A 144,179-nucleotide genomic window follows, 5' to 3' on the forward strand; every position below is an offset into this window, starting at 1 on the left:
ATGAGCGTTTGAAGAAGGAATCTGAGGTTGAGTTAAATATTCTTTTGAAGCCAGAGGAGATAAAACAGTATATCACAATCCCCTCCTATCATGTTAATCAGCTAATGACCCCCCCAGTTTTATCTTATGATCTCAACTGAAGATTGACCAATTACTGGCCTAGCCAGTTGCCGCAATATGCAGCATTTTTGTGATTATCAGAAACGTTGTTTTTCTCATCAAATTGCAGATAAAACAAATTAATTTTGAAATGCGCTCTTTCAGCTCTGATACAGGCCCTCTTTCCGCAGCGATCGCTCTGTAGCTAATTTTGGTGCCCCTGCTCTGTGGGTCCAATAACGCGAAAAGAGCGCCGATCATTCGAGTAACTTTATACACCGCAGTTGAACAAATTTGGCTTTATGCATAATTTAGCAACTTTCATAGGAATGAACAGGGTCCCACCTCCAAAGCTGTATCCAGTTGTCTTTATACATCTATGGTCTGGAAAAGAAGAGAAGTGGTGAGTTTTTAAACAATTATAATCTATTAAGACAGTTGATCACTGACTATGCAAGTTGAACGTGCATCAGCAGGTCCGCCTAGTATACATCTGTCTGTAATGGACCCTTTTCATATGAGTCAGCATCACATTTGTCACTGATACTCAAGACATCAGCCCACAGTGTAGATAAAACAAAACACTGACAAACCAGAGAATTATACAGTAACCCTCACAGATCATGATCACGTCAAACTGCAGTCCACACTTTTCCTTCTCTGTCTCTCACTCCAATGCACTAAAGGAACAGGTCTAAAGGAGCAGTGGCCTTATGGGAGTATTACACATACCAACACCAGGAGGGCAGCCTGCAATGCATGCAAAGAAGGTGGAAAAGCTATGGATGTTTCTTTTTACAGAAAGGGTGAAAAGGTCTCTTTTGCACCATTTAATTGCACATATGCTTAAAGGCATTAAACAATGTTTTGTGTTGGTGTCATGGAGTTTGTGTTATTCTAAATTTTAACACTGAAATTTTCATTTTTACAGCAAATTAGTATTGGTTCCAAATGCTGGTTAATGGTCTCCTTAATTACCATTAACTGGTTGATGCCAAATCCAGACCACCATACTGTGAGCCACCATTCTATTCCATTCAATATGCATTTTGACCGATTGCCGATGCAGACACCAATATACGCACATACGTTTTTCACCTAATTGCAGAGAACATTAAGTCTCTCCTGGAGTAAAAGATGCAGACATAAAAAACAAAGTTTTTTGAAATGTACAGATTCACAAGGTGATACAATAAAGTTATTATTAACTTTGGTTTCATGCAAAACATGCCATATTGTTCTTACGTAACACATTTTAAACAAAACTGTAAAATTCCTCCCACATTAACACGCTTAGATGATGCTCTCCCTGAGACAATCCTGACAACGGCCAAAACCAGGGCAAATTTGACTAATTAAATTTTAACCAATTAAAGTTGTATACTTAAAACATCACCAGAAATGTTTATTTGGGACCAATGCCAATATTTAATTTTAAAGCCATAATCTGCCAATACGGATGACGTGCCAATATTATCATGCATCCCTACACTGCAGTCGTGTCGGCTTGATTAATACATGACAGAAAAGTTAACATAATTTTGGGCCTATTTTCCCGATGAGAGAAGTGAAATGCTGCTCTGAGTCTCACAACCTTGCTTTGTCATTTTAACAAGAGCTCATTACAGCTTCACTGTGACAAACTTGATTCCCTGAAGAAGGGAAATGAGGTACAACAAAAAGCAGCGAGGACCTTGTTTCCATGAGACCAGGTAGCACAAACCTGACAATTCACACTGCTGTGTGTCACAGTGGATGCAACCAATAAAAGTCCACTTAACTACATGTCTTGATGGTTTGGTAAAACAAAACAACAAAAAACTTGCATTGATTAACTGTTTTTTGTTTTTGTTTTGGTATGACGGTAACACTAAAAGATGAACTACAATGTTCTTGCACTTTTAATTTCATTATTTTCTGCAACCACAAATGGCCATCTATGGCAACATTCACCTTCAACACACTTTGACAAAACAAGGCCAAAGATGCAGAAAAAAAGATGTTCATCATTAGCCTAATTATTGGGAGTAATTCTTATGGTGACTGCTGCTGTAATTTATTAATAACTGTAAAAATATGCAGATGAATATTCATTAAAGCCTTTGTGATGAAACACTAATAACAGCTGTTAAGTCTTTTACATTCAGGCTCTGTTCATCTTTAGAGCAGATGCCCAAGTAGTTTTGTCAACAAAGCACACCTCAAACGGAAAAAAACAAACAAACAAATGTGCCAAATGTTTAGCAGACATCCAATAATAGAGCTGATAGAAAGTAGCAGGGATTGCAGCAGCCAACAAGTCTCATTGGGCAGTAGAAAGGCTGCTCCAAAACTAACATCCGCTGAGGTAATTCACAGAGCAGTGATGAAGACGAGGCACTATGATTTAGCTTCCCATTAGCACACATATGCACACACCCACGCCTCTGCACACAAACAGCCATTGGTCAGCATTACACTGCCAGAGAAACTGCACCCACATTACAAAGCATGTACTTTTCGATCTCTGTAAACGTGGCCGTTTATGGCAGGTAATAGCATTGTCATTCAACTCTTTGCAGACACTAAATGGAGCAACTTTATCATGAAATTCTTAAAAAAAACAAAAAAACAATGCGCGTATATGAGAGAAAGCAACATTCCGACTCGCAATATGAACAGTAAACTGATAACCTTACCTATGTGGTTACAGCTGATATAGTTGCAATATGAAGCAGAGCTACTCTATAGTTTTCCAATTTCCACTCATGCCTTAGACTTATTTTTCTTCCAGATACAAACTTTTCCATCTCCCACCTTCAAACAACATCTCATTGAAGACAGAAGTTAAAACTCACTTTAATCTGCGCGGCATGATGGAAAACGCCAAACAATATGGAGAAAGATTTATCTGTTTTTCTTTTTTTATAGTGTGCAGAAAATAATGTATTTGACTTTCAGGTCTTTCTCTTAACTTGTTCTGAGGTGTCATATACAACTCAGCCTTTTTAAATGTCAGGTGTACGCTGCAGGCCACAGTGAAAGAAGAATTCAGCGGCAGCGCTGTTTTTCTTGTGTGCAAGAAAAACAGCGCCTCGGGTTAATATTGAATAATCGATGGGTCCTCATGATTAAAGATGGATGCAAACATTAAATTTTAGGCTTGTTATGATCATTTTTAAGAGGACGGTGGGCGCTTATCAGCATTATCTATGTCAGTGTTAACTAATTTTCACCTGTAGTCCCTGAGCAACAAACTGCAAAAAGAGTATAAACACGCACAAACATGTAGCGGGGACATATTTAGTTGATCGAATCAGAGGGGTGAGAAGCAAGCAAGAGATTTTTTAATTGGTTTTCTTCAACTGTTGGATGCTACTCTAATTTTTTTTCAAAGCAATTTCACAACGTTGCCAGCTCCTTTTCCTGTAACCTCAACCATGATACTATCTTTCCCTAACCTGCCCTAACTGGAATTAAATGTTCTGGTAGCCTGACCCTAACCTTATGAGAGATGCAGGATGCAAATTGGGATCTCCTCTGTTAAAGCTCTTTACTTTGTATCAGGCGTGTGCAGAGAGGCTGAAGGTGAGAGCACCTGCCCCTTTTCTCCTTGATGTCCCAAATGCCCCTTTGTCAAGGTTTTTTTTTTCCTAAAGGCCTGCCAGTGACCTTTATCAAGTAGAAAATTAGACAATTAATAATAATTGAGCTGGGGCGATCGGTAGCTCACCTGGTAGAGCGTGCGCCCCATGTACAAAAGCTATGTCCTTGCCACAGTGACCATGGGTTGGACTCCAAGTCTGGCCCTTTGATGCATACCATCTCCTCTCTTCCCCCCTTTCACTGTCATGCTCTCTTGTTGAATAAAGGCGATAATAACAATAATAATTGAGCTATAATTAAAACGACTTGATCGCAGTGAGTCATGACCACGTCAGACAAACACCCAGCTGTAACAGTTAGTTTTGATGTTTGTCTGTAATGGTGCTTGGAGCGGCCAAATATCAAAAAGAAAGATCTGTGTTTCAGCAATAATTTCTCACATAAATAAAACAAGTAAAATAAATATTGTAATTTACATAAAATCAAATTATAATAACACTGTATGTTATTCTCCTGTCCTGTACTATTCTCCTGTTAAAACAGGGTGCACTATGTCTTTGCTGCAATGGCTGCCTCATCTCAAAATAAATAAATAGAAATGGCCAAAGTTGAAATATCATCAAATTTGACTTGACATAAGAATCTTTCCCTCATGGGTTAGCTGAAACAATGATTCTGACTATGACCACACAAAGGTAGATTTGGTTTTGCTGTACAGTTTTTCGAGAAATATATAACTAAACTAAACTTACAAAAAATTCAAAATTTCATTTTAAGAAAAGGTTATATGGATTTTTTAAAGGATTTAAAGGATGTCCCTGTCAAATTGTATGTGATTTTACTGTGCAGTTTCTGAGAAATTAATAATGAAAGATTATAACATTTCTAATTTTTTCATATGTATTCCATTTTATTAAATGCCGTCTGTTGTACGACTGCATGGTGCATTTGTATGAAATATCGGTTACTTTAACTAAGGTATATCCAAAGTATGGTAAGGGGTTGCAACTGAGGGGAAAAAACTGACACAATGAGAAAAAACAAACAACAATGCAAAAAAAAAAAAAAATTTAATCGTAATCCATCAAGTCAAGCATGCCTTGCCATACACTATGAAAAAAATGCTAGCTAAAACAAAATTCTGGGTCAATTTTACCCACAAACAGAAGCTGGTTATTCATATTCAAGCCCAAGGCTGACCGTGCCAGAACCCCTTTACACAACTCCGTGTCACGCTGTCAACAAACTAGCATTTGAGGTCTGTGAAAATCCTGTCTTGCACCGTCCAATCATCACACCTGCTGGAGGGCATGTTGCAGCTGCAGAGCCGAGAGACTCCATGTGCCACATTTTAAAGCGGGATACAAAGCAGCCGACTGAAGAGAGGGAGGTCTGTGTTCTCGCTGTCAAGGTGTGGTGACCCGTGGAACATGTATCATAACTGATTTTCTTTCTTTATCCTCTTGGTTATCCTTTCCTGAAAGCTGTAAATGATGTGCGGGCCACAGCTTATCCGGACCCACATCTAGGAGCCGGCCACTGCAACAGGAGATAGTCAAGGGTCTTGATTCACTAACACCACCTAGACTAAGCTTATCGGGCTCTACAGATGCTGCTACCAAAAGCTATCAGTCTTGCTTTGGTTCTGTATCCTTAGCGGGTTTGAAATGGTGATGTAGTAATGAGAGACTTGACAGGAGAGGTTTTTTTATGGTCCAGGTTACAATTTTTTTTAATCAGAAAGGCAGTGTTGGAGAAAGTATTCAATTCCTTTACTTAAGTAAAAGTACTAATACCACATTGTGAAGATGCTCTGATGAAAGTAAAAGTCCTGCACTGAAAATGTTACTTAAGTAAAAGTAAGTATAATCAGGAAAATGAACTTGAGGTATGGATAGTAAAAGTACCCAATGCAGGACAATCCAAAAAACAGACAAAAAAGCACCCCTAAAAAGTCAGAATTAAATATAAAATGATTTAAATGTGTATCAAAATTGTTACCTGTGTACCTGCATAACTGTTTGGGTAGATTCATTGATAACAAATGTCATATTTTTGGAGACTATATACTCTATTTTTTTATGCAAAAAAATGTAATCTGTAAAGTAAAAAGTACAATATTTCCTTCTAAATTGTTGTAGAGCGAAAGTTAAAAAAGTGAAGTGAAAATAAAGCACTCAAGTAAAGTACAAGTACCTCAAATTTGTACTGAAGTACAGTACTTGAGTGAATGTATTGAGTTACATTGCGCCGCTGCAAAGAGGTAAATATCTCCATAGACACCCTTGGTGATTCCAGCATGGTAGGCACTAGACTGGATTTTAAATAATGCATTATTAAAAGAGCAATTATTATTACAGTTTATAGACATCACATTTTAACGTGGTATCATCCATAATTACATTCAACCTATATTTTAACATGCAGTTTATAATAGACGTAATTATTCAATTAACTGCATGTGACACAGTGGCATCCTTAAGACTAAAATGCACATTTAAATGCAGAATTCCTAATGCATGCATCCATTTGTCTAAATCACACTCAGCTGGCTTGCCACACAGGATTTAGACTGTGTGGATAGTTAATGGTTATGCACGATTCCATTTGCTTATGTCTGCACTGATAATAATTCAACAGCAATTTCAGTGAAATGGATTCATGTGTTAGAAAAAAGTGTGATGTTGACATCCACGGTAATGAGCCTCCTCCATTTATGTAGAAGAATTAATAATAGTTGGGGGTTCTCTTTTGGCAAAATGTTCAGAGGCAAAGGTACAAAGACACTTTAAGTGATTATGGTGCAACATAATTCAGATAATAAACCTGCTACTTTGAATAATTTTTTGTAATGCAAGAGCCAAAAGCCATGCATTCACTAACAGCCCATTAGTGCCTCTTTATTTGTTGTTCTTTGGCCACCATGTTGTCTCCTCAGGAAATACTTAATCATCTATTTTAAACTTTGTTGTGATTCTACAGGAACGGGACAAACACTGAATTAAGCTGTGTTTTGGGGGTGGAAATAAGCAGAGACCCCACAATATGATACTATCACAATATATAAGTCACAATACAATATTATTGCAATTTTAAACATGCTGCAATATGCTGAGTATTGCCACAACATATACTGCAATATATTGTGATTTATTACATTTCTAAACTGAAAATTTTGACCCCAAAGGAAAACTTTGTCAACATCTGTATTATCTAAGACAAAGGTTTCACTCTGTTCATCCAACTTCAGTCATTATTACTGCAGCAAACTGTATCAAGCAGAAAGAAAAAGCTGTCAAAATTATGACTCTTGTAGGCTGCCAAAAGATGGATTTGGATTTGTAGTATTCATTATTTATATAACAAAAAATCAATACTTAGCGGTATGGTATTGACATGCAAAAATATCGTGAAACTATGCTGAATCTATGTTTTCCTCAGTCCCTATTATGCATAAACTTTACGTTTTGAGCCTCTTTTAGAAATGTTGTTGTTTAATTCTAACTCCCACCACACAAGAAAATTGTCTGTGATCTTGAGCCAAAGCTCAAGATTGATGTGCTCACAGTCATATGCAGTCATATCGCCAATTCACAACTATAGTGCTCACATTGTATGTGTAAAATCAGGCCTTCCCATACATTCATTTATTTGTGGCAGCCAACCATGATTAAATCATATGCTGGACTGTTCATTAGCAGCGCTATTGGAAAATATATATACTATTCAGTTATTTATTGCACCACACTGTCAGAGAACAGAGTGTCCTCTGGGAACAGATGGTACTGCAGAACGGCAGGCAATTTGAAAGTGAAACTTAATGTTCACTCTGCTGGGTCTAAAAGTTTGCATTTACTCGCAGCAGCTGCTCCTCTCATGCATCGATCTGGTCAGCTTTGAATGGATCAGTGGATTAATTATCCACCCTGTGAGTCACACACTGCTGCTGAGGAAAAAACTCATGGAGAGCTCCGCCTGGGCTGCATTCATGGACATACAAAAACCTCATGATTTAGAGAGGGGACATAGAATGATAAAAAGGGACGCACAGACATTTAAAACAAACAACAAACAAAAATAACGAAGGTTTGGTATAGCCAACTTTTTTTGCACCAAAGTCCAAAGGTAAAGTATGCAGTATGGCTTGGCATCTTCTCTTCTGAAGTGGTTTCCATTGAAGCGAAGGAGGGTGGTGTGTTTGTCAACAAATTTAAGTTAAGAGACACTTGACATTGATGATGTGTGGCTTTTTAACTAGACAAAGCGTCTGAAGAAAAGTGGCTCCCACAGGTACACTTTCCTGCCATCTCTGCATGGCTGTTGCTCATTAATGACCAGGTTTAACTATTGGAAAATAAATTTGGTTGCTATGCAGCAAGTCTGAAAGCTGTTTAATTTGTTTTCTTATTAATTAAAAACACCCTCTGCATAAGGAACCCAATTACTAAATGTTACATTTTTCTGAATAAATTGGGCTAAAGTTGGGGGTTTTTTTCAGAGTAGAAGCTCATAAACACTACTTGTAAAAAAAAGAAAAAAAAAAAAAAAAAAAGAAAAATAATCCCTGTGGTAAATCAAACACTCTCGACATCACACAAGGAAAGAAAGAAACTGAGGCCAAAACGACTGTGATTATAGCCGCCTAAATCCGAGCAAAGTGGCGATTATAAAGATCATATTACCGGGTTTCAGTGTCTCAGAACTTCCTTGCTGACTCGACTGATCCCAAATCAGAACACAGCAGTTGATATTCCAGCCAGGGAAACACTGTGGGCACTAGCAGTAGGTTGTGATGTGAAAGTATAGAGAGAATAAAGAGGTAGAGGATGTGGAACACAGAGCCTTAACTGCAATATTGTTTTACTATTTAAGCCCCACTGAAGCATGATAAAATGGTTTATTCTATTTCTGGATGGTGGTGTCCTCATGAAAAGAAGTATCTCCTGCATTGGGGATTTATCTTTCTCACACCAAAGGTTAACATTGCCTAGTTAATTTCCTCGGGGCAGAGAGTTAAATTTGTTACAACAATGACATGAGTTTTATAAAAGGGTTCTGTGTGTAATCACCTTAATGAAAATATTAAAAGGGAATGACATGAGGTCTAAAACTGGAGGCTGTGATGCCTCTGACTCACCGATGTAGACCAGGGCTCTGACTCCCTGCAGCTGTTTTGCTTCTCCAAAAGCACAAAGTTTGGGACTCAAAAACTGTTTTCTTCTTTAGGTTTTCATTTGCATCTTGAAAGCATTAAAATGGCAGCTTGGACTACTTCAGCAGAGTATTTAAAAAATATATACTCTTTCAATGCAACTCTACAAAATAAAGGCAACGCTGCAAGTTAAAAATTTATAAAGTTAAAGTTTAGTTCATGACTTAAATTGGGTATAATATAATTGTTTTATTTGGTTCCTTCCAATGCAATAATTTATCCTTGGTAATCTTATTTACTTCACATTTTTTAGATTATTTCACCGAGTCAAACAGTAATTATAAAGTTATTTTGGTGTGAAACGAAATGGCAATTTAGTCTAGCAACTAAAAAAAGGACTAGTGTCGATTAAGCCTCATCTAGCAGCTGAGGTTGCGGATACGAAACCAAGTGAAACTTCTCCAATGTGCTGTGCATTTAGAATTACAGTGGCCAATGTGAAAGCACAAAGAGCCCTATCTAGAGCCAGTGTTTGATGCTGGGCTTCTGTATAAACATGCAACATGGCAATCTCCATGGATGAGGATCTGCTCCCTACGTAGATATAAACAGCTCATTCTAAGGTAATGAAAATATTAATCTTATTTTCAGATGATTATACACTACACAAAACATCATAAATCCTACACACTGAACCTTTTGAGAAGTGTTTCATTGCAGGAAAAGTGGTGGTTTATAAAATAGACTATATATGCTGTAGAGAGACGGAAATACTTTTGTAATGGGTGCTACATGATCAAACAAAAACAGACTAAAAAATGTCTGTGGGGTTTGCTATTGCTCAAGAGGTAGAAAACCTACAACTACCAGAATGCAATGCACCGTACTGGATCAATACAAGCTCTTGCTGGTGGGTGATTTAATGGAAGCGTAGCTGGTTTTGACACAATACACAACATGGCAGCCAGCTGGTGACAAACACACAAATTACAGTTCAACAGTGAGCTAAAATAATCGCCTAAAAACATTTTAGGCGATTATTTTAGGAAAGGCAGTAACAGAATCTTGGTTCATATACACTGGTAAAATGGAAGAAAGTTTACCACAGTTTATTTACGCATAGCCTTCTCCCAACATTGTTATGATACAAAGCTGCTCAGCAAAGTATCATTTTAATAAAAAAATATAGTCTGTAATCTTAATATCCATTAAGGGGAAAATCTTATTTTTGAGCAACAAGACAACTGATATGAAGAAAATTATTGCAAATTGGACTTAAACAGATCAGAAGTATCTGTGTTACATGTTGACATTTTTGTTCTGTTATTTTTTTAAAGTCTGACAGAGAATTAGCTCATCGCTGCCTTTGGGATATTTATTCAGGTGATAATTATTCCAGCAGTCGCCAAGTGACGAGCCAACCAGGGAGGTAAAAAATTAAAATATCACAGATTTGTTGTCTAGTTCTGTACTGGTGTCAGGTGCTTTATTTAAGCACGCGGTAGTTATGAATTTAAATACTATGAATATTCACATCTAGAGAATACAAATGACTCTGATTCTGAGGAATTAGCAACACCCCATCATGAGCTTTTTCCCTGCTGACAGTGATGTGATTAAAGAAAAGAAACAGGAATATCGAGTCAAAAGAAACAAAAATGGTTCTGCACGAAGATGGGGGAAGATGATTTAATCATCACCTGCATGTATTTTGAGCAATCTTTTAATTAATGCTGTAAGCACGACATCACATAGATGTTAAATACATGCAGTGCAACATACTCTATATAACTTGTTCTGACAGAGAACCTAAAGCAAAGTCTGAAAAGCCTTCTCGATATCTTTTCTCCACACAATGACAGAATCAATACGCTAACGGAGATAAGGATTGACCTTGCACTGTAGGAGATGACTGGGCCAAATGTATGCCTAGAAAGGGTGCCACACCATAGGAACCTGTTATGCAAGTCTTTCCAATATTCTGCTATATGTACAGTATGTGTGCTATATGCTGCAGATGGGAAAGATGAAACCTAATTTTAGAGTTTTGTGCAAAAGGCCCCTCAGATTGCCGTGATTTCATCTCTCCTCGGCACAAAATGGTACAATGAAAATGCTGAGACAAGGATGAATGACCTAATCTTATTTTATTTTCAAAGGTTAGCCTTTTCTCCATCTCTTGGGCCCCTGGCCAGCTCTGGACCACCAGGTGGCCCATCTCCCCTTTTCAAAGACAGGCAATGTGCCCTATTTTACAAGACATTTAGAAATGTCACAGTCATTAACAGTCGAAAATCCGACCTAACCGAACCCCTTCGGTGAGGGAAAAGAGAGAGGCAAGCTCACATGAAGCGATATTTTACAGTACATTACTCAACATCTTAATCCCAAATCTTCTAATTTGTCTATAACAGCTATTATTAGCCATCTTTACACAGCATAAACCATATCAAATTCGGCTTGGATAACATTGTGATTTGGCACAAGCAAGATTTACTTAGTGTTTCTGGCAGAGGACCAACTTAAACCTATTTTTTGCTAAGAATTCAATTTGGCTTTGTGCCACATGTGAACAAAGCCCGTGATCTACTGTGTCCTTCCCTTGGATGCATGTATGAACACAATCATTTATACCTGAAAATGGCTTGCTGGTGACACATTTCTGACCATGAATTTGTGCTACATTGCTGTTGTCTAATTCTGTGCTTGCAAAAAAAAAAAAAAAAATTAAAGGCAAACCACTATTTATTATCTCTAGGTAGTAAAGCTGCCATTCAGTGGCCTCCCTCATCAACACTGCAAGTATTCCACAATAAAACTATCAAACATAAATTATTATGGTGCCTTTCATAAACCTTTAATGTCCTCACTAAGAAAAAAAAATGCATTTTTTTTCTTAGAATTTTTTTAATTCCTTTTCCGGCTATTTTCCGGTTGTAATAACAAAAATAAATGGTGTTTTGGTTTGTTTTTTTAACAGGAATCTACCAAATGGTTGAGACGTCCACTCGTGGTAATGTTAAAATGGAGAGAAAAATAAATATTACATATAATTTACTGTCAAAATGCTTGTGATATGTTCGTATGCAAACATATATATATTTGTGGACCACAGAATTAATAGTATTATCATTATTAATATTATTTCCAGACATGTTTTCTAGATATTTTCTCATGCTTTGAAAATATCTCAGAAATGTGCGAAAAGATCATTCTGTAAATCATTAAAAATGTGGTATTAACAACAGTGAGTGAGTGAGTGAGTTTTCATCCTTTTTTTCATTAAAAAATGTGAATTTGTTATCTAAGCATGCCTACCTTTACCATAAAAGGCCAGTAAAGCATGGCTTTTTGACTGATCTGGATTAGGAATATTAAGATTAAACAGCATTTTATGTCAATTGTCACACAGATTATTTTACTTTTCAAGCACAGCAACGTGGACCAAATCCTTCATCACCTCCGCTCCTCTTGGCTGTCTGTCTCTCCTCTCTGATGAACTTCAGAGCAGGAGCTGAGCCCCGCCTACCGCTAACACCACACACCCGAAAAAGCAGAATGAGATTGTTTATTCAGATTATTTAATCGAAGTTATGCGCACTCGTTTCATTTCAGCTCAGTGTGAGCTTTTAGGTATAATGTATGGTGCTTCTTCATTCAGAGGAGAGGCAGACAAGTGGGCAGGGCTGACAACAACCTCACTCACCACTGCAAGTATGCGAGCGCCGCAAGCAAAAAGTCAACATGGCTTATTTATTAACGAAGGGTAACCAACCCCACAAGGTGTACAGATGATGAAAATAAACACAGAATACAGATCATCCAGGTAACTGAGACACAAGCTGCACTGCAGCAACAAACACTGCTCCCTCGAGGTAGTGAGGAGGCCAACAAGATTAAAGGGAGGGTTTGTCTTTTTATACCTTAGTTTGTCTAAATTTTTAAAAAATAAAAAAAAACACAGAAGAAAAGCTTGGATGCAGGTATCTTTAAATGACTTTAGAGAAGCCTTTTTAAAGTGTGTACTGTGCAGCTGTATCATCTAGGAAAACCAAGTTATCTGATTAGGACTCTGTATCAGCAGGTATTAAATCACTCAGATCTGGACTGGGGCAAAAGAAGTATGATCGGGACATCCCTAATTTGAATTACAATAGCTTAGCTTCAGTACCTTTACCATAAAAGGACAAATCGACAGTTTGGTAACTCCCTGTCTAAGGTGACCTAAAAATTTAAAGACACAGTAACGTTTATATTTTTTTTAGCATAACATACCTTGATGGCTCAATCAGGTTGAGTTAAGTTTAACACATTCACATATAAAAGTGTCTCAAAATGTGTTCTAACAAACCGCTTAGCAAGACATTAAAGGGTTAAAGGGGTGGAAAAATCGTTTCATGTTACAGGATCCAGGACTAATGTGCAGTGCAACACTAAATTCTGCTCCTCGCCACGACAAACACAGACAAAAGTGACATATCCATTATGTCTGTCTGAGGCAGAGAAGTGACCTTTGAAACTCATTCTGTTCCTGCACACAGATTAGAAAAAGAGAGCACAAATTCCTCCATTTATCAATCAAATGTCCTGTGTGTTTGTGAGGTCTCGCTCACCTGAATAATTGAACAACAGGATTAGTGCTGTAATGAACTGCTATAAAAGCAAAATGTTTTAGCAAACCATTCTCACGCACCTAAAATAGCTCCTTTTACCAGCAGCTGACTGTTTGCTTTTTCAGAGACATGCAGTGGTCTAAATCATATTCTATCCAGAGGAATGTGGCGGACAGATACAGACCTCATGTGCATGCCAGAGAGAATAAAACCGATCAAAGTTAAACCGTCAAATCCCTGCATGAGGCTGCAATGTGGATATCCCAACTCAAAGAGCTTGGGTTGCCCTAAAAACAGGTCTTTATTTGCAACTCTCTTTCAAATTTACCATTTAACTCAGAGTTTCTAGATCAGTGAGATCTAAGGTAAACTGAAATATGGTAAATATTAAATGGGAATCCTGAGAATTATATTTTTACTGTCAGCTTGGCTTTCACCACCCATTAGGATGAAATCAGCCAGCGCAGGGATTTGCTGCGTTTAATCAGCTGACTGAAGAGCTGGTTGTTTTGAGTCGCAGCAGCAAGGCCAAGAGGTAATTTGACTAGACACACATAGGGCATGCTAATGACGGTCTGCGCTTCATTACCCCAGCCTGGGACTGCAGAGCATTACTGAACAGATCTTTCCATCATGCAACCTTTTGTATGACTCAATCTCCGTCCTGCATCGACTTTCTCCTGAGTTTGATGCATAATATTGTTTGCACATCTGATGGCATGCAAATTTCATTTCCTAATTCAATTCTAGAGAATGCCATTGCAATGTCATTACTACTGCCTCCCCACTTCATTTACCCAGCCCTGACTCGACAGTGATGCGAATGAGAGTCCCTGCCGCCGAGGAGATGGAGATAACAGGATGATTCATAGTCTTTCAAAAGAGGTCACAGCTTCCTGTGCTTTTTTTACGACAGGAATTTGGGATTCCCTCGGTGCACGCAGTGAAGGGCAGCAAGCCAAGCGTCCCAGTTGGCATACAAAATTAGTTGTGGTGTGGATAAGGAGCAAACACCTCACAGCTCATTATCCCAAACTTCAATTGCAAAGTCTTTTTTTGATAAGTGAAATGAGAAAGTGCACAAATACATTGTAATGCCTACAAGGAGGACCTTGACCACGCAAGAGAAAATTGCGTAAAGCCAGACACAAGTTGTGCAGGAGGATTACAAAAATAGGATGTGGAATTCACTTCTAATAAAACAAGGGGACGTGAAGGTTAAATGCGGGCTCTTCCCTCCATCCTCCCTGTTTCTAATTACTGGGCGAGAGCGTGAGAGAGCCGCGCTCCTGATTGCAGCTGGTGACTGCAGCAGAAACCAAATCTTCTCTGCTGTCCGTTATAATGAAAGTGACCAGGCCCTGAGGCACTCTGTCAGTATTTCTGTGGAAAGAGCGAGGCTCCATGGCAGCTTCTAAGTTTAACCTACCCCTTCCTGACACATTAGACACTCCCTTGATTTCTAGATCATAACCAAAGATAGCCATCAGAGTGTACTGTCATGTTGACAATGTGTAAGTGTGCAGGGGTTGCACCCATGCACATCATGACACTTGTAATAAACAGACAAGATCATTAATTAAAGCTCAGTTTTAATGAGACTGTCACTGCCTCCTGGCTAACAGCCTACACAATGATGTACCACATAATAGTTATATACCGTTATCATTGGAAACTGTTGGCCGATGAAACACACACCTGAACTGATTTTATACTTTGAAATACAATAGCAGCTGTTCAGCAAGACTAAATAATAGAAATATACTTTTTTCTGTTACTTATATTTCAACCACGCATCGCAACATCACAGTGAAGTGAATTTAACGCAGCAGCTTCATCTTGCCGCGTATGACACAAAAATATTATTAAAAGACCTATTTCAAAAGGGAGATGCAAAATCAGAAGCTTGCAGATAAAGAAATTAAACTGCTGTGATGAAATTTAATCATATCAGATAAACTGAGAGTTGGGTTCATGCGTCACAAAGTTTTTCAGTTGATGTAATCAGTTTTAGAAATCTTAAGATTATTGTGACATGACATTCACACACAAAAAAAAGATACATTTTATTTCCTTCAACCTCTATGATTAAAAGACCTCATTCACCATCTGACTCTGGAGAAAATTCTCTTCTTTGCAAGAGGGTGTGCTCAGAAATGTTACGCTATATGGCAACTGTTTTTAACCTATATATAAAAATGGTTACCACTGATATTAGAGTCCTGCAATACTGACCCCAAATAATGTTTATTTATTTGTATTGTTTTATTTAGTTATTTATTTATTGCACTTTTTAATTTAATAAATTTAAATTTATGTTATTTTGTGTCTCACCTGTGATTCATGTCTCATGGAATTTGCTTATATATACTTGCAATTATTTGTGCAGTTGAGGCCCTGTTGGAGCAGACACATGTATCTGTAATGTACTCCATTCTGTATCATTTAAAATGATATAAAGACCTTAAACAATATGCGCGTGCGTGCGTTCATGTGTGTGCGTGGAATTATGGCACATAGTTTTAGTTTAGTTAGGAGCAGTGGGTATCTGTGTATTATGGGGAATTTCCTTTTTCTTATTCTTTTTTTCATATTTTTTGGGCTTTTTTCGCCTTTATTTGATAGGACAGTGTACGTGTGAAAGGGGGATAGAGAGGGCACGACATGAAGCAAAGGGCCTAGGCCAGACTAAAACCCGCGACAGCTGCGGCAAGGACTCAGCTTCTATACATGGGGCGCCGCTCTATCCACTGAGCCGCCGATACCCCGGAATTTCCTTTTTGATTTTAATTGTTCGTTAACTGTACCTTGACTTTTTATTCAGTTTCTTTGTTTTTTTGAATCATTATTACATTTAAAATTGTTTAAGAATAACTGAAATAGTTTAAGGATGCAGGCAGCACCACTAACGGACGTTTGTTTTGATAAACGTTACCTTACATCTTACTCTTATTTTTTCCATTTTTGTGAGAATATACCTCTTGTTTATCATAAACCATTCAAATCAACAGACGATGTTAAAGATCCAATAAAACAGAAGTTAAAGTGCCTTTAGCTTCTGTACTGTGATGTATTTCCCTGTGACTCTGAATAGCGGTGTACAGGTACAAGTGTCATATCGAAGGCAACTGAACTTGCTTGAGTTTCCTGAAGATGTTTCGCCTCTCAAGAGCCCATTCAGAGCCTCTCAGATAAAAGGTGAAATGTCTTCAAGAAACTCCAGCAAGTTCGGTTGCCTACGAAATGACACTTAGAACTGCAATGACCTGCATGACTGAGAATCTTCACTAACAAGACGGCTTTTAAATCATCCCTTTGCCTTAGATTGAACCTCTAAAAGTGGAAAGGATTAGGGTTTAGCATGATACAGAGCTACGGTGGATTACTGGCTCCACATACACCTCCCTCACCATTAGATCAGGGGAAAGACGAGGGAGAGATAAATAAATTAGATCTCCGAAACATTGTTTTGGAAATCAAAACAAAGGTTTTCCCTTCTGATATCCAAATACACTCCATATTCTCTCTCCATATTGTTCAATTTAGCAACTACAACCCACAAACAGTAAAGTGCGGTTTTAGATGAGCGGTGTGGCTCGCTAGCTGCCCAAAGACTCATTTGATTGGGTGAAAGTTTGCAAATACTTCTGAGTGCAGGATGAGTCATCAAACATTGGAAACCTTTTTACAGAAAAAGAAAAGACAGGGATTTTGATGCACTCCAGTGAAGTTTTGTTTTTTTTACATATAGTTGCCATATAATGAGATAAATGATCAATAAAAACAGAAACACAGGATAAAAACTAAGAAAATGTATTTTTCATTTCATGGGGATTTAAAGCTTTATGTATTTCCACCAGCAGCAATAAATGGCAATTTTAATCAGAGCTTAGCAATTAACTATAAATACCTAATGTTTCGATGTTTAGGAGATTTAAAAAAGAGATGAAGTTCATAAAGTGATTACACAGGACATTCATCTAAACCAGCTATGTAACAGTAAAGGAATTTAGCAAATGAGCACAACTCCAGTCAGCTACAATCAACATTCATTTTCCCTGCCAGCCTAATTATTTCCTCTTCAATTAAAACCTTGTGTATGTTGGATAAAAGGTAGACACCTTGCAAGACACAGAAAGTCCATCATTTAGCCGAAACACAGCAGATAATCTTTCAAACATTTCCATCTACGGAGCTCTTCTAATCCAATCCACCTGATAACAGCGTTATTGGGACACAACAACATGCAAATTCCACACAAAAGAGGTCGCAGATAAGCAGCAAACCTGCCCAGAGGCAGCTAAATATTGAGTCACACTGCCACTATCCCATTAAATGCTAGCTTTTATCTGAAAAAAGCCTGCCCCTGTGATTATCTGTACTTTGGAGCTCAAATACAAACAGAATCCAGTGTTAGTGAAACAAAAATCAACCTCAGTAATAAACATATAATTTAATATACACATTTCCAGAATTACGCTGTAGACTGAACATTATGAGCTTTGTGAAGATAGATATTATGGCAGGGCTGTTGTATTGAATTACTTTAGACTGTACAGGTTAACTATAAAGTGTCCACTGAGTCAGTGTAACAATGCGTCGCAGCTCTATGCAGCTTTCAGTCTCTTTAAAAGCCTATTGTTACCCTATTCACCTCTGTTGAATAGGGTAACATTTTTGCACACATTTCCAGAATAAAAATCTGAACATTTGACAAAGTCAGATTCAAAATTCTTCATTCACTTCGTTGTCATATAAGAGTCGAAAGCTTTTACAGAGGAGATTTTGAATCTCTTTTTTTCAATCCACAACTCAGAAAATGCTGTCAGTCTCAAAAACTAATTTGTGTTTATAGGAATAAAACGTTCTATAAATCAGGCTATGAATGATACACGAGTAAACTTTCCATATAAAACCTCCAGAATATAGGAGGGAATTAAACTGGACAGTTTGGTGTATGGAAGTGCTACTGACGTTAAGATTTATGGCTCTGCATAAGATTTGTATTGTAAAATTCCATATATTTGAGTCATTACAGGTGGGTAAAAATTATAACTAATAGATATCACCATGAAATTTCCCTAGCTGATTGCCTTTTTTAAGACAATTCTAATTTCTGTAGTACAAGTTATCTGAAAATGTATGTTTAAATATGCAAATGTAACCTAATCAAATTCGCAGTTTGAACATTTCCATAACAGAAATCCTAACAAGGAGCAGTCTCTGGCTCACCTGCTAGTGTGTGCGCCCCATATGCCGAGGCCTTTGCAGTGGCCTTGGTTCGATTCCAGCCTGTGGCGCTTTGCTGCGTGTTATTCCCCCTCTCTCTCCCACATCTCCTGTCACTCTACAGCTGTCCTATCAATAAAGGGAAAAATCCCCAAATCCTAACAAAATGAAACACCTAAATGAGGATTTCTGGTGTTTTCTTTCTACTAGTGTGAAAGAAGATGAATTGCGGAAGCAAAATAGCCCAAAGACTCAAAATTGGCCAATGCATGAAAAAATTGTTTTCACCTGGGTTGCCTTGCCTGAAGCATTTTGTTTTGGTTAATGATACTGTAGCCTTAAGTAAAACTATGCAGTACATCAGGAGCTCAGACAAACTAATTGTATACTGTCTATCCTGTGCAAAATGTTAAAGTCAAAAAAACACAAAGCCCTTAAGTCCAACATTTAGCAAGAAAAACAAATCCATCCTTGTAGCCTAATTTTAGCACTGAAACAGGCACAAAAACATGTTTAGTTTGCCCTGCAGTCAAACTTCGTAGATGCAAATGTCTAAAAACAAAGATCCAATTCAAATTCAATATATTTCAGCAGTGGATTACCACTAAAGAGGATACAGTTAACAAACTCTTCAGTTTCTGTCCACATTGGTCGAATCATTAAAGCCTGCTCCTTTTTTAGTTGGACAACCACATTATCTGTCACACTCATCTCATGAATCAAGATCAAAGGATAAACTCAGACTCCAATATCCAACATAATTCCACATGACTTCTTTAATCCAGCCAACAACTGGTTTTCAGCTTTGATATACCAAAGTGAACAAAAAGCCCTTTCTATCTCTATCTCTCTCCCACTGACAAAACTCCATTGTAGTGAAAGTGTGCGGCAGCTGTCACAGCTGTATTTTTCTGTCAGTGCTGTTCAGTAAGTTGAGTTGGACTGGGTAATGCAACCTATATAAATAACACTATAAATATGATTTTTATCTCTGATGTCAAGTCACAATATGGTAAATGTATGAACAATGCCTGATTGATGTTAAGTGCCATAAACCGCGTTCCACTGTAAAGCACTCCTTTAAAGAAAAAAACTCTTTTCTTTTCTTTATTCTTTCAGAGCTCTGCTAATGCTACGTTCTTAAGTGAGTGCTTGTTGGTTTTGTAACAGTATAGCCTAATGTGATGTTGTTGTTGTTGTTGTGTGGAGTCACTGGACATAATTATTTTGCATTACCAGTAGCAGTTGACTGCACTGGAGAAGTTTAGGGAACACCAGTCTGTAAGATGTACAGGAGACATCTGTAATTTTAAGGTACAGAAATAACTAGGGCTTCACCAGACTCGGAATTATTTCAGTCAAATCAGATTTGACCGTTAAATATGAATATCTGACGAATCTTTGTTTTCCAAAAGTTTTAAACTTTGATCGGGTTCAGCGGGATGTTCAGTGTGACAGCCACATTCACGTGATATAGTAACCAAGCTAACTGAACTAATGATGGATTGGCAATGTGCAATACATTTTTTGGCGACATTAGATATGGAACAAAAGCAGGAGATTGTTTCGTGTTGAGCTGTAAATTCACCATTTCTGAGCAGAAGAGCAAAAATAATGTTATCTCTGAGCCAGTGTCTCTTCATTTGTGCCATTGCATCGTGTCTGCTGCAACCTCTACCAAAGACAAGAAGATAATAATATTAATTGTTAATTCATATTTGGACACTTGTCTGTGGAATTATACGGTTGTGCCCATCTCAGAATGATGCCAGTCAAATCAGATTTGGCAATTCAAAATGAATATTCACAATTCATATTGTTTTCCATACAAAGTTTTAAAGTCTGAAAGCAGCATTCGCATCGAACAGTAAACAAGCTAATGGTGCTAACGACGGATCACAAATGTGCAACTTTTTTGGGGGGGGAGATCAAAAGCCAGAGACTGTATCGTATTCACTTGCCGTGGGCTGTAAATTCACCATATCTTCATCCTTCGTACGGTGCAGTCTTTCTCTCTGTGTTGCTGCCTGAATGTCTGCAGCTGCAAAAAATAATGTCAAAGTCAAGAGCACTCACTCTGCAGCAAAGTCTGGTGACCATAAGTCCCAAAAGTTTTTAATTTTCTTAATAAGGTTGGATAAAAAGATCTTCTGTTTTATTTCCAGCAGATAAGACGCTTTATAGCTGGCTGAACCACATTTGCGCAAGTCAAAAAAGTTATATTCTGATTAAATGCTTTGGGGCATGTAAAACCGAATCTTATCAGATAACTATATTTAGTCTCCATGTAAACACTTCAGTTGAAGTCCCTTATCAGAATAATTTCCATCAGATTAAAGAGATGTTGGCCATGTTGCCAAAGCCAACAACATGATGTGGTCATATGATCTATCATCTGATATTTGTCATTACAGTGGCCTTAAGAGTGTATGACTTTGTGTACCGTTTCATAAACAGTGCTCAATCACTGCACTGCTCCTCTCTTTGACCACCTCGCGTTGGCACTGTCACGTGTTAGGGAATCTGTACTTTGTTTGAATATCAAATATCACTGTTGAAAACTCACTTTCACTTAATTTTCGGCTCTAAAAACTCACAAACCAACATATCTGTCCTTACATGTAGCATTGATATACAACAGAAATGCAGGTCTTTTGCTTTCCTTGCCAAACATGAGAAAAACAGGTTCTGTGTCTCAGTTTCTAGCAGTTATATGTAGATACTAGTGAGACGAATAATGTGCTGACTTTGCTTTAGTTCTTAGCTCAGGGGCAGGATGCCCAACATGCTGTGCTGCAGTGTGTGAGCCTGTTTATGCCAGGTATTGACATGCATCTTGGGTGTTCTGATCACAAGTGAAGAGCTTGAAGTCTGGCATAGACCGAGTCTCCACATGCGTCCCGAGTGACCTCTTGTGATCGAATCTCTCATCTTCATCTATATGCAAATAAACTTGTAGCCTACATCATTACATTCACCCTCATAGGAGACTACTGCTGTGGGAGTGTGAGCTCCACGCTAGAGACAGTCAGTAAGAGTCCACCTGAACACACACACTGTCATGTGTGTGTATATATATACACACACACACACACACATACATACACATACATACATATTTTTATATTTTTCAATTAAGATTGGTTTTAATAAGTTATTTGAGGCTTTAAAATGGCAGTATAAAATGGGAACAGCTATGATGGATGGATGCATTAAGTCGGACGGGTAAATAGGCAGGAACTCAATACCAAGATGGCTACTGTGCAGACACTGGCTCCAAATTTTGTCACCCACACAAGATGGTAGTGCCTGTATCAAGGACATTTTGGCTTCATGTTTGTACAGTGGGAGAACATGGAGACATGTTGTCCACTTTTATATGCAATCTATGGGTAGGTTCCCAGTTTTCAGCAGGTAGAGGATTCCTTTAGACCGGCTTGTGTTTCAAATCATATCTCTCAATGTGGATTTTTATAAGTAAACTAAGGGCACACTTTCTCTCAACAGGCCACTGAACAAGCGAAGAAAGGCACTTCAATATGACTGTTTAATAGTACCACTCTCAAAGCCCCTCCTTCCCCCTATACTTCCATTTTATCTACACCAGACCTGTGTTTAAATAAACTAAAGTTTATAAATATTCATTAAATTTCAGTGTGTTTGCCATTTTTCTCACTTTTTTGTCCCCAAAAATAAATACTGCTACACATGCTGCCCTATATTTAGGTACAGCTGATTGCCGCAAGGAAAAATCCTTGGACACTGTTGTATTGCTTTTACAACAAAGGAAATTAAACATGCAAAAATAATGGCAATTTATTAAGTCTTGCACTCCATTTGGCTGCCTATAACATTTAAAAATAACAAAGCAATCCCTGTTCATAAAATGAGACCAGCCCCTTTATTTCACTCGCACATCTCACAGGGACATATCGTTAGAGATTAAATGGACAAGGCCTGTCATTGTTCCCCCACTGATACGACGTGGGAGCGTCAGTCATTGGCTACCCTTCAGCTACAGTGTGTCAGGTCAATGTGAGCTACGACTGAACAGGACTTCTGGGTAATAACTTAGCCAATGGCAGGCTGAAGGAGGATTTTGTAGAAGTAGTTTATTCAGCAATACTGAAATCAAATGTGTGTTTACTGAATATAAGGACTGAATTACTCAGGCTTGGATACTATTACTATGAGGCGTTTCAAGGGACAACTTGCAGTTCTGTAATGAATGCTCAGTTCTCTTTGAACAGTGAAACCTCATAGTCAGGGGATGAGTTATTAATATAAACATTTTATGGAAGTATTCCCTTTAGTTCAACAGACACAGAATGGCTTACACTACAGGCTACAGCATAGGTGCACTGTGGGACTCATTATTGTTCAAAAAAACATCAAATCAAATGCAACAAACCACAAATTAATCATACTGGATAAAATCCAGATGTCAATTTACAACTGAAGATATATGTTAAAGTAGATATGAAGCAGAGTGTTTCGGCAGAAAGTGTTATCCTTTCAGTAAGCTTGCAGGGTTGATGTAGTGTTAAATTCTGTAGCTGATGATAGTCTCACAAATGTAGAAAGTCTGTAAGATGAGACAGATTTGATATTTTCTACATTTTTGAAATTCTCAGCCTGTGTTACATTGAATTCCTGAAGAAACTTTGTTTTTCTCGCATGCTTCCATTGTGAGCCAATTATCCAAAAACTGAAAACTTCTTGATAAATTGGAGTCATAAGGGTCCATGTTTAACAACACCAAAAATGTATCAAAACATCTATTTGCAAACTCTCACACAACTCATACAGTATTATCCAAGTCTCATGTGTTAAGTCAAACATTTAGTACTCCCCAAAAACATGATTTTTGTTGAAAAAAAAAAAAATTCTGCATAAACAGTTTCATGCATGTTCTCCCCGTGTCTGCGTGGGTTCTCTCCAGGGTCTCCGGCTTCCTCCCACACTCCAAAGACATGCAGCTCAGGTTGATTGGTGACTCTAAATTGCCCTTAGGTGTGACTGTGAGCGTGTATGGTTGTCTGTCTATATGTGTCGGCCCTGCGATGGTCTGGCGAACTGTCCAGGGCGTACCCCGCCTTCCGCCCGATGACAGCTGGGATTGGCTCCAGCCCCCCGCGACCCTTACGAGGACTAGCGGTTACAGAAAATGACTGACTGACAGTTTCATGTATGAATGAGTGGCGTGCCTCTGCTGTTTGTGCAATTGGTTTTAATAGTAACATTTTAGCAAAAAAGCACATATGTGAATGTATTGAGCATACAACTGGATAGGTGAGACTTGGATTATACTGCAAGAACTGCATGGGAGTTTGCAAATGCATATTTTGATATGGTTTTGCCTTTGTTAAATGTGGTCCGCCTGTCGTTTAATTCTCCACTTTTGGACTGTTCATTCACCATGAAGTGGTGTTGTCAAATATATCAATTTATGGATATATATCTATACTGAATATATGAAACTGTTTCAATAATCTTTTTCCACAGTATCAATACACCAATACCAGCTGTGCTTTCTCACTCTCTAAATTGATCTTTCAATAAAAAATTGAATTAATTAAATTGAAATGCTCTCCATGGTGTTGAAAATGGTATCAAATATGGCTGATTTTTTCAAGACATTGTATCAAGAAATTTCCATATCGTGACAACACTACCATGAAGGCATCAGAGGAAATATTTTCTTCCCAAATTCAACATAACACGGGGTGAGTAACTGGTATATAAAAAAAATCATTTGAGGACCGGAGCATTCTTTTAAGTACACACTGAAATATAAAGCACACTACAGAATGTCTTGGTGCTAATGTAAATTATTTTTTAAAATATTCACATTAGAAATATTGAATACTGTCACTTTACTGGGCCTTACTGCAAAGTACCCATAATGCTGCATCTATTTTCTGAACAGGTGAAGATGACAGGCAGAGCCGTGACAGCCATGCTCCACCATACCCAGTAAATCCCATAATAGCCCACATCATTGCACAATTCTCCTCTTTGTTCACCTAATAGGCAAAACATAATACATCCTTTGTGCCAAGAGCATTTGCTGCCACTGGTCCTGCCTGACCACAGGAGCCAGAAATTGGCAGCTGGATTGGACTTGCCTGTGCCAGAGACATGTCGCCAAGCCAAGCCATAATATGATGGAAACTGCCTTTCTTTGCTTTGCTATAGCTCCTCTGCAGAGCCACTGTACAGTTTATCTGTCACCACCCATCTGGGCATTGCTTAGTGCAGTTCCCAAAGTTTTGTATGCCAAGGAACCACAAATTGCCACATTGCAGTCGCAGCCCCCCCCCCCCCCCGCAACAAATACTTGGCTATTTTCAAATTCTGTGCAAAGCAGAGCATATTCTGTTATGAAAAAAAAAAAATAACGACAAAGACAAAATGCCAGTTCCTTATAATGTAAACGTTATTTTGTACTTTTGGGAGTATTTTATTCCTGCCAAAAATTCAGTTTCCTCAACAAACACTGGCACTTGTCCTGTTCTGCATTTTCCCTATTGTTCTTTTCAATTTGTGAGCTTGATGTCCTTATTCTTCATTTAGGTAACAACTAAATAATATTGAGTTCTCCTCCTCATGCTCAGTATTCATTACTTACTTTAATTACTTTAAAGGTCACTACTATAAAAGAATTTGAACAAGCCACTATGTCTATGTAGCCACAAGTCTGAGCCATATTGTTTTGAATTGGAGGCAAAGGATACCAATAAAATTGGAGCAGAAGCGGCAGTAAAGTATTTGCTCCATTTTACAAGCAAACAACCTACTTATTTATTCTAAAACACACTCGACCCCTGCTCTGAAACTTAACAATAGCTGTCAATTTTTAGAGCGGCCATTCAATGAATGTGAAGAAAAGATATGAGGCGAAGATGCCAGGGTGTCACAGCAATCCTGCCCTCAATTATGTGCTTCAGACATAAAGATTTATATTACCTACTTGAGTATTCTTTAAAGCAGGTTAGAAATTTATTCTGGAAGTAACCTGATGTTCCTATTATTTGCACTGAAACAAAATGGCTGTATTTCTGTCAAGGGGTTATCTTCAGGACTGTATTTGTCTTCGACCTGCATTCTCTCTAATAGCCAGCAGGGGGCGAGTCAACTGAATGCAAAAAAAAAAAAAAGTCTATTGTATACAAGGCTATGTGAGAATGACCCTACTTTTCACTTAATTTATTACTTTAGTAAACATTTTCCTCTCAAGTTTGTGGTTTCAATCACTGGTTTCAAGTCTTCTTCAATACAGAATGATGTTCGTTTAACAAATTATGATCCAATTTAGAGTAAAATAAGGCATGAATAGCTTGTGACTGACTGGTCGCCACCCCTCATTCTTCCATAAAGCACTGCACTCTCATCCAAAAATGGCCACTGGCTCCAAAAAAGCCAAGAAGGCGCCAAAGTGCCCAACTCAAGGCTTCAAAACTGTTGTCAACAAACCAATGGGTGACGTCACAGTGGCTTTGTGCACTTCTTTCATACAGTCTTTGATTTCCGTCTATACTCTGTCCGAATGTTATCCTGGATTATCATTATCGTGAAATTACACCAAATATTGTCTAAGATTTTGGATGTCATCATCTCATAAGTGTTGACTTGTCTTTGTTTTGAAGGCTGCATTATAGTAAAATTATGTAATTTTCTGAACCTGTCAGACAGTTATAGCAGTTCTTTTATTTGCCTTTACAACATTATTCATTGTACCCACATCACTGATAATTATTCATCAAAAATCTAATTATAGAAGTATTTAGTGAAAGCACCAGTTAGTGAACTCTGCAATACAATGCCGTTGCACTATTGACACTGAGGTAGTTGGTCACAAAAATATTGTAATATTTCATTTTCTCTACAACTCCCAGCTCTATCCTGGATTTTGACCTGAACCTTCACGCACATGTTAAATATAATTGGAAATAAATCACTTCTACAGCAACCACAAGAACTACTCTAAAATCCAACAACTCTTTACTTCATTTAGATTTTATTCCATATTCGCTGGTGTCAGTGAATCATCAAAAGTGTGCAGTTTGGTTAAAACATGCCTGACAGCCTCTCACTAGAAACGATCAAATTGATTAAATTAACCGAATCCTGTGGACTCTGCACCAGCTTCCAATTAAATATTGCACAGAATGCAAATACTCCTTACATATAACTCACAGCATGCCCTTGCTTCGGCACATATTAAATTATATGCACTCCTACAAGCCTGCATGAACTCTAAGGTCCCATATCATTGATCTATTTGTAATTCCAAGATTAACAAAAACGGATGTTGAACCTTTCTCCCATAGAGCTCCCTTTTATGAAAAAGTCTGTCTTCACAGTTCAGCATGCCATCTTTTTCAACAGCCTTTACACCTTTTTATTATATTCTCCCGTTCCCCACATCCACACAACCATTACCACAATGTTTGTTTTGTCTGGGCTCTTTGCTGTTATCAGTTTACATTATTAGTACATTTAAAATAGATTTCTTTAGCTAGTTGGTGTTTTCATACTTAATTGGTGCCATTTTGTGTTTAATTTGTACCTATAGTGTGATGCAACACAGACATGCAATGCTATCAGTGTAAATGGGTAACATATGTTCCTACTAGTTTTAGCTATTGTTTGTTGAACCTGATAGGGCAGGACAACTTACACTGTTATTGTTATTATTAGTCCATAGAGTGTGGTGACATGATACAATTTCCATGAACTATTCCCCACTTCCAACTGACAACAAGTCTATTCTGCCAGGTTAATTGAAAACAGCTACGTCTTTGAATGATAAAGTGCTCTAACTTAACATGATAGGAGAGGCTTGACTTTTATCTTACAGTTAACCTTTTTTGAAGCGGATGTTTTCACTTGTCATAATTGGAAATGCACAGGTGCCATTAATAAAACAATAATAATGACTTTGTTATATTACAGCCTGGTCTCATAGAAATACACAAAATAAACATCACGTCTTAACGACGCATTACTTAGTGGCGGGCATGTGTTAAAATTATGTGCACAAAACAATGCTGATGCAAAGTCAATGAGGACCTTTAATCTTGGTGGACACACAAATTAGTACAAAGAATGAGAAAGTCCAAGCAGGGAATGTGAAGAGTGGTGGATGGGTCAAACAAACATGAACTTTCAACCAGGACACCGCTCTTTGTGTCCCATATGACACCAAAAGTCAACATAGTTACGTGACCTTTAAGACTTTTCATAACTACACAAAGTACAGTACCTAACATGTCTAAACAAAGTACATAAGAGAATCTCACTAATGTCCAGTATGTGATCATTTTAACCAAAACCATAATCTCTTTCTAAAGTGTTTTTCTTTCCCATAAACCCAACAAAACCACAACAACTTCTCAACAAAATTGTGTTTAGCTGGTGCTTAATTTTTTGCACATTTCGTGCCCATGAGCACCATGTAATGCATCGTTAAAAGGTTGTGACCATTTCACATATTTCTGTGTGACTGTGAAGTGTTCCAGTCGCCCGACAGTTTGAAAGCCTGCTGGACTCTGAAACCAAATGGAATTCACCCATCATTCATTTTATTATTTATGCCTGTGGCATGTCAAAGTGTCCTCAGTGAAATAAAGGCCTATAGAGACTTAAAACCCAAGACTAATCTGAGCTTTTCAAGAAGATGGATTTAAGAAAACTTCAACACAAAAATGCATTGTGCAATGGAGCCTAGTAGAATACAAACTAACACAGAAATGGCATGGGATCTCTGCTCTTTTTTGTCTTTACAATACAAGAGTTGCAAAATATGAGGGACATCCTGCCAATAAAGCTTTGTGCAAGATTTGCGCCCTAACTACTTGTGACCACTAAGTGATTAACCATCCATGTTGTCGGTGGCATGTTCACCACTTTTTGATAAATGCCCAAAAATGCAAAACTTCACCTTCATTAGATGGGATAATCAGTCATGCATGTGTATGAGTGATTTGAGACCCATTGCCAGATTCCTGCTGGTTTTCATTGTTGGCATAATTAGAGACTATTTCACACCTGCTATGCCCAGTGAATATAATTAATTGGAAGTTCTTTGATCTACATATCCATGTTGTCAAATTTAGAGAAAACCGATTTTGCTGCGTTGCTGTAGTTTGCAAACATCGAGTAGCTGAGCTGTTTCAGTGCAGAGGAGGAAGAGACAAGACAAACTAATGCCCGGATTATTATAGAACCATCTACTGTCCAACTACAAAGTTCCCTGAGCTATTACCATGCCTTTAAATCTGAAGTCTTTTCCACTTTAGTGAATTTTAAAGTAGTTGAGCCTGCAACTTTGTCTCTTAAATCTGTTAACTCAGCAGACTGGGATGTTGTGCTGTTTTTCTCAAGGTTTGATTAATATATTAACTGAAAACCAGAGATATAAAATCTATCCATGCCACTCAGTAACATGTGTGATGCAAAAATACATCAATTACTAACAGGAAAACAACTGGACATACATATATGTCAGCGACTAGACTGCAACATGGTTATAGCTACTGTGCAGCTTTTCGCTTTGAGGCATGAGTGCATTGTTAATCCTTTCTCCCTTCTCCCCTGCAGTCCCCTGCAAGCTCATTCCCCAACATGTGTCACTCATGTCTCATGCCAAACAGAATGGCGCCTTCTTTGACGTAAAAACTTCGCCTAAAGCAATTACAGGCACTGAGGAAGCAGACAGTTAACACAGGCAGTCTACATTTAAAAGTACTGCTGACATTTACCTGCCAGTCTAGTATGTCACCATAGCTGCCATTTACAATTGATATGAGAAATGTGGGGTTTTTTTAAAACTCTGTGCTTTTTGTCCATTTTCGGGTGGCAGAGCAGCTTAGAAAATAATGAGGGAACTTAATTTTACACATATTTGATCGTATTTTCAACCAAAAGCTAATGGCACAAAAAATGTAAACTCAAACAACTTGGTGGCAGGCAAACACAGCTCAAGTATTAGGCAGATGTACTGACAACAACTAAAACTACAAACAAAAAAATCCATAAGCCAGACAAACTGAACTCAATACAAATATGACCTCACTCCACAATCAGTAGCTATGAGGCTGATCAACAAACCAAAGCAAGCGGCTTACTCACATACACACTGTGTACTTTGTAAAAGACACATCACACAGGCAAGCTAATGATCAGCATAGCAATGCAAAGTATGTTTTAAATAATTACTTACCTTGTCCTGTGAATTCTGCAGGATCTAAGTGGGCTTATGTCCATCATTTGCACATCTTCCTCAGTGTCCCATTATGTAAATTGTCCATGATGTGCTGTGAGCAGCTTTGTGAGCACCTCTGTTTAAGCTTTTTTTTTTTTTTTTTTTCCCCCAAAGAGGCATTAGTGTTGTCTTCTTCATAGTGCATGTCTACAAAAGTGTGGCGTTTATCTGGTAATGCAATGTCCATTACGTCTCGGAGGACAAACTTTGGAAATATTAGCCAAAGCAGGGGGAAGTCACTTTGTCGCATCCTGCTGGTCTGCTGCTAAGGTCCTCATTCTGCTAACAACAGGTGTTCAGCTGCGTTTATCATTCCGTGTCCTTAAAAAATGAAAAATACAGCGTTATTTGTAGGTGGTGGCAGCAGTTTGTGCTCCTCTTGCTCCCTCAGCGAACTAATTTATCGGCGTGTGTGATATTTGCATGCATAATTAGTTCAAGACAGAGAGGTAGCCCAACCCAAAGTTTCGAAAGCAAAGGAGAACATTTTGAAACACCTACCGCTTTCAGGAAGACGTCTGAAGAAGCCAAAAAGCGTCCCGCGAGGAGCTGGTGCAAAAATATCCCCTGAGATGACAGAAAGGCGTGTGTTTACTTTGCTGCGACCTAAAAAAAGATGGCAGCAGGAAGTCGCGATGTGAGGACGTTGCTCATCTTCCTGCACCAACTAAGCAGATTTTTTAAAATTATATGATTGATAAAGTAGGTATACATATGTTTATTAAATGCGTTACATTTTTATTGTAATAAATCAGATAAAATAATGTCTTGCAGTATAAAATGCACAAGGTGATATGATACGTCACTTCCGGCCATGGGTGTAGATTTGGGGGCGGGGCAGAGGACACATCCCCCTCAATATTTACAACGTGCATTTGTCACCCCCAAAATAAACACATTAAAGTAGCAGAGGACTTTTATTTTGACAAGATTAAAAAACATTTGCACCATAAATTGATGTAGAAAAGGCACAAATTGGTGCATAAAAATCAAACCGAGAGGCCTGATAAATGACGCCAATATGCAAGTGCCAAACAGACCCGCATGTTAAAATGCCTAACTTTACAGCGGAAATAGACATATATAATACCTGGTACAAAAAAAAACTTTTGGTCTTTACAACATTCACTGTAGGGGAGTTGGCTGGCTGTTTTGAGTGGAAGGCTGTCTGTCTGTGTGGGCTCACCAGTCTTTGGTCAGATCCACCCCTTGCTCCTACACAGTTCCTGCCTCTCATCCAAATATGGTCACCCCTTGCTCCAAAAATACAGGATGTCAACAGCCAACATGCAGAACTCAAGGCTTCAAAACAGCAGTCCACAAATCAACAGCTGCCGTCACAAAAGCTGCATCCATTATTTACACAGTCTATGATAAGAAGTCCGCCAGAATTTAGTGTTCGATGGTCACATTTTTCCGGCAGAGGAACCCTTAAACCTCTTAGGCCTAGTTCAGGTGCAGTTTAGAGCTATAGAAGAGTCTCTGAGGAAGAGAGAGGTCTCTACAAACCTTAGCCATCTGTGTTGTTGGCCACCTCTACAATTGTGATTCAACAGTAATTATCATTGTAAAAATGTCAATTGCAAAACACTGACTACAGCATAAGCACAAACAAAAGCTGAGCTATTTCTGATTTACCACAACCAGTTCCTCACTTGCTCTTGCCAACATCCGCCTGCATAAAGGTATGATGGATTTACGCAGTACATGCTGCAGAGAATTGCTGAAGAAATGTGCCATTACGAATAAGACCTGTCATAGTATAGAGGAAAGTTCTTGATATCTATGTTCTTCACAATGTGTATATTTTGTGCAAATATGTCAGCTATGCATTGTAATATTGTCAAACATTCAAATCCAAACTTGCAGTTACAGGTACAGGTACAAAAGACAAGAAGAATAACAGGTGATTAAAAACATTTTGTGTAATACTTTTCCTACTGTGACATTTTGACATATGTCACGTGAATGTGGAACTAAAGGCTGGCTAATAATATATTATTACAATAATAAGACTCACAAAAAAAGCTAGCAACTCAACAAGGTTTCCAAATAAAATGCACTCATTCTAATTAGGTAAAAAGGAATGTTGTCAAACAGCTGTTATCATAACTTACCACAGTAGAGTAAGAGCTTTTTTTTGCCAAATAGTGTGTGTACGATGGCAGATATAAGTTATTAGATTCCAGATCATTGAAGTGCCTGAGCTCCACCAGCATGTTTCCAAGTGTCCACTCTGTGACAAAATGTTAAAAGGATGGAAACTGAATACTTGAAAATATCCCTGCGTTTGAAAGGTGTCCAGTGTGAGGAATGACTTACAAAGCTGGCAGAGTGTTCATGTTCCTTTCTCATTTGTACTTTTCATTGTAACACAAACTGGTCAATGCAACCGTCGTGCAACAGCGCAATTAGTCACGGAGAGCGGGAGTTATGCAATTCGATTCATCATTTGTGCAATTATACATTTTCCTCTACCTTTCATCAATGATGCATGAGCCCTTTTAGTAGCCATTGTGAAGGGTTATTATAATTAACCATTCTCCTCACAACAAACAATGCTTATCTATAATTATATCTGTGTTATCTGTAGCTCCATTACAGTCCGTTTGTGCAAACACATTAGGAGAAACACCTACATTTTGACATCAAATTACAAGATATGCTAATTTGCAAAGCTTCATATACAACCAGGCATCATAATCTGTCTATCGTATATCCCTTTATTATTTCCAGGCTGCTGGTTAATGACTTCATGGACTAAAGCCGAGGATATGGGCTGTTGTGTGTCATTTACACTGCAATCCCATCAATCTGTGTAGTATCCAATGTCTTAGCGGTAGCATGCCCAACACCCCCATTATTTCATCAACGAGCTGTCAGTGCAGAGGAGAGCGAAAAACACAGGCAACAAGAGGCTGTGACAGAAACTCCAAATGAGAACAGTAATGTTTTTCTGTAGCAAAGGCCTCACATGACTTCCTACATGCCCGAGAGAACGGGAGTGCATTTGGATTTTAAATAGGAAGGAAAGGAAATATTGTGTTGTCAAAGGCTTGCTTCCAGGGAAACAAACATCAAACGTAAGCGTGTCACCGTGTGACAATGTACCTCCTAGGGGGGGAATTGTGTGACTTTTAAGAACTAAAACTTTAATAACTCTGAAATTACTTACTAGGTTTTGACAAGAGGTGCTCTGTTTGAAAAGGTGTGACTTGAAATAGGCAAGAATGTTCCTATTCACATTCAAGGTTGAAATTCAGCTGGATTCATTTACTGACCAAAAATAACTCTCTCTCTCTATCTCTCGCTTTCTCTCTCGGCTGCAGTGCTTCCTCTGTCACAGAAATGTATTCCTGCTCTCCGGGTGGATGAGAAGAATCATGTCTAGCCGTATGCATCTTGCAGGAATTTGAAATCAGTTTGATGCACCCTCCTCTGAATTAATGGCCTAGATACACGCTGCATCTCATGGTAGTTAAGTTCACAATCTATATGGGTCTACACACACAGCAGCCAAAAGTGTGGACCTACAAAAAGACTCAGTCACTGTGCACATTTTCAGTCAAATAAGCCGAGTCTGTGCCACGCCGAGACCTTTTAGGGCATTTGTTAGATTATGACCGGCAGATTATTTGGGGAAGTAATTGTCCCCAGGTGTTCTGAACATCCCAATCTTATTCTCCACCCCTGTGATGCTCAACTGTAGAGATTAGGCTCTGAGTAAAAGCTCTTCCCTCAATGGAAAAAAGGGGAAAAAAGAGCTCCAGACAGGCACAAACACACTAAGTATGTGTAGCCAATCAGCTTTCTGCTTTGCTTGAGCATGCTGTCCCTCTGGGGACCGTTGATCCAAGCAAAGAAAAGTCCTCCTTTTTTCCCCCAGGACCCATAATACCTGCGTGATGAGTGCCACAGTGCTGCCAGCTGCAGCAGCCACACTCCATCCCACCATCTCAATGCGCCACACACAGAGAACGCACAGGCCTGGGAGCAGCCGGTAGAAAACAAACTGAAGCTCTTTGCAGCCACCTGCTGTGCTTCATGTTATACAGCACTGATTGAAGCACTGTGGTACATGAAGAAAGGATTCGTCTGTATGTGTCGTTTTGTGGATATTATGTGCAAAATTACAACTGCATATTGAATTGGTAACACCATATTTTACAAGTGTAATTTCTAATAACGTCCTTGGATATTTTCTAGAAAGAACTCTGGAAAGAACTTACTAGGAACAGGGCAAATAGAGACACAAAATCACACAGTTTGGGTAGCCCTGTTGAGTTTATAAGCAACAGTATGGTGCTGGGATGATGTTTTTCTGTAGGGCGACGCAGAATTTAGCTTCGCCCTGGTTCCCTCGTCAAAAAGCCTATGAGATTTTTCCATTGGATTTTGGATTATACAGAAAATAAGATTTGTGGTAAACAAATGTTTATAATTCTTTCATGTTTTGTTTGGCAAGAAAATCTTTCGTGATTTTTGAAGCCTAAATTCAACCTCCTGAAGTAAGAAGCTAAAATTAGGCTATAAATGAACTACATCACAGACACATGATTTAACATCCCCGCCACAATAAGTCTATAAAGCTGTGTTTGGCGTGATGAAGTTCTGCAGTCTAATTTAGCTACTTGTTAGCAATCGGCTTTCTAAAGACACATTTACTGACGTACTTTATGTTGTAGAACAAAACCTTAAAGCCCCTAAAGCTTGTGATAACCAAAGACCTTAGGAGTAAATCCTAGGGCACTCTATTAAGGATCTACAGAGGAATTTTCTAGAAACAAATGCTCCCTCTTAACACAGCTACATATTAGTATTATATTTTTCATTATTCGTTTATATTTGTACACATATGGGCAATATGGCAAAAATCAAATGGCATGTTACTTTTGACAAATACTTGGATATCGATATTGCATCAATACTGCAAGATTACTGTTGGCGCTTTTATGAAATATTTATAAAATGAGATTTTTGAAAAAAATAATTATCAGCAATGTGGATAAAATGACTAAGTGGGTAAGGGTAAATAATAGAACATCTAGAAACAATCTGGTGAATACAGAAAATTACATTACTGTAACATGGCCTTCAAAACCAGGAAAAAAGCAAACACAATATTACAATATGCAAGATAAAATACAATATAATCATAATCACAATGCTGATATAATGTCGACTTATTGCCCAGCCCTACTCTAAACAAATTTATCATTTTTGCATGTTTAAATGACCAACTGTGCTCTAGGACTCTGGTAATTATCTGTAAGTTGTTGATCTGAGGTGCACCAGTTGAACCAATAACTTGTGCCATTTCACGCAATGATTAACAGATATATATCAGCTCCTTTTTAGAAAAGTATGGTCAACTGTTGGACTCGTAGAACAAAGTCTTAATACTCTTTGAATGTGCTCCAGACACAAGAACCACTTATTATTGGATCTTATCTGCCAGGCATACCAGATTGCAGAGCATCGTGCTGGGGAATACAAGACAAAAGCCTTGAGCTGTCAAGGGTCTGAAATTGCTTGTGTGGAGGGTTCACATTGTAGAGCGCACTTGTGTATGCAGGTCAAATGTCTTCCAGCACAGTAAATCTGATTTTATAGTTCAGTTTTTATAGTGACTTAATTAGGTATACAAGTGTCAAAGGTCCCGACTTTGCATTTTGAATGCAGACTTCAATGCATCCTTGAAACCGCTGTTTAAATTATAGCTGCTTCATTAGTGGATGAGCGCTTGTCATGGATGATTTGCATCCTGCATATCAAATCGCTCATCTCAAGGAGAAAACAGCATCACAGAGGTTCAGAAGATGATCTGGGATCCATTCTCCGTGCTTTCCCCATTAACACTGGGATGGTTGTCTTTGTGCTTATTACTTAGTGCACACAACAATTAGCAGTGTGGTCTCTTTTGTGTGTTTTCATTAATGCAAAATGCTGTTCACACACAGCAGTAAATGACTCCACCGCACAGGTAAATTTTGCAATTAATCTTTGACAATGTCCCCAATAAACGGGCAGCATGAAGGCAGTCTTGCATGAAATGCCCTTTACTTTCTTTGTGTTGTTGCAGGGATATAGTGTTTCATCTATATATTCAAACATGCAGACACTTCGTGTCTGCCGTTAGAGATTTATAGTACTTAAGCAGGCTTGCCCCATTTACAGTGCTCACAGATTTATTCATTGACCCTTTGAAACCTGAATCAACATCAGTTTTCTTGTGCTGTGTTCAGATGCCTTTCACAAGCTATGTAACCCTTTGAACCCTGAGAAAAGTGTTGTGTTTCGGTAGTTGTTTTTTTCAATTTCTTTGACATAAAAAAAAACATTTGAAAACTTTACAAAAAATAAGTAAAAGGTGACAAGACAATCACCTGAAAATTTGCTTCAAAAATGATGCGAAATGTCTAGAAAACTATGTCAACAATTTGTATAAATATACATTTTAGAATTATGTTACAGGAAAAAAAAAAAAAAATAATAATATATATATATATATATATATATATATATATATATATATATATATATATAAATTTTGTTTCCCAGGTCATTTTCTTGCTCATTATCATTTTTTGCCTTTTCGTAATTTTCTTGCACCTTTTACTAATAACAATAACTAAATTCTGGTCAATTTTTGGGCCATGTCTTGTTAAGTTGCTCATCTTTTTAAGAAATCAAAACATTTTTCTTGGGTTTCAAAGCATTAGAGATGTACATTTTGTTATTTTAATATTAATATAATCTGCATTATATTTTTTTGTTTGTTCAGTGTAAAGCACCTACCCAGAGAATTCGCAGTTTGTTTGTGAGACAGTAAAATGTGAGTCTTCATGTATATTTTAATTGATTTATTTTTACATTTTTCTGATTTACCAGTGTTTTGTTGTTGTGGTTGATGATGGGTCTTTTATAACATATTTCATATGCCATTTACTGCACTATACCTTGTACTATCATGCACTAAACTTGACTTGGTTGATATACTGTATTTTGAGCTTTAACTTTCCTGTGTGCTTTTGGGGTTTTTGCTGATTCTGTAACTGGCTTATTGTCAAGCTCCAGGGAAAAAAGAAGCTTAAAACACATAATTTCTTCCATCACTCAGATTGTTAATTAAGTTTCATAATTGCTAATTCACTGTGGTAATTCTGTCACTGAACTGCTGGAACGGAAGATTAGTGTGGAGACACCCCACCTCTTTAAAATATGCTCAGGAGGAAGTATAGCAACAGGATACTTTTCTTCTTTCAGGATCTGTGTCTTTACACCACAATTAAAATGCTAATTTGAAAAGGCCAGACCAAACCTTTGGACTAAGGAGAACTAAATTTGGAAATGGAAAACACAAAAGTCAGATTCTGAGCGATATAAGGTCCATAAATGTCTGGGCTTCATTTGTATTCTCAAGCAGCTGCTTCACCTGCTGCTGACAAGTTCATGAAGGCCACATTTGATCCTTTATTTCAAAACTAATGAAGACCGCTGGCACTGTCTGCATGCATTTTAACCTCACAGGAGACGCTGCAGATGGTTATATAATGTAAGCTAAAAACAAAGCCACTGTGAGCATAAAATCCATTTAATGCTACTTGTGCAAATTCACCCTTTATATATTTCCCTGCATTTAGACAAAACTAGAAAAGAATCTGAGCATGTAATCATACCATCAATTTGTGACAATTATCTATTTTGGAGCAAGCTTTTCAACTCGTTAATAATAAAAGCTACCTTATGCGCCTAACTCTCAGCCCTGATAATGAACTGTGGGCTCAATGTGGGAAACAATAATTAATTCTGCAAACGTGCTGCACTCCCACACCTTGGTAACATGGAGAAAATCTTTTCAATATGTGTTCCACCTTCTCAGCACGTGACTGATGAACAGCTCTATTATAATCATCTCAATTCACACTAGGACACTTTCCCCCATCGTCATATAATTAAGCTGATTCAGTCACACTTGAAAACACAGAGGCTGAGTGAGGGTCGCTCTCTGAACACCACAGATCTAAAAAAGTTTGTTTACTTTGAGCATAAAGAACTTTGAATGTGCAAGATCAGTGAGATTGCATACTGTTTCATCAGTGTGGTTTAGTATTAAGACATGTACAGCAGAAGTAAAATAAATAAGTACATTAAAGTGTAGGTTAACTCAGCCAGATAGAGTGAGGAACAAGACTTGTTGTTCAGTTCCATTAGTGTTAAAAAATGTGTGTAGTAGTCACGTTTAGTCAGTTTTTTTGTTGTTCCTCATTCCCACCAGGTATCCATCCGCCGTACACGTACCCTCTGCTTATAGTGGTATTCTTTCAGGTGCTTTTTCAAAGCATTTGGAATGGGAAGCATGTTAATGCCATCATAGGTGGTGCAGCTGCTGATGACCGCTCTGCAGATGTGTTGCAGGGTGAAGGGCTGTGTGCGATGGATGGGGTTAGACAGCAGGGGCTCGAAGAACATGCAAGAGTTGGGGTCTTTGTAGTGCTCCAGCAATCCTGTAACTGTGGGAGCGTGGAAGACGCTGGGGTCGTGCACGTCAAAGCTAAAATTGTGGTTCCATTGTTCGATGCGTGCATGTAGCGAGCGGCAGTAGCGGCGGAAGCTGACAGAGAAGAGGTAGTCTTCCTGGGCGGAGTCACGCAGCAGGAAAGTGCCTTCGGGCTTTCCCTCCAGCAGCGTCTCTGCCTCATAGCGGTCCATCACCCCCCAGTAACACGGGAGGTTGGTGATCTGCAGCAGGTCTGGAACTAAACAATGAATGTAATCAATCTGAGTGTGAATGCGGTAGCCGTCGTGAGATTTGTGATTTTCAGCTGGAGAAAGTATGGCTCTAGAGGGCACGTTGGTCGCTGTAACCTCTGGGTCAACCAGAGTGTCTGGGATGGTATCACTGGTGTGGACAGAGGCTGATGCTGAGGCCACCACCTCGTCCAGAGTGTCCAAACAGCTCTGTAGAAGGAGCTGGTGCTGCTGCTGTCTTTGGAGAAGAAGCTGCTGTTGCTGATGAGCAGACGCTCTGTCAGCCCCGCTTAACTCATTCATACCATGAGCCAGCTTGGGGCCATGCTTGTAGAGAGGGTTAATTTGGGCCGTCACCTCAAATGTGTGGATCTCTGCATTGGGTGGTGGCTCAACACCTTGTTCAATGCTGATACGCCTGCGTTCTCGCAACCTGTCGTCTACATCCTCCACCACTGTGGCCATGGCTGAAGTAGGGGCGTTGCACACTACTGCAGAATCAAGCACGGGAGGCTGGGTAATGGGTGCCGTGTGCTGCTTAATGAGATACCACTTCTGAGCCAGCTCTGATCCTACGGGGAATGGGCAGTCGTCCAGCATCAACTCACTGAGATGGATCTTGCGCTTCGAGGAGGCACAGGCGACAGATGATGAAAGAGCCTGTGGAGATGGAGATGGTGCTGGTGCTGGTGCTGGTGCTGCACTGTGGGTCTTTATTGGGAAACACTGTCCCATTGCATCTTGGATTTTTTGCCGGAGAGTGCGACTGCTGCTTGACCCTCTGCTGTCACCTTCACTGGATGCAGGTAACTCTGTGGCAGAGCTAACTGCTCCCAGTCCCAGCCTGGCGGTTACCTGCTCTTGTCCAAGTAATGAGGCAGTGGCTTCCAGACCCTGCCATCTCCAACTTTCCCTCAGAGGAGAGGAGGAAGATTGGTCCCTGGTCTCTAGGTCACTCAACAGCTCACCGTACTCAAAGCCATCACTCGCAGGCCTCTCAGCTGCTGGGTCATGGGAAGCAAGGCCTTTTTTCTTCCCCTTTCCACCTTTCCGTCCACTGCCTGCATCTCGCCTCTCCTCTGATCGGCTCTGTCTCACCTTTGGACGGGCCCCCCTCTCGCGATCTTTCCCTCGATTCTCCGACTCCTTTGGTAATGACATGATGGATTATGTGGTGAAAAAGCAACAGTTGTTCCACTCCAGGGAGTTGTCATGTGATGACCTGTACCTGCAGTTAGCTTCTGGCATTAAGTTTTCCATCAACTCCCCTTGTTGGAGACGTCATTGTCACTGTCCGTGTATTGTGGTCAGAGAGTTAAAATAACCTGTAAAATAAAGTGAGAGTTACATTTAGAGCCTACAGTTAATGTTCTGAGACAACATATTGTCATAATACTAGTAATCAGGGTTCATACTGCTTTGGGTAAGTGTGATTGCAGGTTTTTTAAGCCTTTATTCAATGTCACGTGGAAAAAAAAAACATGAACCAACATCAATTACTTAAGGTGATGGAGAGTTTTATTTTGTTTTATTTTTTAAATAAATACTGAAAGCTTAAACATTACTTTTTACTCATGCTGATGCAAGAGGCATTTGGTAAATTATTATTATTATCATTATTACTATTTAAGTTACCCATTATTTTGAGCTTTTACTGTGCAATTTCAGAGAAAAAAAATCTTCCCAACTCGGAGCAATTTTAAGACTTTTGAAAGATTGATTTAAGACATTTTAATGCAAATCAAGGCCTTATATTTGTATTAATGAATTCAACACCTTTTATTTTTTTTTAAGAATCTGTGGAAACTCTGTTGGTGATATGCCTTTCTAAAATTGACACAATATAACCAAACAGGCCTGCTCAAAAACTTGCCGTAGAGGTCATAATTTTTAGTGTTTGATTTTCCTTAAAACTGTAGAGGTGTCAATTTTAGAGCAGCACTGACGCCTCACAGCAAGAGGGTTCTGGGACTGAGCTGGCCAGCCACGTTGTTGTTTTTCTTTTAGTTATCCGGCTTCCTCCCACAGTACAAAGACATTAAGGTCAGGATAATTGCTGACTGTCAATCGCCCATAGATGTGAATGTGAGAATGCATGGTTGTCTGTCTCTATCTGTCAGCCCTGTGATAGTCTGGTGAACTGTCCAGAGTGTACTCCGCCTCATTCCCCATGACAGCTGGGATTAGCTCCATCACCCCCTGTGACCCTTGAGAGGATGAGAGGTTACAAAAAATGGATGGATGGTTAAATTTATCTTCAGGTCCAGAATTTTTTTTTTTTAATCCATTAAAAATTCCCACAGCCCAAGTTGCCATCCAAAACCTTAACATGTCAAGTTTAAAACCACAGAAGACTAAGAAAAACAGGAAAGGTTTACATTGAAAAGCTGGGCTCAGTTATTTTGTCATTATTGCTAAGATAAATTATTTAGATGCTCAATATTTTTACTGAAATAGTTGCAGATTCATTTTCTGTTCACAGGCTAATTAACTAATCATTCCAACTCTTGTTAAATCAACTCAATGGTTATTTTGGAGACTGCTTGTGGAGTCACTGATCTATATGGTGTTATAGTTAGGTTTTTTTCAGTTTAGATGCTTTTGACTCTGTTTATAAATGAGAAGTTCACGCTAAAGTATAATTAATGTGGAAAGCATATAAAGCACCTTGGGGAGCTAAAAGCGGCAAACAACACAGCCAACACAAGCCCAACTTAAACTTTACTAAAGGACAACATCGTGGCCTCCAGCACCAGGACAAAGTTTTCTGTGCTGTTAAGTTGCCAGCATGTTATCCTATTTGAGCTTTCAGCAGCATTTTTACCGGAGTCTTGAGTACAAACCCCTTGTCTAGAACACTATAAACAAACTGTCAGACACAAGCAAACATGTCAGGTTTAGGAGTTAACACCGTCCACCTCTACCTGAAAGTACCACATGCTGGAATGCTCCCTGATTTCCTATGATAAGACATTTTTTGTAAAAGTAATAAAAACTTTGTTTAATGGACAATTATACAACTTACTGTATGTCGGTGCAAATGTATAGGTTATCAGAGGTCAGTTAAGTTATGCAGAGGTTTTGAATGTGATTTGAAAACAAAAATCAAATTGGCAGAAAACTAACACGACAGCGATGATCAGCTGAACTTCTCTCTATTTTATCCTAGTTCTAGTGACAATCTGACCTAACATCCCGTTTTTGCCATGAAAAAGATCATAAACGCCCAGTATCAGCGGTATGGCTCTGTCCTCTTGAACAACACCAACTATTACAGAGAGAAAGTGGACGGTCGATGGAAAATAAAAAATTCCGAACTTTTTCCACTACAACTTAAGCTAACGTCAACTAGCGTTAAAAAGTTGCGAAATGTCAGGTCATTTGAGGCAAATCCACGATTCAAATAAGCTCTTTATAATTAAAGATATCAAGCGATAACATTATCGTTAGCTACCAGGCTAAAATCGTTAGCAAGCAGCTATTTATGCTCGGGAAGCTAAGTTAGCAGGGCAGCTAGCTATCTGCTAACTTGGCTAACGTACTCTTTGCCCCATAAGGAAAGGTTAACTTGTGTTTATTATCACTTATATGTAGCTTTTTCAACAATGACACAAACGGTGAACATACCTGAGCGGTTGTTATGAAGTTTCTCGACGAAATAGCTCCGGTTTCTTCTTAAATAAACTAATGACGTTAACAAAAAGGCGGCTAGCTCATATTAGCGTGATAAATGAGCTGCTGAACCCGCGCAACCCGGAAGTACAAAGTAATTCGGAGTAATTTCTTCAGTAAGGTCGGAACCTAAAAATACGTCTGTACAAATGACAAATTGGAGCAACGACAGGCGTGTCACGAAGTAAGCTGGGGTTGGATTTGGACAAAATTTTAACAAATTTCCATGAGTTTTCAAAGACCCAAAATATTTTTTCTTGCCCCACTCGCACAGAGGTTTTCAAACATTTAACATCTATTTAAACATATAATTTGTACATGATGTGTTCAAGGACCGTCAGATATCTGAAAATCCAACAATAATTTATTTTTTTTCACAATTCCTGGCTATAATAAATAGTGTCACTTTGGCGAAGTTTTCCATTAAAATTGGCAAAGAATTTCAAAGAAAAAAATGCGCCCCAATGTCTTTAAAATAGAAAAAATAGCTCAAATGAATAAATTAAAATAAAGATAAAGATCAAGATACCACCATTTAAAGTTGAATGGCCATATGCCACCATAAGCCAAAAGTGCTTAAAAATTATTTGAAATGCCTAGTAAGTATACATGAGGGAGGGGAAAAAAACACAGGGCGAAAATAAGAAAACTTTCATGATGAAAAAATAAGGAAAAACAACAAAAACTTTGTCACAGTGACACATATTAAAGCTGTGTTAGTGTCAGCTATAAAAAATAAATTCCCCATTATGTTACATTAATGTAATTTAATTTTTGATACACAACACGTTTTCGTGATGTTGTTCTATTTCCATTCATTTACCAGGCCTTTAAAATGTGATTCCATGACTTTTCCAGATTTTCCATGACTATGGGAACCCTGGTAAACAGACACAAACACAAACCACAAGTGAAGTTGCAAAAGAACTGAACCTCTTTATTTGGACTGTCAATGATCCGATGGATGCTGCACTTCAGACCATTCACACATAATGAGTGACAGTAAAAAGGTAGAGTAAGCATGGGATGCAAAAAGGTTCATAAAATATTAGAAAATGTCTGGGGAGTCCTCTGAATTAAATATAAATTGTACAAGACAAATATATGCAATGTAGCCTATAGATGGCTGCATTAATTCAATAGTTATGCCTGGCAGGGACATTAACATGATCTTGGGACCACTTGGTAGACGTCTCCATATGACACAGGCTCTGTACCTCCTAGCGAATGCTTGGTATGTGAAAAATACACCAGGCTGAGCTTGTGAAGTGCATTTCCCAACTCTTTTCATGCATCACTGGAATGTAAACACGGAGTAAACATATTCCTTGGCCTGTTATTAGTGTTCTGTTTACTCATAATAACATAATTTGTGGCTCAGATAAGCATTGTCATCCCCTGCTGCGTCTTCATTATGCACAGACACCTTGCAGAAATCTGCTGCACTGTACCTCTGTGTCTATTTGCAGCAGCGTGTAGGCTGTCCAAAGCTACAGAGGCTATGAAAAGGATAATCTGAGCCATTTGTAACATAACACAATTGATATACAGTATACTGAATAGTTAAAAATAAGATAGCCGAGTCTTAAAGTTGTCAGCATTGTTAACTGGACTCACTGGAGTCCTTTTGCGGGCATGTGTGTGATGCTTTTTAGTAAGTCAGATCTATCCAAGAGCCTGCTCTGAAGAAATCCATGACTAGAATACTACTAAAGACCACTGAATCAAAATATTGAGGATGCTGGAGCTGTGCATTTTAGGCACCACATGAATCAGGACATGACAGCTAACAGTTCAATCACAAGGCCAGGAAAAGCTCTTCTCTCTGTCATCACTGCATGACCAGAAAAGCAGGCGTTACATGCCTCATACAGTTGGGGGGAAAACAAACCTAGTGAGACTCCATGGATTAGGCGGTAGAAGGCTTTTGTTTTCAGGCTCTACCCAGCCAGCTCATGTGCGAGAAGGCGTCAGTTCTTTAATGTGTTACATAGTGAGACAATGGAGTATTCATGACATCGCATAACATGAATTGGGCATTACCCCAGAGAGATGTAAACAGTGACATTTAGGCGGTATAATCATACAACATTAGTTGCAATATTTCCTCTCTCTAGCTGTTGGCGACTCAGGGCACCATCAACCACCATGTCCTCTATCTACAACAGTGCTGTATTAGTGTGGCAAAACATGCGATTATAGAAAATAAGCATAAGTTATCAATATCAAGGGAGAGTAAAAAATACAATTGGAAAAAGATATCTGTAAATAACCATCTTTACTAGACAGACCTCCTATGGCTCTGCTGAAATAAAATGTGAATTCTTATCCCTGCCTCATGATGCAACCAAAAGTGATCCAAAAGTTAAGACCATATTACACATACATGCACCTCCGCTCTGCCACATTCAAAGACAGAGGCCGTATAAGACAAGTTTTTGATTCAACACTGATACCACATGATAATGTTCGCGTTCTGAGACTGAAAAACACATCGAGACACAAACAGAAAATATGGACATCGTCAAGCACCTTGAAAAGTATGATTCATCAAATCGTCACATTGGCCATTTGAGGAAAGAGGGCACTGCGAGGGTGAGGCGCCGCGCTTCGGAGCATTTATTACATGAACAAGATTCATTTTCCAGAGCCAATCATAAGAAGGCTAGAGGGTTGAGATGGGTTTCATTTAGTTTTCTCACCCAGCATTAGAGTGTAAATTGAAAACACTCTACCCTCCTCGCTTTTATCAATTCAATATCAAATCAGCTCTCACCAGCCCTTATTCACCCCTGTTGGGATTCCTCGGCACAAAATGAGATTCATCATCATTAAGTAGTAGGGCATAAAAAAACAGAGACAAATTGCAGCTGGCATAAATTATTCGGACTGCTATTCTTTTTTAAAAAAAAAAAAAAATTAAATCATTCTCTTGCATTTCAATATCCTTCTCAAATTAACAATCGCACAACTCTTCTCTTTGGCTTTGTACGTTTGGAAGAGGACAGTCGCTTCTGCTTTGACTATGTGTTCAGGGGAAAACAGCCAAGACAATATCTAAGGGTGAGCTTTTCCTCAATCCTTTTGGTCCTCTCTCTCTCTCTTTCCTCTGCCACAAAAACATGCCCTCTAGAGAGGAAAAAAAAAAGAACCAAGGAAAGCTGTCGATCAACACCAGCCCTCACTAGCACTGTTCAAAGAACAATTAGGTTGGCTAAGAAGCGCATTGGTATCCTTGTGTTGATACCTGTCAACAAGTGGAACCTCGGTGAGTGTACCCTACGGCCAATTACAGTTTAGTGGCTAATATCAAAGATCATTTCATGAAAGTGCCTTACTCCTGGCTGGACATTTTCTCAGTCTACACATTTTGTGGTGCAGGGGCTGTCAGTGTGTTCTGGAAAGAAGCCTTGCTCCAAGGCGGGAGGAAAAGAAGAGTAACTCATAGGGCAGAACCCCTTTATGACAGCACCAATCCACCGTTTTTCTCTCAGACCACGGCAAACTGAGCCTCTGCACATCATGTCACAGTCCTGCAGGTGACACGGAGCAGTTTGTTTTTTTTATTTTTTTTTCCTCTGTCCTGCAATATAATAATCATCTGTATTCCATTTTTAATAAACTTAGTTGTATATAATAAAGTACAAAAATATTAGAGAACATATACACAGTTTTTTTGTCATTTTGTAGTGACTGCTTTGCCTGGTTTTCTGAAGCGTACGTATATCTTTGTGCTGGGTGATGAGGAATTCAACAGGCCTCAACTGAAGTGTGTTTTTTCCTTTCTTCTTTTCATATTGTTGATGTCCGGTCTGTTCCATCTGAGGAGGAGATTGGAAATAAATATGTTTCAAGACATTTACAATCATAAAATATACTGCACCATACATTTTTTTCATCCTTACAGGGGCAGTTCTATGCCATTTTCTCTGTTTTCTCCCAGGAGAAGAGAAAGTTATCGATGTCTTTTTATGTGTCCGTGAATTTTTTTACATCCATTGCAGTGCGTTTTTACGGTATGTCGGCCATTGATCTTAACATATCAGGTTATCCCTCTACATGTTGGGAAAACACAGCTACACTCATCACTGCTGAAAGAAAGTACACACACAATATCCTCATAATTACTTTGGGACTGCTGTTTCCAAAATATATAATTGTTCATGTGACATGGATGTGTGTATTAACAAAAAGGGTAGTCAATGTAATTTCTTCATTAATAGTGAAAGAGAGTGCTGCAGGAATGATGTTTTTTTTTTGTAGGCCAACGCGAAAGTTAGCATCGCCCTGGTTCCATCTTCAAAAAGTCAATATGATTTTTTTTTCCATTGGATTTTGGATTATTGCACACAAAAAAAGCTGTGGCAAACAAATACTTATGATACTTACACATTTTGTTCTGCAAGATAATCTTCACAAGTTAACACAATTTCTATGATTTGTAAAGCATAAATGCAATCCCCAGAAATAAAAAGCTAACTTTAGGCTTTAAACAAACCACGCTGCAGTCGCCATGACCTCCATGTCTCCACCACAACGCGTCTGTAACTCTTTACTCAGCGCGACGACATTCTGTAGTCTCAGTCACTTGGTATAAACCACTTTTGTTAAGACAACTGAAAAGCTTCAAAATTCACTCGCTGTTGTAGACCTTAGTCAGGCATCTACTCAAAATCCATTCAAAAAACCCACTGACTTCGAGACAAGGGAACAAGGGTTGCTGAAATATGAACTCATTTCTGAGTTTTAAGGACTCATTGCCGTAGCAGTCTTGAGTGAAAAGAACTATGAAACACTGGAATTGTGTTATGCAGCATTCTAGCAGTACAGAAATTAGACTGTGCAGCAATCTATGGATAAATTCAAATGTGTATGTCCCTACTATCTGATCTTCAACATCCAAAAATTAAGCCAAACAAAGCTAAACTCATTCCCTGTGTTTACATACACACTAATATTCCACTATTACTCCCAATATGACAACAGTCCGAAGTTGATACAGGTCATGTAAACACTGTATTCTGTGTGGATATTCTAAATTAGGCCTTTTTCTGAATGTAACATTTTTCAATAAGACGTGGGATATTGTGAATTCATTCTGGCTTTAGGAGTATTCTTTGGACATGTACACAGCGTGTTTGGTAAATGTGTCTCAACTGAGGTTTGCGGCACACAGCTCAGCTCTGTGCTTTTTCATGGCTGCGTTGTATACAAACCAACTTAACAGTGTTTTGCAACGCTGGTGTAGCCCAAGAGAAAAGCCCACACTTAAGGTCAGAAGGAGAAACACACCTACATTTAAACATTATGAAAGACTTGGATATCAACAGTTTTTTTTATGTTCACAAGTATTGCTTCGCCAACTTTTCAAAATGTGCCTGAAGGAATGAAAGAGGGAGGCTGTGTTTGCATAGTCGAACAATTCTGTCAGCAGTGGAAAACTTGAAAAAATCCTGTTTTGAAGCAAAGAAGCAAAATGGCACAAGCGGCTCAAGCCATTCAACTTTTCCATAATTTGACGTATTAAACGACAAGTTAGATGACGTTAATCAGACTATGCACGGCTGCATGTAAACAGAAATATTAGTGTGATATTCAGTTTCATTAGCCATGTAAACAGCTTAGTAGGATTATATTGTCTTTTTTTGGAATAAGGGGAAAAACAGGAAGATTTTGTGAGTAGAAACATGGTCAGTGTTACTTTCATTTTGATTGTACACACAGACACAAAAATATATCAGTTTCTGTTTAAAAGAAAGGAAGAAAAATAGTTTAAATACCCTGAATTCCATCTTACTCACAAAAAACAGGGATACCTCTCTACATCAGTCACAGAATATTTGGAGTCAAATTATGCAGAGCCACTGACTCTAACACTGGTTTGACATAATGATGCAAATTTTGTCATTCAAGTACACCATACGATGCACAGAGGTAAGTCTGTGTCTTCTCTCTCTGCAAGCAAGACCCCAACTGTGACATGACTAATGATATTGTATAATTTATGTTATTAAAAATTAATACACAAACATAACTAATTAAATATGAATTACAAAAGTCAACAGATGTTTCCACATCTCTTTGCACAGGAGAAGTTGTGTGTGAACAAATTAGTATGTACTGCTTTTCCTGTTGGACGCAAACTGCTCATTATCTTTTCTCTCATGGTCTAGTTATAATAAGGTGCTATCTAGTTGGTATTTTCGTGAGGTTTGCCAGCCACGGGCATTGTTTAGTGCGGAGCTGCTGAGGACACTTACCCCCTAAGGCATGCTCTGTCATACTGAGGCACAGTGACTCCAGCGTGGGGTTGATCTCCAGGTCAGCACCTGGAACTTGGCATTCTGAGGAAATGGGTGAAAACAGTTTCAGTCGACAGGAAGATCAAGGTTGACATTACTGTCAGTGCTATCAAAAAGTCATTTTTATTACACTCACGCATAAAAAATGTCCACGGAAAACAACAGTTTCCATTATCAGTACTAGGGCTACACAATTAATCATTAATTAACTTTACGATTTAGTTATTAGAAAAGTTCAAGTTTTTCATCTGGAAGTGGAAAGCATTGGTGAATGTGACTTTATCATCTAAACTGTCAATTGTTAATGCCTATTAGAGTTTGCATACTCATTCAACTTTGGACTTGTCAAGCTGACAATTATTGCACACGCACACAGTTTTACGAAACAGTCACTTATTATAGTGGACCTTTAGGCTATGTTTACCTTTGTTTTGAATAAAATAAAACGGATGACTGTGAAATTAATTGGAAATGGTTAACAGCTACAAAGAATCACACTATTTTCAGCACACCAGCACATCTGTAAGAATTAATTACTTGCTTTTTTCCTCACATTCAAAAAGTACAATAGTGCTAGTTACACTTCCTGCACAGTGGAAAAGTTACTGGAACAAGTCATGAACCGATGAACAACATGACAATCAGTGTGATCAAACTGAGGAAAAAAAAATTTCACCATGTGAACGTGATGCGATCTGACATAAACGTATGTCATAAAAGTATGTCTGAACACATAAGTAGGTGAGACCTTATATCACTAAGGTAAGGTACCACAGTTGCAGGACTTACATCAAGAGTGTGTTTTGTGTTTAACGTGTGTCACAGCTTACATTTCACTTGCTTACAAACTATCGTGACCACAAGTGACCACTCAAGATGCACTTGAACTGTAATCTGATGTCAGGCGTAAACTGCCATTTATCTCCAGTAGACGCAGACATGATATATAACACGTCAGCTGAGGGACAGAGTGTGAGTGAGCTGGAAAACGAAACCTCAGTACACAGGTCAGTGACGGCCATTTGGGTGTCAAGTTTGACCCTTGACTGATCTTTAAACTCAGCTGTGCAGTGTGATGCCCGGACAGCAGTTCTGAGAAAAATGCACAGTTAAACTCTGCTGCAATACTTTTGTTTAGTGTCTTTACTGAGGAACACTTATTTTAATAGAATAGAGGAGAAGGAAGCTACTGGAGTATCATCCCAATAAACTCCTTCCACAAGTTTTTGTCTAGTTTTCTGTTATTTCTCTATTTGTTACAATAAATGTGGAAACTGTGATATAGTTAACTTTAGTTCATAGTTAATTTTACACACTTTTCCTGTTAATGACTGTTTTTATTTGATCATGCCTCTGTTTTACTTGATGTCCCTGTGAAGCACTTTGGTCAGTGTTTGTTTTACAGTGTGCTCTGTAAGTAAATCTGACTTGACTTGATCGTCCTGTAACCACAATCTCTATAATGATGTTTTATAAGATTATTTGTATTGAATGTTTGTCATTGATTGTTTAAAAAGAAAAACATTACTATGAAATACTTCTAAAAGATCTAACAACCCATTTGTGTACGTGCACAACAAAGTATAAATGAAAAATGAGGAACGCAGAAAAGTATTATGTTTTTGTCGGTATTATTTAAATTGGAACAAACGTCAAGGTTGGGGTGCACATCCCTGTTCAATTCCAGCCAAGAGCAGGTGCTACATCACATACCCTAGTTTCTCATCTTGTTTTCTGTCATACTTTATACACTGCCCTGTTCAGAAAAGGCAAAATGTCAAAAAATAGTATTAAAAACAAACAACAAACACCTAGATATAAGGTGAATATTGCATGTCGTCTGGGTGCTTGGCATGTCAGCTCTCATAACTGAAGTAAGGCTTACGGACAAAGGTGCAATAAAAAAAAAATCATTCTGTCAGAAGTAGTCCTGTGGTAAGAATAGAGGTTTTAACAGCGGTATGAAAAAGCTAAAGTGCATTCCTGTAAACATGTAAAGTGCAGCACTGCTGAGTTCATACATCTGTTTACTTTATACTTTTTGGCTATCAAACAGAATGCTCTGTGATGGAAACGTCTTATGTTTACTCTGAAAAATAGCAGAATCATTAAAAAGATCAATTTGCAGAGCTCATGTGTGGCATCTGGCTAACAAGACAAGGCAACCGTAAAATGATGTGTATTGTACAAGAAGAGAGATAGTTTACTGCTAAATGCCGCTTGCCTTGTTGTATTTTTGGAAGTCTTTTAACACCTTAGCCGAGGAACTACAGATGAACAACGGCATGTTGGCTTATTCTGGCATTTTCATACCATGTACGTATATTTATTAATCTGCAACGTTCACTCTCAAATAAACTCTACTGAAAACTAAAACTGAGATAAGCAAAATGGGGAAACAAACAGGCAATTAACGGTGGAAAAACTGATGATTTTAGTTAACGAATAAAGTCAATTAAAATGCAAATAGAGAAAGAGATAGATGAAAATAAATTAAAAGAGGCTTGACCTCATACAATACCTTGCTGCTGGAACATGAGCATGGTTTGTGGGGAAGTGTGGACAGGGAGTGAGTGGGTCCGCTGCACAGAGCTGCGACTCTGACTTGGCATGCTGTTACTGCCCCCAGGGTTGGCAAACCACAGGTTCTATAGAGGACGATACAAGTTCTCATTAAACGGATGCCACTCATCCTGGGAGGCTGACATGCTTTGCTTATCTCTTGGAAAAGTCATTAAACAGAAACTCTTGGAGCTATGATAATGAATCGATTCATATCAAAATGTGATCCCTAACCCCTCGTACTGTCTTGTGTGTACTGATTAAACTGCCAGAGTCTCCTGTTTTTTCACTTGTTTTCCTTTCAGAACAAATGTTTACTAAGGCCTAGTGTGACTCCTTAGGCATGACGGCATGCTGTTCAATACCTTCAGACATAGTGAATGGACATATTGAAGTAAAACTCTTGTACCAAAAACGGGTGCAAAAAATTCTTCAGTCACAAAATACAAAGTCAGGTTACTACTTTTAGCTGTGTAGTCTGCTTTTAGCAGACAAGAAGTTTTCCTTCGACTTGAAAATAATAAAATAAATATCATCAAACAAAAGAAATAACATGACATAATCGTTGTTAAACCTGATCCATTTTGCCCACAATTTAAACAGGGTTCTAAAAGATTTTCATAGAAAAAAAATCCAAAATTTTCTAGAACTTTTCAAAGACCCATGATACATTTTTGTCTTGCCCCGCTTGCCCAGTGTTTTTCAAACATATCAGATTTAAACTCTCTTCACACATAATTTTACCTAGTGGGCATACATGAAGGGAGAGATGGAACCACAGAGAAAATAAAGAAACATACAAGATGATGGTGAACAAAACACTGTCACACATTGATGTACAGAGCTACATTACTCTGAAAGCTAAAGAAAGAAAAATATTGCTATTGCTTTATATTACGTGGAACGTTTTCCACAAAAGATCACTTTAACGCACTACAAAATTCCATCACGTTTCCAAAATTTTCACTAATTCCATGATTTTCGCAGGCCTGGAAAATGTGCTTGTGAACTTCCACGACTTAATCAGGTTTTCCATGACAGTGGGAACCCTATTGGAAGGAGCAGTGTAAACAATTTAGGGGGATTTAGTGACATCTAGCAATGAGGATTGCAGACTGCAACCAGCTGAAACTTCTCCCAGTTAGAATTCCTTCAGTGTTCTGACGGTTTTTACCAGGAGCCGAATAGTCTGCAGAGGTCTAAAAACAAATGGACCCAGTGATTTAAACTGGTAAAAACACTAAATAAAGCAGTTTGTCACTACGGGGCTACCAACTAGGGTGACCAACACAAAAACACTAATAGCCTTATCTAGGGCCAGTGTTTGGTTTGACCACTGGCTGTGCAACATGGCATGTACAAGGACCTGCTCCCTATGTAGATATGAACAGCTCATTCTAAGGGAACAAAAACATGGTAATTCTTATTTCTCAGATGATTATACACTAAAGAAAACATACTTATTATATTATTCAATTTCTGCCTATATATTCCCCTAAATCCTACACACTGGACCTTTAAGGCAGGCTACATGTGTCATAAACTGGTGTAAAAAAAGCTCATCCATGGACAGTAATACTGACTTGTCTACCCTGTCCTGCCAGTGCAGGATTAGTGAGTGTGTGGCGTGGAGACGCTCCCCCGATCCCACCAGGACTCAGAAGACCGATGCGCCCGGCTGGGAGTCCACGAGGAGTCATCTGGAACTGCCTTTGTCCCCGCCGCCCTACAACTCCACTCACAGAGCCTGCTGTGGGGAGGGAGTTGGACCCATAGGTCCAGCTGGAGTAAAAAAAACACAAACAAAAAGGATCAAACATCAGAAATCAATCGGAGTTAAGAGAACTGTTGAAGCTACTTCATATGAAACGGTATTTGAATGGTAAAGAGAGAGTGAAAGACAAAAGGAAAAGAGAATCAAAGTAAAAGTTAGACAGTAGGGGTGAGTGCAGGGAGAATGTAACATTCAGCTGGTCTGACATCTCCCCTGCTGTAGAGGGAGATCAAAGGTAAAGGGGGCCAGCAGAGTCTCACCCTTTTTGTCGGTACACAGGCATGTCCAGCATAGCTTTCCGAGGGAACAGGCGGAGCAGTTTGAGGACCTGCTGCTTCCAGGAGACCAGCCTTTTCTTGTGAGTTTCTGTGAAAGCCTGACACACAGAGAAAGACAGAAGACAAAAAAAGGCCAGAATTTCAAAGAGCATGAACAGGACTTCAGCAGATGCTTGTGGAATTTGTGATTTTTCAAGGAAAAGGACAAGTTTTATTCCTCTTTTGAAACAAAAAAAGAACTATAGATTATATATTACTACCATTTAATATAAAATTGTCTATGTGGTATTTTCAGTATTTTCTACTCTTTTTTTTTATTTCTGGTGTTGTTATATTACCATTGGGTGCATTTACAACAATATAAAAATGACCTCAAATTCCCACCTCATGTGTCAGACACTTCTCAATGAGCTGAAGGTAACAGCTGATATTCTCCTCATCTGGCCTTGACACCAGCAGCTGGGTGCACACTGAAACAAAAAGAAGCCAGGGTTTATATTCATGTCCATTAAGCACATTTGGAGAGATGTGATGGATACCTGTAGGTCTCTGGATATGAGGAAAGGTGGATATGGATAATAATTTTAATCTAATTTAGTAAGTGTGTTTTCTGTTGAATGCTTTCGTGGTCACAAAATGCTTTCATAGTTTTATTACAGTATTTTGTTATACTGCTAATTATAAGCAGGGTTCCCCAAACATTCATTCATCTGTAGCGGCCTGCCATTATCAAAACATCTGCTGCTATAAATAGATTTTCTATTTTTAGAGCTTGACCGTTCATTAGGAGCACTATGAGAATATATATACTGTTTGGTTATTCACTGCGTCACAATCTCAGAGTGCAGAGCATACTCTGGGCATAGATGAAGCAGTGGAGCATCAGGCGCATTGAAACCCTTCATTAACCGTTCATTCGTCTGGGTCTAGAGATTTGTATTCACTCGCAGTAGCTGCTGCTCTCATCCATCAGTCTAATCTGATCTGAACTGAATGAATCGACAGATCGATTATTTACACTGCAAGTCACAACATGCTGCTGAGGAAAACTCACGGAGAACTTTGCATGCAGTGATTTCACAGACCTGAGCGTTTGAAATGATAGAATCTCTGTTGTAAATTTGATAATATCGAAATTACCAAAACTATATAAAAAAATAAAAATAAAAATCCACAATCAGTCTTTCAACCGATGGTTGCACCTATGAATCTATTGCACACAGTAGACCTCCACTAGGCAGTCAACGCTGCAATGGATTAGGTAAGGCTTGTTGTTTTTAGCTTTTTAGATAAAACAGTCTATAAAACAGATTTTTCAACTATTGTCAATCACTGCAACAAGGAGAGATCCTTGAGCATAGACTTATAAACGTGCAAACAAAATGTGAGGCTAATTGCTCCAATAGTCACTGAGAAGAGCTGTGGACAGACGGATGCACATACTCACGACCAAACTCATGATCTCCTTCCAGCTTACGTCTGGCAGAGATTACAACAGGAAAGACAATCAACTGGTCCCAAACCCCTGGCTGTTACACTCTCTTCAGCAACACTTGACTGCAGGTGTTTGTTCACTGACTTTTTCTGGACCAGCACTATGAGCAGGTTATTTATTTTTTTTCTTTCTATTTTTGTGTGTTTAAGATTAAGTAAGTGTTTAGGATCAAGTATCAAAGTTTAAAATTCTGGTATTGTAACAGCCCTAGTTGACTGAGTCTTGTGTGTGTGTGTGTGTGTTAACAAAGTTAAAAGAGCACTTCCGATGAGGACAATTCAATATTACCTCTTTAGTCTACATGTAATCAATTAAAATCTGGTAAAAAAACATCTTAGTCCTACCTTTACCCATAACACGGGTGAACTGTCCAGCAATGTCGCCGTCTGAGATGGGTGTGGCTGAGGAGTCTCCATCGCAGGGAGGTGGGTTGTGGGACTGGAAGCCCTCTGAGGCCGGCTCTTTGTCTGCTCCTGTTTTTGGGGCTTCTGAAGGGGAATTGGCTGCGTCCGGGGCGTTGGCTGTGTCCAGGGCAATTTGTGATGCACTGGGTGGGCTGTAGGCCTTGATGGGTGTAATGATGATCTGCTGCAGCTCTTGAAGAGCGTTACGCAGGTTCCCACCTTCCAAAATATCCTGCCATGAGATGATTACATCAGTTTATGCTATATAAACTTCTCAGAGTACAGATTCCAATCAGTCCTCCCCTGTGTCTGTTTCTGTGCAGAATGGAAATTTCTGGATGAAACTAAATCAAGTGTCACATGATCATCCAGCAAGTACACACTCAAGTGCATTTTTGATCAGTACAAGTGAAAACTCATTAAGACAAAACACTGTTGCCGATGTTATAGCATTGCAAGAACAACATCGTCCCATCTGGGTTACCTTTTCTAAAGACTTGAGCACACTCTGCCTCTCTCTAAGTTTCTGGATACTCAAGGCGATCTTATGCCGCGCTCCTTTAGTGACGTTCTAAAAAGGAGAGAGAGCAAAAAACAAGATGCAGTGAGATAGCAAGCAAGTCATTTCTTGTGGCAACACTGTGCAATTTATACACTCACTAAATAACAAAGCTAATCACCATTTGTTTCATTAAAGCCAAGGGGCAGAGGCAAAATCGCACCATTTGTATGTCTGACTGGCTCAATGTAACTGTAGGGTGCATCGGTTAATTTCATGCCTCATTGAGAGTTGATGTATCATCAGGTTTGAGGACAGTAATGTTCACAATTGATAAGGAGGGTGGAGTAATCAAAGCCCAGCTCCAGTGTGTGAGTGTGTTTGTGTGTGTGTGTGTATAAAGGAGGCTTAAAAACCTGCGACTCCAGGTGGTGCTCTGTGAGAATCATCATCTCCTCATAGGTCATCTGGGAGAAAAGTGATGCATATTTATGAAGGCGGAGACTCTTCAACCATGCAGGGACATCTAGAGCAAATATACCGAGGGAAAAAGAAAGTGAAGTCACATTTTGGCTTATATCACCACAGCTGTTGGCTGTGTGCGGCTTTTACCAGAGCAAAATGCTGCAAGCGCCCTTGGCTCAGTTCGGTAGTAAACTCTGACCTTTCATGCCACTGCCATCCTCCTGAAAGGTGTTTCGAGCGGAGCCCTGTTCTTCAGTCTGCTCGCTGCCTGAGGAGGCTACGCTGCTCTGAGGTGAAAGGGGTGCGTGGTCTGTTAGAATGAAGTTCTGCCGGCCTCCTACGTCATCCTGGCTAACCCACTCAGAGCCACAAGCCTGGGGACTGGAGGGAATAACGGACATGGACTTCTTCAGAGGGCTGGGCTGCATCTGCCCACCCAGACCTGGCAAAGGAAACAATTAATACATGAGGAACAGCAGTTATTCTTGGGAATTCCCATGAAAGAAATTAAATAACACTCTATGAACAATATAAGAGATGTCTACTAGGCATGAGCAGTATCACAGCGGCACAGTATACCAGGGAACTTAGAAATCCTGACTGTGTTCTTTTAAATACCTTAAACATACAGAACATCATCTTTGTGTTAACTTCATACTGGAGAGGCTGAACTGAGGATGTTTTGTATGCAGTACGCATCACGTTTCCCAGAAGTTACGCCCAGGCCACACTGCATGCATGGGCAGTGTCTTGTTGCAGCGCTGCTGTAGAGCTGCATACTGTAATAACTACTGCATTTACACAATTAAAAGCACATACTCCACTCATTTATGAAGCCATGAAATCTACTGCACCTCAATAACATTGTCCTACAATTATTTGACAATACAATTGAGATTCTGTAGAAAGAAACATTGTCAGAGGGCTTTTATTTTGAAACAGAAACAGGAAATATTAAGTAAAGCAGATATTTTTTATTTCATCATGTCTGTGACGGATAAAGACATTGAAACTGTTCTCTGTTACTCTGAAGTGCAGCAGTTGAGCAGTGGTGCTCACGCTGTCAGCCAGAAAAAAAAACAAAAAAAACAACAGCTTCCGCGACATGGAACCTCTTGGTTTCATAGAGAAAAACATGAATTCAGAAGGTGTATGGTTGCGTTTCTTTTTTTAATCGGGAAAATGGGTGTAAGAATATTACCTTTTGTTGACATTGCATGAGTGTATTGTGTAATGAGTCGACTGAAGAGGGCAAGACAGCCTGCAGTCCGTAGCGAACTTGCTGGTCGGTGGTGGGGTGGGGTTTAAGCGCCGTGCTGAGACCATCATATGCCGTACCCCAGTGAAATTCCAAAAAGGTATGAAAAAATAGATACTGCCCAAGCCTAATGTCTACAATGGTTTCAATGCCTCCTCAAACCTATTTCCTCATGTTTTTTTCAACTCGAAAAATGAGGAGAAAGAAAAACATTACCTGTGTTATTGCTGTTGATGGGAGAGGACATCCCGCCTGGGAAAGGCATGTGTCCGTTCTGGCCTGCTGGAGACGTGCTAGATGAGGGGGACTTGTCGTGCCAGGCGTGGCCGGGGTCCAGAGCTTCAGCAGAGCTGGGCCATTCATCTGAGCCTTGCCGTGGGTGGTAGGGGCTAGATGGAGCCCGGGGTGCGTAGCCACTAGATAGGTGCTCTTCCAGGTGGTTTAGCCACATGGCCAGAGAGGTGCGGTCATCCAGTGTGGTGGCAGGGTGGATGAGCGCGTAGGACAGCAGCTGCCTGCTTTCTTCCACAAACAGGCTACTCTCAATAGTGTGACTCAACACCTTCTGCAGCAGCTTCATGTACTCACATTTGGCCTCGCTGTTGCGTGGCTGCAGCAGAGGCAGGTGGGACAGCAGCAAGGACACAACCTTCTCTTTTGGCTCCTGATGCCACTGGCTGACAATTGCTAATGACAAAGGGCAAACAGAGAATTTCAACCGCAATTAATCTTTTATTACTAGTTTAATACAGGCTTTCTTCAGTGTTTGGAGAAGAAAGAACAAATAGTGCTTCATAATCAGACAACTGATATCATATGATAAAAAAAAACTCTCAGCTACCTGCATTGTTGGCCTCAGCTTCTAGGATGTGGATCTCTGTGCAGTCTGCCAGCCAGTGTTCAAGGCAGATGTGCAAGAAGCGAGCCTGGGTGCGGGACACCCTCTTCAGGAGGGACAACAGTGCCACCGTCTGTTCACACTCATTCCAGCCCTTGAACCAATCTGTGAGGATACCTACCTGGTCTCGGAACATCATGGCGTGTCTCCTCGGTAAGGAGAACAGGAATGTGTGGAAGGGGAGGGGGTACTGGAAAGACTGCTCTCGCAGACACAGACAGGATCAGTCTCACCCCGCACAGCGGGGTTGTATTTGCAACAGTCCTGGGATCCCCTCAGACTGGACCGAGGGGCCCTCACATGGTTCAGGTGCAGAAGCAACAGCAGACACAGATGCCGTGCGGATTATCGGGAAGATGTCTTTTTATATGAGGCAGAAAGTGTGTCAATTGTAATTTGTAATGACACAAACAGGAAAAGCTTTGATTTTCACTCTGGCATGTTCCGGATCACATCATCTGCTGCCTATTAAATTAACAAACAGAGAAAGAGAAAAATCTTAGATGACAATTTAGCCATGTCTACTTCAAGCTTATAATCTTAACCAAGATTAAGTCCATCTATTTATTTTTATACAACAGTTGTAGTCCCCCTGTGATTTTAGACAGTGGCATGGTCACATATCTTTTTTCTGCCCCAAGGTCACACATAACGAATGGGTCCTTAAAAAATCTTATATGTCCAGTGTGTAGGATTTGGTGGAATCTAATGAACAAACTGAAACGTATCCTCTGAGTCAAGTGTGTATAGTGGTGATGTGAAAAAGCAAATGGCCCTGTCTTGAGCCAGTGTTTGATTTTTTTATAAGAGCATGGCAGACTTCATGGGCGAGGACCACTTCCATATGTAAACACAGACAGCTCATGCTAAGGTAACAAAAACACAACAATACTTAGTTTCGGGCGATTATAAAATAATGAAAACATAGGTGGGAATATCATGTTCCATCTCTGCCAATATAACCCCCTAAATCCTCCATACTTGACCTTTAAATAATGGAGATGGATCATCGGATTCAGTGAGTGACACACTGGTTTTACAGTGAAGATAGGCGGAATAATAGCCTATAAATAAGATATTTTATCACACACAGCCAATATAGGACAAACAAGCAACTTCAACCTTTTACGGTATGCAAGGAATGACAGTGATAAGGGATATGACATAAGATTGTAATTTAAGAACTTTTCCATTCAAAATTGACTCAATATGTATAAGAAATATCCCAAAATATCTCAGTTAAAACAGTGACTGTAGGGCGTTATTTGAGTTGAGCTGTTATCAATAAACTTTATCACATCATAAAGGACTTTTGTTATATCATAATGATAAAGGTGCAGGTCATTCACAACAGGTGTACCAAAGATGTTATCCAAAAGATAAGAGTCAGGGTCATTAATGCTCAGAGACACACAAAAATAGGCTGCTCCAAAGAGTAAGAGCTGTCAGTGAGCAATAATTCACTGATTATCCACTATCCATTATCACTGACCAGCAAGGTAATATGCTGCCAAAGCTAACCAACACTAAACGGTAGCGCCTGAACATTGTGGGCTACAATTTTGATTTAAGGACAAATCTGAGTTTCCTTGTATGAACTCAGATCAGCAGACTGCAAGGTTTATTAAGTTGGCACTGACTAATATTAATCACGGCGGCCACAACGCTGAAGTTAGCTTATCATTCAACAGTTAAGGGGAGACTTAAGGGAAAAGTAACTTAGTTTGCTTTGCTACCTATCCTCGGCTTTTTGCACCTCTCACTGTTGTAAAAACGTGTTAGACATTCAACCTAAAGCCTTAACGCTTTCTGAAACCCACTTTTACATTTGTAGAACCTTTATTCAAGTTGTGAAAATGCATGACAGGCTGCATTTCATTTAAAACGTGCAAAAAGGGACGTTATCACTGCTTTTTTCACATGTTGACCACATTAGGACTAGGTCCAGTTCAAATATGGGTGTTACAAATCTGAAACTGTGTTTTAAATAGTATTTAGCCTCTCTGGAATGATCTAGTCCAGGTTTGATCTGTCTTAGTATATGGCTTTTTGATCTGGACCTAGTCTAATCTGGTCAACGGGGGGGCAGTTAGATCTTCCTCTTTTGCATTTTCACAAACTAAGCGTAAATGATTTAGACCGCATTGGGGCTTCGCCCTACATGTCTAACACGCTTTCACAACTGTCAGAGATGCAAAAAGCTAATAGGTCGCTCAACAATCTAAGTTACTTGTCCCTTAACTACTGAATGGGAAGCTAACTTCAGCGTAGTCCGGCAGCCTAGCATTAGATAGCGGTTAGCCAGAGTTAGCATGGCCCAGTGATGTTTCCCTCGAAGTAGACCACTCGACACAATAAAAAGCCTTCAAAGCAGAAGAATTACAACAAGATGTTTTGATGGCTCATTTTACCACGCCAGAAATCACGTGACAACCCCAAACGAGGCCTCGTAAAGTCTGTAAAAGGGGTGTCGCGCTAGTCTCGAATACGGGATGTTCTTGTCAGTCTGCCTCAGTATTTAGCTGTAAATTCAGTTTTAAAGTGACCCATCTAGTAAAGCATGCTTTGCTAGACAAAATAACAGTAATGAAAGCAGCAAATCACTACAAACCCAACTGTTTGACCATGGTTTCAGATTTAATCCATCGATTTAGAAATGCAATACAAAGGGGTTTTTTCCAGCAGGTGTCGCCATTCTTGTCTGTATCAAATGCTTCGAAACCATTTTTAACACAGAATAGCTTCATAGTGATTCAGTACTTTAGGAAGCTTCGTTTGCCCCCATCACCACTTTGGTCGGCCAAATAAATAATGAGGGATTTGGGATTTGTTTCGTTGTTTTTTCGTTAGCTCTGTTACTGCCCCTGTTCTCCGTTTCGTACTTCAATCTTAACGGTGCGAACAGGGACGTAAAAACGCAGCTTTTATCGACAGCAGCTTGTAGGCAGTTGACTAGAAAGTTATGTGAGTTGTGGTTAGCCATAATCAGACTCAAAAGGGTTTGCTGTTTACCTTTGTCAGTTGTCACTGGTTAGCGAGCTAGGCTAAAGTGCTAATGCATAGCTAGCTCGACGATAGGGATAGCTAAGTGCTAGCGCTAGCTTCTTAGCTAGCAAGTTTTGCTAATAGATGCAATAACGTTAGCTTAGCTGAAAGAAGCGTAGATTTCGATCCCATACGAGGTATTCCTGTAGGATATTCCTTTACGGTGGCAAGCTCCGTGGTTTCAAACAGGCCATGTTAAAGAATGTATGTACAAAATGTTTATTGCAATGCAGAAAATAAAGAGTGTACGCCTGGAGAAATCTACTTCGATTTTGAGTTGACGCAAGACGTGAATGAAACGTCACACGTCTGGACGGTACGTAATGTTTTGTTCCGCCCACTGTCTGCTAAATATACATCCATGAATAAAAAGGCTGCCACCCTAACATGCAAACTCAGAAACATCGAGCCACATTCAGCTGTCATGGAGTTTCCGAACAGCAGCAAACACGTCTGATGTATAATGTTGGCACTATTGTCATATTTGTACGAGGGGAAAAACAAAACAAACACATGGTAACTAGAAGACATTCGTTTTTATGTTTGTTTGTTTTGTTTGTTTCAGAGATGGGATGGTTGTAACACCTTTCGCATTTCATAAGTTACTCAAAAATATTTGGACAACACACTATATATATATATATATATATATATATATATATATATATATATATATATATATATATATATATATATATATATATATATATATATATATATATATATATAAACATATATCTTTCTGCTAATTACTCATACCATTTTATTTTATTTTATTGTGTTTTTATGTTTGAGAGCACAACAGAAGTACGGCATTTCAGTCAAATCATTTAGACATCTTTTTTGTTGTGTGTCATGAACACATATACAAAACAGACACAAAAATAATAAATACATTTTTTTTAAAAACCCACATACATACACACCAAAGTGACAAAGACACACAAAGTGGGCATATTATGGTTGGTCTACTCCAATAAAGCGTATTACCGACCATTCACTACCAAATCACTCACTGAAGGGGGGGCGCACTCATCTAAGGTTCATTGTAATCGTATACATTAGACAGCCTGTCACAGGGAGGAGTTGACAACAATTTACCATACCAAAATGTTAACCCTCTATGGTACAGCGTTGCCACATGGCAACAACCCCATTTTAAGCCTTCTACACACAGATAATACATTCAAAGTTATGATGCAATGCATTAAAAAAGAGGTGGGGTTCTAAGTAAACCAATTGCAGTGTTTAAATTTGTCACATTACTTTCTATAGGCCATTTTGAAACCCTTTTCTGCAGACATCATGGACAGGAGGAGCCTCACCATTTGACGCCTAAAAATTCAACAAAAAAAGTGTTTTTTTGAAGTTTTTCAATGGGAAAAAAAATATACACTCAACAATAGGTTAGTTAAGTTTCATTATCATGTAGTAGTTTCTTGCACTGTAGTCGATCATCAATAAATAATAAAATGTTAAAAATGTGTACGTTGCCATATGGCAACACCGTACCATTATGGATTGCTAGCCTGGCATGTTGATAACATTTTGTATATAGGCCTACTTTGCAATTGCATTGTGTACACTGATCTTCTATAGTCTCTAAACTATAATAATGCACTTTGTGAGTCCTTTCCACATTGCATATGATGATATTTGACACATCTTTCTTCCATTTACAGAATGAATGCAAATTTTTTTTATGGTACATCGCGGAAAAAGGCTGAACTAGCCCTCCCACTAGATGATAGTGAAGATGACAAAGAATTCAGTGACGAGGAAAATGAGCTGCTGGAAACACAGAGTGAGAGTGATGAAGACAGTGAGACCGATGAAGATTATGAGCCAGAGAATGAGGACAGTGGGGACAGTGAGGACAGAGACAGTGAGGGCAATGGAGACAGTGAGGAGAGGGAGGACAGTGAGGATGAAAGTGAAGTGACAGGTATTACCAGTAAGAGAGTGTAAAATGGGTAACATCTTGACCCTAACCCTGTTCAGGCTACTGGGGATTGTTTATACTATAACATGAGTTTTAAAATAAATGTTACATACAATTTTAAACAAAACTCATGTTTTCATTACTTTCCATTATGGTATGGTGTTGCCATATGGCAACGAACCCTAAAAACTACTAAAAAAATAATATTTTTTGAAAATGTCTCTTAATTATGTTTACTTGGTCTATTTTAAGACAAAAAAACACCCCAAACATTTTTTTACCAACTGGGATCATAGTGCGTACCATAGAGGGTATGTAGGTAGATGTACATCAAGCCAAACAGGCACATGAATGGGGTGGGGTCAGAGTTGCAACATGCGCAAAGTTTCCACCAGCAGAGAGCAGTGATGAGATACTGTGACAGGAGCATTTTTTTATATTACTTTTAATGCGTAAGTAGCCTACTTCTTACTGCATATAATTAGATAGATTTTCTTAGTCCACTGGAAAACAGGAAACTTTCGAGCCTCAAAAGTTCCGTTGTGTGTTCATTCCTGTATGATAACAGGAAGTGAGAGTAACCCTAATCGCGCCAGCGATACTACAGTAGTTGTTATGTTAAATTATATATGGTAAACTGAGCCTGTTCAACGCAAACAGTATCGATATATTAAACACAATCTCTTCTGTCAAACTAAGATTCACGTGTCTCTTATGCATTCTCTTCCTTCATGCATTACACAGGCGTCACACTGTTTTCAAACACTGGGCTGAGCTTGCATACCGGTTTCGTCTTGTGCTGTTGAATACAGGAAGCAGCAGCGGTGCGTGCTCCAGCAGATCCCCCCTCTGAAATCTCAGGGAGGATCTCGACAGTCGGAGAGTTGCTGTCAGTTTGACGCGAGTTTGTTTCAACAAGGAAGTGTCGCTCGGAAGACAGACAGGCAGAAAGGATCCGTTTTGAGAATGGTAGGTAAAAACTGATGCAATTGCTTGAAATATTTCGCTTTTCTGTTGAAATCCACTGCATTTGATAAACTGTCATTCATATGTATGTGTATATATATATATATTTTTCACTATGCCATTGCGACACAAGTCGCCCATCCCCCGCGCTCTTTCACACAGGAAACTACATTCTTGCATGTTGCAGCAAAAACATTTCCCGCCCTCAATATGTCAGAATAATGTTATGAATCTTTAATGCATCCATGGAAGGCGGATAGAGACCTCAGCATATGAACAGATTGAGCAGATGTCTTTTACCCCTTTTCTTTGTTTCTATATCTGGCGTGTAAACCAATACACATAACTTTGTTTTCCAGAAGCACAGGAGCTATTTTAATGTTTCCCTGACTGACACATTTCGGGTGATTTCTCTCTTCTTTTTTAATGCCATTTTGCAGTCAGGGACTCTGGTTGTGTGTGAAGTGGATGAAAGCGTGACTGCTTTATTGAAAAAGTTCAGATTTCGAAAGGAGACCACCAATGCTGCCATTGTAAGTAAGTATCACATGCTTATTATGAATGTTGTTGTGACATGTATACCTCCACAACACACATTTCAAATCCCATACAAATACCAGTGCATCAACAAATATGAAACAGAACCATGTGCCTTACTGATAATTTTTATTTCTAAGTGAAAATAGACATGGAGAAACAGCTTATTGTCCTTGATGAAGAACATGAGGTAAGTCAAATTTTGTGATTGTTTTTTTTCTCCTTACTCGGGGGGTGAGGATGTTTGTTGGTTCATTCTTTGTTAAAAATCTGTCTTTTAGGACATCTCACTGGAGGACTTGAGCAATGAAATTCCAGCTCATCAACCCAGATATCCTTCTTACGTAATCTTATGAAAATAGCAAAACCCTTGAATTCACACAAATTGTATCAGAGTTTTAACTGTGACAAAAATTTTAAATTCTTTGACAGTATTGCACATACATTGTCTACAGCTACAAATTAAACCATGATGATGGGAGGGTGTCGTACCCTCTCTGTTTCATATTCTCCAGTCCAACGGGTAAGCGATTACAGTATCTTCAAATCGTCTTAATCCAAAAGTGATCTCTCTCCTGTTTTTCTGAATAATAGAATAACTTAAAGGAACACTTAACCCACAAAATGACCATTTGTATATAAATTATTCATGCCGCGTTACCCTGAGTTTGTGAAGACAACTTTGTTTTTCTTGCCTGCCTCCACAGAAAATAACAGCAAAACTAACATCTGTTTACAAGTTGTCACACAACTGGTGCAGTATAATCCAAGTCTCATTGATCCTGTCCATGCATTTTTTTGCAATTAGTAATGCAGTCTGGCTTTGAAGGGAGCATAGATAATTTTCAGTTCAGTTTTAAACCATCATTGATCTACAGGGTTGAAAAATGAACACATCAGTAAAGTGCCAAAAAGCAGCAGTTCTTTGAATGGCCACTTGAGGCCAGCTCCAGAAGCGAGTCGATCTCCATAGACACAGACACCCATGTTAAAATGCCCAACTGTACAGCAGAAATAGATATGTTTATAGCACGGTACAGAAAAATGGTTTTGGTTTCTATAGCTTAATTTCTCTGTTCATGTCAACTCTATGGGGGCAAATTTTTATATATCTCACCCGTTTACATTTTATTGAGGCTTAAAGTTACACATAATTGAGAGTGAGCTGCTTTGATTGACAGGCTGTCTGCTGATGGTGTACTTTGCTACTAATGCTGTGTTCACACTAGAGCGCACTCACACTACAATTAATTTTCAATGGAAGCTGACATGACGCTACATACTGACACCTGACACTTGTTGCTGCTGACAAGTGTGACGCGCCACAAACAAAAGTTGAGCAGGCCTCAACTTTTTTTTCAGCTCTCCAATGATGTGTTTTGTTTTTTTCCAGTGACACTGTGTCATTAGGTTAGTTAGCTGATGCTATAGCTTTATATGAATTGCAATGCACACAGGGATGCAATGGCATGGTGAAATGTGATGTATAAGTGGGCCCCGGCCATTGATTAAGAGCATAGATGTTTCTATGATCAAATACAAACTTTAGATGATGTTAAATGGAGGTGCTTCGTAACACACACACACCCTGTAACAACGCAACGACTAAAATTGACTCTCCACTTCAAAACGGGGGTGTTCAGGAAACCAGTGGGTGACGTCACGATAGCTATGACCATTATTTTTTAGTGTCTATGGTTTTAAATAGTACGGTTTTAGCGAAAATGCACGTGTTGGAGAAGTACTGAGCACGCAACTGGATAAATGAGACTTGGATTACGCTGAGTTTGTAGACAGATATTTTGATATAAGTTAATTTTTGCTGTTGTTAAATATGGTCCCCAGTCAATCAGTAAATAAATATGTTGATTGTTTTCTGTGTAGGCATGGGAGAAGCACAAAGTTTACTTTGTCAATTCAAGCTAACACATCATGACTAATGGACATACAGATGGTGATTTGTGGTGTTCCTTTAACAGCCAAACTAACAGGTGTCTGCTCTTTAATGTACTTGAAATGTGTTATAGTAATGGAGGGGGCTTTTTTTTTAATTTGTTGAGGAATGAGGTCAACGTACATAATCACTTGGAAAAAAATTTCATTTTGACAGGATGCAAGACAGAACAAAACATGATGTACGCAGGCAGCAAGAATGAACTGGTCAAAGCTGCAGGGCTCACAAAGGTAATGATCTTAAAATGATGTGGTGTGTAGTTTATTGTAACTGCAGTGCATTATAATGGGACACTTATTGAATGTTAAGTTGGTTGGCAACTTGTTTATCAGGTTATTCTTACTTGAGATGCACTGTTTGTTTTGATTCCCTACCTTGATTTATAAGCAACTAGCTTCGGTATTAAGGAATTAATACCTCCAAACTTCTTTCAGCTTTTATGAGGTTTTATTATTCACATTTTGAATGTGATGTTTTTCTCTGCTTTACTCCAAGATCTTTGAAATAAGGAGTACTGACGAGTTGACAGAAGAGTGGCTGAAGGGGCGTCTGGCGCTGTTTCACTGAATATTCATCTTGAAAACAAGCAGTACTTTTTCTTTGCGAAACATGCCCGTGGATGTTAATTTTCTGTTGTTGAGCATGTTATTGCTATTAAAAAGATTTTCTGTATAAAAAGATGTTTTGAATCGTCAGTTTAGCGATGAAACAATCATTTTAGACATGAACTACCTCATTTTGTTTCCCAACAAAAGTCTGGACTGAGCATCAACTAAAATCAATTATTTAATAGTTTTTAAATCAAGCGCAAATGACCTCCCTTACTTCTTTGAGCTATGTGACCATGACTATGTTTATGGGATTATTAAGAGGTTTCCCAAAATCTGTTGAAGAGGGAAAACAACAATCTCTGACGACTGTGTTTGTTACAAAATGTCACCTGCATTTTAATATCAGTTTCAAAGCCGTAACACAATGACAAATCAAAAGCAGAGGGATAAGGACACTAAATATCTGACAGACAAAAACAAAAGAATGGTGTACAAATAGCTATTGGTTTGAGAGTTAAATCTACAATTAAAATTGGAGAGAGATGGCCCTGGTCCAAAACCAATGAGCATCTCGCACACAAATTTCACTTGATATCTGCAATCATAAGAAATTACATCCCCAGACGGAGCTAATATTAATGTAGCGGTCAGCAACAGGGCAACACTGCCGTGTTTGGAGCTGAATATACAGATAAGAAAGGTGGCCAATACCGTGCTGTCTGGACCACAGCTCTTATTCACTGTCACTGGCGTCACTGGAGTCCGATCCTCTCTCACTCCCACTTCCGCTCTGAGCCCGGGTCCCTGAGTGGTCACTGCTGCGGTCGCTGTGTGCTGGAGAAGCACTGCGACTCCTGCTGCCTCCTCTGTTCCCTCCCTCATCCTCGCTCCCGCTCCCCTCCTCCCCGCTGCTCCTGGCCGAGTTCTTGTTGTTCTCGTTGTCGTCGCTGTCATCGTCACTGCCGAAGATCTCTTCCTCGTCTCGCATTTCTCTGGTCCTCTCCTCGCCGCTCTCGCTTCCACTGCCGCTTGCCTTCCTCCTCCGCTTCTGTCTGTCCTCGTCCTCTTCATCCTCCTCTCCTCTCTGTTCCCGGTCTTCATCTTCCCTTTCAGATTCACTACCAGAGTTCTCTGCCTCGCTGCCGCTGCCCTTGTCCTTCTCATCACCTGAAGAAAGCAATTCAAGTGTCACAGGCAAAAACAGAAACTGATGAAGACCTGTCACCAGTGCACCAGCTGGTAGCCAAATAAATCAAAATGAAGTGGTAAGAACTGTGGTGGATGAGAATACACGAAAACTAACCTGAGTCCTGTAAGTCCTTATCCATGTCCATGTCTTCCTCCTCATCTTCTGGCTCATGGTTCTCCAGTTGAGCTTTACGGGCTTCCTAAATATCACAACCAAAAGGGAATCACACATCAGAACAATAAAACTGACCAAGAGTACAAGCTTCAGAGTTCCCACTAATTTTTATAGACAAAATGTTCAAACTTAACCATGACTTTTCAAGGACCCATAATACATTTTCTTTGACCATTCACGGCATATAACATGAACAGACCTGGAACAATACTTGTACACTTTACAAATTATTAACATTAATTTTCTTGCCCAACGTTATTTAAACATATCAGATTTAAACTCTTAAACTCTTCAAACATAATTCCAGCTCCCGTAATCGCAATAATCTATATTTAATCTTTAACAAATACAGTTTTCTAAACTTCTGTGATTTTTAAATCAATATGAGGTATCAAAGTAAACAGCACCCTTTAGTTCAAATCAGGAAAATAACAATAGTTCAGTCACTAGTCTTATTGCAAGTTTCTTAAAAAGCAAAGTGCTGTACAATAAGAGATACAATTACCTGCAAGAGAAGTAAAAGTTTGGTCTAACTAACATCAGCAAAAAGAGGAAAGTAACAAATGCACTCACCTGGGCTTCCAGCTCTTTCTCGTTCATCTCTCTGTGCTTACACACCAGCACGGCGTTTGTGGTGGACTGGGCTCCGGCCTTGGCTCTCCTCTTGCTCAGACGCACCCTGCAAGACAGAAGACAAGCTGTCAGAGGACAAGTCCTATCAGCATCCCATGAGAGCCCTAGTGCAGTTTGGTTTGTGCATGACCAATATACACCAAATTGTCTTAATTTCTTATTTCTTTCACATAACAATCTAAATTAGGCTTGATCTAAACACAGCAGCTGCAGTTACATTTGTAAACTGCACAACATCCTTGCTTCACGTTGAGGAACATCAAAAAGTCTCCTCTCTGCTCAGTGAGTTACCTTGTCTCCAGCTCATTGTAGTAAACACCATCTCCATCTCTAAAGATGAAGAAGTAGTTCTCCTCATAACCTTTGCTGGCCTTGTTCTTCACGTTCCAGTTGTACTCCCTGGCTATCTTGTAATCATACCTGAAACACAGAAAATAAAATGCCTTTATAGTATACAACTTAAAACAAGCTAACCTAAGCATCAAGGTGATTTTGAAATGTGTGATTTTCTTAAAGTAATAGTTTCACATACAGATCCTCAGGCATATAGTCCATGCCCTCATCGCAGTCTCTCTTGCGCTTGCGAATTGTTTCTTCATTGGGCAGGAAGTAGGCCACAAACTGATTTCCTTCCTCATCCATCATACCTCTGTAATGAAGAGACATGAAATTAGGGCTGATGCAGAAATGATACAGCTTAAACACACATCTATGCAACAGATATTTTGTAGACACCTGATCATGGCCTGAGACATCATTTCCACTCCTGCTGGTCCTGACATGTCTTTCGGCGCAGGATCAGAGTCAAAGATGACCTGAGCACATGGGTTGATCCACATCTGGAGAAAAGAAAAAGTGCATAAAATATAAATCTGCAGACTAAAACAAACTATGGGAGCAACAGTAGATTGTTGTTTACTATAGAATATATATTTGCTGTATTTTATTGTGAAGTATTTGTGACATCTGTTCCCCTCCCGGCACTTCTACTATTATGAGGCCTGTGACACAGAGACTCTTCAAGTCATAAGCTGAGTGAAATAAGAGCTCACCTTGAAGTCTGGGAACACAGGTAGAATCTCCACAGGAGTAACTCTGGGTTTACTGTAGTGCTGCGAAATCTGGAGACAAACCACAACAAGTTCACAAAACATAGCACGTTTTTCAATTGGCCAAAACACTATTGCATTTTGGGTGAATGTGCTAATTGCATCTGACAGCTATCCATTACATACAGGAGGACTGCACAGAGTGACAACAAAACAACAGCTGAAGAAACTGCTATAACTTCTGTCCAATCTACTCTGAAGTTACATGAAATGTTAAGGCTGTTAAACAACAACTATATTTACATGCACAAAATGTTCCAGGAACACAAGCCTCCCTCTTTCATTACTTAAACCACCTTGTTGCACGGTTAAGCGTTGCGATATTTGCTCATATCCAAAAACCTGTTGATATCAGTCTTAAATGATGTTTTAAAGTATGCGCATTTCTGCCTCCAACTAGAAATGAGGGCTTTACTTTTGGACACGCATCTCTCCACGGCCATGAAAACTTTTCGTTTGTGCACAACGCATTAATGACAACGCACAGAGCTGACTGTAAAAAGGGAAGAAGCAGGGTGTCTCAAACTGTGGTAAAAAAAAAAAAAAAAAAAAAAACAATGAACTGAGATGCATTTTCAGAATGCACCTTATACGTGTTCACAGAATGCTCCTAAAACCCCACTAATACCAGTATTCTTATCAGTCACTTACCTGTTTCTGTGCATCTTCAAATGTTTTCTCAATAGCAGAAATCTGGCTGTCCCTGTCTTTGTAGATTTCTTCCTCTGTAAACTGCTGTTTGACGGATACACCGATCCTAAACACAAAGCACATCAAAGTTACACAATAGACTCAATGATGTATATATTTTTCCTTTCTTTATACCTTTCTGACATTTCAGCTGGGTATACGGTACATGATGGTAATTTATGTTTTTAAAAAAATGCAAAAGCTGAGCTATTGGTGATAGAAGTCATTTTGACATGTATGCCACTGTCAAGCCTACAATGCTATGTTTCTAATGAGCCTACTGAGACAAATCTTGCTAATAATGAGCAGCCCTCTTGCTGGAGAACCTGATGACACTTGTTGCTCGTCTCTATTTATTAGCCACATGATTTTCTTCAACACATCTTTAGTTTTCAGCCCACTGAATAAAGTCATAGTTATGTGTGGCAATACTCCCTACAAGGGGCAGAGTCATTTTTCTTTATTTACTAGCCATGTAACGTCATCCCTACCACTTGCAGTTGCCATATTTCTGAGCTCAGCTGCCTGTTCCACCAGTTGAGAATGACCTCTTGGCCACTACAAGAAATTGCCTCAATCATAGACTGTTTGGGCTCAATACAGAGTCTCTGTATTAGTTTAATAGAGGAGTGCCTGGGTTTATGATAGTATTGAAAAACATTCCTACAGGATTCCTAAATACCCCAGTATATCTAAATGCCTCGATACTGTCCAAGCCTATTACGCACGCACAAAATCGTCTACCATCAGGTCATTTCAAAGTGAACACACTAAGCCCACTTACTTGACTTCCACTTTCTCGTTGGAAACGCCATATCTGTTAAACTCTGTAGAAATATATTCTGTCTTTCTCATCCACGGGACCACCTTGGCATGCTGCTGTGACCTTGTAGAGAAGAGGATAATGTTTAAACAGAAAATCACCATGTGAATTTAAAACAACATGGAGCTGCCTGTTAAGCAGCCTTACCTCTTTGAACTGGATGGAGCCTGGATGTCCTCCTCCAAAAGTTTTTCATCAGCGGGATCCAACAGTACTAGCAATATAAAAGATTGGTTTAGTCTACACAGACATTTGATTAAACAAAATAGTATGTGAAAAAAATTAAGGATAGGTTTTGACACGTAACAGCAAGGTGAGACTAACTGTTGGGGTCAATGCGGTAGGTGTCTGGGTTGATGAGATCGATGGTGACCCCAAGGTCTGGCTCAGTCAGGAGCTCATGCTTGTGCTGCTTCTCCAGAGAAGTGGCTTTATACTGTACAAACCTGCCACACACAGAAAAACAAATGTCAAGATGAGCACATGTTCATCAGCGTGTATTGTGTGGATGGAGAGGCAGGATGTTTACCTGTGCTGATCAAATGGATATGTGATGAATTTGGGGTCAAAAGGGATGTCGGGCAGGCTGTTGCAGTACTTCACTCGACAGACCACCCCTGACCTGATATGGGCACAAAAGTACAGGACATACACAGCTTAGGCTACTCAGACACTTTTGCATACCTTAGTGGCACACTCAAAAATACTGTACGTAATAATAATAATAATATTAATAACTTAATTTATATAGCACATTCAAAAACAATTGTTTACGAAGTGCTTTGACAGACAGAGCAAAGGCAGGAACTCATGGAATAATAAAATAAACATTAGCAAACATGCCAAACAAAGAAAGGTCTATAAAAGTCAAGAACAAAATGCATGTACTAAAAGTCAACAAGAATACATTTGAGCCTCGATTTTGGAATGACTAGGAGGCCCCAAGCTGAGGAGCTGAGGCTGCACGCTGGCTCATTAGGGGTCAGCATTTCAGAAATGTAATTTGGGGCAAGACCCATACATGCTTTAAAATGCTTTAATAAATATTTAACAGTGCTTAACTTACTTACCTCTCTGGAACAGTTCGATGAGAGGAGGGCCTACTAGAAGACAAAACAAACATTTTGTCAGATTTCACTATACATTTCTCATTCTTGTATTACAAGCACTGTAAATGTTGTAAGAAGCTTCCTCTAAGGAACTGTTATTTCTGAACCTAGAAGACACTTGGGAAGAACTTTTTTTTTACTTAGGGGAGGGACACACAATTTTAAATCATTGTATTTTGTATTTTTTTTGGGATTATACTAGGATTTCATTGTCAGCTTATTTTTCCAAACATCAGTGGGTAAGTTTTTAAAATCTAGCAATGTCCACTGTTGTATACAGTGTATTTGGAGAAGCAGTCATTGTATTTACCTGCTGCTAAATACTGTCTGTGTCAAGTGCTCTTGTGTGTGTGTGTGTGTGTGTGTGTGTGTGTGTGTGTGATGTGCACGTTTATTAAATTTTGTAGGCTGTCAAACACTCATAATAAGCTGTTTGTTTTGGTTAGAGCTCTCTTCCCCATACTGTTTGCCAGTTGCATTGACTTTAATGTCTACATTTAGTGTGAATATTCATAAATAAATAATAAAAAAAAAAAAGAATAATATGGTCATGTGTAAAGGAGGGAGGGTTCAAGACAAAAAAAATAAATGAGGTCGTAAAGTCAGCCTTTCTTCTTCCGCTGGTAAACAAAGAAAAGTCCCTGATGAGTTTAGAGTGTTTTATTTGTCACAAGAATTTAATAAGATTTATTAAATGATACATCTTAAAGCTCTGCACACTGTAGTTAATGCAAATCAATATTGTTCTGCCAAGCGTTACTGCCTTACTGATGGCACTTGGACCGGTTCACCCTGGCTATCTTTAGCGTTAAGCTACCATTCACACAATGTTAGGCAACTAACGCCCCTCTACAACAACTTAAGGTTACTGAAACTGACCGAATGACCAAATTCACTTAACTTATGATGTCCCTTTACGCTAGCGTTAGTAATTTTAGCGTGCTAACATACTTTAGCAAGCAGGTTACCGTCGGTTAACTTGACGCTTGCTTGTTTCTTCGGATGGCTAACTAACTAGCAATGTTAGCTAATGTTGTACACAAACGATAACTCAGCCACTAAATAAGCTACTGCTAACGATTCGTAGATGTTAATATTGACATAAATTATCCAACGTAGACAGCCGCTAGTTTATCAACCGTGTCAAATAAAAATAAGAATAAACATTTTTTTACTAACCTGTGGCCGTCTTCTCGTTGAGATTGTGTCTGAATCGTTGGAGCCATGCTTACGCCAAACTGCTTACGACTGAAAGCGAATTTATTTGTTTGCACAGATATTAAACAAAAATACGCCCGATGAAAGCCAAAATGTTTGGCCAAATTTTAACTATAGACAACTTTTAAATTACACTTAAATCAGAATGTGAATAGCATTTTTATTTCGACCCGGCGATACATCCATGATAAACCAGGATGATGACCCGGAAATTCACGGACCTGAGGAGGCTTTACTTCATGATGAGCGACCCCTGCTGCCCCGGCATGCGACGCGTTCAATCTTCAACGGAGTGGAGTTTACACACTAACAAAAACTTGAACTTAAAAAATATTTACATTTATGTAGAATATTAATACAAAACAACGTTGGAAGCCTTGTCTTAGTAATAAAATGAGTAAAAAAAAAAAACTCCAAAAGCAAACCCTGACAAAAATGCCTTGGTGTAGATTTTCTCTTTCCCTTAGACATTTTCCTCAGAAAATCTCTTTTTTGTTCTTTTTTTTTTTTTTTTTTTTTTAAATATTTTTTTTAATGGACCAATTTTTCTTTGCAATTTATTGTGACATTTCTTGGCAAGTCTTGCCTTTCCCCCTTTGTTTTCAAAAGAACTGAAACTGATTCTCTCAAGTTCAATGGTTTAAATATTTCTGTAAGGCATCTAAATGAAACACAAAAAAGTGACATCCATTTAGGTTTCAAAAGGTTAAACGTATGAATTTAGCTTTTGTTTAATTTACTGGATATAACATTGGCATATTTGTTAACAACTGAGCAAAATCTATTTTCTGATAAGGAGTTCAAGATGTGGTTGACATTAGACAAATAATTTTCAAGCTAATAATAACCCAAAGAGCTAATTTTCCCTAAAAAAAAACATTTATATAAAATAGAAAAGCACTAATACCCTGTGTGAGGAGGTATATCCTGTATTGTGATACATTTTGGTATTACATTTCAGTCACTGGGTCAGGTTTCATAGAATTCATTAAAGTAAATCATATTTTTTCAACAGAATATTCAAAAAGAATAGAGAAAACACTAAGACCCTGTATGATGGGGTATGTCCTGGAAGTACATGGAAGTTATTTAGAAAAAAAATCATAGTTTCCATTAAAAGATGTATATAAAATAAAAGAAGCACCAAAAATATTATCTCATATGACGAGGAGTGTGCTGTGTTGTGATATATTTAGGTATTAAATTTAAGTAGCTAGTCACATTACATGAAAGCAATTGAGTAGAAAAATCATGAAATGTCCATAAAAAATTAACATAACATTGAAAGAAGCACTAACATCCCATTAGAAGAGATACTGTATGTCCCGTGTTTTGATGCATTTTGATTTTAAGTATTAGTAGTTAGGTATCTATTTAGGAAACTGCTGTTTCTTCTCTATTAAAATATTTATGCAAGTTTAAAAACGCACAACACAATAATCGTGGAAATACCTTGCCGGATATCAGACAGAACTGACGACTTGTTACATTCTGTTTCAACTCGAACTCGGTTGAATGAGCAGATTCAAAGGTCTGGACCAGAAATGTATAGCGCACAAATTTAGAATGTGTGCAATACATGCAATCAGTTTAGCATATTTTTCAGTCAGCTGAAGCTATTGAAAAAAAATAGTGTGATTTAAGTAGTATTAATTTTTGATACTTTATTAAAAGTGTCTAAAGTGAACATCTGTTGAATACCCAACTTAAAACTAACTTCACTGACTGCAGTTACATGGAAGTAGCATCAGTATTACATGGTGTGTGGCAATACTATAGCAACTGAAAATTGCACACACAATAAAAAAAAAAGTAAATGAAAACACAAGGCGAGTTATACTAAAATTACTTTATTACAGCTGATTTCTGTTCAATATCCCTCTGCCAACACAATGGTAAATATAATACAAACAAAATAGTAAATTTGATCTTATTTTTATTCTGTTTTATGAATCTTTTTACACAATTAAAATCCACTTTTAGTACTTTGCCATCTCTTATGTAGTATCTTTATAATCTCTCTGACATTCAATAACAAATTCCACCATCTATACATTTTAATACAGGTTATGAGTTGTAGTGGTAATGTGCCAAAGAAGAATACTGACATCTTCAAAGAAATGCAATCTCTTTTCATAATTTGCCTGTCACCGTGACGTCTTTTCAAGCCTTTTTTTTTTTTTTTACTTTGGCCACTAGACCACAACCACCTTGTTTTTATGTTTCATACATTTCATGCCGTCAGCCCACTGATAGGTAAAACCATGAAGATGAGACAACGCAGTGGTATATGGGATTGGCAACTCAGGTATGGCACAGTGTTTGACCATAGAAAGGATCGCCATTTTTTTGTTGCCAATTCTCATCCGGTATTCCATAAGCTTTCAGTCAGTAGGACAAATTTTGACATCAACGTTTAAGTAAAAAAAATTCAAATACAAAATAAAATCCAGGTTTGTGGAGAGGTCTCATGACTGACAATGATTGACAACAATTTCCAGACTCCCTCACATATAACATTGACATAAAAGTGAACAAAAGTTGTGCATACAAACTTAAGGTTGGCATGTATGTGAGGTTCCATTGGCCTAACATTCAAACTCTTGGCCTTGGCTTTTGACTTAAGGTAAGATTCCCATGAATACATTCCCCTTTTCTTTACCAAATAATCAATAAATCAGAGAAGAAATGATGAATATAACCTGCTGTGTTACAGTAGCTGGAACTAGTCACTCGGCATTAAAAAAATTATAGAGTTTTTGGGACCAAACCATATGTAACTTGATATAATGCATACCTTTAAGGATAGGATATATACACGTGGAAAATTATCATCCCACCTATTTAAGAAAAAGACCCCAGCATTTTTTTGTCCTCAAATGTGATAGGAATATATCACAGTATGACATTCAGAGAGAGTCTGAAAGGTGGCTCTGAATCAGAGTGGAATGGGGACAAATGATCAAACATGCGCAGCGAGGGAGAACGAACTCTGCAGTGATGATGCTCAGAGAAGGCCGCCTGACTAAAGGAGATGACAGCAAATACATGCATATGAGCAATCCTGTGTGTGCACACAAGAATAACTTCCAATTAGCTATGTCCACACAACTCCAGACCACTTTGAGAGTGAAAAAGGTTTGCTAATGTCACTGTGGTCCGTCAGTTAAATAAAGTTAGTTTTACAAATTATTTTCTTAAAATGTGAGTTTTTAAATGTTGTCTTTAATAAAATATACACATATGAACATTCGACTCCAGCTTTGTGATTAAAGGGAGCATATTATCTCTGGATTCTTAATGGCCTTTTCAACTAAATGTTTTCAGCTCTCTGCACGGAAACTTGAGAACGGAGGCTGTTAAAACTCCTGCGATGATGTTTCGACCACAAACCAGAGCGAAAGGAGCGAGCGGAGACAGATATAATTAGAGGAACTGCTAGAGATATCAAAGGAATACCTAAGTGCTTTTTGCCACATTTATTTTGTATTTGGCTGTTTTCAGAGTGTGCGTTGACTCAGTTTTACATTTACATGTATATGATACATCATGCAAACATGTGCTTGATTCAGTCGCCCTTGTTCATGGGTTCTGATGAGATGGTGTAACATCTAAAACTTAGCACCTTTTTTTTTTTTTTCATTTTTAGTGTTATTTTAATGGGCCCCAACATTTTTTTTAACAGTTTTCTTAGTGCCGAGCCTGCTGTCATGGTCATGACAATCACCTTAAGCTTTCTGCTGCACATAATGGACTGTCTTCAGTGAACTCAGTTCAGTTTGTTTTATGGAAACTGTAGCCAAAACATACCTAAAAAGCCTGCAGCATCCTCACACCCTCTATGCAATCAAAATTCGGCATAAACACACAGAGGAAATAACTAACAGTTTAAAACAGTTAAAGGAGGGGGGGCGGGGGGGGGGGGGGGGGGGGGGGGCTTGCTTTTTTATCTGTACTTGGGAATTGCTCCTAAAAAGAAATAAAAAAATCACAGCCCAACTCCTCAACTTAGCTACATGCGTACCGACAAAAACACTCATCCAACAGGTGCTTTGTTGTGTTCTACTATTAATTTTACACATATTCCGCTGTATAAAGTGCTTTGAAAAAGGCAGCAGTTTAAAAAGGCACTAATAAAAATCAACAGGTCAAAACTAGGATTTTATTAAAGGCAAATAGGCCTTCCTTTCCCCTTACAAGTCCTCCTGTGAATGTGTTCACTAACATTGTCTGTAACAAAGCGGTTTCCCATTTTACCCCCAGAGTACCACCATTCTAAAGATCTTAAAGACCTAAAAATATGGTTACTGATATACACAAGTCATTTTCTATCTTTCACTATTTATAAGAATTTACTACATGCGCAGTGAATATAATGATCTGAGAAAAGTATTTGGGACCTCAAACTAAAATACGCTGGCACTGATTATAAACTGATAAAATTTAAAATATTAAACTATAAACATCTTAGACCAATTGTTATAATCAAAGGTTAAAAGGCACTGTAGTAGTGTTGTAGCATAAGCCTGAAACAGTTATTATATTTGGCTCTGAATTTGTAAAGTCTCATTTTGGCTGATGATGAGGAAATCAGGTGAGATAAAACTACTAAATAAAAAGGAGGCATTAAATGTATCACAATGACCATTACAGCAGGCTGGAATCACAACAGCAAAGCAGCTTTAGTTTGGTCTGCTGTGTTTTTTACCACCGTCGAGAATCGACCAGTGTATGAATGAGTGCGCATGAGGAGGGTGAGGGAGGGGGGTCCCCTCTTACTGTGATTGTTTGATACCACATTTCTAAGGACATAGCTAACACATGTCAAGGCTTTTGAACAATGCTTGATGTGCAAAATGAGAGCAATGGGCTGTGAATAGCACAGAACATATTTTAAAAAATTCCCCTGGGGAGAGCTGTAAATAAAAACAAATGGGAGTATTATGTGTTGACACTCAAATTGCTTTTGTAACATAATTTAAGGATTTGTATGTGTGCCGATAAACTGCCGTGAGGACGGTCTGCGTCTCTTCCAGCCCTTTTGACCTGAGCAACATTTATTTCATCGCACATCCACATTTGTATATGGGAGATACGGGGGGGGTTGCAGGGAGAACCAGAGCAGTGGAGCTAAGCCAAAACTCTGTCCTGCTGTGTGTACAATTCTACATCTCCACGTTCAAATTCTGACTCCAGAGCTAACAGGGGATCTATGTGTAGGAGAGGTGGGACCCGTTAGATATTTGAGAGGTGACACTAGTACTCCTGCTCATGCTCTGCTCACTGCGCCCTCCTGAGGATGTCCTTCCCATTGCTTGGGGGCTGTTCTGTACGCCTCCACTGCTGCGGGAGACCAGGGATCCTGCTGACGGGTGGCCCCACGGTGATGGACCCCCTCCCTGACCCCAGCCTTGCTGCATAGGAGCCCCTCCAGGACTGGAGTGATAGTGGTGATGACTGCCGTGGTGGCTTGACCCTGCGCCTGAACTGCCACTGCCCCAGTGTGACCCTTGGGAGCCCCCTGATGGGTGCTGTTGCTGATGGTGACTCCAACTTGCTGGAGCCCCGGGAAAGCTATTGTTGAGGGCCTCTGGGGAGACATTCGATAGCACCATGTTGCTGAAGCCCAGGCGCATACTCTCTGAGTCGAAAGCCTCGACTTCTCGGGCTTGGCGCTCCAGCAGGCTTCGGATTCGTTCCAAGCGTTCATTTTGCAAGGACAACATCTCCTCCTCAATCTAGAGAAAAAAAAAAAAACTGAATAAGTAAATAACAATGTTTACATATTTATGTGCAACATATTCTACTGGCATCTATTGACAGTTCATATTTAGCAAATAAAAATCATAACGTAAAAGGTTAAAAAAAATAATAATAGCAATAACTTCACAAGAAATGTAAATTTGTTAACTCTTTTAAGGGAACACAAAGATGCAAATAATAAAATTACGAATGGCTGAATTCCATTTAGTTGCTTCAGTTTCAAGGTGCATGCTGTCTCAGTGTCACAGCTTAACTGGCACACCTGCATCAAACATGAGTTAAAGCTGTTTCACACCAAGCAAAGATTTTCATCCGAAAGGTTCGCATGGAAATGATGTAAAAATGTATTTTGTGTGTGTGAGTGTTTTTTGTTTTGAATGTTTGCCTAAACAGCTTTGCATCACAACATTTTTTGGATGGCATATCTCAGCAGAATTACGCACGCAAATATATATGTTTGACCAATAAAATCCTTTGTTCCCACTGATTTCACACCTCCAGGTCATAGTTTGCCTGCCGCCAAAATGGGAAATGTCTTATCAACTTGGTTTCTGCTTAAGATGGGATGCGATGAAGATGTCTATGTGGATTATATGCACTTTTGTTATATGTTGGTTATGGTCTCAAACAAATAACTAAGAATGCAGAATAATGTAATGAGATCACCAGGTGCCCCTCTGTCAGACCCGATTTATATCATTCCTCTCAGTAGTTGGTATTATGTAGCAGTCCATGTAGAAGTGATATTGCGATGATGGTGAGGGCTTGATCATGTAAGAAGAACAAGCCGTTCACGGCGGGTGATTGCTTGTTAGATTGGAGGTCCGATGTTTTAAGCAGCCAAATGGTCTAATTGTTATGTTACCCAGAGGTGTAGTTTCAGGCCATTAATCTTTTTAACTGAAGGGAGAGTGTATTTTTGTAGAAAAATGGGGCTTTGGAGCATGGCTGTTTGTTTTTGGGATGATGTTCTCTGTCTGGATAGATTTTTGTTCTTTGGAGTGGACACAGGCACTGTTTAGAGGGAAACTCTTATCTTGACAAAAATTAAACACTATACAGGTAATTTACACCACACCCGGTGGGTATACTTGTCCTATTTGCCCCACCACATTTTCCTATCTCCCTGGTGAGAAATGGCTTTCACTGTAACACCTGAGTTTTTCCTACAATGACAAGTAAAAATGACTGCTCTGAAAAAAAAAAAACAAAAAAAAAAAAACATGATCACACATGAAGTCACTCTAAAAGGCCCAGCACACCCATGGTACACATCCACAGGTGTTTTCAGCTATTTTAACTAAATAAACCTATCAGGACTGAGTGAACATTCTCCTGTTTATGCTGTTGCATCTTTCAGGGCTCGACAAATTGCACCTTTATCGTTTTTTTTAGTACACATTAAGTCCCCTGACCTCAAATAAATCCAAATGTAGCTTTGCCCAGGTTCAGCCAGAGCAGGCCTAATAACTGCCAATTTGTCAGTGTGCTCGGGCTAAAACTCAATGTGTTGCCAATAATAATTACAGACAGACTATTGAAAATGTCCACATGAGAATAATTTAGGAGGAGAACCTTCTGTTCCAGCAGAGCCCTTCGCAGTGACACCCTCTGCTCCAGGTCCTTCCTCTCGCGGTCATGCTGGGCATCTGTCTGCATCTTGATCTTGCTCTGGTAGGCGTTGAGAAGCTCCAGCTCCTGCTGTAGCTGCATTCGTAGGCCTTGGCACTGAGCCTCCTGAGTCTCATCCAGGCGAAGCTAAGGGCAGAGAGAAGGTACAGATCCAACAAGTAAAATACACAACCATAACTGATTTGAATACCTCCTCTAAAGATGGAAAAATGTACAACTGTGTGGCACATTTATGGTCTTAATTCACAACTTGAGGATTCCACATTCCTCGCATTCCCAAACTTACCGCCTGAGTGGAAAGCATCTCATTGATGGAGTGGTCATACTGCTCTGCCAGGATGGCAAGTTTGCGGTGCTGCTCTTGCTTGAGCCGTTTAAGAACAGCCTTGTGCTCTGACTTTGGTGTGGTCTCCAACAGATGGTTCCTCAGTGCTTTGTACTGCCTGGTCTGGATCTTACATGTGTCCTGGAACTGCTTCTTGATCTGTAGCTCTTTGGACTATGTTATAGAGAAAATTATAAAATGTATGTTTTTTATATTTCAAAGAAAATATGAACACAACATACAATCAGAACATTCTTATGTATATTAGGTCTGTGCAGTCAATATTTTTGGGCGAAAACCCAGAAAAACAAGCATTACACAAATAAGTGACATGGGTCAGCTACTGTTCTGAATTTCATTTTAAAACAAAATGACAAATCCTACAAGTACTCAAAGTAGCATTTCATCATCACTGAAATGAAGAGCAATGATTGAATGTTCAATGGACAAGCATGCTCACAAGCCCAGTTCTCACCTTGAGGCTCTTGGGCTGCTGGCGAACTTCCATAACGTGTTTACGTCGAAGTTCCCTCTCCCTCCTCTTGTTGTACTCCTGCTGATTGGTGAGCTCCGTCTGGTGCTGCAGGCGGATGAGCTCAGCCCTCGTCTTTTGGATAGTGTTGAGCTGGCGGAACTCCAGTTCTTGCATGGACTCATGGTGTCGCAGAAGCATGGCATGTTCCAAGTCCTTCTGGGTCTGACGCTTGTTTAGCTCCTAATTACGTGCACACGCAGGGACAAACAACAAAGAGATGAGACTGTCACGCATCAAAGATAAATCTCTCACTCTTATGACTTTAGGATGTTAGTCAATTAAATAAAGGTCAGGTATGTAGGATTTGGGGGGGGGGGGGGGGGTGTATTGGCAGAAATGACATGTAATATGATTAACTATTTAATTAGTGCATTATTACCTGAAACTAAGAATCACTGTGTTTTCTTTACCTTAGAATAAACCATGCATATTTACGAACACGGCAGGTCCTCTTCCTTGGAATCTGCTGTGTTGTTTCTACAGTATCTCAGAACAGATAAATCAAACACTGGCTCTAAAAAGGGCCATTTGTGTTTTCATGTCAGCCTTAGTTCTCTTATAGGCTTGGCACATGGGAGAAGCTTCAGTTCTGCAACCTCACCGCTAGATGCAAGTAAATCCTTCACCAGGGATACTCAACTCAGGGCCTGTGGGCCAAATCTTGCCCACTTTAGGGTGTTGGGTGGCCTACTGACAATTTTCTAATTCACAGTGAAAATAAACTGATTCACACTGGGATTTTTTTTTTGTGCTGTCAATGTAAAAAGCTTTTTTACCAAAGTAAGTGCCAGGGGAGGATCCCCTGAATGATTTATATATATTTATTATTAGTGTGTGTTTATTAGCTGGCCCATGGCCTCTTGTAATCTTGCAAATCTGGACCCCATGAAAAGCAAGTTGAGTATCTCTGTCCTACTCACTAGACCTTTAATACACGTTACATTTGAGCACTACTGAGTACAATGTGGGATACTGACCTCTCGCACTAAGTCCTGTTCGATATTGTGGCGAGCAATTAAGATCCTCCGTTTGAACCTTCGGCACTCCAGTTCCAGATACTGCCTCTGTCGGCGCTGCAAGTTGGCCTCCTCCTCTGCTTGGAAGTGTTGGAAGTTCTCTTTCTGCTTGGCTAACCACTCCTGCTTTTCTTTCTTGGGTGTTGACTGGTTTTCGTTCAGCTCCTGAACAGAAGGGAGATTTCAATTCACGGGTAGAAAAGACTTCATAGTGCCAATTGATGTTTGTTTGCTGATAATAAGTAACCTGAAAAACATGGTTTTGGTGACTAATACATGGAGCAGGAAGACCTAAATCCCCTTACCTCTTTGAGTTGTTCCTTGCGAAGTTTGTATTCCCGTTTTTGGGACTCCAAAAAGCTGTTGAGCTCTTTTTTCTGCTGACTCTGAATATGCTGCTGGAACTTCTTTTCATCATTGGTAAACGTTTTTGCCTAATAGAGAGATGAATATCACAATCAGCTTAGGTAAAATATAAGCCAGTGTTTTGTTTTTTTTTAATCTTCAGGGAACATATAAATATGATGAAAGCGTACATCTTTCTCCATAGACGCCTGGTGCTTCTTGATCAGTTTCTCCATCTCCTGGGCAAAGCTATTCCTCTGGTTCTCCAGCTCCTTGTCCAGGCGGAGTCTGTGCTCATCCATCTCAGCCTTCAGCTTGTTTTCCAGAGCCATCAGCTGTTTCTGGTGCTGTCGCCTCATGCGCTTGTAGCCCAATATCTGCTCTCTTAACTCTGAATCCTGCTCATGCTCCTTAATCTGACGAGTGAGCTGACAAATAAAAGACACAATTTCTTTTTATGTTGTTGTGGGAGCAAAGAACATGCCTTTAAGAGAAAAATACAGAGATGAGCTAACAACAATATGGGAAAAATGGAAAATTATTTTTTAAGTGCATATCCAAGTGGGTAAATGTATCAAGCTGGATCATGACTCTGCTTTTGATTACATACAAAATGACTACTTCCTAGCCTTAAAGCAAAAGCATTCAATAATCAAGAGGACAAAATGTGAAGAGATTTTGGCCTTTGAACAACACATGGATGTGGAAAATGTCCAGCAGCTACATGAAGAATCATTTTAGCCATTTTCTGGTTTTGATCTAAAAATACAATGACTGTGTTATTACCACTGAGGCTGTGCGTATAGTAGCAAAGTGTTCACGGTTCCGTTTTGGCCGTGGAGTTTGTGCAGGCGGAGACTGTGGCTCAGTTGGTCGGGTGTTAGGTTCTGACTCCTCATTATAGGTCTCGTCCTCCTGAAAGGTAGGCAAAAATAATCAACACACACATGATCAATTTATGTCTAATGCTTATGTAATAATAAATTACTAAATTCAATTTTAAACTGGAAAAAAAACCTAAAATGACAGGACATGGCTGTGGGTCAAACTGGAACCTGATCATCTTACTGGTTTGAGGCGTATCACAGAGTTGTTGGACATGACCGTGTGGTCTCCCTCTATGTCCACCTCGCTCTTGTCATCGCCTGCATCTGTTAGACTGTTGACGGAGCTGCTCTGGGAACTGGCGCTGATTGACATACTGGGTATGGATTGGTTGCTCCCCACGCTGTTCACCGTACCTGTCCTGCCAACACTGTGTTCCGGCTCCTGAATAAAACAGACAGCAGATGGTAAAAAGGTTACAGCAAAGCTCTCTAATAACTCAGGATGACACAAAACTAGAAGCTACAACATCACTAAACTAGAGGTGATGGAGAAAGACAGATATTGTGGCTTAGCTGAAACAGTGACATAACAGACCTCCTCCTCATCTTGTGCCTCTGTTGTGGGGCCATTGTGGGCTTCCTGAAACAAGATCTTCTTCATCTTGCGATACTGCAGATTGTCAAGCTCTCGAACTGCGTCCTTAGTCCGACTTATCAGGTCTACTAAGACTGATTCTGGTCGCACTCGCTGGACAAATGCATGCTGGGGGAAGAAGACATAAAAAGACACGTTGCATTAAAATCCTGACCACAAAGCATTTTCTTTCTAAGCACCAGCATCTTTTTCCAATTGTTCCCAAAAAGGAGAGAGCGTATGTGGTCACATGTGGCCACCTAGAGAAATAGTTCTGGCTCTAAACGGGATTCTAGTTGAAAATCTCTGATGATGTTGCGCTAATGTTGTCACTGCTACTCCCTCACTCAGAAACTATCACAACAAAGAAAGAAGAGCCCATTTTTGGGAGCAGATCAGCTGGATTCTAAATGTTGTCGGTGAGTTTTGTGCTTTTATCAGCGTACACATTGTAAGCTTGTTGTTTACTGTGTAGTCAATTCTCTGATAACATAGCATTATGTTAGCTACATAACTAGAATTAATGTCAAGATGTTTGTTGTCACAGAGACAAAATCCATGCTTTTTTTTTTTTTTAATGAAGCCCTAGGATGAAGCCCTCCGCTGTGCCTTGCCACCACTTGTCTGCCAAAGAAAACACTATCTGGCTACATGCCCTGATATGGAAGTTGTAATTTACCCATAAAAACATAATCTGTCCTGGCCATTTTTTGATTCTTACCTTTAAGAGCTCCTCAGAGTTCGGCCTATCCTGGGGAAATTTCTGAAGGCAAGAATCTACAAAGTTTCGGAAATAATCCGTCCTTAAGTTGAGAGATGAAATGTGAAAAAAAAGATGGAATTGTGGTTATTCCATGGACTCAGTTTAAGACACAACACACCAGCTCAACTCTTATGCAGCCTTTAAAACCAGGAAATACAACACTTAAGATATCACAACATCCAAAATCTAAGACAATAATTAGTCTCATATGACAATATGGAAAATAATATTGATATATGCCCACCCCCATAAACTCACCATTCACTGGACTGCAGCATAGGGCTCTCATTCTGTGCTATATGGTATAAGGCACTCATTGCATTCATGTTGAAGAGTGGAGGCTTCCTCTCCGCTACAGACCAAAGAGCAAAAAAATTATGAGCAAAGGAAAGAGCAACATTATTCACTTATTAACTGACTAAGTGAGCAGAATGAATGCTGGCTACAGGATGTTTGTCAAATGAGATGAATGTGCATGCAAGCCATGGAACAATTACTGTGGTCTAAATCTTATATGTGTATCTCAGCATGTACAACAGTGATCATACCTAATTCAATGCAGGTTATTCCCAAAGACCAAATATCCACCTTTCCATCATACTGGCCCTCATCCATAGCTAAAATTACTTCTGGGGCCATCCTGAGAAAATAAACATAATAAGCACAATAAAGATATGTAAATTAAAAATTTAATGGCAGATCTATAAAAACAGATAACATGCGTGTTTTAGCGTACCAATATGGAGTCCCAACAAAAGAGTTGGCGGGACAGGCGATGGAGGCGGAACCGAAATCTGCTAGTTTAACCTGCCCTGGCTCTGTCAGCAAGATGTTTCCTGCCTTGATATCTCTGTCGAAACACATAAGAGCAAGTGATTACAGCTCCACACAGAAGACAAAACGCCAGAGGGCATAAGCTCAGCATGCTCCCAAATACTTGAAACACTCACCGATGAATCATGTTGTGGGAATGAAGGTAAGACAACCCTTGAAGAGCACCATGGGTAATTGCGGCTATTTCAACTTCTTGCAGAGGTTTCTTGTGAACTGGAAGGGATCCAATGGTGAAGTGATTTAAGAGAAAAGTGATGGAATAAACATGAAAGGGGAGACTAACTTCTCCGCATGTAGCCTCATACAATGAACACAAAGGTTTTCAACTCACCTTCTAACAAATCTGAAGCAGACCCCAGACAATACTCCATTACCAGCTGCAATGAAATAAAGAGTGTTCTGTGTGAATCTTTGTAGCTAACACATTTTCGTCATCATCACTGACACTCGTGCTGAATCTTACCCAGGCAGTGTGCTCTCGCAGGTAACATCCTTTGTACTCTATGCTGTTTGGATGTTGTATTCTCTGCAGGAATTTCACCTCCTTGATGATGTCTTGCCATTTCTGTGAAATCAGGAAAAAATTAGACGACAATCACAACAAACAAAGCAAAAGTTGTGGTAACAATTGCCTGTTCACATGATGTAGGTGAGTGGAAGTATAAATACCTCAGTGGACTGCTTCCCACTGTAGGACATCTTTTTGATGGCCACCACCTCATTTGTCCGCACATCCCGTGCCTGAATGACAAGCACATGACTTATTGGTGTCATTCTGAAATGTTTAAAGGATCTAAAAGGCTTTCTGGTTGATAAAACTATGCTCTTCAACTGCTAAATGCTGACAAAATACACAATGAATCATCCAAGGTATCCCAAAGACCCTCAGGGCTGTTAGGGCCCATTCTTGCAGCCTATTTTGTGTAGACTTGACAGACTGGAACTTGCTCAGAAGACAGAAAGAGGATTTTTAAAGTAAAGTTCCCACAGCAGCATCCATGTTATAGTCAATTTTTTATTACACTGTATTCTATCAAAAATGTGCACAGATTTAACTGCCCTTCCTCTATTTGTGATTGTGCCAACAGTGGCTTTATTGAAATGAATGACAAGGCTGCGTTTTCTTTTTTTTTTTTAAAGCAGTTGTGATGTCAGACTTAACATGGTCTCAGGCCTGTAGCCTTATATTGCGAAATACTCACAAAATATACAGCACCAAAGCTGCCATGTCCGATCTCACGCAGATCTGAGTAGAGCTTTTCTGGGTCCTCCTTGAAGAAGAGCTCGGCAATTTCGGGGTCCTTCAGGCTCCCCGCCCGACCGCTGTTGGGCATAATGGGGGGTTGGGGGGCAATGCCGCTGCCGCCAGGAACTATCTGGGTCTGCGACAGCGACTTGAAAGCCCCCACCGATGGCTCATCTGCAGGACAGTGGTCTCATATGTGTTCAGAGCTAAAAGTAGAAGAGAAAACAAGAAAGTAAATGTATCTGTGTGTCCCCAGTATAAATTATAGGGCTTTATTATTAATACTGAATGGGCATAAGAGATGTTTTAATACCCTCAGTGTGGTATTTATGAGTTCCTTTGCATTGGTAATGTTATGCTACATTATTAATGATATGGTGAGACAGGGTCCTGTAGCTTAAGTCAATGTAGAGTTAAGACTTTTTAATGCCACTAGGAATAAAGTTTAAGATCAATTTTCTAATAACCCTAATTGAAGGACAATTTTATTTTATCTAAATGTTTATTATAACATAAAACGTGACTTTTATTTGTCCAGTGAAAAAGTTGGATAATCTACATCAAATCTTGAAAAAAAACATAATTTCTTACAGTGGAACAAATGAAAGACAATGATCATACTATATTATCAAAACAGTATCTATTTGGTGTACCAACAGAAGATATCTGTCATTTATGGCTGGATTTCTCAGTAATTTTGTATTTTTCAAACAGCATGTGAGATTCTACTGTTTGGATTCCCATCATGAAAGGATTTCATTAAATGATTCCATATATATATATATGTTACCAATTATTTTGAGATTTTACAATGTAATGTCAGAAAAAAACAATTCATAAATTCCTTCCCCCCATGTCTGAGCATTTTAATACATTTGAAAGATTAATTTAAGCCAATTTAATACCAATTACAGCCTTATATTTATCTTAATGAATTTGATGCTTTTTAAGGCCTTTTAAGGATCCATGGAAACCCTGGTGAGCGGAAATATTAAACAACAGTGAGAGAAACAGCTCTCTGGCTGTACATATGTGCCATAGCAGAGCCCATTAACCTGAGCGAGGAAGGCTACGCAAAACATGAAGTGAACCATGATGTCAGGTGCCAATGTGGAGAGTGGCCAGTCGGAAATCCTGAGGCAGCCGGAGATAAGTCTCTTGTTTCCATAGTAACAGAAACCACTGTAAGAAAATCAGTGGGCTGTGTCCTGACTCCCCTCACACCTTCACTGACTGACATGCAGACGGACAGACGTGAGGAGGACACAGAGAACCCTGTCGCAGCTGACAATTTTCCAGCTTGAACAAAGAAACAGAGGCAACAACATGCTGCTTAACTGCGAGATAGTTGCCTGAGCTGAAACAAAGCATTCCAGTAATAGGACTACTTGTTAAACCTGTAAGGACTTGGTAAACACACGTTCTCAAACATACCAAACATTATCCACATAACCTTCCCACACGTGATTAAAGGTTCAGTACACCAAAATAACAAAACACCTATTATTGATTATCTTTGGAAGTTTCTGGCTTTGCTTTTTGTTCTGGTTTAATTTGTTCTGGTTTTAAGATATTCACTGATGCAACATGCCAATAAGCAGAGAATGATGATTTGTTTGTGGTGATCGCTGTCTTGAAAAACTTAAAAAGCAGCATGCCTTTCCAAGAAATAACATCCTGAGTGCACAGGATCAATCTTACTGAACAGAGTCAGTTTTCTTCTGAATGTGAAAAATATTGTAAATATCCACAAAAGGGTGTATAAATTAACATTAGGCTTTGCCATAACTCACCATATAAAACCATCACTATCTACCAGACCAAATACCACGAGGGATGTGAGGGAAAATGTGTTTTATTCATTGTTTTTCTGTTTTAGGTGAAGTCATTCTTTAAAGTTACAGGAACTGACAAAATATAGCATTCATACAAAACTCCACTGTAAACTTTTAGCTATTTTCTGCCTTATAAATAGTTTGTTTTGAAGCTACACTGCTGTAATACAGATGTAGACTGTAAAAGATCACTGAGGAAAGTTTACTGAGTCCATGCGGCTCAGATGATCAGCTGCAAACAGATGCAGAGCTGACGCTAGAGTCACAAGACTTCTTTCCCAGCCTGAGAGAAACAGCCCCCAGTTGAAGCAGACATCTTTTGTCTCACAACAACACTGAACAACTCACTATTCCACACAGATGCAGCCACGGCCCTGAAATAAACCCTCATTACCATGTGGGACTGTGCCTCTTTATTGCCATTGTTCTTTACGACATTGTTACTCATGAATGAGCTTTGTTGTCATATCTCATGATGGCGTTTTCAACAGTGTGTACACGTGAGCACAAAAGTGAGTGATGATAACTGATACCTTCATAAAACACCCTGGCGTTCCAACCAGCGCACATATGCACAAGAATGCAGCAGGACAGGACAACAAAGCTGGAGGGCTGGAATTCCCACTGTATGCCCTCACTGTGCTGCATTTCTCAGCATTTCCTGTTAGCACAGCTATAGGGAGGTAGGAAGGGGCCCTGGTGAGCATTTTGACCAGTGATCATCTGTCTTTCTTGACTGAACAGCAATGACATGCTTACAGGCATGCATTGCAATTACAGTCTAGCCACAGCCAAATGTTTTTTTTTTTATAGCTTTTATACCACACAGTTTATCAATCTTCACGAAATGTCATCACTTTTAGGAGTCAGTTTATCAGTATTATTGGTTAGTTAGGTCATTTCCTTTTGGCAGACCGATTCATGGCAGAAAATCACATTATTACACAGTCACCAGTGTTTCTTTTATCTGTACCACCCATGTCACAGAGCAGAAACCAAAGACGTATGGTTATATACAGGCCTGCGTTACAGTCCATTTACTGATTCAGATGGCAATGGGGCCTAATCGGTTTATCGGTAAGGGTTGTTAAGACACTTTTAAAGTTGTTTAATTGATCTGACTCATAAAAAAACACACCCTTAAATCGACCAATGTAAACCCAACACTGTCGTATCTGGGGTAAACGCAGCCTTACCTGTTACCTGTGGCTAAGCAATACCCAACTGGAGTTGCCACACAAGTGGAATTGGAGAAAGCACTTACTGGGATTTCCTGAAAGTTGTCACTTTCCAATAGCTGTTTCAGCTGTCACACGAGTAAATCAAACCAACAAAGTCCAAAAAGGTAAAGACATAACAACACTCTCAAGCGTGCGCAAACAAATCGGACGGTTTGGGAGCTCTCAAACTAGCCAACGTTGACTGATGTTAGCTACAAACTTAGCTAAGCTAAGTTACGTGTCATATGACCAAACATCAAAGCAACATTCGCGACACATTTACAACAACAACAGTTGAGTACTTACACGAATGATGTGGAGTTAAACCAAGTTTAAGAGTCGTTAACCGCAAATTGCTAAATTAGCAAGCTAACCTATGTGATGTTTGCTAAGTTAGCTTAGCCAGTTAGCTGAAACTCACCGTCTCCTGACAGGCCAGGTTTCAGCACTGAAGATAATGTCGTGTGATTCAAAACAGTTTGGGATTGTGAAAGTCTTCTGCCCGTGTCATCCCCGGCGAGGTGATTTTACACGCCAAATTCTTGTTATTCGTGACGCTGTCAGTCGATTTAAACATGTAGATTTGTGAATTACTGTAGGTTAAAATCCCCACCCTCGAAGTAACTAGGGTGCCAGAATAGTCGGATCCCACTCCCAGGCAGGTCCAAAGATGGCTGCCGAGCGCTCCACCGCCGCCTCCCTTCGTGAAAATACGGAGGGGCGAATGTGAGGGAAGTTCAAACGCCTCCAAAACACGCAGAAACAAGCCGCGACCTTGTCCGCGATGTCGTTGAGAAAAGTGTGGATTTAGCCTAGCTCACTGGCATGTTAACTTGTAACTTAGCTGCTTAGTTTAGTTGTAACTCTGCCCGACTGTCCGTCTTCCTTCGACACACTGCGAACAGCAGTTCCGCCCTGTCTGTTGGAGTTGCACTAAACTCTGTCTGACCCAAAAACATCCAGAGGCGGAGACACCTTTAAAAAAAATATAGTGGAGAAAATAAATATTCTACTCTTACAAAACCTTGTATTCATTTGTGATATTGTATTGACTTATAGTTGTTTCTGATATAAATGACAACACCATAGAATATCGTGGAGGCTATAAAATAAACTTACCTTTCATTAAAAATGCCGATATCCGAAAAGCAGAATTGATTTTTAGTGTGGACTGCTTTATCGCCGATTGTAAAGTATTCATAGTGAGTTTGTTACAGATGGGCGGGTTTTTATGTATTATTTTATATATTCTTGTTGTTTATATTGTTATTGTTCTCCTTACTAATGTGTCTATCTGTATATATCTCTATACGATGTCTTGTATCATAAGACACATAGCTTTAAAATTTTACACTTTCCACACTCAGCACAATTTGATTTCACATTCACATATTCACATTCTAGTGCTAATTGTTTCCCATGTATAATTTTATATGCATAGCATACCATTTTTTATGATTTGTGAAGTACTTTGTGACACCAGATAAGGAGTCTTAAAAAACACAGTTGGCTCATTTATTCTTCAGGTACAATAAATATAAAGAGCAAATTTACTTGAAGCAACCAACCAATATTTTGGTTCAGAAACATTTTGTTCAAGAAGATTCTTTGATCTAATATTGGCAACAACAAGAAAAGGACAAGGGAGGAAGCACATTTAAACTACATAAACCAAATTTCAAAACACATCTGGTCTGCTGATGGCTGTTAAAAAAACAAAAAGCATGGACAGAACTTCATGAGAATTTGAGGGATACGATAAGGATTGTTTTAGTTTCTTAACCTCTTGAAACCTAAGGGTATTGGCTTGATTTCTTAAAAAGAAAAAAAGAAAAAAGCTATTTAACAAGTAATGGCCAAAAATTATCAAGAAATTGATTTTAAAAAGTTACAAGACAATTACCTGGAATAGGGAAAACAGTAACAGTTAAAACAGAAACAAACAAGAAAATGACCTTCAGAAAGTGCAAAAACTATATCTAAATAATTCTTCCTGTAACATTAATTTAAATACATCATTAGAATTATAAATGTAGTTCTCTTGACATTTCTGAGAAAGGCATTTGAGTGTAGCACAGGAAAACTGATGTCAATCTCGGTGTTAAAGGGTTAAACATGGTTTCAATGACACAAATGAAAGTGCTTTTTGTGCAGAGTGGGGATTGAACTACAACTAGCAATTTTAACTATATTTTGCAGTAGACTGCTGATAGTTTAACTATATTTATTTTTGCACATAGTGATTCGTGTAGGGTTTTTTTTTGCCATATGTGTGTTTTTAGCTACAACTACAAACAAAAGAAATTAAAGGCTGGAAAAAAAATAGATAAACTTCTGCAAGAAGCTTTGCCAATGTTCTCTGCATTTCCAATAATAGTGGAGTAATTATTTTTTTGGAATGACCTATGAATAAATGGGCAGATTTTGAAATAATTAAATTGAGTGACATTTTTTGAGACTTTTTTAAAATTATATTTTGTGATAATTTTGTATGTACATTGTCACAATCTTGTTTTAGTTACAATATCAGATTATCTATACTACCTCAGCACAAAAAGCCCATAAGCATATTATGCTGTCACCCTGCTTTTGCCCAAAACACAATTCAAAACACACACTCAAAGAATAATACTTTCATGATCCACATCAGGGAGTTAACCATAACAAATGCAAGTATTCTACTGTTGGCTACTGAGCAGCTTCACTATGTGCTATCCAGTGGGGATCCTTGGCAGTAGGCACGATTTTGAAAGGTCAGAGAGTGCATCTTAAAGTTGGCACTCAGAGGAGTAACAGCAGAACATAACAGCACTGACCGAACTGCCTAACAAAAAGCAGATACGAACTAACATCTAATTTTATAAACCTGTATCTTTATATATAATGTTTGTGTGTGTGTAGTTGTTTTTGTTCATTATTTGTATTAAATTGATTATTTATATATTATTGCATATAAATGATTATTTAGTTATGTTGTAATCAAATGTAGTTTTTATATAGATATACTTAGGGTCCCCTTTTGCTTGGCTCGTGCTTTAAATGTATGCAGTAAACACGGTAAAGCAAGTTGATGTGGAACACGCAAACGTAATAGTCACCATAACGTGACCTAGGCTTTTATTTTGAAGAGAACCCTCTCCGGAATCCCTGAAGACACGCCCCTGTCATGACGTCTATGCAACTGCGGAAGTAAGTTGCCCGACTTCCCCACATGGTGAAAATGGCTGCGAATGGGGAAAAACAACAGGGCCACAGAGCCGGCATTTATAAACAGAAAAATAAAGGACACAAACATGGCAAGCACCGGACGAAAGGTGAAATTGAGAGAGAGAACAAAGGTAAGGTGCGCGCAGCCATAAAGTGTTCACTTAGTAGCTGCTGTTAGCTCGTGGCTGTGGTCATGACACTGCAAACACACGTGTTGAGATTTGTAGTGAATTTCGGGGTGGCATCAGTTCAGAAGAGAATGTCGTTACGTTACATGTAGATCAACTGTGGCATGTCTGAGTAAAAAACCGCGTGCTAAGTCTCGCGTCTCGCGTCTCGCTTGACGTTGTATCCAACCTGGTTGCGTACAACTTTGTCCAGTTGACTTGTGGCCTTTTAAAGCACGCAGCAACCAATCAGAGCTCCCGGATAAATTCATCAGAGGAAAAACAGCTGTGACACTTTTGAAACCTATAATTCCAAAGTGTTTCACTGACTTTTTATGTACCTCACAACTTTACATGCTTGCATTTTAACATCACAAAATTAAATCATTGTAGTCCATAAATACAATGCTACCTAGTTAATTAATTACCAATTAAGTGTATGCGAGTCCATTATACAACGGCATACACATACTCAATTGAGAAACCATTGACAAGTTGTCTATTTTTTTTTACCTTATTTCCACCTTGCTGTCTTTGTTCCTGTTAGATCTATTACTGTGCAAGTACATGAGAGCAATGCTAAAAAAATCACTGCATGTGTTAGAGCTGCCACAATTAATCTGTTAGTTATCAACTTTTAAATGTATCGCCAACTAATTTAATAATTGATATATATAATCTATTTTATAACAGCAAACTGAATAGCTTTGGGTTACAGACACAGCAAGATGCTCGAGGTCTCATGTCTTCATCTCATGTCTTTTTAGGCATTAGGGGAAAATGATCAACATTTTTCTCTTTTTTCTGACATTTTATAGACCAAATAAAGAAGTTATCCATCAATGAAATAATCATCAGATAAATCCACAGTGATGGGAAGTAAAGGTGATTCTAACTGAGTTACACACAGGACATAAAAGCATGGACATAATTTCTACCTGTAGATCTGTATATGTTCAGAGGATTCCTTTAAACGAACAGTCTGTCGGATAGAAATTTAAAGCAGCAAATGGGGAAAATTAACAAAAACTACCAAACATTTAAATTATCAGACACATTGTTGTTTCACCACGATAGCTCTGTCAGCAGTATCTGAACTAATGGCTATGTGTTTAGTATTTAGACAGGATTTGTATTTCAAGAAAATGTTAAGGTTTTACTATTGAAAGTAGTGTTTATTGAACTCTGTGGTAGTTTTTGAGGTGATACATTGCAATAGCAAAGTATGGGCTTAAAAACTTTCCATTGAATCAATACTTTACAGTCGAGGCAGTCCTTGTTGCAGGGTTGTTGTGTTGGATTGCGCAAAGCTGGACAGGTGTTTCTGATATATTGTCCAACATGCAGCAATGATATTGTAGACATAAATCATAACTTCAATAACTTAAAGAAAGCCATGTGAACGTCGTGTTGGCACACTGTTTACATCTCTACTGCAGATTTATTGACAGCTTCTTTTACACCCCACATTTTGCCTGAATTCAAGCCCAACTGCAGTTTAAATATTGATTTATAAAAACTCCTACTGTTCGATATGATCAGTGTTTGTTACAAGCAGACTGTATGTAAACCAACACCTGTTTATTTGCACGTGTTGACAACATACAGCATGACGACAATATTTTTTTTCTAAGCAGCAAGGTTTCTTTGTTTTTCAAGTAGTACAAATATGAGATTTGCTCAATAAAGCATTCAAATTAGCCCTGGAAAGTTATATGTTTACCGCTTGACTTAGACACGACATTGTAATAATCCTTGTGCTGACTTGTCTCTCAGGGAGAGTGTCAGTGACAGTCTTAACCAAAAAGCAGAGAAAGGAGCAAAAGAGGATGGACAGAAGGCACAAAGCCAGCCAGCTACGCAGGAATAAAAAAGACATGGTAATTTTTTGATTTCACATAAACAATAGTCTTCTTTGAGTACCCACTGGTTGCATAGATTCAATGTATCTTTTCCTCTAGGTCCTGACAGAAAAGCGACGCCTCGGCACTAGGGACGGTCCTCCGCATTTGGTCGCTGTGGTGTCCCTCCATGCTGGAGTGGACGCTGGTGCTGTTACCAAACTGCTACGTGGGGAGGATGCTGGGGGTGTAGTACATCAGGAGCGGTGCATCAGTGGCGTTAGTGACAGTTTTGGGCTGATTCTGCCTCGTTTTAAACAAAGGTTTACCTTTCTAAGCCACAGCACGGGTACGTATTGAGTGATTAGAAACAACTAATGCAAAAGCTCAAGTGAAAACGAATTTATTTGCAGATTATACTTGCACGAATAATGTTGCAGACCTCAGTGATTCAACTAAAACCTTTTAATAAATGCATTCATTAGTTTTTCAAAAGTGTTATGTAAAATGTTGGTATTTAAGTATTTATATATTGTGTATTTTAGTCTGTTGTACTATTTTGTCTTTGTTTTGAGCATTTTATTGTCCTATTTTGAAGCTTCTCTGATGTTTTTTTTATTTGGACAGCTGACATGCACTCCCTGCTGGATGTGGCAAAGATTGCAGATAGTCTTGTGTTTGTGCTGGACTCTACTGAAGGTTGGGACAGCTATGGAGACTACTGTCTCTCCTGCCTCTTTGCCCAGGGCCTCCCGAGCCATGGTGGGTATAAACCCGAACACCCTGCTGCAGCTTTTAGATGCCGCCATAGACACTGCAATACTATTGTTGCAAATGTATTATGTGAATAGTGTTAATTTTCTAAGCGCTTATCTCTCTTCCCCATGTAGCACTGGTGTGTCAGGGTGTGTCTGACCTTCCTGTGAAGAAGAGGATCGAGTCCAGAAGAGCGCTGTCAAAAATCACAGAGATACGTTTCCCAGATGCACGTCTCTTCCCTCTGGATTCGGAGCAGGACGCCACGCTTCTTCTCAGACATCTGGGCACTCAGAGACAGAGAAAGCTCGGTTTCCGCTCCAGGCGCTCCCATCTTTTGGCTCAGCATGTCACTTTTACGCCCAACAGCCCTGCTGAGGGGACAGGTAGTGGACCCACTGGCCTGGGCACCCTTTGCGTCTCTGGGTACGTTCGTGGCCGTCCTCTGCAGGTTGACAAACTGGTGCACATCAGCGGACACGGAGACTTTCAGTTGAGTCAGATTGATGCTCCGTCAGACCCTCTTCCTCTCAACATAACAGCAGCCAGACCAGCAAAGCCTGGCAAGGGAGATGTTGACATGCAGGTAGGTGAAGAGACTTGACGTGTCTGGAATATCTTGTGAGCCACTATCTTTGTCAAAGTCATGCTTCTTTTGCACAATAGAGTTCACAGTAATTTACTTTGCTTTACTCTTTACTATGCAGTAAAAAACATTATTTTGACAACAGTTACAGCAATCATTATATTAATTTTAATAAATGACCCTAAGCAAGCAAGGTACTTCATGTAAGTAGCACTTTTTCAGATTGTTAAATGAATGAAAAGAGTAGCTGGCTGGAAGATGGTGGAAACAATTCAAGAATGGAAAACGCAGCTGTTATTAAAGAATGATCAGTTATGTATATGTCAAACAATATTATTGACAGTAAGTGGGATAGAGCATGCAAAAATACTCGGGTGGTCCTTGAATCAGGGTTCCTGTGGATCCTTGAGGTGTCTTAAAAGGCACTAAATTCATTGATCTAAACGCAAGACATTAACTGGTTTTAAAATGTCTGAAATCAATCCACCAAATGTCTAAAAATTCGAAGGCATGGGTGTTTATAAACTGATTTCTTGACGTTGGATCATAAAATCTCAATTATTGGTAGCATCTGCTTATTAAAAAATAACTACTGAACTCCTCTCAAGTTAGTGTCACATAAAACAGCGGAACCAATAACACTTATTTAGTTTGCAGCCGGGATGCAGAACAGATGATCAGCTGACTGTTAGCTAGCTGTCACTGTAAAATCAACATAAATGGCTATTTGGATGAGATTTTGTGGCATGGCTGAAACCAGGGCTCACAAATGAGGCTCAGTGTTTTTTTTTTTTTTATGAAAAAAGGTCATCATGCAGAGTGAGAAAAGCCAGATCACCTAAAGAAAAGCTTGTCAACAAGTCCCAGTTCTGTTGTACCTTCCTCTTTGCAAAAAAGTACATTTAAAAAACACATGTTTTATGTTACAGATATTTGGGCAAAAATAACCCTAACCCTATGTAATTGATTTCTGCTCCTTTTTTTCTATTTTGGTTATTTTAAAATGGCCTTAAATTTAATGCCAAACGATATTGATAAAGTCTTAAAATTTGCCTTATGCTGTATGAATCCTGTTGAATCGACGAGTGGACTTATAAAACTTTAATTAATTAATTTAATTTAATTAACTAATTTTGCAGTTAGTGTAATTGTAACATTTTCCCATTTACCTCAGCCATCTGTGTTTCTCGCAGGATGGAGGTGAAGATGAGGCTCCAGTCCGGGTGCTCATGAAAGCGGACCCACCCCGCAGGGAGAGTCTGCAGGCCGAGGCTGAGGTGGACCCCATGGACGGAGAGCAGACGTGGCCAACAGAATCTGAGCTGCTGGAAGCAGAAGGTGCAGAAACTGAGTGAACACTTAACAGCATTGTGAGGTGATACAGTTGGTAAGATGAGGCCTCATTTGTGTTTAAGCGATCATAGTTTTGATTTTTGGAGCAATCCTGCACTGGAATCAACACCAAAGTGATTGATTTTAAAAGTGGTCGGTTTTAAAACATTTCGTAATAGTCAACTCATCCTACCACAATGAGACAGGACTCTCAAAGTTTTTTTGATGTTTCTCTGGTGTTTAGAGGCCAGGAAGAACAAACGTGTAATGAAGGTCCCTAAAGGAACATCAGACTATCAGGCCTCCTGGATTGTTGATGAGGATGGGGAGGAGAATGGAGAGATGGACGAAGAAAGCAGTGATGAGGATGATGATGATGATGATGACATGTTGGACGAGGCCATGGATGGAGAGGACGAGGACAATAACTCTCAGGTACACATTTGAAGTATTTCTGAGCATTTGAAGGCTTTATGGCAGAGAGTAGGGAGAGAGGAGTGGGACTGAAGGAGAGAGATGGAACAAAGATTAATGATCGGGACTTGACCTGATGTGACGTTCATGGTCAGCATCTTAACTGCTAAGCCATGGGGCCCAGCACAGGCACACATGCATCATAAGGAGGTTTAGTCTGGTTATTGATCATTTTCTTTAGCAAATCTCTTAAGTCTGAATAATTAAAGAGGCTGCGTGATTTTAAAGTGTACCAAGGCACTCTTGTTCCCAAACATTTGAACAAAGAGAGGGATTTTAAAAAATGAGTTCAAAAAAACTGTTCACACCTTGTAGAAGCTTGAATCTACAAATGCTTAGCAGTATTATTTGCAGTTAATGCATTAATTTTTCTCAATCAATTTGTCAATAGTCTCAGCACAAGAGGGTTATGCTTACTGTACTCTATAGGACCTTTTAAATATGAAAGTCTGACTCCGTCTAACATCTAAAGACTGAGTTTTAAATCACACGCTAAGTCTTGGGATTTTGCAGGGTCACTATTTGCAAGACTACAACTAGATTACTTTCGAGATTATTTCCCATCCTGCTCCAGATGGAAGATACTGCACCAAATTCCCTTTAAAAATACTGCATATTAACAATTCCTTACGTGTCCGCAAAAACATGAGATAAAAGGCGTCAGGTATTGACAGTTTTGTTGTCAAATTGGCATCATTATAATCCATAAATAAACTGTACTTGTGTACAAACTTTTCATTTCTGGATTTTGTTGCCCCAAGCACGCCTCCATTGGTAAGCTGGGCTGTTGTAGAGGGAGAATAGTGAGGAAATGGGAGACAGAACATTTTAGAAATGAAGATTTCTCACTAAAGTAGGTGCTGGTTGGTGGATCAGATACACAGCGAATTAAACAAGGAATGAGCTGAGACTTGTTTATGTGCTTGCCTCGCCAAAGCCCCTACCATATTGTTTAGTTTTGGAGAGGGCATTATTTGAATGAGCCAAGACAAAAAACTTAGAATATTAAACATGTTTGATTTTACTCTGAACACCAAGAAGAGAAAAAGACTGAATTAACACAGTTGCGACTGATTTTTTTATGACCACCTTACACCAAACGATTGGTTAACAGGCATGTTTTTATATTTGTAATTATTTTTTACTATTGTATTGTTCTTTTGCTGCTTATACTGTACCCGACAGCTGCTGTAACTGTGAATTTCCCCACGGTGGGACGAATAAAGGATCATCTTATCTTATCTTATCTTTTGCGCACCAACTGAGGCAAAGCTTGCGATTTTATTACGACATTGGAAATCTGTGAAGTTTTTTGGTGTAAAGCGAGCATCCATTTGTTCACCTGCTTCTTGTTGCTATAGCAACAGTGTGGTTGCAGTCAGACAATATAATATGGAGGATGATGAGAAGGACAGTCATCTGTGAGGAAGATATAAATGCAGAGTGTCAGTGGCTCCAGGTGCATACGTGACCCACAGTCAGTGCACGTTGTAACAGAGAGGCACTGTTTGTTTTCTCAGTGTCTGTCTCTGGCCTGTAGTGCCAGGCTGCTCACCACAACAATAGCGTTTGGAGCAGGAGTCCCGAGAGAAGCCTCCTGTCTTCCTGTCCTGTGAACAGAACTTCCTGTCTGGACGAAGGGAGGGGTCGACCATTTATTTATTTCCAACTCTGCTTAAAAAGAAGTTGGGGAAACTCTCCTTATGCAATGGGTTCACTACGATCTGTGATTGTTATTAGCATGTGTTTGAAGTCAGGGTTAACGCACAGGAATACATATTTAGGAGAGAGTAACAATAGGGAAAACGGTACTTCAAATGATAATGATTATTATTATTGCAGCGGGGATGTTGGAAAGGTTATGAATCAACCCCCTGCTGAGTGCTTCCCCCTCATGTGTCTGGCTCTGTGTCTACTCTGCCAGTCGAGAGAGCTCTAGAAAGCATGTCCTCTTTGATGAATCATTTCCTAATACAAATACATTGCCAAGAAAGTTGAATTTGTAGATATTGTGGGAGTGAATGGAAACACTGTAGACAGTCATCTGTTGACATACCCAGAATGCCACATTTAAATATATGCAAACAAGTGGTTCCCATAGTTTTGAATTCTGGTGGCTCCTTATCACATGCAGACTCAAAACACAGCTCTTATTGTGGCTGAGTTAGTCTTGTTTATGTTTGGCTGTGATACAATTTCTATACTTAGAATCTCTTTGACTGCACTTGTGTTCCCAACATGTGCATCTGGTCATTGTTTGTGAAATATTGAGGCTGCAATTTAGAAAATGGGGAGGCAAAAAAACTGCCTCGACCAACTAGAAAATGAGTTGTGTACGAATTAAAATAGCTCACAGTGCAACGACAGTAATACTTATACTGGACAGCAAGAGAAACCTGTTTATTTATGTGTATCTTGATTGTATGCACAAAAGGATCAAACATTGAAATCTTTGAGGTAATAGCTAATAGTTTGAACAGGGCAAGCAACTAGCATTAGCACTAGCTATTATATTGAAGCAAATTGTACTGTATGTATTTTGCTCAGGAGCCAGGTTTGGGCTGTGCCTCAGAAGAAGAAGAGGAAGAGGAGGAGGAGGAAGAGTTGTGCTCCACAGAGCGAACTGGAGCAGATCAGCGCTATGATGAAGACATTGATGAGGCTGCAGAAGAAGAAGGCCTGAAACGCTACCGCGAGGCTCGAGCCAATGAAATGTTTCCCGATGAGGTGGACACACCTCTCGACATGGCAGCTAGAATCAGGTCAGCTCTGCTTGCTTTGTATAGGATGATAAATTATGCACATGTTGTGAATTTTGGGTTAGAAATAAAACAAACCCTTTTTTTATGCAGTTTGGTCACATTTTGTTACTGTTTCCATCTAGGTTCCAGCGCTACAGAGGCCTGAAAAGTTTCCGCTCCTCGCCCTGGGACCCCATGGAAAACTTGCCCCTCAACTACTCACGCATCTTCCAGTTCCAGAGCTTCGAGCGCACTCGCCGTCGCATACTGGCTGAGGCTGCAGCTGAGGAAGAGGGAGCCATGGTACAAAAAAAAAAAGAAAAAAAAGAGTGGCTGTCTTCATCTGTAATGCTAGATCTCAGATTTTCAGCTTCACTGATTCTGCTGCCCCGTCTCTTTCAGGTCGGCTGGTATGTTACGCTGCACATCACTGATGTGCCCTTTTCAGTGATGGAAAGTGTCCAGTCAGGCAGACCTCTGATTATGGTGTCTCTCCTGCCCCATGAACAAAAGGTCCGAGCCATGCTTTTGCCATCCCGACGATTTTGTCTGAATTTATAACTGTCCATTTGAAACAAAGTCACACTGACAGGATAGTATTATTATTGACTTTTCTGACCTCTTCATTGTCCCTCTGTGCCCAGATGTCAGTGATGCACCTCTTAGTGAGGAGACACCCCAGCAACACAGAGCCCATCAAATCCAAAGAGGAGCTGGTGTTCCACTGTGGATTTCGGAGGTTCAGGGCGTCGCCTATCTTCTCTCAGCACACTTCAGGTAGAACTGTTAATCCAGCAAACATTTACCTATTCATTCCTAGTCTTCTTAATGAAACAATCATTTTTGCGCATTTTTGTGCTATAAATGAATATAAATAGCTAGAAATGACCCCCACACACTCAACCTTATCGACCCCAAAAATATGATGTAATAACGAGATAAATGTGTTTTTAATAACTAAAACACAGCTACAAATCATTGATCCACCTCAGTCATAACTAGACTTTAAAGAGTATTAACTTTGTATATATGTTACAGTACAACAAAACAGGAAATAACAACAATAAACATGTCTAAAACTATATAGCTGACCAACTTATTTATACTAGATGTACAAATATCAAGGATTAATAACTTAAATCAACTAAATCTGCAAGTCTTCAAAATCTGAAGACTTGCAGTCAAAACACTCCGTGATGCTGTGCGGAGGACGGATCAAAACCAGGTGCACTTGGTGGAATTGTCCATGTCAGCTCCCTTACAGTTAAAATGGTGAAGATAACAATAATTTTGTATTGTGCCTAACTTTATTGAAATCATATTTATAGTCATATAGTGAGCCATGACAAAGGCCAAAATGTGGCCTGCATTAGACAGTAAAGCTTGTTTTTAGCAGAGCCCATTTCCAGAAAAATTGTGGCTCCTAACGGTCAGTTAAGAGGAGTGAGGTGTCAGCAGTCAGTGACGGTATACTGGTCAATACAACAAGTTTTTCAAGAATTGCGAATTACCTTAACTGCGAGAGATCCTTGAGCATACATCATAAATGTGTAAATATTTAGGCAGATGGGTAGAGTAGTTTGCTAGATTTGCTGCAAATCAACAGAGACACACACGACCAAAAGCGTGACACTTTTCAGACCTCCAGAAGACGACTGACTGACTACTACATATTTAGATCTCAATCACACCTCCCTTAACAAACCTAACAGTTAGAACATACTACAATGAGTTAATTTCAGTGGAACTGACGTGACAGAGGCAACAACCACTGCACAACCATCAAGTGTCACCATGTCACCAAACACCGCTCATTGTGTAAAAATGCTTAAATAAATATTACTGTAGCACTTTAAGTTGTGGCCAGGCATCAACATTTAATTGCAATGACTGCGACCTCTGCAGCAACACAAATCCCCAAGAATTCTAGTAACAATACCCTCATCTAAAGCAGCGTACAGTCAGTTAGAAGGCAGTGGGTTCAGAGTCTTGCTTGATTTTCTGCTTATAGGACATCGTCTTTTAATGCAAAACCCATCATTAATCGTTAGATTGCATCAAGGATTTGCTGTTACGTCTAAAATATATTGTCAGAATGATTGTAGAAGCAGGTGGTCTGAATCGGATTTAGCTGCTGGATATACAGTCAAATGAATTATTGAGTTCTGAGCTCGATTCTGCTCTTCTGTAGCTGACAAGCATAAGATGGAGCGCTTCCTCAGGCAAGATGCCCCCACCGTGGTGTCGGTTTACGCTCCCATCACCTTCCCCCCCGCGGGAGTCCTGCTCTTCAAACAGAGGAATGACGGTGAGATGAACAGTTATGTGTTTACTTAAAAATAAGTGGATTTCACTTGTGGTCTGGCTGCCTCAATTTTCAACTTTTAACCATCCATTCTGTTGTTTGTTTTGAGCAATCATCCACTTAAGCTAATCCTGTACAGGAACTGTGTTCTTGTTACTGTCTTTCCAGGCATCCAGGACCTGGTGGCCACAGGCAGTCTGCTCAGTTGTGACCCTCAGCGCGTCATGCTGAAGAGGATTGTACTGAGCGGACACCCGTTCAAGATTAACCGGCGCTCTGCAGTTGTCCGCTACATGTTCTTTAACAGGGGTAAGAGGATGTTCACATACTTTTATTAATATTACTACAAACTATTGCACAGCATCTGACTTCTCTGTGGCTTAAAGCCTCATGGTTGACCATTCTTTTGTTTCTTTTTCCGACAGATGATATCATGTGGTTCAAGCCAGTGGAGCTGCGAACAAAGTGGGGTCGGAGAGGCCACATCAAGGAGGCTTTAGGTAAGAATACTAAAAATCAAATCTCTGTTTGGGCACATTCCTCAAGCAAAGTCTGTTATCTTTATAATTCTCACTGCCATGTGTCATTTTTCAGGAACACATGGTCACATGAAGTGCGTATTCGATAATCAGCTGCGCTCACAAGACACTGTCCTGATGAATTTGTATAAGAGAGTGTATCCTCGCTGGACATACGACCCCTATGTGCCCTCGTCTTTACCCTGGGTCAAGAGAGAGGTCATTGTGGAGATGGATGATGCAGACATGGAGTAGTGGAAGAACAAGAGGAAGACACAAGAAAGAAGCAGAACATATGCTGTATCAGTGTGATCACGTGACCATTTCAAAGTGTACTCTGTATTAAATACAACTATTTCGATTCAAAGTATCTCCCTGGTTATTCTTGAGCCATTTATAAAACCCCTAACTTGCTGCTGCGTCTGTTTCGACCACTAGATGGCAGCAATAAATAAGTAATCACAAGGCTTCCTTAAAACTCTGGAGCAACTTTGTTTAAAATGGGTTAAAAATGAGTGACTGCCACTGATCAAATAGCTGTGTATGTGTTGAGTGCTTTATTGTGATTAAATGAAGGCCGTTTCCACAGCAAATGGCAGGTCAGTAATAGTTTTTACATTAGTCACGAATCAAGCACATTACACTGGCAACTCTTTGAAGTCATGCAGATGTGGCTTTGAGCCTGCAGCCACATTAAACTGCACTAACTGGGACAAAATCATTACACAGATAATGTTTGATATCCGAGGAACTTAAATTGTGGAAAAATGACTCCCAAGTTGCACTTTAAGAAAAATCCATGTCCATAATATCTATGAATGACTTGTGGCCTTTCCGATTTTGACAAATAGCAGCTGTCAGGTTGATTTATTTATGTAATCTTTTATCACAAACATTCCTCAGTGGATTTTACAAAAAAAGGAGGCTACAAAAACCTAATTAATCACCAGTCTTGGACAGAATTTAATACTGTGTGAAACAACAAAGCACAAAATACAAGATTTCTTAACCTAATAATGCTATTTGAAGCTACATGCCACCACTAACACTGCGTCAGTGTAAGGGCAAGAGAGCAACAGAAAAACTGCTCTCCAAACACACTTTCTTGTATCCTGTGACTCATTGATTGAATTTAGTTGTGTGCCTGAACCCGTGTACACTTTTAAAAGTAGAAGTATTGACAGTTCTTTGCTGACTAACAGCAGTATACAGCCATGACAGGGTCACCAAAAGGGCCTATCACAGACAGGCTCAGCAAACTTTTTCCAAAAAAAGTTTGTGTGTCCCTTTTTCTCATGTGTCCCCTCTCTAAATTCGGACATGTTTGTGGGTCTGCAGTTCATGAGTTGCGGGATGGAGAACTGATGGCTAAATAAGAGGAACAGCTTCTGCAAAAGAAAACTTTTAAACCCAGCGCATTACACTGATAAGTTTTACTTTCACTGCTCCTGACGTTCTGCTCCGTCTGTGCCCAGTATGCTCTTTGCTGCATGTGTGGTTAAATCAATAATGGAAAAGTATAAATATTCCGATAGCTCTCTTTAAAAAATGGTACAGCTTCAAAAATATAAAATTGAATACGTGGCAGCAGATGTTTTAATTGTGACAGGCTGCCTCAAATGTGTGGGAAACCCTAAGATGCAATGGAACTACAGAGACACACAAAATAACTACAAAAAGGGGCAAAACAACCACAAAGACATAAAATAACCAAGAAAAGACATGAAACTACCTCAAAGTGTCACAAGATGACAACAAGATGCATTACGACCACAAAAAGATGCAAAACAATGACACAGAGAGGCTGAAAAACTATAAAGTGTGCATCCTGCTCCATTGTAGGTGTGGTGGTGGTGGGGCTTTACCCAGGGACCCGCTGTCTGATAATCCACCCCTGTATATACTCGTAAACACACACCAGCTTTTTTTCTCTCCATGGTGGTCTAGCCTAACCTGAAGCCTTGTTTCGGTTGTAGTCAACACACACACACACACACACACACACACACACACACACACACACACACACACACACACTCTGCTCATGACCTCTCTGTTGTTTTCAAACTGAAGCTGAAGTGCGCTGTGTCCTGCCCTGCCCTGTGCTCTCTTGCCCAGGAAAACACTGATTTATGAATTGCAGCATTTATCATAAAACGGAGCTCCTGCATGCTTGCAGCAACATGATTCATCCGAGGGGCTGTGTTGAGACTGCACCACAGAGGCATGCCAATATGTCTGGGAAACCAGAAGGTGAAGACTTTGGGATGGAGAGGAGAACATGATCCCAGAAACGAAGGAGAGCAAAAGTTCACCGTGTGCAAAAAGCTGAAGAAAACAGATAATACAATCGAGAAAGACTAATGTCTCTATTGCCCATGGGGGGCAAGCTGGAAGCTCTGGACAGTTTTGTGGTAACACTCAATTTATTTCCTACTTTACTATTTTTTGTATGAAGGCAAGGGCACAGTAACAGTGATGTGTTGAACACATCTTTTTAAGGCTGAGGGGAGGGGTGTTCTGCTGGCCAACAGTTCATGGCGAGGGGAGGGGGAATTCAATACCCCCTTGATGGAGAATGCTCTTAAAGTAACACATGTACAAAAATGGTCCTGGGTTAGATGCGCACACTACATTTTTCCTTGACACTATCAATTTGAAGCAGATAAACATTTAGCTGTTTGGGGACCAAGTGCGACGTGGTAAGGCTGCATCCAGCCCATAAGTGAAGTGTGTGTTTGGCACAGGCTGCCGTCAGAAGACATGAACGCTGGTGACTTAGTGCTGCTTGGATCAGGAATGTCTTGTGGTTCCCAGTTCACTGCCACCACACTAAGTTGGCTCCCACCGAAGATATAATGGGTGAGAGATTTTTCCGTTGGATGTGGATAAAGAAACGGAAAAGGGGCAGTGAGGGAGTGGGAGATAAGGGAAGAGCCAGTTGATGTTCAGCATGAATAAAACCAGAAGTGGTGGGAGGAAGCAGTCAGAGGAATGCAAAAAGGGGGATGCATAGAATTTGGAAATTAAAATAAAAAGTTAGTGGGTGAGAGAGAGTGAGAGAGAGTGAAATGGAGGAGTGTGAGAGTCTAAGGCGGTGTGGGCGAGGGAGTAAGAGAGCGAGAGTGGCTGGCGTTTATGGATTGCAGATGTGGCGCTATGGGGTTTTGGCAGGGGCCATGCGCGCCTGAATCCTTCACCGGCTGGGTGGCACCGGGGTGAGAGGGAGGTCACTGCACCGCAGCACACAGCCCATAAAACACAGAGAGTAGTGGGGGGAGAGCAGAGAGAGAATAGGCCTCAAATACACACTAACCCAGGACTGCTGGGCAGTGGGGGTGAGCAGATCACACTTTCGGTTCAAGCACGCACAGGCATACCAAAACAGCCCGCATATGTTGAATCAGACTACCAATAAAGCCATAGGTTAATATATAAGAGTCAGCATGAAGTGGAGAGCTGATAAGCTTATCTCGACTTTGAAAAGGATGAGCCGACCGTAGACACCTCCCCCAACCATGAAGAATCACACCATCCTCACTTTTTAAAGGAAATTTTCCACCTCTGTACGCATTAATGCTGAATTTATTGCAAGCGCTTTTGACAAGATTACAAAAGAGAAGCGAGCCAGCCACGTGTAGAGCAAAGGAGTTCATCTGGTGTCTCCTCTCTTACGCCCACTTGCCCTATAAATTCTGCCCTTTCTCTTTCCATCCTCATCATTCCTCATCAATCCACATCTTCCTCCAAAAGTAACAGCACACTGTCAAATAAGGTTACCACTAATGCTCTTGGCAAATTTACAGATTGCCTCCTTCTTCACTTAATTTTTTTCCCATATAATACCCAGTAATGCAGCGATTTGCAGTCAGCTGTTCAGAGGGCAGTGAGCGTTCGATTGCTGACTGAGTTTAGAGTGTTGGTCTGTGCACAAATGGGTTTGAATAGCCAAACTTCTGCTTATAAACGCTTGTCTTACATATAGGTTAACAATGGTGCTGGTCAGCATCTTTAGACAACCTACCTACCTACGTTAAGATCCACAATTTGGCATTGAACTATTAATTATAACTTTATGTATAAGTAAAATGTGTATATAGTGGATATAGATTTTATCTCATTTTTAAAATTTTATCTTATTTTAATTTGTATTTTCTAATATTTTATCATTCTTTTGCATTCAGATAACTTTTTTGCATTTTTCTCTGCTTCTGACTCTTGAGCTGTAAATTTCCCTGGTGTGAGATTAATTAAGTGTTGTATTGTCTTGTCTTATCTCATCTCATAGAGGAAGGGATAATGTCTCCCACATCCTTTTTAAAACTGCAAATTAGTTTTGGTCTACTTAAAGTAGAATTCCCTGCAGAAACCCCACAGTTGTAAAACTCACTGCCTATAGGCAGTGTGAGTGTTAAAATTGTAGCAGTTTCTACTTTCCTAGTCATGAGGTGGCAACACTGACCTGAAGCTTTTCTCATTTCACTGTTTATACTTCCTTGATTCCTTTCCTCACCTCCTCTCCTCACATCTTAAGGCCCAGACACACCAAACCAACTAGCAGCGATGAGGGCCAGCTGATGTGTTGCCTCAGATTGCATGTGTCTCAGCCAAAAAGTTGCACCTGAACACACCACAAGGACTACAGCCTGTGGCCAACTTGCATAGACGTTCTGCATCTGCACGAGGGGAAACAACTCTCCATAACAGTGGTTGGGAATGCTTGGTATGCGTCATTCAAAAAGAGAAACATTTGACCGACAGGAGGGATTCAAGACGCTAGTTAGCCTAGTACAGTAACAACACAACACAATGTTGAAAGAACAAGGGACTCACCATGTACTAGTGAGCAATAACACAAACAATTATAAAATGTTTCTGATAATGAATGATAAAAAAAAATCACCCTATAAAACAAGTTTGTTTTGATCTCATGCCCTCTTTAACCATTTGTTTAATTTCCTCCCTTCCTTTTCTATTCTCGTGCACTGAGTTGAACTGCCAGAGTGATTTCATTCACGAATGGGCTCCGCCGTCTTAGGCACCAATTAAACATGCTGAATCAGAAAAAAACCTGACAAGGGCCGACAAGGGCCGACAAGGGCCGACAAGGGCTGATGGCTCTCACACAGCCAAAACTAGGGTGACACTCACACTCACCGACGGCCCAATATTGACCAATGGCCACATTAGTGTCACGCCAGACACATCTCTTTTTTACAGCACCAATGCTGAAAATAATGCAAAGGATACACCTGTGCATCCTCACTCATACCTCCTCAAGCAAGCCTTCTCTCTCCTCAAATCCATTTTAGGAATTGAGACATCCTTCAACATGGCAGGCTGAGAACGATTTCTGGAGTTGCAGGCAGGAGGACGGAGGAGAAAGAAGACAAGGAATCACAAAACAGACAGGTGAAAAGGCCTCCATCTACATCTGCAGATCTAAACTTCTGCTATCGTGACTTTCCTGTCCTACAGGTGGCAAATACTGGCATGTACTCATCGAGGTTGTACTTGTCTGACAACGATTAAACAGCTCTCTCTGTGGACAATCTGTGACTGTGAATACGTTTTTTAGTGAGCCACAAGCCACGTGATAGTTTGCACATAAAAAAGTATGATGCATTTCTCTAATTCTACTTAGGTGACTCAAATATCAACTAATGCAAAACAGAAACATTTCAGCTAATCGGTATTGTCTCAAAAAATGCAAAAAAGAGTATTGTACTATGTAACTCAGTAAATTGAGTACTGATTTTGTTGCAACACAAAACAAAATGACAGCACCCGTATCATATAGTAAAATAAACTTTAACAGGCTAAAGTGTCTTTGGAAATATGATGCTTTGTACCATATATCCCGTGAAAACCTTTGAGGAACATCCTAAGCACTCTCCTGTTTACGTAGGTGCTGCCTGACAATGCTTTCTTATTTGGTCAGCTCTGTTTTTCTCCTTCTTTTGTGATATCCTTCCTCCCCTTTTTCTCCCTCCTTAGCCTGGTCCTGACTCCCTGGTTCCTGGGGCCTGGCCAAGGCGTGTGTCCCTGGAGGAGCCAGAGAGGAGATGGAGAGAGGGGGCAGCAAGGGGGTGAGGAGACCGACTCCAAAACCACAGCTGCAGCGGCCTCTCCTTCCTCCTCCTCTCCTCTAATGCCTTCCCTCCTTGCCTGGCACCCTCCCCAGCTCTGCCATTAATCAGAGTGGATGGGTATTTTGCTGCATGTGTGTTTGTGTGTGACAGTGAGAGACGCTGAGTGTGTGAGTGTTTGTGTGTGTGCTGATAGAGAGCTGGATGGGTCGGCAGTGATGGTATGGAGACCAGGATCTCACACAAAGCTGCAGAGTTCACCCAGAGAACAAAAGAGGGAGGGAGGGAGGTTGACAGACATAAAGCCTGGTGAGCAGATTGGGACTGCCAGTGACTAAGAGGAAGAGATAGACACATGATCTGCAGAAGTTTTTGAACATCGCAGCATGAGACCAAGAAATCTCAAGATGGCCTATTTGCATCTTTTTGAAATTTTGACATTTCTGCAGAAAGGTGTTGCAACAGCACCTGCGCACAAACGAAGCACAATAGAAAAAGTTCATAACCTAACATGTTAACAAATTACATCAAGGTTTTCTTCAAGGTGTACTTCTGGACTCACCCTCCACTCCTTTAGCCCCTGATTATCCAGGTGGGAGTATAATCTCAAAAAAAAAAAAAAAAAAAAGATCAAAATTTCCAACCTGCTCTGCTCTCACCCCCCAACGGGCCTCCCAGAGTGCTTTTCTGCTGACATCACTGCACAGAGACCTGGCAAGCCAATCTCTCCCCTGCTCTACCATTCCCCTCTCCTTGCTTCCTGCCCTGATGATGTCACACACCATATGGTTTTCAGCAGTATCAAGCCGGAAAAGAGATTTAGTCAGTGGAGAGGAGAAGGAGAGAAAAGGAGGAGGGCTGGAACGGGGCTCAGGTCGGACACAGAAAACAAAAGGTTCGCTCTTCCTCTTGTGTGTACTGCGAGGGGAAGGTAGAGAGGGAGAGGAGAAGGAGGGGAGGGAGGTGAGGGGGCGAGAGGCTGCACTGTGTGAGGCTAATGAGGAGAGACCAGGGAGCAGAGACCATGCATCGGACAGCCATGTGCTGCACAGACGCCCGTTGGACTGGCCCACGCAGAGATACACACATTTAAACAGAGTCACAGTATAGTGCAAGAGTAGGCAGGATGAAGCTAGCAAGGCCATGCTGGTAAATAAGGTATGCATTGCTTTACCTCCTCTGATTCATTATCAATAAAATGTTTCATGAGGTAAAGTGGTTTGTTGTTGTCTCACTTCAGTGTTATTAGCTGACAAAAACTTAAAGCAGCTACAATCAACATTTTTATATCAACAATTGATCACGTAACTACTTGTGTGTGAAAGGGCTCGCTGGTAGTAATAAAGTGTCAGAGAATTATCCGCCAAGTCTGCAGTTCCTCAGTTTTACGAAGCATTTTAGCGTCTTTCAGGTCATTTATTTGCTTTTTAGGCTGCAACTTTACTGTTTTGGTTCAGTCTTGCTGCTCTTACTGGCATTACTTTTGGACACAACAAACCTTACAGACCACCAGACCTGCACACTGCATTTCCTATGCCAGCAGCCAACAGCAGTCAGACAAGGTGAGGAGGAGAAGAAGAAGGAGAAGAAAGAGAAGCAGAAGCAGAAGAAGAAGATGAAGAAGAAGAAGAAGAGGAAGAAGAAGAAGAAGAAGAAGAAGAAGACACAATATGGGTTATTCAAGCAAGATTTCTTTTCATTTTTTCTGGGGTTTTTTTCTGCTCATGGCAGGACAGTCATACAGCTGTAGACATGAACATAGGGGGAACTACACAGGAAGAGCTAGTGTGTTTTTATAAAGAGATGACAAACAAGCAAACAGACTAAGAAAGAAACATACAAGCGTCGCCAGCAAGGGATACCGATGTCAGAAGCAATGTAAAGTTGAATGCTTTCTTAATGGAAAATGAAAAAGTTGTGTTTGTCTGATCTGTATGTGATTTTTTATTTTATAACCCATAGGATGCAAGAGGCAACTGGCCAGCAAGTTTTTTTCAGTTATTGAATCTGGCCCCAATTCAGAAAGGTTTGGACACCCTTGCTTTAGAAGGTGATATAGACCAAACCACAGCTAAGAGGAGGGTGAATACTGGACTTACAGTCATGAAACGGACAGTTTCACAACTTGCCATATCAACTTAAAAGATGTCAATATGTCTGTTGTGTTTACAGCTTCTTATAGTCAAGGCTCAAAGTTAATTCTCAAACTTGGACGCAGCAGTAGACACAATAATCTCAATGCAAGGTCAGTTTAGTAGCTTTTCTAGAGCTTTCAGTCCTATCACATGATCTTCTATAAGGATTCAGCATGTATGATATAGGGAGAAGTATTGGCAGAAATGGAATATAATATAATAAGGCATCAACTATCAATTATATCAACTAAGTCAGCGGGTCCTCATCCACACAGATCACCATGTTGCACCATGTTCCCTCAGTAGCTTGAAATGGACAAACCAAACACTGGCTCTAGATAAGGCCATTCTTATTTTTTGCACTGGTCCTCGTGTTTTACCAGTTTATCAAAGGGCCAGTTTGTTTTGGAAAGGAGGAGAACTCCGTGGATAATTTTGCTCCAGGTATAAAAGCCTCCTGAACTTTTTATTTTACTTCAGTCTTAAATATGACACTATATTGCATTTAATATCATCAAAATTAAAAATGTTTCTTCATATACAGAATTGTAGTCCTTGATTGTTTTCAGCTACCTTTCCTTCCTCACGGCAGAATATAAAAATTTAACCTGTTGTACATATTGTTGGTTTAAAGGAGTAGTTCAATCTTTTTGAAAGTATGCTTTCTTGCTGACAGGTAGAAACGAGGATATACAACTGTCAAAACAGAGGAAATAATCTTCTTATCTGCTGTCAAGGAAACTAATAAGCATATTTTCCAAAAACTAAAGCTATTAAGATATGATATTTGCAATATTTATCCCATTTGAACAATAACCATTTACTGCATAATAGATATTATTGCTCATTTTCCATTTATAAAGTTTGTGCTTTAGTTTTTTCATATGTGCCTTCCTTAACTTTTGTTTTTAATTTTTATTTAGTACTTAACTACTTTTTATACTTTTTCTATTCTTTTGATTGTGTACTTGCATGTCGGGTCTGGGAGAGACTGCATTTTAATCCCATCCTATGCATATGTCAGAATTGGCAATAAATTTGACTTTGACTTGATTGTATATTAACTTATTTTGTAAAGAAAATGGTTGTTTAAAGTTTTCCATTTCATATGATTTATACATCTCTTGTAATTCCCATGGTTAATTACGGACTGCATACACTGGAACTGTAAACAACCACATACCAGCCTGTTGAGGGTATAATATTTGGGGAATAAAACATAATATGGTCTGAGTCTCAAAACCAGAAATATTCTGCATCTATACATGTTTCCCTCTGTTAAAAAAAAAAAGATGTTTTGATCTGGCTCTAATCATGGCATGATAATTGTCTGTCACCAGCAGATGGGCGAACTGGAATAGCGACCAAACACACACAACAGCTCTGCTCATTCAAATGACATGCCTTGCACGCTTGTGCTCTAAAGCTGTCGCAAAACTGCTTATTACAATGAATTAAGAGAGGTCTGTGTGTAAATGTTGCGCCTACCGTTCAATTTTTGGTGGCGAAGGGAATCCGAAGCTGGAGGGGGGTGTGTCTGGTATGGTGGGGCGGTCATAGCAAGCATCTGGAGATATGTGTGGCCATGTCCACTGGAAAGAAAGAAAGAGAGGAGAAAGGGATGACTGATGAGAATAAAAGAAAGTAGACAGAGCGAAAGGCCTGTGTAAGTGGTTGAGAAAAGTGAAGGACATTACACTCTAATGGTCTGTTTTGAGGTGTTAGGATTACTTTTAGTCTGTCCTGTGTATTGTCCAGTCTCGCTCTATCTCTGCGCTGGCAGGCAGACATGGAGCAATAATAAAGTGATTGCAATATTCGTCACTCAAGACCTAAATTGAAACGAGGTGGTGTGGGCCTTAGAGACATGTTGACCCTGCAGCATATCTGCTCACAGATGTCTGAAAGAGTCGGCCACAGCCATTCAGAGCGTTCACCTCCTCATCGTGTTTCCATGTTCAGCCCACAAAGCCTCTGCAAGATATATATCACATGTAAAACCTGCGATGCTCGCACTTGGAGAAATGGTGGGAAAGGTGTGTGATTTAGAGGGTGACAGCAGACTGTTAAGGGATTTAAGCTGTCCAGCCCGCCTTATCTCCAGCTCTGGTTCCTTACCGAGTTGTTGGTCTTTGGGGAAGTAGACATGCACAGTCTCTGGGATGGGCTCCCTGGGCTGTGCTTGGCGCTCAGCTCTCACAGCTTTAATTGAATCATTGCTTACAACCAGCAATTTGGAGGCTTTTTCAGTTCATTAAAAGTTCAGTGTTTCAGGTTTGCTGCGCTCCAGATTACAGTATGTTAAATTGTGTTTTGACAGGCTGAAGTTGAATGTCCAGCGCAGGCCTCTGGAGGCTGATTGATTAGTGAGATAAAGTTTGTCTGGGAAGACAACAGCTGTATCCAAAGACATACAAAGAAACTGAAATTAAGCAACATTAGTTTCTATAGTATCCCACTTGAAAAAACAAAACAAAAAAACAAAATTCTTCCTTCTCTCTAGTAATATAAACCAGTGGTTCCCAGCTGGTGGGTCACAGTCCAAAAATGGGTCGTGGGTCCATTCTAAATGTCTGAATGGACCAAAAGTGACTCACAAATGTGCCAGGTTTGTAAAAACACTTTATTTTGAAGTTCAGTGGCATTTCTGTTTATTCTTGCAATATGTTTAACTTCTTTGTGTCGTAAGCCAATGTGCTGTTTACATTTGCTGAATTACAATTGAATATGTGGTCATTTGTAATTGTTGTGGACTCTGAACCAATGACTAAAGAGAAATCTGGACCCCTGCTGTGATTGGACCAGTTGAGAGCCATTGATATACACAGTAGAATATTATTAAACGTTAAATGTTAATGCCCAGCAAAAATGAACGAATAAATCTATTTGACCAACTCTTTCCAGTGTCCAGTATTGTACTAGGTCAGCCTGTCATATGTCTGTGCCCACGAATCCCCAAAATGTTGTAATGTAGTGCAGCAGCAACACTAAATAAACAAGCAAGGACAAACTATATCAAACTGGAGTTAAGACCTCTGCCAGCAAAGGCCAATGGTGCATTCATGTGCTCCTCGGATGGTCATTTTGCCAACTTTGGAGTGTTTGTGAGCTTTACGTTGTAATGCAAAAACAACATGGACACTGAAAACAAGATGTGTTGTATTTTATTGCTCAGAGCGCTTAAACAACATGCTGACAACAAAGAGCAAAGGAAACTGATCAGAGGAGCCGTAAAATATGAACGGGAACTTATTTTTCAGATAATTCCAACACCACATAAGCAGCACAAAGCTGCAAAGGTAACTGCTGCTTGCCCCTCAAAGAAAAACAGGTTGTTGGTCAGTGACATTTCTGTAACATCGTATTGAGCTTACACCGTCTGCCTACACACAAGTGGAATGCTAAATCAGTGCATTACAATGAAAATTTTATCTTCAGTAATGTAAACTTACACATGATGACTGATAATACATTAAAGAGAAGTTTTGTAGGGTGGACAGCACTGAACCACTGGTGACGGTTCATGTACTCAAGAGGCGTCTTAGTCGGGGGGCATCAGGGTGGGGGGACTTCGAGAAAGACTGAAAAGAAAAGTGTGGTTTTGTTGCAATTTTTTTCTTTTGAAGTAATAAGTGCAATAAGTAAATTAAAACTGGCTGAATAAATCTGTTGAAGGACTGAACCCTGACAGAAAAAAAAAACAGTGGAAGCTCCCTGAGGCCCCTGTCACCCCTTAAAGACGCAAAATGGTTTAGTCTGCCCTGCACTAAATGCAGCTCGAGCCGAGAGAGTGGCTGCTTGTCGTGCTGGAGCTTGAACATACACTTCTCTTAGAAAGGAAAATCAGGCTTCCAAAAAAAGAATAGAAAGAAGGGAAGGAAACTCTCTTAGTTAAAAAAAAATTCAAAAGGTGTGAAAGACAGACGAGAGATTTAGGGCGGGAGGCCCACAGAGACTGCTTATGCACAGGGTCCAGAATTTGGTCCTACGCCCCTGCATGTACTTTAAGACTCATACAGCAACTGACACAGTATTTTGCAACAAGTATCAAAACCCGAAATGTTCGATACATTTACCTGTAACAATTTGAAGGAACCTGTACAGAACTGGCTTGTCCATCATTAATTAACACATCTTAACACACTTTTTTTTTTTTGCCTGTGCTATTTACTGAATATGAGGCTTTTGTAGCCACATAGTTAATGCCAATTACCCCCCAAAAAATCCAGATGTCACTAATTGTTGCTCTATCAGTTTAATAAAATGCATTTTGTGACAGAAACGACGGTTGAGGCAAACCTCATGTCTGCATGTTGAATTCAATTATTCATGTGAAATATATTTTCTCATTTCTAAATAGCCCTAGTTATCTTGAAAAATGAAATGTGCAAAACACCAATATATAATCTATATCTATATAATATATAATAAATAGATAGATAAATAGACTGAGCTATAACTAGACGAATACAAGTAGCACAGAATTGTAGTTTTTTGGCAGCAAGCCTGTTGGTGTTCAATAACACCGTGAGCTATAACTACACTAGTTATAAAAGGTCTGTAAATCAAAACAGAAGGAAATCAAGCTGCGTGAAAGGCAAAACCTACCCGACACGAAGCAAATGACATCACTATGTGTTTCCTTAAGTGGAAAAAAACTATATTGGACCATGAATCGAAAGCCGCTGTCACGTCCTTGATAGAACACATCTATTCTCCTGCACAGCTCTGCCCACCTCTGACTGGGAGGTTATCAACAGTTCATCAAGGGAACATGGAAGTGAGAGACAATACCTTCCTCCACTCCAACAGACTCACGGGGTGGTTGGGATCACTTCAATGAAACACCAGCACCTTGAACATTGGGTAATTTCAAGAGGAAGAGACCCTGCATGCTTCATGAGATTGTCAGCTGCTGCTGCGATCAAAACAAACATGAATAGGGTTCAGGCTGGTTGGCGTTTCACTAGATCACGTGGGTTGTCTGTTAATGACCTCAGTGATGGTGAAATAAGTAGTTTCATCAATTACAATCCGCGGCCTTTCAAACACCTCAGGATGATCGCGGAAAGACTTGAAGGGATAATAACAGACAGGCCTGTCTCACATAACCCAACCAAATATCAATATCTTGATGCAAGACTAGATATTGTCTTAGATTTCGGATATTGTGATATTTTGAGTGTTTTCTTCTCTGTAATTTTATGCACAAATTGGTGCATAAAGTTACAAAAAAGTGATGCAATTTCCTGAACTTACCAATTTGTTCTGGCTGTTCTCTATTATTTGCCTTTACCCACTTAGTCATTATATCCACATTACTGATGGTTATTTATCAAAAATCTCGCTGTGTAAATATTTCCGTTAAGCACCAAAGTCAACCCTATAATATCGCAACATTAACATTGAGGTATTTGTTCAAAAGTATTATATTATTTGATTTCTCCATATCACCAAACCCCATGTGTTTGAATGAAAATATAAAGTTAACGACTCTTGCCAACTACAATGTACATTAATAATGAAAATATACTTTGTAAAGGGATTGAAGCAAAATAACAGCAATGTGTAGACTGTGGATATGTTTTCTGAATTACTTTTATTATGTAAATTGATATAACCTACCTCTGAGTGACTATTATAACTAAAACAAACAAACAAAAACTAAATACATGGAAACAAAGGGCATCTTTACTTTTGCATGGCAGGTTTGAGTACAACTAATTTAGAGACAGTCCCTTTTTATTCAGCTACAAAATTGTTAGCATTTTCCACTCTTTAGTACATTTCACATGTAGCCTAATTACTGTACTAAAGTTGTAATTTAATTCAACTTCTACTTCATGTCAAAGCAGAGGTGCAGATTTGAAGGGGGATGCAGAGGACACACCTCCCCCCCATCATATCTAGGTGAAATATTGTACACCGCTACATTTATCTGATAGCTATAGTCACAATGAAATTACAATTTTACACAAAAAAGAAAAACACACTAGACTATCATGCAAAGTACAACATTAAACACACAGCTTATATGTAAATACATCAACTGTAATGGTCCAATGATGTAATGACACTGACGGGGTTAAAACACCAAAAGTAACTTAACCCTTGATTTCTTAAAACAAATAAAAAACAAAACAAAACAGGAAAAGGCAATAAGCAACTATAAGTGTCCTGCAAATTGCAAAAAAAAGCAGTAGATTTAGAAAACTTTATTTTAACAAACTGGGGAAAATGTCCAGTATCCTATGTATCATAATTATATTATTAAAATTATTACAATTTTTGAACATTTTTTTCAGGTCATTTCGTTGGTTTTGTTTGTTTTTTTTTCCTGTTTTATTTTGTTTTGATTTGTTTGTTTGAGATTTTTTGTTGCTATTTTTCCAGGCAATTTCCCTTTTCCTTTTTGTTTAAAAACTAATTTCTTACTAATTTTTTCTTTTTTTTCTTTTCAAGAAATCAAGCCAATTTGCCCAGGTTTAAAAGAGTTAAAGTACATTTTGTTGCTTTTGTTCTTTTTAATGCAGAGCTTTTTCTTGTAATTGAGTATTTTTAATAGTGCACTACACTTTAATTGGATACCTGAATACTTCCTCCCATAATGGAATTTAATTTTGAATATAAATCAGATTCATCACTAAAGGCTAACTCACCTGTACTCTTTAATTTGCAGAAACTTGACCAACCTTTTGATGCTGACATAAGTCATCACGAGCCTGATTTCCTGCATAAACACCCGATCAATAACGACTGGCTCACGTGTTATTCATACGCTGTTCACCTACTTTTTAATTCCCCACTAAAATCACTACCCAGCATGTCCTCTTTGATGAGGCCAGTGGTGGGACACGCTGCCGCCGAGTGCACCATTGGGTGTCGCTGTGCGCGTAAAGTCTCCGCCGGCTGGTCTGGTCCGACCGGACCCCAACACAGTCTGAAGTGTCAGATAGTCCTGTTAACACGTGAGATATTCACTGTATGGAAGAGTGCGAAAGCGAGGGAAAACCGGGAGAGAGAGGGCTGCAAAATTACGCGGAAGGAAGGTTTCTGAGGAGAGCCAGACTCGGAGGACACAGCGGAGGTCCTGATGAGGGAATGCCGAAAAGGAGAGCAGACATACGGCCAGAGCACCAGACATGAGTCCGAGGTAAGACTGAGATACGGCTGAGAGGCAGGGATGGCATTCACGCTGACGTGTGACACTGAGACACAATGAGCAACTTTTTGGGGAGACTACTACAATGAGTTGTCAAAGTTTAATGAACTAAATGTGCTTTTGTTCTGAGCCGATGGTGTTGATATAGTCTTCAGAACAGAATACGCTAGAGCATCTGAATCATATGGGCACGTCCGGCCTAACGCTTATCTCAGCCACCTCGGGCTATCCTATTAGAAACTTTTACTTTTCTATTTTTGTCAGCGTTTAATCGGTAGAGGCACAATTAAATCATACAAGGTGCTGTAGCTTTTGTGGAAATGATTTTTTAAGCATAAGATGAAGATATAAAGTAAGAATTTATAAAACTAAAAAAAAGAGAAACATACATTAAAATGCGTTTATAATTGACACTGCAGAACAGGGGAAATATGTGTATGATAAATTAGGAAACAATAATTTAAAAGACAAAACAAAGTCCCTGTGGGTTCTATGATATGACATGCTGCTGTCATTTTAATATTTATCATAGGAAATGAAAATATGTCCTCATGTCCACCTGTTGCCAGTTTTGAGGGAACTTTTATCTGCCTACTTAATGGACTGTCAGTGATGCTGTCCACATCAATATCAAGGTTTGGTGCATTTCTTTTAAAGTCACAGCAGGTGTTTTACCTGAGAGGGAGAGAGAGAGAGAGAGAGATGTGTGTGTGTGTGTGTGTGTGTGTGTGTGTGTGTGTGTGTTTAAGTGGCTCATTAAACCTCCTTTTAGTTTCCACTAAGCTAATTGTGCTCTTTAAGTGAAGGGGGGCTATTAAGCCTCCAAATCTCCTCAGAGGAGGTCTGAAGGAGTGTGAAAGGCCGTTTTATTGATTTTACGTAATTAAAAACGGTGCAATTGCAGAATACTGAAAGCTGGGAATTTATTTCCCAAAGTACACAAAAAACCAACAACAAAATACAAACAAAAAAACCCAAATAAATAAATAAATAAATAAATGAGATATTATAATCCACAAAAACACATACATTTTTGCTTCAGGGATAAGACAAAATTTGCTGTTTTGAGGGACAGTAATTCCTTGAAGGTCCTTGCCACTGAAAAAGCTCCAAAAGCTCCTGATGTTACCAGTTATTTTCAGTATTAAACTCCTCTGAAGAGTTTGAAGCGTGCTGCCTGGTCATAAATATGCAACATATATATGTGCGTATACAATGGCTGCCTGTCTCTTTAAGACGATGTGTTGAGAAGTTCAAGTCGGGGTCACATGAAGTTCCTGCCCTCGATTTTACCTTTTAGTTTTATTATAGACTGACATCACACGGGGCGCTAAAACACTTAAGGCGCATAGAGGCTCCATTATCATCCCGGTGCGCGTTATTGCTACGACGCAAAAATAGCTAAGGAAATTACAAGAAAAAAAAATAGGAGGAAACTGATGCTGGTCTAAGCACGTATTTTTTTATAGGAGGGGATGAGAAAGAGGGGAGAGGAGGGGCAGAGACACACAGAGAAAGAGGGAGAGGGAGGAAAGTGGGTGGGAGGACGGACCTAAGGAGCGACAAGAAATTCATATCAATTAATAATCATAAAAAAAAGAGCTGGCAGACGCGCTCGGAAAACTGGCATGGTTTTTTGGAGGCTGGCAGTTCAAAGCTGAAACGTCAGATATGACTCCTGGAGACTGCTGAGATGATCATTAAGGGAGACTTAGATCGGATGGCAGAAGACATCGGGCATGCAGGTAAGAACTGCTGCTGCTGCACGCGCTCAGGCACCCAAACAAGAACAAGCGAAGGGTGACTTTTCGGGTTTTATTCATAAAAATGTGCAGTGCATGTGTCAGGGAGAAAATGTGTTTGTTTTTTAATTAGACTGTTGAAATATTTGTATTTTATATCACGCAGCGTTTTTAGCTTGTTTTTATTCCATCATGATTTTTCGACAAAAAGACTTAATCCGTTTTTAACGCATTTAATTTGAGTCGTTTGGAATTATTATTAGCTTTCTAAAAATAATTAATTAAACATAGAGCAGTCAGCTAATTTGCAAAATCATTAAGGATCAAACTGTTGTAATGGCGAATTTAGATTAAATTATGGTGCTTCAAAAATCAGCAAAATTAAGTTAAAATGTGAGGGGGGGGAGTGCAAAATCGGAATTTATCGACGTTAATTCTTTTAAAAGATCTCACCTTTGAGTTTAATTCTTTTTAAATGTTTTTTTTTACTCAAATTTACTGGAAAGGTTAAAGGGAACATCGACCTCAGTTTAAAAGGGAACTTCTTCAGTAATCCTCTAATAAATGTAATAAGGAAGCAACATGGACATTATAAAACAGGCCTATCACTCTCTGCGAGTTCAAGACCCAATAAAGAATATTAAATATTTTTCATTTATTTATTTATTTATTTTAGTGCATGGATATCTTGTTCCTTTACGAAAAAGACGATATTTTATATCTGAAAAAAAAGCTCCTCGGTGCTGTTGACAGCTCTGAAGAAGAAACAGCTGTGATGCACCTTAAAGCACAATGAGCTGAAAACGGGAAAGTTTCTGGAGGTGATTTAAGGCTCTTTCGGTGGAGATAAAGGTTTCGGGGACGGCTCACAGAGATGGATTCACTCGTGATTCGGTTTAACGGTACAATATGCGAAGAGTAAAACAGATTAGAGACAGAGAGGACGCGTCCTCTCGGCGACACACAGAGTCAGCAGACAACTTCATGCTTTGCTTGCAAAACGGGACGCGAGCTACTCAGATGTTAGGCAGAACTGAAAACCTTGGTCCACAATAAACCTCGACAAGGGCGCATTAAACGCACAAACAGTAAGTTTTATTTAACTTTACAATAACTGCATCGATCATAAATGCTTGGTTGAATAAATTAGAAATAGGCGATGCAAATTATTCTAATTATAATTGCTGTAAAGCCTGCACCCTTGTTAACACAACTGTTTATACTTAATTATCAAAAGAAAATATTACAATATCATATTGATTTGACTATGCACGATGTGCTATTTAAATGAGCTGTTTAAGAAGCTGCTGTCCTCTCCACGGTATTATATAAATGTGACGATTTTTAAAATGGATCAAACAGGAAAGCGAGCTCGACTCTCCATCATGTTTCTGACCTGTCTGTAACTCAGCTTATTCACCCATCATGAGTACTCGATCTGCGCCTCAGGGTGCAGTTTTTCCAACTTAAATGTGCAGCCCAGTCTGTTATTTAATGCATGCATGTGCCTCCTGCGAGTCACAAAAATGACACAAAATAAATGAGCTGGATGAAACTACAGTAAAATATCTTCTCACAAATTTACACCGACTTTGTGCTGCAGTGTTGTCTCATAAATTGAACATATGAACAAATGGGCCCTAAAATAAACAAGGCGACATGAGCGTGGACATCAAATTGAAATGAAAGAAAATAAAATGTCAGCACAACATTTTAAGCAGATGTCTGGAGTGTTTATGTGACTGAGGCTACATGTAGAGGTAGGACGTTTAGTCTCCCGCTTCACCCCCAAACCACAAAAGTGACAAAACAGACAAAACACAGGAACAATGAATATTAATCTAATGCAAATAACTGAATGCACAGTTTCAACATCATCTTAAGTTTCAGCAGCATGTTGCCGGGCCATTAAAAATAATGCTGTCAGATGGAAACAACCATGCATCCCAAGAGGACTCTCAATGTGCAACCTAAAATAAATGATTTAAATCAGCCTGTTTAACACAACAAAGCATGCTATAGTGCAGACTTGAATGTATTTATAAGATCATTATATGTAGCAAGCTGACAAAATATCACTGTAATCATACATGGCCCCCTGACAGGATGCTGTGAGTTTTCACATGCCCTCCAGATCAAGAGTATTCGAAAACACCATTAACCGTGATCTTTCACTTTTTGTCAGTGCATCAAACAGCAAGCTCAGATATTTTTAAAAGGCCTCAAAAACTCATTCTGGTAGCAACAAGTCTTGATGGGAAACCCACAGTTAGCCTGACTGTTGTTACCACAAGACAAAAATAAAATGCAAAACACACTGCAGGTGCAGGTTGCTTTGTGCATTAGGTTTTTTTTTTCTTTTCTTATATCACAAAAGATTTGATAAAATTTGCAAGAATATGTTAATTTAAGTGCAGTATGTTCTGAAAAAAATCTTTAATTTTCTGTTTTGCTTCGTGATGCAACTGAACCATGTCGCGTAATGCTGCAGACCGCACACTGACGAGAGTGTACACTGATTATGTGTGTGAAAGTACACAACGTGTCACCAATGCTCTGCACAGTAAGCCAAACATCCCTTAATGCAGCAGAGACTGCAAAAGTTTAGCCCCATGTGGAAAGTGCTTGGCCTATTCCTCATATCACCCTCGTTTCTAAACACGTTTGATCTGACCGACGTTGTAATTTATAGTAAAATATGACCGTTGAGTAATCAAAGCCAGACAGAAACCAGAAGTGGAAACACTTTAGATGACAACTGGGGACATGATGGAGCGTAAACCCACCCAAACCTGTCTTACTCGCCTTTTATTCATAGACTTTTGTAGTTTTTTTTTTTTTTTTGACCAGATAGCAAGGAATTCCTAGGATCCAAATCATATGTTTAGGTATAGAGACGACACAATTTGAAATTAATTTAAAAAAAAAAAAAAAAAGGAATAGTTTTTCTAAAAAGACATTTTCCTTTTATATTGATGACTGTTCTCCGCGTGATCACTGGCTGGATGTCATACTTATTCTGACTTTTCCGTTTCATCGAGTGATGACATTTCCCTCAATGCTGAACATGCATTTACAGAAATACACCGCTTAAATTGTACAGAGGAGTGACCTTAAAATTTTTAGGAGTACACAGCTTTGTCATTTTAAGAGAATAAATAGTCGCATGACTTTTTGTTCTGGATTCTTCACTAACTCATTTGTCAAAAGTTTATTTTACTTAAATTCATACTTCCCCATTCTCGTGCTGAGCGTGTACACTGAATGAAATAAACAAGAAGTGAATGAGCTTGTGTCAGGAAGACGGCGATCAGACGGATGACATGATATTTATTTAGCAGCTTGTTTCCCATCAGTGCGACTAAGCCCTCAGGGACAGTTTGAGACGTTTAATCTCACAAGTAAACTATCCTCAGATGCCACTGATTGAACAATACATGGTGTTTCATGCATGCACCTGATTTGGTTTATTTTAGGCTTGATGGAACAATTAGTGTTGATATTCGAGTGTGAGCGAATGTGCGTGTGCGTATGTGTGTGCTTTAGATCCCTGCAGCTCATCTCAACTTATATTGAACCATGCAATGTTGATTTACATCCCGTGCACCGCCGTGTTCCTTATATGACTGGGCAGAAAGGAAAGCCGACAGGCCTATCTTTTTTTGGATGCGTCTGTCGTCCCCCCACAGGTTTATACCTGCTGTTCATCACACTTGTGAAACATTCATCCCTCGCTTTGTTTAAAACTCTGCACACCACTTCTGGAATACTTTATCAGGAAGCCAGCGGTTACAAAATATATATCTGCTGTTCTCTGAATTTTCATGCGTTTTGCTTGCTACAGAGGAAGTGAATGCGTAGACTTGAATTTCTGATTATGAGAAAAACCACTGCAGCCATTCACCTTTAGCAGAAGTTCACTTCTACCAAAGTGGTCTTCATGTGCACTTTCCACACACAAGTTCTGCACGCTGCGTGCTGCGTCAAGTCTAATCTATGAATTAAACATGATTATGTAAACTGGAAATGTTTGCATTAAAATGCTATTTATGATGTGATGTGCTATGTTTTTTAAAAAAAATTATTAATCAATTATTCTGCACTAATTCATTTATGCAAATTAAAAAGCTTTTTGTAAACTTGCATATTGCTCCTAAATTTGCATCTAACACTTTTTACTTTCCAGCTGGCAATCCTACTTTTTGGCACTCAAACCTCTCAAATATATTTTAATATAGCTTGATGTGTAAATTATATCTTTTAACAGATTCATCTTTTTTTTTTAAAAAAAAAAAAGCATCAATAATAATTCTTATGGTGCAGAAAATGACACATTAATGGTGTTTTCGTGTATCAAAGTGCTGACTGCCGCATGACGTTTTACAGATATCTGTTGTTGCAGGTGGCGGACTGAAGACGATGCTGGGTGCCATGGAAGTTCCAAGTCATGCTAGGGATCTCCTCCTGCAGCTCAACAGCCAACGAACCAAAGGCTTCCTGTGTGATGTTATCATTGTGGTGCAGAACGCCCTCTTCAGAGCTCACAAGAACATTCTGGCTGCCAGCAGCCTCTACTTGAAATCTTTGGTGGTCCATGACAATCTCATCAACCTCGACCACGAGATGGTGAGTCCAGGGGTCTTCAGGGTCATTCTGGACTACATCTACACAGGCCGCCTCAGTGAGGGAGACCCCACTTCTCCCACTGAACCCAATCTGGGGGCTGTGTTGGCAGCAGCCAGCTACCTTCAGCTGCTTGACTTGGTGGCTTTGTGCAAAAAGAAGCTGAAAAGAAATGGCAAGTACCCTCCCCGCCCAGGTCCTGCATTTCTGCCCTACCCAAAGATGGGGCCCAACAGTATGGGTTTAGGGAGTGGGGGCAGGTATAGGATTTCCACTCCTGTCATTCAGTCCTGCCCTCCAGGAGGAATTTTGAACAGCCATGCAACCCGGGCATCACCACTAGAGGAGCTAGTTCCCCATCGACTGGCCATTCATGCTGGGGAGCTGTATGCTCCCACCTCCACCCAGGGCTCTCAGGTGTTCCCATCCCTGCAGTCAGCTCTGCCGGCCCAGCTCGGGCGCTCAGCCCACCCCGAGAGGAACTGCTCCCCCAACTATGGCCTTGATCTCTCCAAGAAAAGCCCCAACTCACACTCTCAGCACACACCCTCTCAATCCCACCTGGCAAACACTCACAATGATGAGGAGCGAGATGAGACTCTGAGTGGACGCACCAGTCCCATGCCAAGGACGAACGGAAGGGCCTTCTCCTCAGAAAAAATGGAGTCGAATGACCAGCCAAGCTCCCTCACTCCTCCACCTTTTCCCCATCTCAACCAGCCTCTTGGCCCACACCTACCCCACCTACACCGCTCAGGCTCCCAGGGCAGAGATCGCTACCCGTGCCCCCCCAGCCCTGACACCCCAACAGAAGGCGGAGAGGCAGGCAGAGACATGGGCAACATCTACCGCTGGGTCAAACACGAGCCACTGTCATACACAGCTGAAGATGAAGATGAAGACGAGGATGAGGAGGAAGGGGGTGAAAATGGGGAGCAGCATCAAAACCACCACAAGGCCGGGGAGGAGAGTGAGGGAGCAGATGACAAGAGCGGGTCAGGCACGGAGGAGACAGGCAGCAGCGAAGGCCGCCCGTCCCCTTCTGGACCGATGGGGAGGTTCCACATGCCGTATGAGCCAGAGAGCTTCGGGGACAATCTGTATGTCTGCATCCCCTGTGACAAAGGCTTCCCAAGCTCGGAGCAGCTCAATGCACACGTGGAGACGCACACAGAGGAAGAACTGTACGGCAACTCTGGCGGGGAGCTGGGAAACAGCAATAACAGCAGCACCAAAAACATGAGCAGCACCACGAACGGTTACGGGAGCCTGAACAGCAGCAACAGTTTGAACAGTCTGTCCCACCTGGAGAACAAGTCCAGCCAGGCATTGAGCTCAGGTGGCCTCGGGGAGATGATCCGACCCTACCGCTGCTCCTCCTGCGAGAAATCCTACAAAGATCCAGCCACTTTGCGCCAACATGAAAAGACCCACTGGCTGACCCGGCCTTACCCCTGCAGCATCTGCGGCAAGAAGTTCACACAGCGGGGCACCATGACGCGCCACATGCGCAGCCACCTGGGCCTTAAACCTTTCGCCTGCGACTCCTGCGGCATGCGCTTCACCCGCCAGTATCGCCTCACTGAGCACATGCGCATCCACTCAGGGGAGAAGCCGTACGAATGTCAGGTGTGCGGAGGAAAGTTCGCTCAGCAGCGCAACCTCATCAGCCACATGAAGATGCACAGCAGTGGAGGGACTGCAGGGGGCCTGACCACAGACGGGAAACTGAAGCTGGACTTTGCTGAGGGCATCTATCCACTGAGTAAATATGCAGCCGAGCATCTGGGTCTGAAGCAGGAGAAGGCCAACGAGCTTCTCATCCAAGCCCAGCAGCAACTGGTAGCCGATACAAAAGTCATGGAGAGCCTGTACCCGCTGTCCAAACTGGCTTCGGAGCACCTGGGCCTCTCCCATGACAACATGGATGTCCTGGGCCAATCGCTTCCCCCTCCTCCACCACAGGCCCTCTCTGAAGCCCGCACCATTGACCGCTACTCACCCAGCTAAGATGACCTGTATAAATGGCACCAATAGGTCTGTGTGCACACACAATTTGCAGTATTCTAAAGCCATTCACCTCAAACTCAATATCTCCTCTGCACCTCAGACTCAGGCCAAGAGGAAATGGTCTGCTCATGCACACCAAAATGTGTAGACTGTAAGTGCCTTTCTATGCATCTAATGTATCCTAAGGTCCTCCTTTATAAAGGAGCTCTGTTCTATTCTATGACCAAGAGACACAAAGAAGTACAGTATTTATGTACAGTGTATGCAAACAAACAAAAAAAAAATTACAGCCATTGAGCCAAAGTGACAAATTGAAAACCAAAATTTGTTTTATTTATTTTTGTATTATGGTGAAATCCAAAGAGAGACTGTTGCAAGGAGAGGTTGCAATCTGACCCTAAACCTGTGTACTATCATCTGTGTACAAAAAAAAGCACATAAGGACAAGATTCAGGGTTTCGGTCCAGACCTGAAAGGAACTTTTGACCAAATGATAACTTTCCTGGACTTCAAAGTAATGGGAGGATATTTTTTTTTCTTTTTTGGGGGGTACTGGACAATTTATGTATCTCACTCTCCAGCTTCTCCAAATCCTGCTTCCCAAGTCGCAAGGAAATGACTGAACAGTAACAGCTTCTGCATTTCGGTAAAGTCTCCTCAGTTTTATTTCCTCCACATTTTGAAACCCACTCCCCTGCATATTTGCGCAGATGAAGACCCATGCTATGTGACAGTAATGACAGCTTAATTAGCCTTACACTCAGCCTTCATGAGCTAAAACTTCCTTTTTCTTTTTTTTTTTTTTCACAAACATCCCTTCGCTTTCAGTTGTTATTGAGATGCAGTAAGCACAGCCCTGTGATCTCAGAACTGGGACATGATTGCACATACCCAACTGATGACACACTAATCCCTGTTCATGATGAGCGTTCGGCTCGTGGCGTAGACGCAACCTGGGCGTTGCCTCTTGACATTGTGTAATATTCACAATTATGGATGCAGCCGAGCAGAAACGGCAGAATTAATGGCACAGAAATCTGTCATTTACTGTCAAGAGCAATTGCTCAATTCACGGCGGCCTGATGATTAAACGTGAAGTCGCGGTAGTCAAATCCTGCATTGGCGCTCCACCATTCGACCTCTCATTTGACCTCCCTCCCCTGTAGTCTGTTGTCTGCTACTGTTGACAAGTCAAAGTGAGTGCAGCCCTTTGCCTTAAAAGCGCTCCACTCACCACACGCATACACACCCCCTCCCTTCCACACACACACACACACACACACACAGCAAGCTGCTAATCTTTCTGTGATATGAACACAAGAAGGGGTTTGTGGGTCTTCCCCGGGAGCCAGCGGGTGAACAGCACACCCCAGCTGCTGTGCCTTGGTAATCCCTGTGAAATCTCACTTTCTCCTGGACAATTCCCACCGCTCGCCGGCATGATGTCCCATTTCATGCCTGCCATCTCACCCCTCTGATCCACTTATTAACATCGGCCTAGCAAATGTCTCCCAGCGTCGCCTCCCTTTCCCCCGCAAGTATCAAATGCAGAAACAAAGAATGACATATTTCTGTGCTGGCTGACCAGCAGTTCCTCCAGCTTGGAAACAAAAGAGCACATAAAGGTTGCGGGTTGACGGCACATTTTTGTCTTTAAAATGTTTATTCCCCCAAAACATGCTGGCCTTTTCTTTTCTTTTTGTTTGCTTTTTTTTTTTTTGTTTGCTTTTTCCACTTTTACTAGTCATTCAGATTAGAAATGTCTGACCACTATAGTGCCAATGCCAACCTCAGTGGGTGAATGTGAAGACTAAAGCCATAAATACACTGTGATAGACGGAGTGAATCTTAAAGGCTTAAAAAAAAAAAAAAACAGAGACAATGTGCCTGCCTTTTGGGATTGTTTTTTTTATGTAACAATAATTTAAGGGCTTCTCTGTAGCATATGATCATATCAGTGTTTTCTGTCACTTAACCTTTCTTTATTTTGATTTGAACTGAAAGCAGCGCACGTGAAACTGGTGCTTACCTCAGGACTGAACCCAGCATGGGGATGCTAAGCTTTACTAAACCTTCAAATTACAACACACACACACACACACACACACACACGCACACACTTTTTTATATTCTTATTAACAGGGCAGTTGTCCTGTGTTAAACCTGTGGTTATTTGTGTTTATACATTTCTTGTTACAGTTTTATGGTGGAGATAACATGTGATATTAACATTTTTTTGTCTGTTTTTATTTTTACTATGCGGTATACATTTTCTATTGTGTCGTCCTCAAAGAGGTTTGTGTCGGTCTGACCAATTCCTTTGTTATAACATGAGGCAAAGTCATTTTGGTAGCATCTTAACTGGCTGTTTGTGAATTTCTTTAAGCACGATCGCATCAATCTCTGGTTTCAAACACACATGCAAGACGAGCGGTGGCTTTTTGCAGTGCGAGTATGAAAAACTTGTCTCATATTGTTTGACCCCTTCCCTCCGGAGGTTAGTGAACTTTCAGTGGCGAGTCAGACTGAGGCCGCACACAAACACACAGGAAGCCAGCTTGTTTTGGATGATGCTTCAAGTTTTGAGACTTTGTTACAAAAAAAGGGGTTGCTTCAATGAAACATTATATTAGCAGCGGTCCACAAGCATGTGCATACGTGTTAAAAACGTAAGAACAGGCGGATGTCAATCGTGGGAATTCCAGTCCCCTCACTCCACCTCATTCACTAGTTTAAATCAAAATCCTCTCTGCCTTACACCATTAAAACAACACAACATGTTTCCACTGTCACTCCAAATCTGTGCAGGAGGGAAGAGCAAGATAATGGCAGAACATTTCTGTCGGATGTGCCCTGTTTGAAATTCGCTTAATTGCATTAATGTGTATGACAGACAGGGGGTGGGCTGTGTTTCTATAGAGAGGGGAAGCGCTTGCTTGTCTGTTTGCATGTCCCTATGCTATTTGAGCGCATGAAGGGGCTGTTAATGCATGTCCTGGGAATAGGGTCGGTGTGAAGGAGAAGAGCTGAGGAGCAGGAAGTGAACTTTTGGCTGGCGTGTTGTGCGGAGCAGGATGTGCCGTGTGTTTCTGCTCAGGGGCAGATAGAGAGACGGAGAATGGGGAGGGAGAGGAGCAGGGAGAGCGCAGCAGGGTGGACGCAAGCCATTGTCTCAGTATGAAAGCCTGTTCGTACTTCTTAAACTCTCCATTCAGAAAACAAGTAGACTGTATCTTCTCTTTTCCTTCCCGTTTTTGCTCTTTGGGAATAGACCTCTGCTAAGTATCACGGCGATACGACATCACGGGCTTTCAAGGGGGCTGCACGGCGAGGAAGCCATTCAGACATTTTGTTACAATTTGAGGATGTTGTGGATATATTTTTTGGCATCATTTGGGTCATTTTTTCCATATTATGTCATAGTTTTAACTTTTTAAAATAAATTGGGGGCATGGCTGATCAATATAAATGGCCTAGAAACTGTAATGTAAATCATAATTAAAAAAATGGCAGTATTTTTATTGCGCTGTGGTTGATTCAATTAGTAAAATTACAAGAGTCTTGTTTCAATTTACTGGTGTAGCCACTTGCCCCATGGGGTTTTATGCCATATGCCTTTGTTGATGTTATTTATATGACACAACAACCCAGAAAACCTCTCATTGCCTACGAAGTGGTTTAGATGAAGATGTTTTGGAAGACATTTAAAACAATTTATTAGCTACGCTAATTGATATAATGGAAATGAGTGCAAATATAAACGAGTACAGCACCATCTAGGAGATGTGGGTTGATCATTTTATTTTATTTTTTAGGCCACTTCATTCCTTTCTAATGTTGTTATGGCATTCATCCCAGGCCCGTAACTTTTATAACACTAACACTATAGAAGTAAAAACCGCCTGGATGAGTTCCAGTGGCCCCGTGGAGACCAAAAAAGGATTTAGGTTTAATGTTAAAAAATGCAGAGTATGCCTTTAAGCTTTCTACCAGCAGCAGCGGGCCGAGGTCACCTGTGTGACTCTGACAGTCTGATCTGCGATCATACCGCCGTCTGACATTTATTGTATTTCACGATGTTTTCCAAAAGGACTGAAGCACTTAGCAGACATCGCAGATCCTCAAAACAAAACTCAGTGACAAATCTTTGTACTATCCACGGGTTATGTCGTCAAGTTAAGCTTCTGACCAACTTTGACTTTGCCTTGTTATGAAAACCATTATCTGTGTGGCTGATCTTAAGAGCACAGAGCCACAGACATGCCACTGTTGTCCAGTGTATATATTTCTTTTTATGAGGACTCATGTTTAAATGTAGAGCAAAATAATATCAATAATCAAGCCATTTTTTGGCGCCGAAACCTAAAACTGACTCTTAAGTCAACCCAATACAAATGTGCCTTCGATATAACAAGCAATTATGTTCTGCAATAACTTGTATACGTGTGTGAGTGTGAATGTGTACATAGTGCACCTGTCCATCTACATGTCTGAACGCCTTTCCCACAGTGTCACAGGGTGAAGTACAAGAGCGAGACTTGACACTTTCAAGAGTCTTTATTACAAGCAGCTGCTTTAGATTTATTTCCCCGAACTGCACTTTTCTGGAAAAATCATTCTATTGTGATTTTTTTATTACTCTTATGATCCCCTAGAAGTCCCACAATTGCCTTTCCTCTGGCACTTCTCTTTCCTCCTCTTCCTCCCTCCAGTGCAGAGCTTGGCCTCGCTCGTTCACCGCCCTTGTTACCTCGACTCACAGCTTCCCCGCTCACCTCTCCCTGTCCCCTCTCTCCTCTTACACTCAACACAAACCGCTGACCCACAGCGCCCGCTGCCTCCCCCCTCCTCTCCCGTGATCCACTTACTTCCAGCTGTTTTTCATGCTGAAGAAGACAGTTGTCTAAATGTTTACGTGGAGAGCTACTTTCTTTTTCTTTAAGCCCTGATCAATTTCCAAAATGAACTTTGTGGCATGTGTTAAAATACAGCAGATGACTGGCCAGATTAAAAAAAAACCTGACATCGTTATTGTATTCTGATCCTCAAGCCAAGAAACGGCTTACAAAGGGAGATTAAAGACAGCATATCGTTGTAGAGGAAATGCAGAATAATGTGAGGGGAAATGTTCAGGGGAAAATATGCTCAGAAAGATGCCAGTAAAGTAAACATGTATGAAATTGCACAATTGAGCCGGGCCTCGGCTGCACCAGCCAAGTCATGCACTGAGATGGAGAAAAGGGAGAGGGAAAGAAGCAGAGAGAAAAATAGCTTGATAGTTGTAACCTTCAGTAAATAACTGAGAAAAGCTGGATGCTTTGTGGGTCTCTTTTTTTCCGCTACATTGTTCATTTCATCCTTCTTTTTTTTTTTGGATATTATCTTGTGAGGAAATTACGTTTTTTCATTGTTGATGACTGCAGGTCATTGTCAGGATTCTTTTTTAAATGTTAATGTCAGCGTGCCCTCTGGGATGTCATCCTTTTTCCAGACCTAACAATTATCACCCAATCATCACACAACCCACAGTAGGCCTTTTGTAGTTGAATAGGTGTGGGGGGTTTCTGGCTGCCCGTGTCGTCCTCCATCTGTTTAGCTTGGCTCTCGGTTTCTGTCTCTACCTTGAACACATACAAGACAGACTAAGTGGACTTTGGCTTGAATCTTTTCGTTTACAGTGTACAACTTCTGCTCCAGAAGTTTAAATGCAAAGACAAACAAAGAGCAAGGACAAAACAAGCAGGAATTTGGAAGAGCAAAAGTTGGTCAAGGAGAGGATTTGATTGTAACACACACACAGACACACACACACACACACACACACACACACACACACAGCTGGATGGCAGACCACTGCTCAAGATTAGGTCAGATTTAATTAGGTTTCCCAGCTCCTTTTGGAGTGTCGCTTCTTGTAGAAAAAGCCATTATATAAGAAAAGGTGATTCTACCCAACACACACTAAAACCTGTGCCAAAATGTTACAGAGCCTCAGGGGCCACACACACACACACACACACACACACACACACACACACAACATTCTGTCTGGTTTTGAAAACAGGCTGTAGGGATGATGGATGGATTATGATCTAATGAAGATCGCTGTGACGTTTTGAGGTAGTTGTACCCAACTAGTTGTGGTTCACGGATAAGAACATTCAGCAGACAGCCACACAGACAGCAGTAGCTGCCGATAGATGGAAAAAAAACATGACAGAATACATACATCACAAATTTACAATTGAAATGAGATTTTTTTTTTCCAGTGGATCTTATTTCAGCAGGCATGAAGCAGACATCCATCAATAAAATTCAGTGTTTTATTTTGTGCTTTAAAAAAAAACCAATTCAAAGCAATAAAACCAAACAGTATTTTTTCTGCATTTTATTGTCAATATTGATCTTACTTTGCTTTAGTGAAATGAATGTATTTATTGCATGTCAAAATGTTTTATAGTTAATTTTTGTGTAAATTTCAATTGTGGGTTTTTATAATTCATTTTATTAAGGTGTCTTGATACAATCATGTTGATAAGGCTTTTATTTTTTGAAAAGCCAATGTGAAAAATGTCATGTTTGTTTTGTTTGTTAGTATACTCAAAATCAACTTGGCAATAAAGTGAATTGCATAACAGATTCACGAGGAAATGTGTGAAATTATTTAATTTTTTTTAGCATTATTTATGTTCGATAAAAATCCCATTAAACTTTAAAAAAAAAAAAAATAGATATGATTAAATGGTAGCGGTGGTGGTAAAAAAAAAACGAAACAGCATAGAATCACAATATTTTTGCATTGTAGTATTGCATCGATGCACAGCACCAAGTATACATTTTTCAACTCTATAAATTATTTATATAGTTAGGGTGTAAATCACAAGTTTTATATTATTTTATGATATGATTATATATCAATTCTTTGAACAACAATACAATGTTTGCTGCTATCACAAAGTCTGCCACAAAACGATTTTGATTCAAATTAAATCAATCAATATGAGACAAGATCAATCCTTATTGTCTTTTTTCTTGGATGCTTGCCATAGTTTGCCTGTGGCTAGGCTGCACAGTTTAAATGTTTTGGAAGGATGTGTGCTTAGATGCAAATTGTGACACAGACGTGCCATGGGAATTTCAAAATAAATGTGTATCTTGTAAATGACAATATAATGTTTTCATTTTGCAACTCTATATTGGATTGAATCCATACAATGATCCAGATCAATGCATTGTAACACCCCTAATAATTACATTTGCAAATACAAATTAAACTTTTGGTAGCCTACTAGAACAATAAAATCAACAGCTTTTTCTATCCACTAGATACATTTTTGCTGCAACTAAAAATTATTTAAGTGAGATGAATGGACTGCAAGCTTTCTTACAAGATCAAAAAAATATTGACCTCCTTTGGGGGCACAAGTTACTGTTGAAAAAAGGCATTGAATAGAAATGTGTTATCGCAATTGTCACCATATTTCAAAACATTCAAAATTTTAACAATATTGCATTGGGACTTAAAGTTTTGGTTAATCAAAATCAGCGATTTCCTTCTTAACGCGTGATAAAATGTGACAAAATACTACCAGAAAAGACTGGGGACTGCGCAGTACTGCATTGTGGAGTTAGACTGGTAAACTGTTTTTCACTTTTTTTAGATTTTTTTGGGGTGGGCCTAACAGCCTGCTCGATGACGCACTGGAGCCATCCTTAACATAATCCCTCCCCCCACTCTATAAAATATAGCTACAACCTTTTTAATGTTGGTAGTTAACCGAGAGAACTGCTCATTTTTCATAATTTTTAAACCTAATTCATGGTGATTTTTTAAAATAATTCAAATTTTGCTGAGTTGTACTTTTTTCTGTGGTGTGGCAGGCTCATTACACATTTTTATCTTTGCTTTACCTGGACATCAAATATTGTGATATTGTACTGTGGGGCCTCTGGTGATTCAATTAAATGTATTTTTTCACTAGATTTACCCTGCTTTAAAATCTTCCACATCAAATTTTAAGTATTAGACCAGTACAGTCTCATTTGTGTTTTTGACACATTTATTGTGCATGATATGGGTTTCACATTAAAAAGAAAAATATGAGAATAAAGACCACGATCAAGACCATTACGCAGACCACAAAAACGAGCAACTTCTGTTCATTTTCCTACAATACATTTGCCTTTGAGTCCATATTCTCCCATATGGAGACATGTGAGTGCCTCATTTAAGACAGAGAATTTCAAATGAATCTCATACATCACACACAGTCCACATGCAACAATGAACAGATCCATTACTCTGTCAGCAGGAGCAAAACCAGCCAGGCAGGCGCACACACACACGCACGCACGCACGCACGCACGCACGCACGCACGCACGCACGCACGCACGCACGCACACACACACACACACACACACACACAAACACACACACACACACACACCCTTTTCCACTGTGTGAAAATCACCTTATTATCACCAGCACATAAGAAATCATAGTGCCTTCCAGATGTTTGATATGAATCAAGAACCTTGCCACAAATTACGTCTTGACATTAAAAAAATTAGCATTTCTCCTCTCAGGTGCTGTAAATCATCAACATTCATGATTCAGAGGTGCTTCCTGAGAGATCACATTCACCAGGTGTAATGAAAGACATTATCCACTTTATGCTGTTTGAACAGTAGGTGAAAACAAAAGGAACAGCGTGATATTCATCACAAGTCTCACTTCATTCTGTTACCTAAACTTGGAGCGCACAGACACAGTTTTCTCTTGAGTTAAAGGAAATTCCAGTTTATTATAAAGTGGGTTTTATTTTCATAGTTGTGGCCATCAAACTGCATCTATTATCAACACTCAAAGTTCACTTACCAGCTTTTTCCAGAGCTTTCAAGTTAGTAAGCGTTTCCAAGGTCGAAAATTAACTTGTCATGATCTTTTCTATCAGTTATGAGAAAATTGTGCTCACTAAATTTATTGCTGAGATGTAGGAACTTCGCAAAATCACTACAATTAAGTCCTACGGGGCAAGAAACACACTGATCGTACACTCTGTAAACAAGCCAACGTTTAGACAGATCTCCACCACTTTATTTGGGGATAAGTGGGCAAAAATAGCATTAAGAAGTTGGTGTGGGCTGATGTGTCAGGAACCGGTGACATTATAGCTACAATCCAGTAAGTCCAGTTTGAGTAACGGATTAATGCACTGAAAGATTTATCAGATGCCAAAATGCTGCACTGCTGTTTAGAATTTGTGAAACGATCACAGAGCTGGGAAGTTATAACAGCAGCAACTATTTCATCTTCATTGCGACAATTCTGAGGTAAAAAGTAAAAAATATGATGTTCATGTTACAAAGTACATCACCCGGAATGCATGCATATATTTGATTGACTAATGCAGTGGATGATATGGTGTTACACTGTGACAGAAGTTAAGTCTGGTTCAACTTTTTTTCTGGATGACATTGCATTTTTTTGTCAACTGCATTGGCACCTCAGCTTCATCAGTGTACTGGCCTCATCTAACTAAATTGGAAGAGTCTTTCCAAACAAAAAAACACTAACACCCGCTAACATCTGGTTTTTGTATTTAATATAAAGGTTTACGGCATTCACAGACAAATGACTCTGCATTAGTCACTAGTATTTATGGCTTCAGCTCCGATCGGTACCGAACGGCAGAGATAAATATGACAACCAGGTGGACACGCAAAATTTAGCCCCTTTTTCTGTGCGATGCTATGACACACTGCCACAAAATAGCGCCTGTCTCGGTCCAAAACATGCTCAAACACTGTTCCACATTTAGCCTGCACCGAGTCTGAGAAAGAGATTGAGTAAATATGCCATATAAAAAAGAGTCACCACTGTAACATTTTCACTATAGCCTTCAATGCTTCTTTCTACTAATTTTCGGCCTGCCAGTGACGTGTACTGTGAAACACCAGGGGATAAATAAACACATACAAACAACAACAACAACAACAAAAAATTACAAAAAGACAAACTTGTCCACTCCAGAGCTGGCTCTGATCTACTGGCTATAGGAAATTAATTTCTCAAGGGTTTTTACATTTTAAAAACTTGCATTGATTAAATTTGGTGGATAAAGGGTATGTGTCTGTCTTTTGATTTTCTAAACGACTGTTCATTCGATCGACTTCACACTTGGCAAGCGTATTGCTAAGGGGCCCAGAGAGGTGCACTGTCAAGAGTGAGCTCTTGAAATCTGCAGGACATATTTAATATCATCAGAAGTACACACTGTGCACTGTATTGAGAGGGAACCCCTATTAAATGTTACAACACCAAGCGGCATGCTAGGTAAAGCTCGCTTTCCATTGCCCCCTACAGTACACTACAGATGAGAGACTGGAAAGACCATAGGTTAGTGATGTTCAACTTTTTCTAATTCACGGAAAATAAACTGATTCACACTGGGATTTTTTTTTGCACTTTGAATGTAAATAAGGTGCCAGAGTGCATAAAACAGCATCAAATAGAGCAGGTTTTAAAAAAATAAACAAATAATAATAATAATAATTTTTAAAAAAAAAACACCTGCCTTGGGTGTTACATTGTAGCAAATTTAAACATTTCAAGCATAAGCGATGAAACCTTCAGAATGATCACTCTTGGTCCTAGAAACAGGCAGACTTCACTGAGACCTTAAAATTATTGTGTGAGCATTTGTGCCCAAATCACACGTAGACTCTAGCATCGCTAGAGGAAACAACTCTGTCATGGCAGGTGTCAGGAACCAAGGAAGGGCAGTGTCAAGTGTGAAGCTGTTTGCACAAGCGTTTCTTGATGTTGGTAACAATCCTTTACTGCAATAGAAAACTGCACTAGTCAGTCAAAAAACAGTCGATCAAACCAAAATATCAAACAATGAACTGCAATGTGAGTTTACAACAATTTAATATTGTTAGAAATAGGTCTGACTACCCAAACAGTTTATTTAAATCTTATGTTCAATTTTTGACTTGTCTGACCTTGTAGGGATACCACTGAGCTCCAAGTACAATTCGATCAAAGCTGGGGCTGACAGCGTTAATGCATTAAGCACAATGCGATTAAGGTCCATACTTAATTTACTTTTTATTGTAATTGCGTTAATGGCCGACTGATAATTCTGTCACTTAAAGGCTGAAACAGGTTTTAAAGGTACAGCTATGATACTGTTATCATATGGAACTAGAAGACTTGAGAAATACAGTGGTACCAACCAGGTCTTGAAAGGGGCCAAACAACACTTCAAAGTTAGGCTCTTTTTTTGGTGATGGAAAAACAGCACAATCATTTCACAGAGGTCCCTTTACCTCTAACCAAAGATATCTTCCCCTTACAAACATGCCCACTTTATGCTAGTCCCATGCAGTTTTCTTTTGCTGTCATTTGATTCCTTATCGAGTCAATCTGATAGGAGATGCTTCACCTTGTTAATATGGACCTCATCTGTTTTATAATGCAAAATAATGGAATTGAAAACATGATTAAAAAAAACATTCGTGATTAACTATTTAAATTCTGTGATTAATTGCCATTTAAAAAATGTGATAATTCATTTGACAGCCCTAATCATGAAATCAAACTGATAATAAGAAAATAAGACACAAAATGTCAAAAATGTGAATTTTCAGGGGCAGTTGTCAGAAATCTTCATGCCCATTGCTCATACTGAGACACCAGGAGAGCTATTGGCAGCAGGCCTGCCTGCATACAACCTGCCCTCCTGCCTCTCTGCCACCCTGAGGCATTGCATATTAAATGGCAAAGGTCTGAGGTGTCTGGTGTTGGCCAGTCAGTGCCCTGGTTCAGTAAGATCAAGGGGAAGGAGGAGGCACAGAGCAGGTGCCAGTCAAAACTGTACTTTTCTGTGCATGGTTTTGAAATTCAACATGTGAAAATGGTCACAGTTATGAATGCTAGCGTGAGTGATGTCTGTCTGTTTGCTCAGGGATAGCGCAGTGCAATTTTCAGGATGTGTGCAATATATGCTAGGAAAGACCGTCTTCATCCTGATTAGGAATAATGAAACTGATATAGACGAGGTCGATAATCAGCAGGTTTTCAGTGGCCTGGAAGTTTGTGTAACCTGGTGCTTCAGATGTTGAGTCGAAGGGACATGAGAAGGGCAAAGGTGTTGACTGCAGAGTCATTTACACTCAGAGGGACTCTGATGTCTGCACACACAGGCACCCTGCAGTGACTATGCTGTCAGCACTAGGAAGGAGTTTAGGAAGTGTGAGTTAATATCTGAGTCTGTGTGTGAAACTGTGACTAAAATGACGAGTGTATCAAAGTTCTCAAACAGCAATTCTAGCATAAATTAGGTTTGTACCTCTTTAGGACTATTGCGACATCTTTCAAATTCCAGGTAGCAAAAAAAATTATCTCTGGAAACTCCTAACGCTACTTTCAATAATACGTCACCTTTTTTTTAAAAATAGTAGCCATCATTAATACAAGTTTCTTGAGAAATGTCAACAACTTGCAACCTTTAACATTTCATTCATACTAATGTGGAATTTGGCTCATTAAATGACAACCAGAAAACTGAGACGAGATAGACTGAGATGTCTTAATTTCCTACTTCTCTAACATCTGTCTTTTTCCTGTCAAGTAAAATTTCCAACCAGAGATAGTTTACCTGATTTTTGTCCATGTGATTAAATAAGCAATTGAATTTTACATAATTCTAGCTAATATTGGAATCCTCTGATTTACTTTATTGCAATGCTCTAGAAAAAAAATCCTGCCTTGAAACAAAGTAACATTAAAATCCAAAGTGTAGTAATACAGATGGGGATAGAAAACCCTCTTGTCATTCAATCTTTATCCATGAAAAAGCAAGTTTTAGACACTACATGTATTGAAATGTCAAATAGAGATTAAAATAATCTGCTCTGCACTTCCTGTAACTGTAGTGCTAGCTCTGTACCATATGGCTTTTAACAGGTTTTCATAATGTTTTTGACTTGTGGATTTGCAAAACAAATAATCTACAGACAAAACAGACAAAACCATAATCAGTTAACACAAAATATGCATTTACTTATGTATGTGGACAATTAGAAACTCACCCATGTGTTGTGTGGAGTGAAAACAATGAATGAATTCAATTAGTGTTAATGGATTTCTGCTGAATGCTTTCAAGTGCACAGCTCGATCTGCTGCTGGTTAGTTCGGCATGTTCTTTGTGAACTTTCTACTTTTATGATCATGCATTTATTACTATTGACTTTTATCTGACCTATTAACTGTTATGACGATAGAAGACTTTGAAAATACTAAATACTAATTACTAAAAAGACTAAGGTCTTACATCCTCTCACATCTATAATAAGATTTTTGCAAAGACTGGGGCTCTTGAAGGGTCACAATTTGCAAAACTAAAAACAGATTTCTTTTCAGATCATTTCCCATCCTGCTCCTGGGAAATATTTTGCCAAACTTTAAGAAATATGACATAATAACAATTCCTTACATGTCTGAAAAACCACATAGCTCTGGAGACGAGATAACAGGCGTCATATGTCAACAGGATTCTCGTCAATTCAGGATCAGTATAATTTATAAAAATAAACTGTATTTGTAGACAAACTAAACATGTTGATGTTTTAGCTTCAACTTACTAATGGCCTCTATTGGTTAGCTGTGATGAGACCGTTGGAATGAGAAATGAACTGTTTCAAAAATTAACATTTCTCACTAAAATGAGTTCCACTTGGTGTATCAGATACAGATGCTTTTGCACCTCTCTTGGTTTATTAGCTTTAGAAAAAAAACACGAAAAAATGTCTAGAAACTACATTTATAATTCTTAGAATTATGTACTTAAAATGATGATACAGAAAAAAAATATATTAGTACTTTATTAAGTTCATTTTCTTATTTGTTTTTGTATTTTACATGTTTTTCCTCTTTTTTTTCTCCAGGTAATTTTCTTGTGACTTCTTACTAATTTTTTTTTTTTTTTTTTCAAATTTTTGGGCCATTCCTTGTTAAATTCCTTAGTGCTTTCTTTCCATATTTGTGAAAGAAACTGTGCTCAATACTTGTAATGCATTATTAATAAGCAAATTTACAAAGTGACTAATATAATATGTTTATAAATCAGCTAATGGTGGGAGGGGGAAAAAGTGGTCATGCTTGTGATTCTGATCACAAGAGAGTTCATGGGTTTTTTGAGGTGATAAGAGGAGACATGGCAGTTGATCTTTCAAGAGGGCTGACACTACACCAATATGACAACATGTTGGATTTGAAGGCAATGAAAGAGGTGAGCTAAGTGAAGCTGTGTTTCTACTTAAATCTATTGCTTGCTTTGAAATCCTTGCAATGCATGATGAAAAATCAGGAATTATCTACACAATACCTTCTTATTTCACTACAAACCCCCCAAAAAGGTGGCAACATGCTGGAGGGATCGGTGGGGAGCTTAAAGTTTTTCTTGTACGCTAAATGACCACTTGTGTTTGTATTAATATCAAACCGCTTTAAAAAGAAAAGTTCACACAGGCCCAGTTTTAGCTGGCAATAGTTTGAGTCTTAGGTGAATGTGGCTGTGTAGCTACGATAAATCACTTAATATTTACATAGGTAATGTGCTTATTTATCTCGGTTAAGATGGGATGGTGCAAGACGCCAGTGGATGGAGAGCTTCAAAGCGAAGGTGGTGTGTAGCCTAGTCATTTGGAACTATTTATTAAGATATAGGTTAACAATAAAAGCATACACTAAACACATTCATCTATGAAAAACAACTCTCATTCCTTTAAAGGGAGTGTGTTTTGGGGCAATGAATAAGGCAATTAATTAATTTAGTTTGTGAGAGAAAACCAAGAGAGAAAAGCAAAGGACACACGAGTCCACGTACATGACCTTCGTCATGACCTTTACATGTTGTGTCTCACGCCATGTTTTACTGTCTCCCTCCTCCTCTTCCTCTCCACTTCTCTTTGTCTATCCCACCCCTGCTACATTTCACTGCTTGGACTCCCATCGAATGGAAAACAGCTGGATCAGGGACTGCCCCAAGCACATTATGCCCAATTCTTAAATGAATTCCCATCTACCTCTCCCCTCTCCTCCTCTGTCCAGTGTGCTCCCTTGCTCCCTGTCCTCATTTAAGGTGGGGCCGCGCAGCTGAAACAAAAGAAAAACAGCCCATATGAGAACATGTTTCTCACCCACATATGGTACTCTCTCCCTCTCCCACTTTCTGTGAATTCGTTTCCCAACCGTACTCCCTG

The 144,179-nt window shown here is 39.6% G+C and overlaps 7 protein-coding genes across 11 annotated transcripts; 3 read left to right on the plus strand and 4 right to left on the minus strand.

The window, feature by feature from the left end:
- Positions 1-36,799: 36,799 nt before the first annotated feature.
- Positions 36,800-42,456, minus strand: socs9 (suppressor of cytokine signaling 9). The gene is made up of 2 exons (XM_042487270.1): positions 42,326-42,456; positions 36,800-40,023 (listed from the first exon to the last, which is right to left on the minus strand). Exon 2 carries the CDS (start codon positions 39,857-39,859, stop codon positions 38,213-38,215), a length of 1,647 nt encoding a protein of 548 aa, XP_042343204.1. The 5' UTR covers positions 39,860-40,023; positions 42,326-42,456; the 3' UTR covers positions 36,800-38,212.
- An 825-nt stretch (positions 42,457-43,281) lies between these two features.
- LOC121943683 (protein Smaug homolog 2) lies at positions 43,282-61,616 on the minus strand. The gene is made up of 13 exons (XM_042487268.1): positions 61,318-61,616; positions 58,249-58,770; positions 57,624-58,094; positions 56,349-56,591; positions 56,101-56,210; positions 55,670-55,756; positions 55,126-55,417; positions 53,671-53,756; positions 53,269-53,384; positions 52,818-53,016; positions 51,194-51,320; positions 48,631-48,714; positions 43,282-46,191 (listed from the first exon to the last, which is right to left on the minus strand). Exons 2-13 carry the CDS (start codon positions 58,442-58,444, stop codon positions 46,163-46,165), a joined length of 2,040 nt encoding a protein of 679 aa, XP_042343202.1. The 5' UTR covers positions 58,445-58,770; positions 61,318-61,616; the 3' UTR covers positions 43,282-46,162.
- Positions 61,617-64,123: 2,507 nt separating this feature from the next.
- LOC121943112 (glia maturation factor beta-like) lies at positions 64,124-67,427 on the plus strand. The gene is made up of 7 exons (XM_042486520.1): positions 64,124-64,261; positions 64,699-64,795; positions 64,936-64,985; positions 65,077-65,126; positions 65,236-65,318; positions 66,906-66,979; positions 67,245-67,427. The coding sequence occupies exons 1-7, from the start codon at positions 64,259-64,261 to the stop codon at positions 67,314-67,316; spliced, it is 429 nt and encodes a 142-aa protein (XP_042342454.1). The 5' UTR covers positions 64,124-64,258; the 3' UTR covers positions 67,317-67,427.
- Positions 67,428-67,671: 244 nt separating this feature from the next.
- paf1 (PAF1 homolog, Paf1/RNA polymerase II complex component) lies at positions 67,672-74,426 on the minus strand. Of its 2 annotated transcripts, none has more exons than XM_042486519.1 (14): positions 74,207-74,426; positions 72,989-73,018; positions 72,448-72,540; positions 72,243-72,364; positions 72,066-72,132; positions 71,880-71,981; positions 71,057-71,162; positions 70,349-70,417; positions 70,032-70,135; positions 69,829-69,945; positions 69,588-69,716; positions 69,237-69,342; positions 68,604-68,688; positions 67,672-68,467 (listed from the first exon to the last, which is right to left on the minus strand). In XM_042486519.1, exons 1-14 carry the CDS (start codon positions 74,251-74,253, stop codon positions 68,034-68,036), a joined length of 1,611 nt encoding a protein of 536 aa, XP_042342453.1. In that variant the 5' UTR covers positions 74,254-74,426; the 3' UTR covers positions 67,672-68,033. The 2 variants fall into 2 exon arrangements, with proteins under 2 accessions (XP_042342453.1, XP_042342451.1); XM_042486517.1 differs by having other exon boundaries at positions 72,989-73,021.
- A 4,920-nt stretch (positions 74,427-79,346) lies between these two features.
- taok1a (TAO kinase 1a) lies at positions 79,347-92,144 on the minus strand. The gene is made up of 20 exons (XM_042486371.1): positions 91,642-92,144; positions 88,122-88,371; positions 87,589-87,660; positions 87,383-87,484; positions 87,251-87,296; positions 87,036-87,132; positions 86,822-86,935; positions 86,634-86,725; positions 86,344-86,437; positions 86,044-86,125; positions 85,284-85,451; positions 84,930-85,130; positions 84,648-84,776; positions 84,053-84,289; positions 83,822-83,950; positions 83,478-83,681; positions 82,441-82,680; positions 81,927-82,139; positions 81,584-81,766; positions 79,347-79,983 (listed from the first exon to the last, which is right to left on the minus strand). Exons 2-20 carry the CDS (start codon positions 88,251-88,253, stop codon positions 79,456-79,458), a joined length of 3,063 nt encoding a protein of 1,020 aa, XP_042342305.1. The 5' UTR covers positions 88,254-88,371; positions 91,642-92,144; the 3' UTR covers positions 79,347-79,455.
- Positions 92,145-94,390: 2,246 nt separating this feature from the next.
- tsr1 (TSR1 ribosome maturation factor) lies at positions 94,391-105,517 on the plus strand. Its single transcript, XM_042487422.1, has 15 exons — positions 94,391-94,558; positions 96,371-96,474; positions 96,556-96,784; positions 97,063-97,197; positions 97,326-97,777; positions 98,971-99,115; positions 99,354-99,544; positions 102,131-102,345; positions 102,468-102,627; positions 102,727-102,837; positions 102,969-103,101; positions 104,516-104,632; positions 104,798-104,938; positions 105,055-105,129; positions 105,224-105,517. Exons 1-15 carry the CDS (start codon positions 94,432-94,434, stop codon positions 105,400-105,402), a joined length of 2,514 nt encoding a protein of 837 aa, XP_042343356.1. The 5' UTR covers positions 94,391-94,431; the 3' UTR covers positions 105,403-105,517.
- Positions 105,518-120,339: 14,822 nt separating this feature from the next.
- Positions 120,340-134,411, plus strand: hic1 (hypermethylated in cancer 1). Of its 4 annotated transcripts, none has more exons than XM_042487423.1 (2): positions 120,340-120,524; positions 126,662-134,411. In XM_042487423.1, exons 1-2 carry the CDS (start codon positions 120,465-120,467, stop codon positions 128,906-128,908), a joined length of 2,307 nt encoding a protein of 768 aa, XP_042343357.1. In that variant the 5' UTR covers positions 120,340-120,464; the 3' UTR covers positions 128,909-134,411. The 4 variants fall into 4 exon arrangements, with proteins under 4 accessions (XP_042343357.1, XP_042343360.1, XP_042343359.1 ...); XM_042487426.1 differs by having other exon boundaries at positions 120,451-120,524; positions 126,678-134,411; XM_042487425.1 differs by lacking the exon at positions 120,340-120,524 and adding an exon at positions 122,097-122,278.
- The last annotated feature ends 9,768 nt before the right edge of the window (positions 134,412-144,179 follow it).

This window comes from Plectropomus leopardus, chromosome 5 (genome assembly GCF_008729295.1).
Source record: "Plectropomus leopardus isolate mb chromosome 5, YSFRI_Pleo_2.0, whole genome shotgun sequence".
NCBI classification, from domain to species: domain Eukaryota; kingdom Metazoa; phylum Chordata; class Actinopteri; order Perciformes; family Serranidae; genus Plectropomus; species Plectropomus leopardus.

What these genes read in the sequence shown, in the direction of transcription:
- socs9 (XM_042487270.1), bottom strand. Translation starts at nt 39,859, where the DNA reads ATGTCATTACCAAAGGAGTCGGAGAATCGAGGGAAAGATCGCGAGAGG.
- LOC121943683 (XM_042487268.1), bottom strand. Translation starts at nt 58,444, where the DNA reads ATGATGTTCCGAGACCAGGTAGGTATCCTCACAGATTGGTTCAAGGGC. An exon ending in CACCCGTGTTATGGGTAAAG is followed by an intron (nt 53,757 to 55,125) that starts GTAGGACTAAGA and finishes TTTTTGTTTCAG; the next exon opens with TGTGCACCCAGCTGCTGGTG. An exon ending in GCTCATGTTCCAGCAGCAAG is followed by an intron (nt 48,715 to 51,193) that starts GTATTGTATGAG and finishes CCATTTCCTCAG; the next exon opens with AATGCCAAGTTCCAGGTGCT.
- LOC121943112 (XM_042486520.1), top strand. An exon ending in CACCAATGCTGCCATTGTAA is followed by an intron (nt 64,796 to 64,935) that starts GTAAGTATCACA and finishes TTTATTTCTAAG; the next exon opens with TGAAAATAGACATGGAGAAA. An exon ending in TCCTTGATGAAGAACATGAG is followed by an intron (nt 64,986 to 65,076) that starts GTAAGTCAAATT and finishes TCTGTCTTTTAG; the next exon opens with GACATCTCACTGGAGGACTT.
- paf1 (XM_042486517.1), bottom strand. Translation starts at nt 74,253, where the DNA reads ATGGCTCCAACGATTCAGACACAATCTCAACGAGAAGACGGCCACAG. An exon ending in GCTCCATCCAGTTCAAAGAG is followed by an intron (nt 71,982 to 72,065) that starts GTAAGGCTGCTT and finishes CTTCTCTACAAG; the next exon opens with GTCACAGCAGCATGCCAAGG. An exon ending in AACGAGAAAGTGGAAGTCAA is followed by an intron (nt 71,163 to 71,879) that starts GTAAGTGGGCTT and finishes CTTTGTGTTTAG; the next exon opens with GATCGGTGTATCCGTCAAAC.
- taok1a (XM_042486371.1), bottom strand. Translation starts at nt 88,253, where the DNA reads ATGCCCAACAGCGGTCGGGCGGGGAGCCTGAAGGACCCCGAAATTGCC. An exon ending in GTGGGAAGCAGTCCACTGAG is followed by an intron (nt 87,485 to 87,588) that starts GTATTTATACTT and finishes CTGATTTCACAG; the next exon opens with AAATGGCAAGACATCATCAA. An exon ending in TGCGAGAGCACACTGCCTGG is followed by an intron (nt 87,297 to 87,382) that starts GTAAGATTCAGC and finishes ATTTCATTGCAG; the next exon opens with CTGGTAATGGAGTATTGTCT.
- tsr1 (XM_042487422.1), top strand. Translation starts at nt 94,432, where the DNA reads ATGGTGAAAATGGCTGCGAATGGGGAAAAACAACAGGGCCACAGAGCC. An exon ending in ACGAGGACAATAACTCTCAG is followed by an intron (nt 99,545 to 102,130) that starts GTACACATTTGA and finishes TATTTTGCTCAG; the next exon opens with GAGCCAGGTTTGGGCTGTGC. An exon ending in CCACATCAAGGAGGCTTTAG is followed by an intron (nt 105,130 to 105,223) that starts GTAAGAATACTA and finishes GTCATTTTTCAG; the next exon opens with GAACACATGGTCACATGAAG.
- hic1 (XM_042487423.1), top strand. Translation starts at nt 120,465, where the DNA reads ATGAGGGAATGCCGAAAAGGAGAGCAGACATACGGCCAGAGCACCAGA. An exon ending in GCACCAGACATGAGTCCGAG is followed by an intron (nt 120,525 to 126,661) that starts GTAAGACTGAGA and finishes GACGTTTTACAG; the next exon opens with ATATCTGTTGTTGCAGGTGG.